The sequence below is a fragment of the Odontesthes bonariensis genome, chromosome 9, assembly GCF_027942865.1.
Source record: "Odontesthes bonariensis isolate fOdoBon6 chromosome 9, fOdoBon6.hap1, whole genome shotgun sequence".
NCBI lineage: Eukaryota > Metazoa > Chordata > Actinopteri > Atheriniformes > Atherinopsidae > Odontesthes > Odontesthes bonariensis.
Genome location: NC_134514.1, coordinates 32,056,396 through 32,200,574, shown reverse-complemented (window position 1 = coordinate 32,200,574; position 144,179 = coordinate 32,056,396). Strand labels below are relative to the sequence as shown.

The following is a 144,179-nucleotide window of genomic DNA, read 5'->3' as shown; positions in this document are numbered from 1 at the left end:
AAGTAACCATTCAGAGGAAAGTGCTCACAAGACGAGGTTTGTTGTCCATGGTTAGCTCCATCTACGACCCTCTAGGGATTCTCTCTCCCATAATCCTCCCAGTGAAAGGTATACTGCAGGAATTGTGTGTGAGGAAACATGGATGGGATGATGACATGCCAGAACCCCTAGTGAAGCAGTGGGAACAATGGATAACTCACCTGCACAAATTGTCAGAGCTGGAAGTGAGACGATGCGTCAAGACACATGACTTTGGAACAACTACAGAAGCCAGACTGCATCATTTTTCCGATGCTAGTGAGCGAGGTTATGGCACTTGTACTTACCTGGTCTTGAAAAATGAGAAGCATGAAGAACAGTGTTCTTTCATAATGGGAAAGGAAAGAGTTGCGCCTCTAAAGCCAGTCACGATCCCCAGGCTGGAGCTCACTGCTGCGACAGTAGCTGCGAAGATGGACATCATGATACGAGCCGAGCTGGATATGGACTTGGAGGAATCAAGGTTCTGGACTGATAGTACCACAGTCCTTAGGTACATCCAGAATGAGTCAGCAAGGTTTCGTACGTTTGTTGCCAATCGGATTACAACGATCAGAGAACAGTCCAAAGTAAGCCAATGGAGATATGTGGAATCTTTCAACAATCCAGCGGACCACGCTTCCAGAGGTTGCACAGTGGAAGCATTCCTGAAGGCCAATATCTGGTTATCGGGGCCGGAATTCTTGCTGCGACCTGAGGTTGCATGGCCTACCTTTCCAGACAGTTTCAATCAGTCTCTGGTGAAGGATCCTGAAATGAAGGAAGCTGCGGTATTCACCGTGACCACTGAGAACGCAGGGGACGTAGTCCTAAAGTTCATTGAGCATTACTCAGATTGGCATCGCCTGAAGCGGGCTGTTGCGTGGTTGATCAAGCTTAAGAACACCCTGAAGCTTTTAAGTCAAAAACGAAAGGAATTTGCATCAGCCTTGAAAGAAGGAAGTGATGGTCAAGGATGGAAAGGATAAGAAGAACGTGGAAAGAAGGATGGCTGAACTGAAGGCTTCTTTGTGTGTCAGTCCTCCGTCCTTGGATGACATCGTGGAGGCTGAGTCAGAGATTGTACGAATCAGCCAGCAGCGCGCATTCTCCAGAGAAATAGCTGCAATGGAAAAAGAGAAAGTGGTCTCAAAGAGCAGCCCCCTCTACAGGTTGTCACCTGTCCTGCAGGACAACATTGTGAGAGTGGGTGGCAGACTGAATAGAGCCAGCATGCCTGAAGAGTCAAAGTACCCGGCTATCTTGTCAAAGGATATGCACATTACATTGCTTATCCTAAGAGCAGTCCATAAGGAAGTTGGACACAGTGGTCGCAATTACGTGCTGTCGAAACTGAGGGAAAAGTATTGGCTACCTAGACCTCATGCTGTCATTAGGAACATGCTGTCTCAGTGCATCATCTGTAGACGCCAGCACGGAACTGCAAGCAGTCAGATTATGGCCGACCTTCCAAAAGACAGAGTCTTACCTGACGAGCCGCCATTTACTAATGTCGGTGTCGATTATTTTGGCCCATTCGAAATCAAGAGAGGCCGCACTACTTTGAAGAGATATGGAGTGCTTTTTACGTGTCTTGCAGTAAGAGCAGTTCATCTCGAGGTTGCAAGTTCGCTTGATACAGACTCCTGTATTCATGCCTTACGAAGATTTGTTGCTAGAAGGGGTCAAGTCAAAGTGATCAGATCGGACAACGGCACAAACTTCATCGGTGCAGAACATGAGCTGCAACAGGCAGTACAGGAGTTGAATAAGGAACAGATTGAAGCTGAAATGGCACAAAGGAATATTAAGTGGATCTTTAACCCCCCAACAGCATCCCACCATGGCGGGGTGTGGGAACGCCAGATAAGATCAGTGCGGAAGATTCTGAATTCTGTCGTGAAGCAGCACACTTTGGATGAGGAGGGTCTGCAAACGCTTATGTGCGAGGTCGAGGCCGTCATCAATAGCCGCCCTCTCACGAAAGTGTCGGATGATTCTAACGACTTGGAGGCAATTACCCCGAACCATCTTCTTTTGATGAAGACTAAACCTGTCATACCTCCAGGTATTTTCAATGTCAAGGATATCTACTCCAGACGCAGATGGCGCCAAGTCCAGTACATGGCAGAGCTATTTTGGAAACGCTGGACTAAGGAGTATTTGCCAGACCTGCAGCAAAGGCAAAAGTGGCTGCACCCAAGGCGTAATGTTGCAGTTGGTGACATCTTACTTCTGATTGATGATTCAGCTCCCAGAAGTTCCTGGATCATGGGTCGAGTCATCGAGACGATCCCGGGCAGTAAGGGAAGAGTTCGTCAAGTTCGACTGAAGACCAGCACAAATCTTCTCCTGAGACCAGTCACGAAGCTGTGTCTCTTACTTGAAGCTGATATATAGCATATTGCTTGCTGCATGAGACAGTGGTAAAGACTGATCTCCAACAGTGAGTCATGTGCTAGTAACCTCTGACTCCATGTTGTTCCAGTTCATGAAGACATATTGGACATTAATAGAGACTAAACTTTGAACATTCCTTTTTTGAAAACATGATCAAAAGAGTTCCAGACGTGAAAACATTCTAAAAAAAAAAAAAGGAAGATTGTACAGAATTTGGTTGTTTTCAACTGTTTATGCAAGAAATTGTTTACTGCTATTATGTTTTTAGGAATTATAAAGTTTAGTGTTTATAATAATTGTTTGTTCATTTACAAGACAATTAGGGGCCGGATATGTAAGTGCCAGTATTAATATAAGACTAATGGTATCAGAAATGTGTGTTTCCACTAGGCGCCTCTAGGTGGCAGTAGTCATTTAGATTTGGTGAATTACTGCGTGTTTGAAGGTCTTTAATAACAGGCACGTTCAGGAGACAAGATATGCGGTTTTCGGTGATGGAGCCTCACCATTTTTGACCGCAGTTTTAAGGACTTAAGAATAAGCAACATGAAGATAAGAAAATAGTTTTCAGTTTATAAGAATTTGGATCGTTTTGTTCAGTTTTGTTGTGCCTTCTTGAAGAAATAAAGCTTTTGGTTTGGAAACCTAAAACGCGAGTTTGGAATGTGACTCAACACCGACCGTGTGGATCTACAAACAGTTTATAAAAGAAAAGTTTAAAACCAACTCCAGGTATTTATTTCTCTCTTAATTATCTGGTAGGTCAGGCAGACAAAGACAAGGTGGCTGCAAGGCAGCGGCGAAACGCAGCCGCTTCGGACGAGCAGCAGAAAAACGGAGCGGTGAAGTTGAGCAATTAAAACATCCAGCAAAGCAGCAGCAGCTCCAGTGAGCCGATTGCGGTAACCTGTAGAAAAAAACGCCACTAAATGATCAGTGTATGCGTCGCATGTTTAAAAACAAACATACCTGTAGCCGCAACACACGTACACACACAAACAACGGAGGGAGGGCAAGAGAGAGCTCGGAATCCGCTGCTGGCGTTCACCAACACAGCAGCATACACAGGGGCAGGGAGCAGCACCTAAGCCGTCACCGTATGGCAGTGTTTCCCAACCTTTTTTGGCCTGAGTACCCCCTCACACATACAACGCGTGCGATGATTCTCCAAAAGTAGAGCAACACAGTGTTAGATTCGGTTCTTTAATTAGTAGCTCAAGAACGGACCGGAGTAATTCAAGTGAAAATGAAGTCTTTATTGATGGCAACAAGTGAAGTATTTCAGCGCTGGTTTCAGACTATTTCAGACAGAGCCCCCCATTTCCGGTTACATTTTGTATTTATATGTCTCATTGTTTCACACGTTGGATCCCTTATTGATCAAATGTGATTGGATATGAGTAGGTTCTTCGTCATAAGCCAAATAATGTCTCTGAGTAACCCAAATAATGTATGTGTGCTTTTCGCACCTGGATCTCAGGGTTCCCTGTTCTGTCTGGGTCAGTCTCAGTTAAGGTCATGTCTCGTGTCCTTCCTGGAAAAGTACTGAGACTATTTCATTTATAATGTCTATGAACTAAGCCAATTTTTACAATCCCCCTTTTGAAGTGATTTTATCATTTCAACTAATTCAGTCAATTAACTGAGGTAGGAATGTAATCTTCTGTATTGTGTCACATCTGTTTTTAGCAGTAGCAAGTTTTTAGCAGTCACCCCCAAACTGCAAGACGCCACTTACCTTTTGAGTTGTAGCACAACCAGATAGGAGATTTCTGCCATCTCCATTTTGAAGTGACTTCATGTATTATTATGTAAGCTTATGTGTAAGCTGTTCTTCTTTGCAATTACAGCAACAAGCAAGTCTTCATTGCACAGGCATGTGGAAATAGTAAAAATAATTGTAATGCTTTAGCTACGCTTTCTATGTCAGGACTATTCCATCATTTTACTCGGAACAGAAACTCTTTCCGAGAGGGTTAAAACCTTCCTAAGTCACTGATTATAACTCTGCAAATGAGCACATTTCTTTATAGATTATATGTAGAAAATAATATTTTGCTATATGTATTGTGTGTATGTGGCCTCGAACCCATCCTCTGTGTGGAATCCTTGTTCATAATGGCCTAAAACTCTATGTTGTTCGCAAGGCCTTGCTCCACCATAAGTACCATACCACCACAACACTGATTAATCAAAAATTATCACATCATTTCTAAACTACTGACACTCAACCATTGCATAAGGCAATTAACATTACCAGCAGGCTCATCCACCATTCGCAGCGAATAGGAGCGAAAACCCGGTGGCTGAACCGGGAAAAATTCTCCTATGGCCCCAGTTCCACTTGGCGACCGACCAACTTATTACCGTTCAAAGTCTAAGGTCCCGCTCCAAACAGCCTTGAAAGGTTCAATCCTAATGCCCCATTCATCATTTATTTTTTCATATGGACCCCAAACCAAAACAAAACAAAAGAAAAGAAAATCAAATCAAAGAAATCATAAAATAAACATAAACCAAAACAAAACAAAACAACTGGCCAGTTGGGATAACCCTTGTTTTTAGGACATTACGAGAATTCTCACCAAGTTGCTGTCCAGCATTCATGAGAACTTCTGTATTATCCACTTATTCTGCTGTGGAAAAATCGTCAGACAGTTTTGGGATCATGACAACACACAAACAACACTCAACACCAGACACCACAGGTTAGGACAACAGATGACAACAGATAACAAACATATATCGCATTTCATGTTTTCATTGGGGTCTAAGTATACAAACAGTGGTCTTCATATTCTGAGTTTGATTCCATGTCTTCCTCTTCCAGGTCAGGGAAGTCGTCCAGAGCAATTGTCTCACCTGTTTGCTGAATCAATTGATACGAGGGCAGTGCCGGTAACTTATTATCAAGAACCGTAGTTCTGTCAGAACCACTCTAGTCAAAACGAGAGGAGAACAGAGATAAATTTCAGAAGCTTATTCTGAATGCATACAATTTGTGTTTGGCGGTATGGCTCTGTTCGGAGGAAGTTCCCGACTTTTCCATGAGCTCCATGGAAGCCAAGACAGGGAACAGCAGCATCCTCAGGTGGAGTGCCTTCCATTTGCTGTAAAGGCAACAACCCCCCAAACAGACCATACCGGAATGCAGACCAGCCAATTGGATAAGTTGGAACCAGGGTATCCTACCCCCCCCCACGAAATATTAGCTACCAAACGTGTGTCACCATTATGATTAGTAGTAGTAGTATTACAAAAATAATTATTAAACGCGACTAAACTTGACGTTAAAAGGTGGAACTGCCGTAGGCCTACATTACACAGACTGAAATGTGATGCGAGTATTTAATTGGGGCAAGCATTGAACTCAACCACTTAGGTACACCATAGAATATATGTCGGTCTCCACAGCAGCGACAGCTCTTTGTGGCAGGGCAAAGCAGAGCAAGATCCGAGCAAAGCAGAGCAAGATCCAAGCAAGCAGAGCAAGATCCAAGCAAAGCAGAGCAAGATCCGATCCAAGAACAGCAAAACGATCCAAACAAAGCAGAGCAAGATCCAAGCAAAGCAGAACAGGATCCAAGCAAGCAGAGCCAGATCCAAGCAAAGCAGAGCAACATCCAAGCAAAGCAACATCCAAGCAGAGCAACATCCAAGCAGAGCAACATCCAAGCAGAGCAACATCCAAGCAGAGCAACATCCAAGCAAAGCAACATCCAAGCAAAGTAGAGCAACATCCAAGCAAAGCAGAGCAACATCCAAGCAAAGCAGAGCAACATCCAAGCAAAGCAGAACAGGATCCAAGCAAAGCAGAACAGGATCCAAGCAAAGCAGAGCAAGATCCAAGCAAAGCGGAACAGGATCCAAGCAGCAGAATCCAAGCTCAACAGAACAGACCCAAGTAAAGCAGAACAGAATCCAAGTAAAGCAGCACAAGATCTAAGCAGAGCAGGATCCCAGAAGAGAACAGACCCTAGAACAGCAGAACGAGATCCAAGCAAAGCAGCAGTGTTTATCTACGCAGATCAGCTCTTCATTCAGGGCCTATCAAAATGATGAGCCGAATTAATACAAGCAGAACATACCTGAGCAATAACAATCGCAGTGGATCTACATGATGAGATTAATTCGATTATAGCTATAGTTGGGTTATGCTCCCTATTTGAGCAAGGGCAAAAACCATCCCCGGACACACGGCGGCGAATGAACCGCAGGCCACAGGCACAAGCACTCCACACCCCGGCACGACAGGTGGCGCCGCACCCATCAGGCTGTAATGCAGACATACCAATCAGCAGCGTGTAGCACCTGTTGGGGAGGTGAGGCGCGCGCTCCACCTTAGAAGCATCACCGCGAGGACCCAAACGGACCAATTAGGAGGATGGCTTGTAATCCAAATGCGCCAGCATAAGACCCGCGCCACACAGCTACAGTCACGCAAAATCATGTGAAATCGGTGTAAAATAAGCCGTGTGTCTAACCGCGGCAGCCCTGCCACATACAGGAGCCCGCCGCGGACTACCTCCACTCTGCCTGCGGCGCGCTGAGGACAGCCCGCCCGGTGTCGCGTCTTGGCTCGCTGGACTTGGGAAGGTTCGGTGTCCTCCACGGCGTCCATCTCAGCCGAATCTTCCGAGTCCTCCGGCAGACTCTCTGACTCCGCCGGCAGCGGGGATCCATGCCGGACGACAGGGTAAGCAGCAGCAGCAATAATAATACTAGCATCGGCGCGTATGCTGATCGGAGCTACGTCTTGCAAGCAGAAAGCAAAAAGAGCAGTGACAGCAACCAAGTTTAAATGAAGCGCCCCAAATGCCAGCATCCAATTGCGAGCAGCAGCTGATTACCCATAAGCGCAGTTGGTTTGTGGACAGCCATGAGGGTTGGGTCGGCGTCAGCCAATAGGCAAAGGGCGCATTGACTACGTGGTCTGCCAGAACTATCGCATTGCTACATTGATGCATTTTACACAGAGCTGTCAAATACACGGTATGCAGCAACAACCACACAAGGTAAACATAGTCACCGATGCCAGTAGTGCGATGAATACATACGTTATCATTGTTTTCCATTTACCGAATGTTTTGTCCAACCAGTTGGATAGTGGGTTTTCTTGACTTGAGTCTGCCAGCTGCATACATAGTTTGGAGGCCAACAAGGGCTCGAGTTATGGAGCCATCCGGAGCTGTGTTGTTTGGAATAAAAACACAGCACTCATGGTAGAACATAGCGCAAACACCTCCTTTTTCAGCTAGAAGGAAATCAAGGGCCATTCTATTTTGATAGGTCATCAGTGACGTAGCAGCTAACTGTTCATGTAGGCCTGCTATTGCATCTCTGGTCATGTTATTCAGCCTTTGAACATTAAAGTGAATGTAATTAATCCTGTCCACATTCTTGTTAATTGTAACCCACCAAAATAAGGATGATTCGAATCCTGCTGCAATTTGATTTTACAAGTTTATATTCATCGGGTACTCCTCTGGGGACCCCAATAGCATCTATGTAAGTTGGAGAATTTTGATATATGTTAAATGTCTCTCTCTTGTGTCTACTTAAGCTGCGGGTATCACGAGTGGACAGCCATGAGGTGACTTCAGATGCTGTTACTTTGATGATGGTTATTGGTGTGACTAATGATATTATAGTACATGTTCCTGACCAGCTGGGAGGGAGTGTATTTCTCAAACGAGTCTTACCACAATACCAGTACACATCTGCGCGGGCCTGTTTAAGTTTGGTAGCATTAATCCATGTTGTAACATTAACCCTCTGGGGTCTAAGGCCTTTTCAGAGACCTTGAGGCAGTTGTCACCACCTTGACATTTTCAAGTATTTCAACTAACTGTAAACATCTATGCAAAAGTGACACATATGGTTGTATTCTGAAAAGCCTAACAAAAAACAATATGAGAGTGAAGTGAATGTAATACAAACAAGTTTTATTTAAATTGAGGGGAAACACAACTGTACAAAAAAACAAGTTTTAGAGGTCTTCAAACAGTGCAAGAAAACACACTATAAATATATCTAGCCAAGACTTTTGAAGGTTGAACCTTGTAAACAAAAGTGTTGGCTGCATAAAAGTAAAAAGTGCAGTCAGAAATGTTTTTTTGTTTTCACACAAACTGTAAAAAAGTAATTGTAACTCCAGTTAGTGTCTCTGTTAGTTGAATACTAATTAGATGGGTGTGTAACACCCCTGATTCCCCCCACCCCACTGTCACTCTCCATGTGATAATTGTCTGTCACTGGCAGGACACTCCCCCTTGAGCTGTCACCTTACCGTGGTGGGGGGGTTTGCGTGCCCCAATGAGTCTGGGGAGCTATGTTGTCTGGGGCTTTAAGCCCCTGGTAGGGTCACCCATGGCAAACAGATCCTAGATGAGGGACCAGACAAAGAACAGCTCACAAGACCCCTATGATGAGTGATACTTTTGGATGCCGTGTTCCCTTGCCCGGACGCGGGTCAACGGGGCCCCCCCCTGGAGCCAGGCCCAGGGGTGGGGCCCGCCGGCGAGCCCCTGGTGGCCGGGTCTGTGCCCGTGGGGCTCGGTCGGGCACAGCCCGAAGAAACGACACGGGTCCCCCTTCCTACGGGCTCACCACCCGTGGGAGGGGCCATGGGGGTCGGGTGCAATGTGAGCTGGGCGGCAGCAGAAGGCAGGGACCTTGGCGGTCTGATCCTCGGCTACTGAAGCTGGCTCTTGGGACGTGGAACGTCACCTCTCTGCTGGGGAAGGAGCCTGAGCTGGTGCGCGAGGCTGAGCGGTTCCGGCTAGATATAGTCGGACTCACCTCGACGCATGGCTTGGGCTCCGGAACCAGCCTCCTCGAGAGGGGTTGGACTCTCTTCCACTCTGGAGTTGCCCGCGGTAAGAGGCGTAGAGCAGGTGTGGGCATACTTATCGCCCCCCGGCTGTGCGCCTGTACATTGGGGTTCACCCCGGTAGACGAGAGGGTAGCCTCCCTCCGCCTTAGGGTGGGGGGACGGGTCCTGACTGTTGTTTGTGCTTATGCACCGAACGGTAGTTCAGAGTACCCACCCTTTTTGGAGTCCCTGGAGGAGGCACTAGAGAGTGCTCCTCCGGGAGACTCCCTCGTCCTGCTGGGGGACTTCAATGCTCACGTGGGCAATGACAGTGAGACCTGGAGGGGCGTGATTGGGAGGAACGGCCCTCCCGATCTGAATCAGAGTGGTGTTTTGTTGTTGGACTTCTGTGCTCGTCACGGATTGTCCATAACGAACACCATGTTCAGGCATAAGGGTGTCCATATGTGCACTTGGCACCAGGACACCCTAGGCCGCAGCTCGATGATCGACTTTGTAGTCGTATCATCGGACTTGCGGCCGTATGTCCTGGACACTCGGGTGAAGAGAGGGGCGGAGCTGTCAACTGATCACCACCTGGTGGTGAGTTGGCTCCGCTGGTGGGGGAGGAAGCCGGTCAGACCTGGCAGGCCCAAACGTATTGTGAGGGTCTGCTGGGAACGGCTGGCGGAATCCCCTGTAAGGAGGAGTTTCAACTCCCACCTCCGGCAGAGCTTCAACCATGTCCCGGGGGAGGTGGGGGACATTGAGCCCGAATGGGCCATGTTCCGTGCCTCCATTGTTGAGGCGGCCGACCGGAGCTGTGGCTGCAAGGTGGTCGGTGCCTGTCGTGGCGGCAATTCCCGAACCCGCTGGTGGACCCCAGTGGTGAGGGGGGCCGTCAAGCTGAAGAAGGAGTCCTATCGGGCCTTTTTGGCCAGTGGGACTCTGGAAGCAGCTGATGGGTACCGACAGGCCAAGCGGAACGCAGCCTCGGCGGTTGCTGAGGCAAAAACTCGGGCTTGGGAGGAGTTCGGGGAGGCCATGGAAAACGATTTCCGGACGGCCTCGAGGAGATTCTGGTCCACCATCCGGCGGCTCAGGGGGGGGAAGCGGTGCAACGTCAACACCGTGTATGGTGAGGGCGGGGCTCTGCTGACTTCAACTAGGGACGTCGTGAGTCGTGGGGGGAATACTTCGAGGGCCTCCTCAATCCTACCGACACGCCTTCCGATGAGGAAGCAGAGTTGGGGAGCTCGGACGTGGGACCTCCCATTTCTGGGGCTGAGGTTGCCGAGGTGGTCAAAAAACTCCTCGGTGGCAAGGCCCCGGGGGTGGATGAGGTCCGTCCTGAGTTCCTCAAGGCTCTGGATGTTGTGGGGCTGTCTTGGTTGACACGCCTCTGCAGCATCGCATGGACATCGGGGGCAGTGCCTCTGGACTGGCAGATCGGGGTGGTGGTCCCCCTCTTTAAAAAGGGGGACCGGAGGGTGTGTTCCAACTATAGGGGGATCACACTCCTCAGCCTCCCTGTTAAGGTCTTTTCGGGGGTACTGGAGAGGAGGATCCGCCGGATAGTCGAATCTCGGATTCAGGAGGTGCAGTGTGGTTTTCGTCCTGGCCGTGGAACAGTGGACCAGCTCTATACCCTCCGCAGGATCCTGGAGGGAGCATGGGAGTTCGCCCAACCGGTCTACATGTGTTTTGTGGACTTAGAGAAGGCGTTCGACCGTGTCCCTCTGGGACTCTTGTAGGGGGTGCTCCGGGAGTATGGAGTGCCGGACTCCTTGATATGGGCTGTTCGGTCCCTGTATGACCGGTGTCAGAGTTTGGTCCGCATTGCCGGCACTAAGTCGGACATGTTTCCTGTGAGGGTTGGACTCCGTCAGGGCTGCCCTTTGTCACCGATTCTGTTCATAATTTTTATGGACAGAATTTCTAGGCGCAGCCAGGGCGTTGAGGGGGTCCGGTTTGGCGACCTCAGAATCGGGTCTCTGCTTTTTGCGGACGATTTGGTTCTGTTGGCGTCGTCAGGCCGTGACCTTCAGCTCTCACTGGAGCGGTTCGCAGCCGAGTGTGAAGCGGCTGGGATGACCATCAGCACCTCCAAATCTGAGACCATGGTCTTCGGCCGGAAAGGGTGGAATGCTCTCTTCGGGTCGGGAATGAGATCCTTCCCCAAGTGGAGGAGTTCAAGTATCTCGGGGTCTTGTTCACGAGTGAGGGACGAATGGAACAGGAGATTGACAGACGGATTGGTGCGGCGGCTGCAGTGATGCGGCGTCTGCAGTGATGCGGGCTCTGCACCGGCCCGTCGTGGTGAAGAAGGAGCTGAGCCAGAAGGCGAAGCTCTCGATTTACCGGTCAATCTATGTTCCTACCCTCACCTATGGTCACGAGCTGTGGGTAGTGACCGAAAGAACGAGATCGCGAATACAAGCGGCCGAAATGAGTTTCCTCCGCAGGGTGTCTGGGCTCTCCCTTAGAGATAGGGTGAGAAGCTCGGTCATCCGGGAGGGGCTCGGAGTAGAACCGCTGCTCCTCCGCATCGAGAGGAGTCAGATGAGGTGGCTCGGGCATCTGGTGAGAATGCCTCCTGGACGCCTCCCCGGTGAGGTGTTCCGGGCCCGTCCCACTGGGAGGAGAACCCGGGGAAGACCCAGGACACGTTGGAGAGACTATGTCTCTCGGCTGGCCTGGGAACGCCTCGGGGTCCCCCCAGAAGAGCTGGAGGAAGTGGCCGGGGACAGGGACGTCTGGGTCTCTTTGCTCAAGCTGCTGCCCCCGCGACCCGATCCCCGGACCAGCGGAAGATAATCGATGGATGGATGGATGGATGGATGGATGGATGGATGGATGGATGGCAGGACATTGCTGCCTTCCCCCACATACTGGCTGAATGGGGCGTGTTCTCACCTGTGAATAGCCACTCAATCACCTGGTACTTTACATGTGAATAGCGATAGGTGTGGCCTAGGAAGCTGCTGCAGTCTGAGAGTACAGAAAATCCAAAGATTTCTGTTCACTCTCTTTAAAAAGGGCCAGCTATATAATTTATTTTAATAATAATATATTAATATACATATTTGAAAACTAGAAGTTTCAAGGTTTTTAATGGTGTCACTTATATGTTTCAATGACAAAAACTCACAGAGTTATAGATGTGTTTTTGGAGATGTGTCAAAAATGCCCACCGGTGGGCTTTAGACCTCAGAGTGTTAATCGTAGTGGCACACCAGTCCTTTGGGATGTCACCTACTCTGTATCCATAGGTACTAAACCTAGTCAGACAGATGTGGTTTGTTCTTACAGGTGTGAAAATCGGTGGGACCGCCCTGGTTGGAGCTAATGGATGGGGGGTCTCCAGAAGTTTGCATGCTACATCAGGATTCTCAGTCATATGCAACTGCATCATGCAAAAAGTTTAGTTCCGAGAGAAAAGTGATGGTACCGTTAGTAGAGCTGGCCTGGGGGGAGAACACACAATACAATCTTGTTTTGTAGCTAATTTGGCTGCACTTTTTACCCAGTCTAGCCAGAAATTTCCCTGGTACAAGCCTGTGTCTATTTCTGGGCTTGCTGCTACGGTATTATTGTCTATTAGTTGGGATTGTGTAGTCCCATTTATCCGAGATCCTAAAGGATCAGATCCACTTACATACGCCCCTAAAACATACACTCCAGAGTCTGATTTTTGGGGGTTCTTTAATTTAAGTATTAATGGATTACAAGATCCCTTCTCACAAGAATGTCCAGATGTACCTTTAAATAAGTGTAATCGTGTTTTCAGTGGGTTTGGTCCTGTGATTGCTTTAGTAGGATGATATCCCCAGTCATTTGGGCCGGTGTTAGCTGTAACATAACTCCAGGAGGAACACCTGGAGGGGTACCATTTACCATTATCATGTCCAGTGTCGTCTGGGACCACACAAATGTACTTCTCTGATCCTTTAAACCATTCATCGTTAGATCCACATTTTATGATTGAGCACATATCGAATTGTACGAGACCATCTTGTTTCTCACTAAACCGCAATTGAAATAGGCTGTTCCTGTTGTCGGGAGACCTTCTAGCCACATGGTGTGGAGTAGCGAGGTGAGAGGATGTGTTAAGATTATTTGCACACCATAAGAGACATATGGAACCGAGCAGAGTTATTGCAACCGTTACTAAGGCATGACCATCTAGTCCCCGAAGTGGTGCTTTTCTTACTGGTTTCATTGTCAGTGGTGTGTTTGGTAATGTCTCAGTCCCTGTCCTTTAGTTTTTGTCCGTTAATGAGGTTCTTAGGTCAGTACGAACCTCGGTCAGTGTTCTGTCGGTAGGGTCTTGAGCAAAAGTACAGTGCGTCTTGTGAATCCAATTACTCAGTTTGTCTTCTGTCAACCATACCTTTACACAATGTGATGTGGTTTCTGCTACCTTGTATGGTCCAGACCACCGTGGAGAGGACCAGTTAAGTTTGTTGACTCTCCTTAGGACCCAGTTTCCAACTTCAACTGGTGAAGTGTCTCGGTCCTGTTCCTTCGTGAGTATTTCTGTAACCTGTTGAGATATACTCATCACCGTGTTGTTCAGTTGTTTTACATATTCACACAAGTTCTCATGCTGTAATAAAACAGGAGGTGAATCTGTTGGTGCAGTTGTAAATGGACAGGGCATCTTCCTGCCTGTCAAAACCTCATGTGGGCTCACATTCATGGTGGCATTTGGAGTAGATCTCATGTTAAATAGCACAATAGGGAGAGCATCAAGCCAGGTTAACTGTGTGTCCGCACAGACTTTTGCTAAGCCCTCCTTAATTGTTCTATTTGCTCTTTCAACGAGTCCCTGTGAAGCTGGGTGATAGACTGCACCAAACATATATCTAATTCCAAACATTTTTTCCACTTCTCTTAATTCTTCATTAGAGAAGTGGGTGCCATTATCAGATCTTATCACTTCTGGTACCCCAAATCTTGGAATTATTTCTCTTGTAAGCCATTTAATGACTTCTTTACCTTTTTCAGTTTTGGTCGGTGTGGCTTCAACCCATCTAGAGAAGGGATCTACACACACGAGAAGATATCTTTTACCTTCAGTCCTTTTGGCTGCTCCCATGTCAGTAAAATCAATTACTATTTGTTTCCATGGGGCATCAGGGACTGGGAAAGTACCCAGTCCTGCTTTGAGAGAAACCTTTGGATTAAAGTGATTGCAAATTTCACATGATTGCACAAAGTATTTCATTGTGTCCTTGAGGTGGGGATGCCACCAATGTTGTGAAATGAGCGCTGTCACTTTTGAGCTAGCACAGTGACCTCTACTGTGTGCTTCTTGACATAGCAAGTTCAGTAGTCCAGCCGGAGCTACGATTTTGCCTTCATGATTCCTCCAAAGTCCTGTGGAATCTTTTGTGGCTCCCTTTTCTTTCCATGCTTGTTTTTCAGAGGGAGCAGCTGCTTCGTGGAGCTCTCTGATGTTTTGTACACTTAGTTGTTGTTGCAATTTATCTTCTAATGTATTGTGAAACATTTGGTTAAATGCAGTGTACCCTGCTATTGCTTTTGCTGCCATATCTGCCGCATGGTTGCCCCTTGTTATTTTACCCTCCCCTTTTTGATGTCCTCTGCACTTGACTATAGCAACTTGTTTTGGTTCAAGTAAAGCATGGTATAAGTCAAGCAATTGTTTCAGGTGTTTTACAGGGGTGCCTGCTGAGGTCACAAACCCCTTTCTTCTCCAATGACACATATCTACATGTACAGCTTGAACTGCATAAGCTGAGTCTGTATAAATTGTCACCGTTTTGTCTTTTGCCAATCGGCATGCCTCTGTGATTGCAACCAGTTCTGCCATTTGAGCTGATGCTGGCTGTGGAATTATCTGTGCTTTTCGTGTCCGCAATCCATCGGATGCGTCTTCCACAACAGCATATGATGCTATTAATGTGCCGCCTGGTGCATGGTGGCTATGCCCATCACAATACAAAGTCATTTCAGAGTTTTGGACGGGCTCACTGTGCAGTGTAGAATGCAGTTGCATTTCTATATTAGTCTGTGCTACACAGTCATGATTTTGTGCAGTGTCCATCTGTGAGGCCATATAGTCCCGTGTTTGAAAAATGGATGTGAGGTTTGTCAAGTAGTTGTTGCAAACCGTGGACTCTGTGTGGTGACAATGTGAATGAGTTGGAGTCAAGGAATGCTTTTACTCCATGTGTAGTGTGCACCACAGTGTGATTGCACATTGTGAAATGGGATGTTTTCTGCACTGCTTTTCCTATAGCCGCCACATGTCTGACACATGTATGTAAAAATTGGCTTTGTTCTTAGACATTAGGAATGAAATAGTCTCAGTACTTTTCCATGATGACCTAAAGTGATCCAGGAATAGGAAGACAAAACAATTGGGAAAGCCTGGGAAAGCAATGGCAGATTCACACACACACATTGTTTTGGGCTGATCCAGAGAATATGACGAAGCATGTTGAACCTACTCATGTCCAATCATACTCGGTCGAGTGTGAGTCCAACCTATGAGGCTATAAATACAAATGACAACCGGAAGTTGAGGGGCAGTCTGACAGACTTCCTGCGACTGAATGAGAGACTTCTTTTCCACTGAGCCCCGCGCTGATATACTTTGACGTGTGACTACAAATAAACACTTCATTTTCACTTGAATTACTCCGGTCCGTTCTTGAGCTTCCAATTAAAGAACCAAATCTAACATGTAGGGTGGCCTATTTCCACATTATCCAATTTAGAACTGTAATACATTAACACCTTCCTGTCTGCCGTGGCACTCTCCCCCTTTTGAAACAGTACAGCATTGACAAACCCGTCCTTTTCATCAACATCAAGGTGAAATGGTTCTGAGTATTTTGGAGCATGTAAAGCACAGGCTGCAGACAGGGCCGATTTCACATCCACAAACGCTTTTTCTGCTTCAACTGTCCACTGCAATGGAGATTTGTAATTTTTATAACCTGCCTGTGTTATTAGTGCTCTTAATGGTGCTACCAAACCGGAGAAATCAGGGAGAAAAATTTTTGCTGTACGTTACTAGCCCAAGAAATTGCATCATTGATTTCACTGTGGTTGGCTTGGAGTAACTCAAAATGTCTGTTTTTTGTTCATTTGTCATGTACAAGCTGGAGGACCAGATGACAAGGCCCAAGAAAGTCACCTTAGGCCTCCCAATCTGGAGCTTGGATTTTGACACTTTAAATCCACACTCAGCAAGATGACGCAAAACTGTTTCAGTTACTGTCATAATCGATTCTCCGTCCGGAGCAGCCACCAGGATATCATCCACATACTGAAGAAGGGAGATGCCTGGTGGTAGTGTCAACGATTGTAGTTGTTGTCTTAAGACATGATTGAAGATGGAAGGTGAATTAATAAAGCCTTGTGGTAGACGAGTGTAAGTGTATTGCTAATGGCCCTGTCACACTGTTGCGTATGAGAGAAGCGTATGAGTTGCGTATGAAAATTAATAATATAATTTTCATACGCACGAAAAGTCCTTGAAAATAAAGAATGATTAGCGTATGAGTAGCATATGAACTGCGCATGCCCAGCGTACGTTTCAACGCGCCTATATCAGCAGCCTTTCCACATTGCTCCATTATTGCAGTAGACGACGCGCTATCAACATCTCTCGAGACATTCATCTCGATCATGCCTCCCAAGAAGCAATCGTCATTTGCCCGGGCCCTGGGCCGAGGAAAAGGCAAAAAAACACAAGAATCATTCTCACCCAAACCTGCTGAAATGCCTGATGCACCTGCGGCTGATGAGTTACATGCTTCTGAGCGATCAAGATCCCCAACTCCTCCTCCTGACCGCTCCCGTGAATCGTCGGTTGCCTGCCGCCTCCATCTCCGCCCGTCTGGTGGAGATGGAGGCGGCAGACGGGCGGAGGCTATAAATACGCTAGCTGTACAGTACACCTTCATGCCAACATATGGCAATTTATGTCCAGCGTTCTCGACCTATCAGTAACGTACCTATATCGTACCTCTAGCGTATTCAGCGTATGCCTAGAGTATGCTTAGCGTATTAACCATACGCACAAAAGTTTTGAGCATGTTCAAAAATTTATTTCTGCCTCAGCGTATGCCAACGTATGCCAACGTATGCCAGCGTGCTTGAAACGTATACAACCTATGCCTAACGTTCCCCTGGCGTATGTCAGCGTATACCAGCTTATGAGTCATAATTTTCATACGCAACTCATATGCTTCTCTCATACGCAACAGTGTGACAGGGCCATTACCCTCGAAAGTAAATGCAAACATTTTTTGTGAATCTTTTGTGAATCTTTTGTGAGGGGCAGTTTCACACACACACATTGTTTTGGGCTGATCCAGAGAATATGACGAAGCATGTTGAACTTACTCATGTCCAATCATACTCAGTCGAGTGTGAGTCCAACCTATGAGGCTATAAATACAAATGACAACCGGAAGTCGAGGGGCAGTCTGACAGACTTCCTGCGGGAGCTCTTTTCCACTGAGCCCAGCGCTGATATGCTTTGACGTGTGACTACAAATAAACACTTCATTTTCACTTGAATTTCTCTTGAGCTTCCAATTAAAGAACCGAATCTAACAAAATGGTGCCGTGACACGAGGTTGGCAAGCTCAGAGACCCCCGTGCGAGGGAGGACGTGCTGGAGGTTATCGGAAGGACGACTTTTTTTCAGACAATTTGAGGCGCCAGAACTAAAAAGGTGAGCAGAAAACTTCTTGTACGAATAATTTTGAAATTTTTGCATATTGGGTAACCTAAATGAAGTTGTCTGAATTAAGGTGTCCTCTGATCATGGTAAATCCAGGTGTGAATGTATTGTCTGATATTGGCATTGAATGGTAACACGTCAAGTATAAACACATAGCCTCACACAGGGAAAGTGAATAAGTGTCCTGACAAGTGAATTCGAACAAATAAAAGACAAGATAAATTCATTTTATAAATGAATATCCCATTTGGGGAACTTGTCTTCAAAATTGAGAGGTTTCCGTGCACGAATAGCTATGTGTGACGAAGTAGTTTATAATTCCCGAAATTGAGCCGGGTCGACTTGAAATATGAAATTAGTGGAATTCCGAGACGGAAGGGCTTCTCCCCTGACGGGAGTTGGGACAAAGGATTGAGGACTTCCGGGCTGCGAAGCAGTCTATAATTCCCAAAACTGAGTCGGGTTGACTGGACAAATTTATACTTGTAAGGACATAGGGTCAGATTAGTTTATTTTTCATGCAACTGTGGGGTGGGGTTCCTGCTTGATTGATATTTTACTGCACATATCATGCAGATCTCAAGTGGTTCTGTTTCAAAATATTGGGGTTTGTTATAGATAAAAAGGGGGGAGAAAACAGTATTTTTATAACTTTTGAATATGTCACAAAAATTGAATGAAAGATGGAAGAAAATGGTCCCGAGGTGAGAAGAAAAACGAGGGACAGATACATTTGTAAATTGGACTGGAGAAATGCAGAAAAAAGAGTGTGCGAGTTTGCTCCACTGAGGCTGAGTGTGTGTGTTCAAAATGTTTTCAAAACAAACGAGAGACTAAGAATCAAGCACATGCATAATACAGAAGGAAAAGTTTATGATATATTTGATCCCAAAGTTCATTGACAAAAGTTAATATTTTTTTTACTAATAAGAGACCTATAAGAGAAAAAGAAAAAATCAACAGAATTGGAGGCTTGGCCTGAGGTTTCTAACTAAAGATCAGCTGTGCAGCAGCATCATATGAAAATAATGAATAATGAATAATGAAAAGCTTCAAACGCTTTTTGAGCCATAATATTCCCAATTTAAGTTTATAGTTGTTCTCTTTGTCATAAATGCGCACACCCTAAGATTGTCTTTTCTCAACCCTGCTCCCTTTTTTTCTCTCATTCAGCCCTGAGAGTGAGAACAATCCAAACAGACTCTGAGTGATCATTGGCCTGAGTTTATAATGATATAATGATTATAATGGGGGTTTAGTTTTGTACTAGAGCAATTAGTATTAATTCATCCATCTATGTTAACATGCATATGATTGGGAGAGACACCAAAGTATGTAGATAAACTGAAAACAGCTTTACAATGCAAAAATCGCAGTGATGAGATAAGAAACAATAAAATGTCCAAAATAAATCCAGGAAGAACAGTGTTCGAAACATTCATACAAATTGTTGCTGAAATTTAACAACTCTCTTAAAGAGCTAAAGTCAAATACACAAGCAGAGTGTTTAGGATATTTGCTCCGTTAATTCAAAAACCATCTGAAAAAATGTTCCACAAATTGAAACTTTATGATTTCCACCTGAAGCAGAGGTCCGTTTCACGTAGCAGGTTTAGTGAAAACTCTGAGTAGGTTAACCCTGAAATGAGGGAAACCCTGAGTTTTCCGTTTCACAAAGGGAGGTAACTCAACCCCGAGAAAGAGGGGTAACTCTAGCCTGTTTCACAAAGAGAGGTAACTTAACCTCACGGTCAGTTACCGGAGTAACAGACTCTCTGAACCTAACCTGGTCGGGACCAGGTTTTATTCAAGAAACCTTGAGTTTCTTTCTGTCTCCGCCCTCTTTCAGCCACACACGCCATTTGATTTCCTCATTCATTCATTCAGCAGAGCGAGTTCTTCTACTTCTAGAAGTCCATTAGGCACAGTAGGAGGCAACTTTTTTCACGAACATGTCCTTTTGACAATGATCCCGTGGATGAAGGTGCAGCATTATTGCGCAGAGAAATAAATATTCGTCGGAGATGGTTATCAGACCGTGCATAGATTTTTGCATTGACAGACAATTATCTTTTTGAGCGGCACCATCAGAATGTGTTGGGACAAAAGAAAAAAAAGACATAAAAGACAAATAAATATTTGTATGAATAGGCTTAAAAAAGACATATATAGGCCTATTATATTTTATAAAGGCACTTGTGTCTTGGGGGTGGATTCCCTCCGGGGATTCCCTCAGCCACTGCCCTCCCGTTAGAGGTGGTGGCCACCACCCGTTTTATGGGCATCTGCCTTCTTTCTGTTGGCTCAGTAGAAATCTGTGTTAGTTTAAATAGGCTTAATTATTTAACAGAACATGATATAGATGACTCTAAATTGTCCTTCTGAGTGACTGTGAGTGTGTATGGTTGTTTGTCTCGTTTGTCTCTATAGGCTCTAGCATGGTTGCCGCGTCCGCTCGCGTGAGCGGTGTTGATGACGTCACGAGTTCGTGCCCGCCATAGGACCCTATATAGTGGCGCAAGTCGTTGCGTGCCAGTAGTTGCAATTTTCTCCGTCACAGAGGTGGCGCTGCTACGTGAAGGTTACCTCTACTCTACAACCACGAAAGTGGAGAAGAAAACAATGCCGCTGTCAAGAGCAAGAATACTGTAATTAATGATACTGCTGCAGTTTTCGAATCATTTTAATTTTTTAATTCAGTTAAAAGAGGTGAAGGTTTGAAGCCCCCGGCATCAACAGAGTCTCTGCCCTCTTCTTTGCCTTCACGTATCTGTCCCGTAGCTTCTTCAACACATTCTTACAGAACTCTCCCTCTTTCCCCAAAGTTCTGCCCATCTCTGTGAACCAGTTTTGGGAGTTTACGTGCTCCCTGTGCTGTTTCACTGCAGTTTCGTACAGCTGTCTGTACAAACGCACCTCCTCACTGAGCCTGGTCTCACATCGGTCCATCCGGTTCGTTGTGCTCGGCGCCGCCAAGTAACAAAAATCGACTGGTGCACGACAACGCGCTGCGCCGTCTTTTCAAGGGAAGCGCCAGGCCTGATACGTCATTTTGACGTCACGGTGCGACACCGCCGTGACAGACGCGGCAACCATGCTACCGCCTTAAGTGGCCCTGTGATGGACTGGCGGCCTGTCCAGGGTGTACCCCGCCTCTTGCCCATTGACCGCTGGGATAGGCTCCAGCCCCCCCACGACCCGACTGACGGATTCAGCGGAGTATAGATAATGGATGGATGGATGATATAGATGAGAAGACATAGTATATGTGTGTGAAAACAGCATTATGTTGGGAATAAAATAACTGCACAGTCAAATAGCCACTTAATATTTATTTTAGTGTAAAACATGATCAAAATGAGGTACCTCCATGCCGAGGTCTCACCTGTTTGAACAATGTTTTTATATTTCATCTTAAACTGCTGCCAAGAGCGCTTCTCCCCTGCGGGATTGCACCTAAATGAAATAAATGAATGGGCTACCATTCAAGCAGTTTCCCTTTAATATTATTGTGATTGCAAAGGACTACATTTAAACTTATACTTTTGCTGCTGCAACGGTGTTGCACTTATTTCTAAAAACGTATTGAAACTCGCCGTATGAGCGCATTAAGATTTCCAATTCGAGGTTGGTGAAAAACGTAGCCCCTCCTCTTCCCCGTTGCCAAGGTGACTCGTCGAATCGGGGCTCCATTGATGCTGGCTTTTTAAAGTTGTGGTGCACGCGCTAAACTCAAGGTGAACTTACTCAGAGTTGATTAACCTCACTCAAATCAGCGTTTCTGGAACCGAAAACTCAGGGTTTTCTATCTCAGAGTAGATCAACTCAGAGATCAGGAATAGACTCAGAGTTGGTTGAACCTGCTACGTGAAACGGACCCCAGGACTGACATCAGACAGTCAGACCATATGACATAGATTAAACAACCAGGATTTAGGATTTAATATCACGGCCAGACAGTCAGATGTCAAACAATTTGATATCATCTTAAAGTTATTAAAGGTTAGCCTTTATTGTTATTAGGAGATATTAACTTGACTTTAAAATTTTAGCTGCTCTAAATAGTTTTCCTCTGCCTCTTTTCACCAATTCAATAGTCAATAGTTATCACCAATATTTAGATTCAAACTAAACCATTTGACTATTTAACTAAATCATTTAACTACTTAACTGCAACAGATTTATGAAACAATTAATATGCTAACTTAATAAAGCAGCAAAGTGCTTCATAGAAGTTTAAATAAATTAGGGCATTGGGAGAATACAGAAGGACAGCTGCAGCAAAGACTGAGCCATAACAAGACAAGTCAAGGTTTGTTTTTATGGCGCATTTAAAAACAGTGAGCAGAGTGCAGCTTGGTTAGCCAAAATACAAATCTGTGCAGACACACAGACTTAACTTTGGCCTATATATGAATGTTTTCAGGTTGTCCCACATGAGGCCTGGACGGGGAGAATATACCCTGTCCACACCCTTTTTTACGACAGTATGAGGACTTGTGTGAATGTGTGAAACAAGGTTCGGTTGCCAAGCGATGGCCATGGTGAGTGGGGGCTGGGGAGATCCCAAAAGGGGGCACTAACGGCTTGGGGGACAAGGGCTACCTGGAGGAGGAGGAGGACACCAACAGGTGGCGTGATGGAAATTCGAACTGTGCTTAGTCATAACATGTGGTTGAAAGAAAAAGGATATGAATGGGATGAATGAAATGTTCTGTGAGAACAGTGTTAATCAGGTGTTTTGGTTCATCAGGAGACGTTCCATTGGAGATGACCACAAAGTTTTAATCTAGTGCACTAAATCGATCAATCAATCATTATTTATATAGCACTTCTCATCCAAGAAAATGTGGAATAAAGAGCGTTCAGATAAAACAAAGCAGTGATACCCAAGTCCACATACAGACACATGCATACTCACATATACAGCCACGCACAAACACACACGCCACACATACTGGAAGGAAAATCAGGAGCACAGGGCCACAACGCTCATCCTCAAAGTAAAAATAAAGGATGAATTAGAAAAAAATAAATAAAAATTAACCTATGTTTTTAATATCTGTATGGAAACATGTTATGGTATCATGTGATGTTAGAAACAGCTCTGATGTCATACTATTGGTACCACAAGCAGTGTTTATGATTCAATTAGAACCGGAAAAAAACTTAATGCTGATCCTGAACTGTCTGTGGACGGCTCAGCATCACGACACACAGCCACTGGTAAGAATTAAACAACATTATTACTAACTAACAAGTGAGAATTAAGCAGATTATGCTGAAATTTTATTTTTAACGCTCTGACCTGAATTAAGAGAGGACAGACGATATTTATCCTAAACGGGTTAATCAGTTAGTCATTGAAAAGAAATGTCTGCTTTCTTGATGCTGTGCTGCTCCCAAGATTAAATCTAAACACAAACATTTCCATCCTGCAGCAAAGAGCAACACAGGAGCAGAAACTGCAGTGGAGCAATTTGGCAATTAATGAACAATTAATTAACAATTAATCATGGTTTACTAAAACTTCTCAAATTTTCCCAAAAATTCTGTGTGTGTTTTTGTCTTCTTTTGCATTAAGACTTCCCTGACCTGGAAGAGGAAGACATGGAATCAAACTCAGAATATGAAGACCACTGTTAGATACTTAGGCCCCAATGAAAACATGAGGTTTGCTTGAGCAAACCCAGAAATGCGATATATGTTTGTCATCTGTTGTCACCTCTTGTCCTAACCTGTGGTGTCTGGTGTTGAGTGTTGTTTGTGTGTTGTCATGATCCCAAAACTGTCTGACGATTTTTCCACAGCAGAATAAGAGGATAATACAGAAGTTCTCACCAATGCTGGACAGCAATTTGGTGAGAATTCTCGTATTGTCCTAAAAACAAGGATTATACCAACTGTGTTGATGTTGTCTCTGTGTTGTCTCTGTGTTGATGTGTTCTCTAAATGATTTGAAGTTTTTTTCACAGCAAAATAAGGTGATGGTACTGGATTTCTCATTAGGGCTGCACAGCAGCTTGATGACTATTCTGGTTCCTAAAAGCAAGGGTTATACCAACTGGCCAGTTGTTTTGTTTTGGTTTATGTTTATTTTATGATTTCTTTGATTTGATTTGATTTTATTTTGTTTTTGTGTTGGTTTGGGGTCCATATGAAAAAATAAATAAATGATGAATTGGGCATTAGGATTGAACCTTTCAAAGAGAGATGCCCTAAGTATAAAAATACAGTGCAAATGACATTTTGCACTACTGCGCTGCGAGATTTGCTAATATTATTCCACAGATTCAGAACCACTACAGGACGTACGGTCGGAGGACTCATAAGCTTGAGTTCTGGGAGGCCTTGCCCATCATGCCAAGATGATGGTGGAAAACTACACAACAAAATTATCCCAAAAGAAAATTAGTTAGGGAGAGGGATGGTAAAGATCCCTCAGGGAAGCGACGTACTGGTGACCTCTCCTTCCAAGATTAGGTCCGGATCAGAATGCTGAACAGACGTTCAGCCAACAGGAGAACCAAGCACCAAGCAGTGACATTATTGGACCAGAAGAGACCTCACGACTCGTCATGTGGACATCATAAAAAAAATTGTATTTGTTCATCTGTTGTATTTCATGTAATCATTAAGCTGATTAATCATTTTGTGGGTATAAATCAATCAATCATTGGTATGACCATTGCCAGTGGGGTCACTCGGCTGTTTGGAGCGGGACCTTAGACTTTGAACGGTAATGAGTTGGTCGGTCGCCAAGTGGAACTGGGGCCATAGGAGAATTTTTCCCGGTTCAGCCATCGGGTTTTCGCTCCTATTCGCTGCAAACGGTGGACGAGCCTGCTGGTAATGTTAATCGCCTTAAGAAATGGTTGAGTGTAATTAGTTTAGAAATGATGTGATAATTTTTAATTAATCAATGGTGTGTGTTGTGATGGTACTTATGGGGGAGCAAGGCCTTGTGAACCACATAGAGTTTTAGGCCATTATGAACAAAGAGTCCACACAGAGGATGGGTTCGGAGCCACATACACACAATACATATAGCAAAATATTATTTTCTACATATAATCTATTAAGAAATGTGCTCATTTGCGGAATTATTATCAGTTGAATGAGGAAGGTTTTAAACTTACTAGAAAAGAGTCTCTATTTCTAGAATCTTGATCAATACTCCTGATATAGAAGGTTTTTTGCCAACGCATCAGAATTGTTTTCTAAATGTGCTCATTTGCAGAGTTATGATCAGTGACTTATGAAGGTTTTAACCCTCTCGGAAAGAGTTTCTGTTCCGAGTAAAATGATGGAATAGTCCTGATTTGAAAGTTTAGCTAAAGCATTACAATTATTTTTACTATTTCCACATGCCTGTGCAATGAAGACTTGCTTGCTGCTGTAATTGCAAAGAAGAACAGCTTACACATAAGCTTACATAATAACACATGAAGTCGCTTCAAAATGGAGATGGCAGAAATCTCCTATCTGGTTGTGCTACATCTCAAAAGGTAAGTGCCGTCTTGCAGTTTGGGGGTGACTGCTAAAACTTGCTACTGCTAAAACAGATGTGACACAATACAGAATATTACATTCCTACCTCAGTTATTTGACTGAATTAGTTGAAATGATAAAATCACAAAAGGGGGATTGTAAAAATTGGCTTTGTTCTTAGACATTAGGAATGAAATAGTCTCAGTACTTTTCCATGATGACCTAAAGTGATCCAGGAATAGGAAGACAAAACAATTGGGAAAGCCTGGGAAAGCAAGGGCAGATTCACACACACACATTGTTTTGGGCTGATCCAGAGAATATGATGAAGCATGTTGAACCTACTCATGTCCAATCATACTCGGTCGAGTGTGAGTCTAACCTATGAGGCTATAAATACAAATGACAACCGGAAGTTGAGGGGCAGTCTGACAGACTTCCTGCGGGAGCTCTTTTCCACTGAGCCCAGCGCTGATATGCTTTGACGTGTGACTACAAATAAACACTTCATTTTCACTTGAATTACTCCGGTCCGTTCTTGAGCTTCCAATTAAAGAACCGAATCTAACATGTAGGGTGGCCTATTTCCACATTATCCAATTTAGAACTGTAATACATTAACACCTTCCTGTCTGCCGTGGCACTCTCCCCCTTTTGAAACAGTACAGCATTGACAAACCCGTCCTTTTCATCAACATCAAGGTGAAATGGTTCTGAGTAGTTTGGAGCATGTAAAGCACAGGCTGCAGACAGGGCCGATTTCACATCCACAAACGCTTTTTCTGCTTCAACTGTCCACTGCAATGGAGATTTGTAATTTTTATAACCTGCCTGTGTTATTACTTATTAGTGCTCTTAATGGTGCTACCAAACCGGAGAAATCAGGGAGAAAAATTTTTGCTGTACGTTACTAGCCCAAGAAATTGCATCATTGATTTCACTGTGGTTGGCTTGGAGTAACTCAAAATGTCTGTTTTTTGTTCATTTGTCATGTACAAGCTGGAGGACCAGATGACACGGCCCAAGAAAGTCACCTTAGGCCTCCCAATCTGGAGCTTGGATTTTGACACTTTAAATCCACACTCAGCAAGATGACGCAAAACTGTTTCAGTTACTGTCATAATCGATTCTCCGTCCGGAGCAGCCACCAGGATATCATCCACATACTGAAGAAGGGAGACGCCTGGTGGTAGTCTCAACGATTGTAGTTGTTGTCTTAAGACATGATTGAAGATGGAAGGTGAATCAATAAAGCCTTGTGGTAGACGAGTGTAAGTGTATTGCTTACCCTCGAAAGTAAATGCAAACATTTTTTGTGAATCCTCATGAAGGGGCACACAGAAGAATGCATTAGCCAAGTCAATGCAAGAAAAGAAGTGCTGGTCTGGTGAAATGCCATTCAACATAGTGTATGGATTTGGCGTGTCATAATTAGTGTGGATAATAACCTTGTTGATGGGTCTGAGGTCATGTATCATTCGATAATCATGTTTTCCAAGTTTTGGGACAGGGTTTATGGGAGTGTTCCATAAAGACATTGTCGGTGTAAGAACACCAGTGTGTAAAAATCCCCTAATTGTGTTCCCAATACCCATACTTTGTCCCGGCTTAAGTGGGTATTGGGCCCTATAAATAGGAACAATGTTGTCTTTCAAAGGAATTGATACCGGAGGGATCTTCAAAAGGCCCACGTCCGTGGGTCCAGTAGACCACATGGTATCAGGCAAGCTGTCTAGCAACACTTGTGTGTGTGGGTGATCAGTATTTTCTCTGCCATGGGTTCGGGACAAATAACATTTTTCTGGATGCAGTACAGTATGAGAGACATGTGCAATCATATAGGTCTGCGTAGAAGGAGAATAACGAAGATTTTTATTCTGCGTGGGAGTCCAATCAGATGCCAGTAAACACTGTTTCACCATCGGACCCAAGTTCTTCGCTTCTCCTCCATTCGCTATCTGCAGAGTGATGTGAGGGGCAGATGTGTCTGACAAAGCATACAATGTTTCCATTGAGGCCGGCACAGAAACAGCAGCAGCCACACCCTCCTAAATGTCACATATCTCAACACAGGGGTCCTCCCCAGTCTCCAAGCATTGAAGTACAAACCCGTCCCACAGCGCATCATAGTTCTCATCACCATATAGCTCATAATTAAATGTGCAGTGTGGTGGATCAACTGGATCGGTGTAGAGACGCATGACAGAAATCCAAGGAAGCCAAGAGGAAAATGTGGCATGGAGTGAGGTGGAGTCAAAGTCAGGAACAAGTCCCCACCATATCTCAGCTCCGCCCTCACTACCTAAGACAGAGGAACCCGCTGTTGTTTGCACCATTTGCCCAATTAATTGTTGTGTCGTAGCACATCGTTGTACAGAGCCATTTGGGAAGGAGATGTCCACATAATCCGGAGTCATAATCACGGATATGTTTTGTGAACACAAGATATCCCTGGCTAAAAGATTCACTGGGCAAGAGGATGAAAGAAGAAATGAATGATCAAAAGCCATAGAGTTCCACAAGCATGAAACAGGTGTTGACAGAGGCCACTCTTCTGTGTTTCCCGAGAAACGAATGACGGGTACGGTATTCCGTGAAAGAGGAAGTGGTGTATTAAGTGTGGAATACGTGGCTCCTGTGTCGATCATACACGTGTGATCTCGGCCGTTATTTGATAATTTAACCAGCGGCTCAAGAAACAAGTCATTACAACACAGTGAGTCACCCGTCGTTGGTTCTGGGCACCCCTATTGGGGCATTTGACGGGAGCCTGGGGCATAATACCCAGAATCCTGATGCGGGCCCTGTTGGGGAGTCTGTTGAGAAGTAACTGCCCCCCCAGGAGCACTGTGGGGGTAGTTATTATACTCATATGGTCGCGTCCCATCTCCTGATTGCACTGAGTAGGGAGCCTCGCGACAGTCAGAGGCCCAATGGCCATATCGTTTGCAGAGATAACACATGTCATTACTTCTACTTCTACTGCTGAAGTGTCGCCGTGGTTTTCCTCTTTTATTAGTTCTGAACGGAGGTCCGTTCTGTTCTGGGTATAACCCATACGAAGAAGCTGGATATTGTGGTCGTACAGCACGAGGAGGAGTCTGCTGAGACATCTGTTTAATTTGAGCCTTATTTTGGTTTACTTGGTCCCTCATGTCTTTAAGCTGTGATTTTGCCACTTGTGCCTGAAGGGAAACTAATTCTGCTTTTTCTTGTTCCCGTTCTTCGATTTCATTATCGAAGAATGACATGGGCCGCCCACAATTCATACGTGAAGTTTGTTAATCCAACAACTTTTCTCAACGTATTTTGTATATTGGGAGATAGTGATGCCTCCACCGCTCCTCTAAATAGCATCTCAATGGCATCACTGATGGCTGGATCTTCCCCAGTTCTCTCATGCCATAACTCTCTCACCCGCAGTAAGTAAGCTGTGCCTTTCTCATTTCCATTAGGTGGAATTTGACACAATTCAGCCGATTTGATATGTACAGGGAACTTCCCTCGTACCTGTGGCCATAATAAGTACACAAGATCCTCAAGGGGTGTACTGTCTGGGGCCGAATCAGTTTGGCATTGTTGTTCGATTCCTGTGAGCATGCCTAATGACGTACATGAGGCAAATACTCATCTGAAATCGCCCAAGGCTGGGGATAGTCCAGCACATGCCTCCAAGAATGCTTTAATCCACGGAGACCCGCCCTTATCAATGTCCGGTAAATGGGATTTAATCATCACAGTGTCCTGCAGGGAGAATGGACTGTATGTGGTCGTATTACGACCATTTACATTGTTTGCTGATATCAATGGCATTTGATGACGCCCCCGACGGATGTCAGTGCATGCATGAATATTACCACTATTTTGAGGGCGGGGGAGATCGTAATTTCCTGATTGGTTATTTTGATTCATCCCCAGTATTTGCCCAAATGCTGAAAGCAGGTGAAGAAGCTTCTACGCAGAACCTCTGTGTTCTTTGCGCTCCACCTCTCGGGGTTTAATCCCACTTGTCAAAGCATTCGTTTTATTCCATAACTTTGCGGCACACCGTAACAATACTGTTTTCTCCCCCCTTTCTATCTGCCAAACCCCAATATTGAACAGAAACCACTCGAGATCTGCAGGAGCAGTCAAATATCTTCGAGCAGTGAATCCTCCCCACAGTTGCATGAAAATTAAAAATTCTGTCCCTGTGTCCTACAGTTTAAATTTGTCCAGTCAACCTGACTCAGTTTCAGGAATTATAGACCGCTTCGCAGACCGGAAGTCCTCAATCCTTCGTCCCAACTCCCGTCAGGGGAGAGGACCTTCCGTCCCGGGATTCCCCTAATTTCATTTATTTAGTTGACCACTCAGTTTGGGATTTTATAAACTACTTCGTTACACGTACACGTAGCTATTCGTGCACAGAAACCTCTCAATTTTGAAGACAAGTTCCCCGAATGGGATATTCATTTATAAAATGAATTTATCTTGTCTTTTATTTGTTCGAATTCACTTGTCAGGACACTTATTCACTTTCCCTGTGTGAGGCTATGTGTTTATACTTGACGTGTTACCATTCAATGCCAATATCAGACAATACATTCACACCTGGATTTACCATGATCAGAGGACACCTTAATTCAGACAACTTCATTTAGGTTACCCAATATGCAAAAATTTCAAAATTATTCGTACAAGAAGTTTTCTGCTCAACTTTTTAGTTCTGGCGCCTCAAATTGTCTGAAAAAAAGTCGTCCTTCCGATCACCTCCAGCACGTCCTCCCTCGCACGGGGGTCTCTGAGCCTGCCATCCGGGTCACGGCACCATTTGTTAGATTCGGTTCTTTAATTGGTAGCTCAAGAACGGACCGGAGTAATTCAAGTGAAAATTTATTGATGGCAACAAGTGAAGTATTTCAGCGCTGGTCTCGGTATGACAGAACTCTCGCAGGAATCTGTCAGACAGAGCTCTCCATTTCCGGTTACATTTTGTATTTATATGTCTCATTGTTTCACACGTTGGATCCCTTATTGATCAAATGTGATTGGATATGAGTAGGTTCTTCGTCATAAGCCAAATAATGTCTCTGAGTAATCCAAATAATGTATGTGTGCTTTTCGCACCTGGATCTCAGGGTTCCCTGTTCTGTCTGGGTCAGTCTCAGTTAAGGTCATGTCTCGTGTCCTTCCTGGAAAAGTACTGAGACTATTTAATTTATAATGTCTATGAACTAAGCCAATTTTTACAACAGTTAGCCTGGCTGACGCGTCCACAATCTCGATCAGATGGTGGTCTGGGAACTAGGTGTGCGTTTTCTCGTATTTGAGGCGTGGTTTACGAATGCCTAGAGCCGTTTATTGGGCGCTACGAATGTCTATCAAATGGCGTCTGGTTCTTCCCATGATGCTTTGCGCACGATTCATAGCCAATTGTATTACTTATACCAGATGACGACAGAAATTCAACGAGGAAGAAGAAGAAAAAAAAGTAAAATAAAAGTAAACTTGCGCTCTAAGCTACTTAAAACACTTTCTAAGGCTGTATCGAACGGTAACGTTGTGTCCGCTGCCATGTTGGAACTCTACAAGCTTCGGTGTAGCGCATAGACGTCGTCATCGTCTTGCTGCCCGGGACAGCTTGTTCTTGGACTTCGAATAAAAGAATGGGGCTAACAGCTGGTGCCGTGACCACATGAATTGGCTGACTCCGAGGGAGGACTGCCGGAGCCGATCGAGGGGGACCCCTTTTTTCAGACAACTCGAGGCGCCATAAGGTGAGCAGAAAACCTCTTAAATGAATATATGTGAAATTTCTGCACATTGGACATGCTAAATTAAGTTGTCTGAATTAAGTCCTCTGATCAGTAAAAATCAAAGTATAAATTTACTGTTTGTTTGTTTTATTGAGTGGTCACACGTAAAGTATAAAAACACAAAGTCTCACAAAGGGAAAGAACATGAGTGTCCTGCAATTGGTTTAATTGGAACAAATAAAAGAAACCCTGTGAGAGGTTATCTTCTAATTTGTTATCCTTATGGGAAGAGTCCGTAAAATTGTCCGCGTTGGTGGTTCGACTGTAAATAAAGTGTTATCCTCATGGGAAGAGTCCGTAAAATTGTCCGCGTTGGTGGTTCGATTGTAAATAAAGTGTTATTCTCATGGGAAGAGTCCGTAAAATTGTCCGCGTTGGTGGTTCGACTGTAAATAAATAAAGTGTTTCCTCATAAGAAGGACACGGCAGGACACAGGGCTACCTTTGTTATTTTTCTGTGGGGTGGGTCGCCATTTGAAGATATTTTACTGTGATAGTACACAGATCTCAAGTGGTTTTGCATATTGGGGTTTGGAATAGAAAAAGGGGGGAAGAAAAATAGGGTGTTTCAGAAATTGGTGAATTAAAACGAATGTGTGGACTGGGAAAAACCCCGAGCAATCAAGCATACAGGAATTTAGACCCTGTGTTGGGGCGCCTTAACGAGGGGGCTAGGGAGGGCTCAAGCCCCGGGGCCACAGCCAACCAGGGGCCTCGTGAGGGGCCTTGTAAAAAAAAAAAAAGAGGGGCCTTGTAATATTAATAAAATAATAAACTATCGCAATCGTGGGCCTACATTAATGTACTGTTAGATAAAGTTTAGAAAAATACCGTAAATGAACGCGCAGTAGATAGCCTGCTGTAAGCGGCATGGTGGGTGGTCCGAAACAAATCGAACTCCAACAAGTTGAGAAGTGAGGCCTCGGAATGTTGCGGTTACATTGTATCATCTTCTTGACACCCTTTACGGCGTGTGAAATGTTACAATTTTTAACGTCTCTCACAGCACTCACTCGGACAGAGCAGCTACGCAGAAGTAGCAGAAGTAGCCTACACAGTTCTGATTCTGAAATTAGCAATACAATTAGCACACATTGTTTGCTAGCAGTGTTTGATGTGTTAAACCGTGTGGATTAAAGTGGAATAATTGTGAGAAGTCCTGTGATCAAGACAGCGTTTTAAGGTAAGGCTATTTAGCTATTAATTTTGCCTGCCGTGGCATGTTGACTTGGGCCCATATGATTTTGCTTTGAAGTGGGTTGGGATCATCTGCGCTATTGGATTGGTTTATTGCGCTATGTAGATGGACTTTGTCGTAGTTGTTAGCTTGATTCTTAAAAAAAAAAAAAAAACACACACAACAAAACTGTACACTTAAAACGGTGTGTCCGCGCTCATCATGTTTTACTTTTTTCTTGGTGGACAGTGTGAAATATTGCTGCAAATGGTATTTCAATGCACACGTCAAAACGACAGCGAAGTGCACATTTTTAAGATGAAGGAAGAGTTGCGTGACGCTTGAAAACAGATCGGTTAATAATACACAATTTATTTATTAATGTTTTGCATATGAGACGTAACCTGCAACTAGTCTTAATGCTTTGGGAAGGATTCAATCGACTATGTATAGCAACGGCTGTAGGTATGTCTCAAAGGTTTCGCTGCTGCCTGCTCGAGAGTGATTTTGGCAACACTAAGCCCTGCATAGTAGTAGGACTGCTGGGTTCGTGGATTTCGGTCTGTTGATTGAGAGAACCATGGGGTTTGCGTTTCATGTATTTTAATTCTTAAAGACCTTTCTGTCTTTATATTGTGTGTGTTGGCGTCAGTGGCTGTGGCAGTACAGTGGCCTACATTGGTGTGTGTGTCGGTGTGTGGTTTTTATCTCGGGCTACGAGCCTTGTGGAGGTTACCAGCAGTCCTTTGCAAGCAGCAGTCCTCTGTGGTCGGACCTTTTGTAGCTGCGCTGAACCAAATGTAGCATCAATTGTGCGCTTGCACCGCAAATATTCTAATGCTGCGTGTACACCAAGAGCGACCTACGCTACCTGGTAGCGGAGGTAGCTGAAGAAGCTTCGCTTGAGAATTTGCTTTGGTAGCTTTGGTAGCTCGTGACGTCACATTTAGAATGTTCAATTCTTAAAAGCTGTGCAGCACCCCCGCGGAAAAAAACAAAGGAGGAAAGTGAGGGCAGGGACACGAATAAACGTGTTGTTATTTACAATTTGTTATACAAGATATACATCATATTACAAATGATGTAAAACTACATTAGGTACACCTGAGAAGAGGAGGAATAGCCGAGGCAGCTGTGAAAAATAAACTAAATTCGAAATAAAATCCGAAATAAAACTTAATTGCAGTGAGAAAGGTATGCGTGGGGTTACTACACTATTGTATTGAAGCACTCGACACGGCAATTGCAACAGTCTCAGGATTAAATGACCATTGTTTGGATAGGAACCAAAGTTTACACGTTTGTTTCCGCGAACCCCGCGGATTGTCGGACCCCTACAATCTGTGGATTGTCATTGGTTTTCGCCGAAACGCGTCATAGCTCATTACCATAAAGTTAGCTTGAGTTTAATCGCTTGAATCCGCTCTGGTCGCTCAGGTAGCTTCGCCACTGGAGAATCCACTCTGGTAGCCCAGGTAGCTCACCCTCCATAGAGAAATAATGATTTCCGGCGCTCAGGTAGCGTAGGTCGCTCTTGGTGTACACGCAGCATAAGGGCGTTTTCCCGACATAACGGCAAGATAAGGGTTGACAGGGGGCCCCAAAAAAATGTAGCCCCGGGGCCACGGGTGTTGCTAAAGCGCCCCTGCCTGTGTAGAAGCTTCTTGAAACGAGTCCTACCATTCGGGCACTGAGCCATTCACCCATTCTGACTAACACGTGTAAAAATATCTAAATATGTCACAAACAATGATCAATGAGTGGAAAATGTTGTGGAGAAAATGAGTCGAATCACGCGTTGGTAAGCCGTCCATTGGGGAGTTTATTGAACAAACTGTCACAGCAAATATGCATACAGAATGTACAAAATGTCCGACGAGCTCATCTTGTGACACCCTTTTATACCGTTTTATCATAACAAGTGTACGTGGCCCTCTCTGGAGGCGCCTAGCTTTCGCAGTTTATCATAAACCCGCTCATTCTAACTATCAACAATATTCATATGAACCAGTCAACAAGGCCCAGGATGTAACTAGGCCAGAAGTCATGAGCATGTCATGACATCCTTCTCCCACATAGTCCCCCCTGAAATCACTTATCAGTGATTTAATAAAGAAATAATCTAAAATGAAAGAAAATCATCCCACATAGTTAATTAAGAATTAATTAACATAATCAACACTAAATTATTCTAATAATTCTACAATATCAATCAACGGGACCATTTTGAATAAATGAAAAGGAATATATATATGTGTACCCGAATCACATTAAATGATTAAATTAAATTAAACGATATTGAATTCAACAACACTACAAGTTTTACATTGCCATCACACCTGTCCACTGTTCGCAGTGCATAGGTGCGAAAAACCCACCGGCTGCTACTTTCGTAACTCATGTTCTTATCTTGGGAAAACTCACCTACGGCCCCACCCCACCGGCGACCGACCACTTTACCAAGGTCGCACTCCGAACAGTTGACTAACACAACTGGCAATGCACATATTAGTGATCAGTTCTGATTGATAATACACATAGACTGAATACATCACCTTCAAATCAGTTAATCACCGTTTTGTATCAAGTACAATACATAAAATTATGGATTATCACACAACAATAGTAATAAAATGCAATGTAATGCAGCTCTTCCAGTCCTGTCCCATCTCCTGTACTCTGGTGTCGTCTGCTCCTGGCCGAACATCCGTCCGGCTGGGTCTGGAACTGCTAAGCTAACTCTGGGAGGAGAGGTCGCCAGTACGTCACTCCCAATCAAAGAGATCTTCAGCATCTCTTCTCCCTATTAGACTAACCTTGGTTCCACCCTCGAGGAAAGAAACTTGTGAACCGTCCGTTGATAACCTTCATTTGTTGACCCGCTCTCCCATGCGTTGGTCCTCAGACCTGGTCTCGCATGGTCATCCGCCTCCTGATTCCTTCCCCTGTTTGTTTGAACATCACTTGCAGCAAACACCTTCTCAGAATGGGTATAATGCAACCCACCAATAGGGAGACCTTTATCACTATCAACAATATTGCTATTCCCGCCTTAACTGCCATCGCTCCCCCTTCTCCCAAAATCCCAAACAGACCAGTCCACTACCATTCACCTCCACCAGCATCACACGTCAGCTCCTCTCTCCGTTCTCTGATCTTCTTCACGGCCGTTGTAAACGTTCTATCAGCTGCAGTGTTCCCGGGTATAAATGTACAACATTTTCCCCAACCATCTGGCACACACCATTTTCCCTTCTAATATCCATTCTAAAACTTGTCTGTTCTACCAAGCCATCATACTCGTCTCATGTAGTTGTTCTCCAAAGCCTGCAAACCCTTCACTCGTGTAGCTAAGAATTCCCTGTTGGTTGTATTATATGTAATTAGTCCATTCCCCATTTTGTTAAATATGATCCACGGCAAAATAGACTCAAATCCAGCTGCAATCTCCCTGCGTGCTTTGAGCTCAAAAGGAATCCCTCTCGGCTGCCCTATTGCATCCAAGTAAACGTGCTTATCCATGATGTAGTTACCACTAGATCTTTTAACTCTCCCTTTTTCCACATCCAAACCTCGCATCTCGTTTACCTTGTCATACACTACCACAACTGATGTGTTCCTCCTCACCAGTGCCCAAAGACCTATCTCCCTGTTGGGTAGCACATTTAACAAAACATGATCTCCACACATCCAGTAACTCTCAGCAATCAGGTGTGTCTGATCCCCAAAAAGATATAGAGTTAAAATGATCATTTCTATATTTTCACAATTTGATCCAAATAAATAAATCCCAATAAATATTGGTTTCATTTAACAGTAGTATTACCTACGCGAGTTCCAAAAGCATTCAAACTCACCATCGTAATCTACTCTATCATCAGTGGGAGGCCCATCCTGTGATGTACTCAGATTAAATTCAGCACAAGAAGACTCCAATTTGTGGCCCTCCCTTATTTTGAAAATAACTATGTACTTTATTTGGCCCAAACATCAATCTGCACTTAATACCACACATAGGAAACAATAACCATTTATCCTCTGCCGATGTGAACCTACCTTCTCTGCATTCCCGTTGCTGGACCACCGCACAGTCTCTGAAGGTGTGTGGCTCTGGAACAACAACAGGCAATGCTCCTGGAACGTCTGCGCATATGAGACACTCTGTCGCTGTCAGTCCTCTCGTAGTGTACCATGCCCATCTATACCACATATTCTGTGCTGCCTTAACCCATTTCCACAGTTACACTGTTTTCCTGACTTTACCTGTGCATGTACACTCCGTCTGTTCTTGGGTTAACATGATTATTCTATCCTGTAGTGCTAATGGTATCAAATCCCCCTAGACTTCCACGAGAACTCTTTCTGTTCTTACAACCATTGTGAACAACTTCTTCTGACCCAATCTGACATGATCTTACCAGATTGCCCCTTTGTTGTGGCGTCCAGAGGCGGTGATTTGGTCGTCTCCTCCTCCGGACCCATGATCCACACTTCCTCAAATCGTTTATTCCATGAACTTAAATTCAAGCTTAGCAGATACCTCTTCACGACTAGCTCTAGTGTGTATTGCTGGCAAAGTTTGTGGCGTGGCCTGGTCTGAGTGGGTGTGTATTGTTGCATCATACTCATCCGACCCAGGCTGGCTACTTCCCTGCGGGGTGGCTTCATCACGGGACCCTTCCAGCCTCTCCTGTCTGCGGGATCCCGTCCAACATCTCCAGGCTTCGTTCTCCTGAGCCCATGCTGTCGGCCAACACCCACACCTGGATGCTCACAGTGTCAGAAATCTTAACCTCTTCCTTTTGTTCATCCTTTCCCTCGGACTTAACTCCGTCTGTGTCTTTAGTCCGAACCTTAGTGCAGTGATTCAAATGGTACCATGTGTTGCTACCTTCCACTTGAACTGCCGTCGGCGTTGCTCGCACCACTGCGTACGAACCTTCTCGTCTTGGCTCGTGCCACTTCCTTCGGAATACTTTGATGTACACCTGGTCGCCCGGCACCACTGGTCTCTCAACCAGCTGTTCGAGACCTGAGTCTCTGGTCTTCTCCTGTAGATAGATTGTTCTGTGGATTGCAGTTAACAGCTTCATGTAAGCTGTCCACTCTGTTTGCACCTGCTCAAGTGGGGGCCCTTTAAAGGGACCTCTCGACTGAGGTGCCAGCATGGGTCGACCCGTTAGCATTTAATGCGGTGTTAGGGCGTGACTCTATGAGTCTGCATACAAAAGCTCATTAGTGCAAGCGGCAAAGCATTTAGTTTAGTTCAGTTGAAGCACAGATTCAATTCAATTCCACTTTCCAGGTTCCTTTGATCCTCTCAACCATCCCTTGACTCTGTGGATGATAAACGGCCCCACAGCACTGCTTGCTTCGCAGCTGCTGCAGAATGCCTCTTGCACTTTTATAAACAAACACTTAACCATTATTTGAACTAATCTCTGATGGAATGACAAACAGATGAATCAATTCTCTTACCAAAAAATTTTTACGACTATTTATCCAATATGTATGACCAATATCCTTGTTGTTGCGTGACCTCTGGCTCCAGTAACACCATTGGTGCCAAAACAGCAAGCTGGCACTTTGATGCTACTTTCGCTGCTTCATCAGCCGCGTAATTACCTTTACCGACCATTTTGTTACCTTTACGATTATTTGACACTGTATCACTGCCAATTTCCAATTTTCATGACTGCAATCCGCTCCTTCATTTGGACCTCATGTCGCACTGGACTTCCGTCTGACCTCCTGAACCCTCTCTGCTTCAAAACTGCTTCAAACAAATAGCAAATATCATGAGCATATGCAGAATCTGTGTACACATTCGTAACCTTACCTTTCACCAGTCAACATGCTTCCGTTAGTGCCTTCAGTTCAGCCAACTCTGCCGAACATGGCCGTTCACACTTCTCAGCTTTCACCGTCACAAAGTTTTCCACCTTCCTGTTTCACAACTGCAAAACCTCATGATCACCCAAATGATCTCACAACATGAACCATGCACTACATTTGTGACATCAGCCTGCACAAGTGAAGTTGCTCCTAAGTCAGGTCTCAGTTTAATGTGTCACACAGCTTCTGCCACACACTCATGTGGTTCTCCTTCAAACTCACGTGGAATGACATCCGCAGATCCCGATGTAGTACACTTCTGTATTCTCACATCTGGACGTGTCAAAAGATGCACAACCTGCAAACATCCTGCCCGAGTCACAACATACCTACTCTGATTTATTAGTTCTGAAATCTTATGGTGTCTATTGGAGACATATAAGAAAAATGGCTTCTCATAGACTAATGTTGCCCGTTTCGGATGACTCTTGCTAATTCTGTTTCAAATTTCCAAAAGCTAACTTAGCCTCGGTTGTCCTCTCCAGTTGTGCTTTCAACCTTTGATCTTTGGATTTTTCATGATTCCTTCCAGAGGAAGCGCATTTTATTGCATAATCCTCCCAAAAGAAGATCATACTTGTTTTATTTTAATTTTACTTATTTATTCATTAGTTATTTATTTATTTATTTTGGACATGGCGCTTTTCTTACTCCCTCCAAGTGGGATGGAGAGATATCAGTAATTCCCTATGGGCTAAATAGATACTCTAATTTAGGCTATCAATGCTAAAATTTAAATTAGAAACTTTGTTCCGTTCAAATTTTAGAACTTCGTAATAGTGGCACATTTAAATTTTAAATTCAGAAACTTTGTTTTGTTCTGTCCTAGTAACAGTGACCTATTTAAATTCAAGTTTTAGAACCTTAGTAGTCGTGACACATTTAACTTAAAAACTTCATTTTGTTTTGTAATGATGACACACTTGAGGGCGGTTTTTAAACCCTTGAGTACGTCTGGTGTAAGTGTACTTCTTACCTCTATATGTCAATGTAAACCAATACTGGGATTCCTCTGCCAGAGGAACGCCTTGGACCTGCCGGGCCACTTGCTCCGCCCCCCAGGGACTGGCCACGGTCCTGCCGAACACTCGGGTTTCTCGGTGCTCTCGGACAGCTGTAAACAAAGTGTCCCCTCTCGCCACAGGCCCAACATGCCCCCGAGGACCTTCGTCCTCCAGGTGCACCTCTTCTTGACCTTTGACAGGGTCGACGATGGACTTGCCCCTGTGATGGCTGTTCAGCGGCCCCCGCTGTTATGGCCTCATTTCGTACTTCTTGCTTCGCTTGCAGTTCTTCTAACTGCAACCGTGCAAGTTCCCTTTGCATATCCTTCTCCTGCTCCTTCCGTTTCAGTTCTTTTCTGTATTTGTTTACTGCATGCACCACGTGGTCTCGGAATTGTCCATGTGACATTGAATTCAACCCCACCACATCCTCCAGCCTCCCCTGAACTGGGGCAGGCAGAGCCTCTTTGATGGAAACTCTGAACAATGTCACCCAAGCTGGGCTCTTCTCGATTTCTCCCTCAGACTCTTGTCTCCATTTCTTCAATTGTTGTGCAATGTACACAACCGGACTCTCTGTTCCTGACAGTGGTTCCCCCTTTAATGCTTCGAGGTCCACTCCCACAGGAAACTCAGCTCGTAACGCTCTCCAGAGTGCAGCTCGATATGCATTAAAATCAGTTCCATCAGCTCGGTGGCTTAACATCCAGTCATTCTCACTGTGTCTCAAAATGCCCTCCATGGTAGAAGTTCCAAAACACAGTGCCCACACTGCCTTAATGTGTCCCACAGACAACAGTTTATTCACAGTCTCTTGTTCAAAAGCTCTTATCCATTTGCTTGCACCTGTGTGAATGTCCGGCAGTCTGGCAACCAGCCTCGCTAGGTCGAGCGTCTGCCACGGCACATACTGTCCCTGCGTCATTTCTATCAAACTCGGCGCTGACGCTGTTGGACTCTTATGTTCTTCAGAAGATGCCTTTTGAACTGGAGGTGCCAGTTCTGGTGATTTTTGGTATTGTGGAAGCTGTCCCCTTGCCTGATCTGAATTACAGACGGCGTCTGGCTCAGGAGCTCCATGACTGCTTGATGTAGCTATTTGTGGTTCTGGACGTTCATGAGATATTTTGTGATTTTTTATTTCAGAATCTCCTTGTATGTTTACTGCTCCTGGCAGTGTTGGATATAGCTCTGCATTTTCAAAGAAATGTAAAACTGTTAATTCAAGCTCTCTTTTTTCCTGTCTCTTTTTGCTTTTGTCCTTTGGTTTGTAAGCTTTAATCCTTTGTTCCATAATCTTACAGGCCGTTACATTGAAAGTGCCACCTTTTGGCCAGGGTGAGGGTATTTTTTGTTCGTTTTTCCCATTTTTGAGATATCTTTTTAACATCTTTGGAATGTTCAGGATGTTTGGCGCTGATGGTTATTGTTCGTGTTACATCCATTGTTTCACCTAGTTAGTTCCCTTCTTTTGACTTTTTATTTACTTATTTATTTTCCCTAATTTTCCTTATTTATTATTATTATTCCCCCTTTTTTTTTTTTTTTTTTTTGAAAGTCAATTTAAATTAAACTAACTCTAATCAATGCTAATTTAATGCTCGGCTAAATTTAGCTTAGATGCTGCTAATTATTGGATTGGATATTGTCAATGCTAATGTTAAGGTTAGCCTATGTTAGCTTTGAAAGCTTATGCTCTAGGTTGTTTTTTTGTTTTGTTTTTTTAATTAAACCAATGTTAATTCAATGTTAGGCTACTTTAGCTTTTTGACTTCTAGTTCGGAGTTCGGTTACTATTATTGCTAATGTTAATGTTTGCTACCCAATGCCAATTGATGTTAGCTTCCTAGCTGTTGCTAATAAATGCTAACCTATTGCTACTTAAGATTTAAACCAATATTTGCCTTATTGCTATTGCTAATCAATGCTAATTGTATTTCTGATCAATGCTAATTATGGCTAACGAAATGCTAACAAATGCTAATAATGCTACTTATTGCTAATCAATACTAGCTTCCTTGTTGACCAATGCTAATTGAATGCTAATTATGCTATTCAATGCTAATTATGCTAATCAATACTAGCTTCCTTGTTGACCAATGCTAATTGAATGCTAATTATGCTATTCAATGCTAATTATGCTATTCAATGCTAATTATGCTATTCAATGCTAGTGATTGCTAATCAATGCTAGTTATTGCTAATCAATACTAATTATTGCTAATCAATACTTGCTGTATTACTAATGCTACCCAATGTTAATTTATTGCTAATCGAAAGCTCAGTTAATGCTTACTCTGTTTGAAGTGACTCAGGCTAAAGGCGTTGCCCCAACCTTTGCTCACATCCGGATGCTTCCAATCCAATACACACAAAATGTCCTCCACCAATCCAGATGATCCAATGCACGTCACAGCTACGTCAATTCTGACCAATGAAATAAAAATATTTTTTTTTTTTGACCAATGAAATCTGAACACACCTCTAAATCTATCTCCAATGAAACACGTCTGGGACACGTAACTTCTAACCAATAAAATATGAACACACCTCTAAGCCTACTTCCCAGGCTGTTCCTAACTCCTCCCAAACATAACAATTGAACCAGACATAACAATTGAACCACACCTCAACTCAAAATGGCGTTTGTCACACTTTTTGTGACAAGTTAAGAAAGAGGAAGAAATACAAACTTTCCAGCTGGACAGGGAAAAAAATACAAACCAAACAACACAGAAATAACAGTTGCACTATTCTTCACCTCAAAATGGCATTTGTTAAGAAGGAGAAAGAAATACAATTTAACACGCTGTGGACAGGGAAAATACAGACCAAAAGATACAGAAACAATGCATAAGCGAAAAACTTTCTTTATCAGGAATGTCACATTCACGTCGAACGACGTGATGAATCAATGGCCTAAGGACAGAAACTCTCCCTTAGGAATTGCGAAACCAACATTTACTCGACTGATAACAACTCTGCAATTAGCACATTACCTAAAGAAAACTAATAATTATTACAGTTCAACCATAAAGTGCCCCTGGAAGACACAAGGAAAGAAAATGTGATTACGCACGAACATCTGTGAGTGTAAAACCAGCACAAGAATGTCAAGGACAGAGCAGCGCGCCTCCACCCCAGCCGCGTGCGCGCGCAGCACCTCGCTCTCCCCCTGAAATCCAAACACCTTCAACAAGTCCGTTGAAAATAGAACTTTAGAAACTTAACACAAATCACAGCAGTATTCAATAATTCAATAATAATAAGATGCACTCAACCAAAATTCACAATCTTAAAGTACTCAACACCCAGCGTTTAAAAATCACAGCACATTACTGCAACAACACCTTATCTCCCCAAGTTATTAATGTGGCAACTATAACAATTAAGCAAATTATAACATTGAAGCAAATTATGACAATGAAGCAAATTATAACAATGAAGCAAATCTGAGTGTAACTTAAAATACTACGACTACTCAAAAGTCAAGGGATGATATGAGTCAGAACCTTTTTTCTTTTCTTCTTTTTTTAGATTCACATAAAACAGCAGGATTTCACACACATTGACAGACAAACAAAGACCGGTCACACACACTCACACCAAGTCAGTCGATCAAAGTTTTGTGTCAGTCACCGTTCAAATCTTTACAGTTTTAAATGATCAATTTCTTTCATTTAGACTTTTACTTTTTCAGGAGATATTGGTGTTGGCAATATATGAAATACAAAATGTGTTTTCTCTACAAGCCTTGTGATATGGTCTCTTGACCAAAGCAACAGATGCTGACGTGTACTTTACCAGCCTCGCTGTGACCTCTTAATATAATCTCCTGTGGCCAATTTCATAAACGAATTTGAATTTTCTTCTAAATGTCTTTATACTGAGGTCTCGGATAACTCCAAAGAGTCCTAAGCAGATATATAAAATGATATAAACATATATATTTAAAATGTGCTCCTCATAGAACTGGATTTTTTCATTTCAGAGTTTTTTTTGAAAGCCTGATTGATTCAATCGTTGAACTTTAATGTTCGCCAGTCAATCAATTATCAGTATTCGTTTTACTCCTTGACTAGTGAAAATAATTTTCACGTATGTTTAATGAGTCTAGTGTACCCCGTACTCCCGTCAGTGTTCCTTCCCCCAATGCATTGAAGGATGGCTGATAGGATGCAAGAGGTACTATTGACGATTGCTCAACAACCTGCCCGCTTCTTCATAGCTATTAATTAATCCAGTTTGAATTCACCCGATTCACCATTTTGCCGGAACGCAGCGACTAGTCCTTCTTAATTACCACAAAAATACAACAACACAAGCCAGACCAACTGACCACAGCTGTCTGCTTTACAACTCTCACAAGCTGCTGTTTACCCAATTTTTATCCCAATTCACACATATGGCTCCTCTTGGCCCAAAATTTCCCAAACAATTTCAGCAGCCCCCCTGCGCAGAGGTAACAATGGAAGTGCTTACCGAATGCAGACTCGTCCTCTCTCCTGTGTTCTTTTAAATTTGGGGAAGCCGGAAGAAGCCGTCAGCTGTGCTCCACTAACAGAAATCAGCTGCGTAATGGTAGGAAAAAGATCCAACCTGCCGGCTTGTTACAGCTGATGTCGGTTGTCGGGGCACAGAGGACACGCTCCGCCGGGATCCAGATGCAAAATCTCACGAATTCGGGGTCACCATTATGTTGTGGAGAAAATGAGTCGAATCACGCGTTGGTCAGCCGTCCATTGGGGAGTTTATTGAACAAACTGTCACAGCAAATATGCATACAGAATGTACAAAATGTCCGACGAGCTCATCTTGTGACACCCTTTTATACCGTTTTATCATAACAAGTGTACGTGGCCCTCTCTGGAGGCGCCTAGCTTTCGCAGTTTATCATAAACCCGCTCATTCTAACTATCAACAATATTCATATGAACCAGTCAACAAGGCCCAGGATGTAACTAGGCCAGAAGTCATGAGCATGTCATGACATCCTTCTCCCACAAAAACATGTAAACCCGGCTCTTTGGGGTTGGTATTATTTGACACCTTGACTGGATGGCAGAAAAAAGCAGGAAAATTTCTGGCAGAAGTTAAATTCTCTATTCAGACACAGCCCTCTGCACAAATACAACACCAAATGCCAGTCGGGCCGCTATCATCTCCAGGGGCACATCCTAATACACTAGAAGATGAGACACCCCTTCCCAACATAACTGCAACGGAGGAGAGACAGACAACTCTGCCTCCTCCTCCTTCTCCTCCTCCCCCTTATGCTGAAGCTTGCATGCTATTGGACACGGTCCAGACACAGACGCTATACGTGCTACGTCAGGAGCACTGCCCAACTCTACACCACCTTCCTACCCCCACCAACCTGCTGCTCTACAGAGCAGACCTCCAGTCAGAAATAGGGAAAGAGGAAACCACCACAACAGGGTCAAACTCACCCGAAGAAGTAATGGTCGATGCTATCAATGCGGGAGCTACGGCCATGGGGCCAAACAAGGTCGGGGCCAACAGTACTCACGCCAAGTACAGGGGATTCCTCAGTATGATTACAAAAGTTACCCTCCTCCAAAACAGGATCCTCGTCAAGATCAGCTATGCAGCAGCATCACAGTAAATAATGAATCACACAGATTAAAAGCTCCAAACACTTTTTCAGATAAACTGATAACCTCCAAGCTGCTCCATAATGTTCCCAATTTAAGTTTATTAGTTGTTCTCTTTGTCATAAAATACTATCACCCTAAGATTGTCTCATCTCAATCCTGCTTCCTTCTTCTTCTCTCATTCAGCCTGAGAGTGAGGACAGTCTAAACAATACGTTTATCTACAGACTGATTGATCAGTGGCCTGTAATTTAAGAGTACAAGAACTACATATAGTTATTTAGTTGATGAGTTTACGATGATAATGGATGTTTAGTTTTATACTAGAGCAATTGTTATTACCTCATCCATTTATTTTAACATGAATATGATTAGGAGAGACACCAAAGTACTTAGATAAACTGAAAACAGCTTTTCAATGCAAGAATCACAGTGAAGAGATAAGAAGCAATAAAATGTCCAAAATAAATCCAGGAAGAACACAGTGTTTGAAACAAGACATTGATACAAGTTGTTGCTAAAATAAGATTTACACAAGCAGAGCGTTCAGAATATTTCCTCCTTTGATTGAAAAGCTGTTGGAACAAAAACAAATGTTCTACAAAGTGAGACTTTATGATTTCCACCTGAAGCAGGACTGAGATCAGACAGTCAGACCATATGACATAGGTTGAACAATCATGATTTAACAGCAAGGCCAGACAGTCAGATGTCAAACAGCTGGTTATCATCTTAAAGCAGTAAAGGTTAGCCTTTATTATTTTAGAGATCATATTAACATAACTCCAAAAATTTAGCTGATCTAAATAGTTCTCCTCTGCCTCTTTTCACCAATTCTGAGTTAATAGTTATCAATATCCATATACCATTTAACTATTTAACTGCAGCAGATATGTGAAACAATTAAAATGCTCTCTTAACAAAGCAGCAAAGTGCTTTATAGAGAGGTTTAAAATAAGTTAGATTATTAGGATATTAACAAAAACACAACAATAAAAGGCACTACAGGAGTCAGATATCACCAATAGCTTTCTTAAAGAGGAAAACTACAACTGCAGTAAGACTGATTCATAACAAGACAAGATAAGGTTTTGTTTTTATGACGCATTTAAAAACAGCCACAGTGACCAGAGAGCCTTACAAGAGAAACAATGTATCAACATGATTAGCAGTTTCTAACCCTGCAGATAAATGATAATTGAATTAAACAGTATAGCATTGGATAGAATGGGTGAAATAGAAATAAAATGCTGTTTAAAGTTAAAGAGATGCCACTCAACCATAGTAACAAACTGAGAATTTTAGAACATTTAAAATAATTAGAGGTCTGAGCCACTCTGATTGGAAAAGGTAGATTAATCCGTTTATAAGAAAAGTTTTTGTGACCTCAGCCGGCGCCCTGTTAAACACCTACATCAACTCAAGAAGCAGCTGCTCCAACTGAAAGGCAAGACAATGAAAAAGAGAAATAAGTCATTTAATGGCTTACAAGAGAAATTATTCCAATATTTGGGGTACCAGAAGTGATAAGGTCAGTCAATGGTACTCACTTCTCTTATGAAGAACTAAGAGAAGTGGAACAGATGTTTGGAATTGGACATAAGCTCGGTGCAGTCTATCACCCAGCTTCACAAGGACTAGTGAAAGAGCAAATAAGAACCATCAAAAAGGCCCAACAAAATCTGTGCAAACACACAGTTAACTTGGGTTGAAGTTCTCCCTATGATGTTTTTTAACCTGAGATTTACTCCAGATGCCACCATGAATGTTGTCATGTTGTCCCACATGAGGCCTGGACAGGGAGAAAATGCCCTGTACATTTACTACTGCACCAACAGGCTCACCCCCTGTTCTACGACAGTATGAAAACTTGTGTGAATATGTGAAACAACTCAATAACACGGTGATGAGTATATCTCAACAGGTTACAGAAATACTCACTAAGGAACAGGACCGCCATACTTCACCTGTGTAAGTAGGAAACTGGGTCCTAAGGAAAGTCAACAAACGTAACTGGTCCTCTCCTCTGTGGACGGGATCATACAAGGTAGCTGAAGCTACATCGGATTGTGTAAAGGTATGGTTGACAGGAGACAGACTGAGTAACTGGAACCACAAGACTCACTATACTCATGCTCCAGATCCCACCGAAAGAACAATGACTGAGGAACCTCACCTACTGACAAAGACTGCATCACTGGGACTAAAACTCTGAACAGACCACTGACGATGAAAACAGTAAGAAAAACACCGCTTTGGAGACTAGACTGTAGTACCACAGTGGCAGTAACATTAATGGTTACGATAACTACAATGCTCATTTTCATTCTCCGCCTGGGGTGGGAGAGTCAAACATTAAAAGCTCGATAGGCAATGTTTCTGATTCAACTGGAGCCGGAAAAAAAACTTAATGCTGATCCTGAACTGTTTGTGGACGGCTCAGCATCACGAAACACAGCCACTGGTAAGAATTTAAGAAAACTTAGTAGCAACAAGTGAGAATTAAGCTGATTATGCTGAAATTTTATCTTACAGACAATATTTAGGTTAATCAGTTAGTCATTGAGAAGAAATGGCTGCTTCCTTGATGCTGTGCTGCTCCCGAAATAAGATAACATTTCTGTCCTGCAGCAGAGAGCAACACAGGAGCAGAAAATGCAGTGAAGGAGTTCGGCAATTAATTACTTCTCAAGTTTTCCCAACAAAAGTTTGTGTGTTTTTGTCTTATTTTGTCTTTGTTCTGTGTTGTCTTATGCTGTGTCTCTGTGGTGATGTGTTCTCTAAATGATTTGAATTTTTTTTTTCCACAGCAAAAGGAAATTGATGGTACTGAATTCTGCAGTAATGCTGCACAGCATTGAGTTATATGAGCACACAAGGGTTATATCAACTGGCCAGTTGTTTTGTTTTGTTTTATTTTATTTTATTTTTTATTTTATTTTATTTTTTTTTATTATTTTATTTGGTTGTTTTTGTTTTGGTTTGGGGGACATAAGAAAAAATGATGAATTGGGCACTAAGATTTAACCTGTGCCCACTAGTGAGGACAAGAAAGACATGTCCTGAGTATAAGATACAGTGCAAATGACAAATTGCTCTGGTGTGCTGCATGATTTGTTCTCCGACTAAATATTAATCCACAGTTTCAGAACCACTACAGGACTCACAGCCAAGCAACGGACAAGGTGTCCATCTGAAATTCTGGAACGCCGTCATGCCAAGATGATGGTTGAACAAGCACACAATCTTCAAGCACTGTCAACATAACACATCTGAATTCTCTCCTGAAATTGTCCTAAAAACAGATTAGTTAGGGAAAAGGGGTGGTAAAGATCCCTCAGGGAAGTGACGTACTGGTGACCTCTCCTTCCAAGATTAGTTCCGGATCAGAATGCTGAACTGATGTTCAGCCATGAGGAGAACCGAGCACCAAGCAGTGACAGGATTGGACCAGAAGAGACTACACGACTCGGTGTATGGTCATCATAAAAATATTCACTTAAAAAGAAATTGTCAGTACTTGTCATAGTTAAATGTTCTGTATTGTTTTGTGTTTTGCGCCACAATGCTTTTCGTTTAAATTATTTAGTTAATTCGCAATAATTTTAAGTGTATAAATTGCCAATCATGACTATGTCCACTGCCAGTGGTGTGACTCGGCTGTTCGGAGCGGGACCTAATGCCCCTTTTCCACCGAACATTTTTGTACCAGTACAGCTCTACACGGTACAACTCTACCCTGATTGGGAGCTTTTCCACCGCGGGTTGAAGGTGGGACCCGTTACAATTTTTAGCACCGGCTAGTACCTGCTTCAGAGGTGGGTCTAGTCGGTACTAGTCGGTGCTAAAACGTCACGTGATCAGTGCTGTCCACTGATTGGTCAGGTGAAATTACGTCATACACGCAACGAAGCTCGGGGAGCTTTAAATAATCACCCGCCATGTATGAAAACACACCTGCGAGAGCAACAGAGAATAAACAGAATTGCGAAGATGGAAGACCAGAGAAGGAAAGCCAACCCATGGACGATGAGCGAGGTGCAGACCTTTCTGTGTGTGGTGGCCGAGGACCGCATACAGAAGGAACTGGACGGAGCAACACGAAATGAGAAGGTGTTCCAGGATATAGCCAAGCTGATGGCTAACCATGGCTATCACTGGAATTCTCAGCAGTGCCGAGACAAGCTGAAGAGTGATTACCGACAGGTAAAGGACCACAACAGCCGGAGTGGGTCAAACCGAAAGACATGGAAGTGGTTCGACCAAATGGACGGCATTTATGGTCACCGCCCGGCGAACCAAGAGAGTGGCGTGGACGGCGACGTTTGTTGGAGGCAATGGAAAATGGTAAGTGTTGTTCTTATCCCCTTGGTGCAACGTTTATATCTTTTTTTTAATAGATATATTTATTAATTTTTTCATTTAATAACAACATAACACTGAACAAAAGCTCAGCACTACAGTCCAGATGAGACAAAAATAAAAGATAAGATGGGGGCATACATACTTCCATCATTATATAGTCCACATCTAAGCATTTATAAATGCTCGAGACAGGATGGTTAAGACACGTGTCCTTCAGAATAGTCCAAAAAGGGCTTCCATATGCATCCAAAAATGTCAGTCTTAGAGTGGACAAGGCATGTAAGAAAGTCGAGTGGAATATGTTCCAAAATAAGCCTCTTCCACCCATAAATGGTAGGAGACTTATGAGAAATCCATTGTAATAAAATATTCTTTCGAGCACAGAAAATTAGGACATTATACAACTTACTCTTGTTTGAATTTTGGATATGTTTGTTTGGTAGACCAAGGAGAAGAGACACTGGATCAAGATCAATATTAGTTTTGATAATTTTCCTTATCTCAACCAGAATAGACTCCCAGTATATCTGGATCTTGGGGCATGATCAAAGACAGTGTGTGAGGCTGCCTTCATGTATTTTACATTTAGGGCACAGTGAAGAAGATCCTGGTTTAAACTTAGATACCCGGTTTGGGGCCAAGTGAGCTCTATGTAGTAATTTAAGTTGCAACGCCAAGGAACGATTACAAATGGAAATTTTTCTGGCAGAATTCCAAATACTGCTCCACATTTCATCAGTGATCTCGATATTCAGCTCTCCTCCCCAGGCCTGAGCCAGAGTCGATAAGTGACACTTATGACATTTCAATGTTTTGTAGCACATGCTAAGTGACACTTCACGAGTTCCAAAAAACAGTTTTTCAATGCCCGAAACCTCAGTGTCCCTGAGTAGAGTTGTTTTTTTTTTAACAAAGTCTCTTAGCTGGAAGAAACGGAAGAGGTTATTTTTCACTACTCCAAAGGCTTCCATAACTTGGTTAAAAGACATGAGGATCCCCTCCTTAAGAAGACAGCCCAGAGAGGAAATACCCTTAGCCACCCATTCCCCAAAACCCGCATTTAGCATACCTGGGAGAAAGTCAGGGTTCTGGACAAAGGGTGTAAATGGGGATGTTTTCCCAGTTCTTCCCACAATGTGTTGAACCGCCCTCCAGGCCTTGACTGTATTCACAGTGATTGGATTGCTGCAGCATTTATTTATTGTTTTCATATTTTTAAGAAAAAGTAGGCTTTTAAGAGGGCAGTCACATAACGAGGCTTCTATATCCAGCCACACTGTGGATGAATTTCCAGATATCCACTGGATATAATATAATATAATAGATAGCATATAATATAAGAGAACTAAACTGATATTTTTTAAGGTCTGGAAAATTTAAGCCTCCCATGTCTCTTGGTAGCTGTAGTGTTGACATTTTTATGAATGCCCTTCTTTTGGTCCAGATAAAGGACCCAAACCAACTCTTTAATTTTTGGATCCACCTCTGAGTAAACAAAACAGGAATCATCCTAATTGGGTACAACAAGCGAGGGAGAACGTACTTCTTAAGAAGTGAAATTCTGCCCAGCCAAGACAAGGGAAGACAATTCCAGCGCTCAAGGTCTAACTTAATCTTTTCAAATAATGGGACAAAGTTTGTTTTGAACATCTGATCAAAGACAGGTGTGACAAATATGCCAAGATGTTTAAATCCTGCAGGGGACCACTTAAAAGGGGAACTAGGGATATAAAGTTGTCTACCTAAGGGCATGGCCTCAGATTTGGAGAAGTTTATTTTGTATCTGTCCCTTCGATATTGACTCCACCGTCCGCCTCAAGCTCCCAACCTCCATGCTGTTAAAATTGGCTTTGTTCTTAGACATTATGAATGAAATAGTCTCTGTACTTTTCCATGATGACCTAAAGTGATCCAGGAATGGGGAGACAAAACAATTAGCCTGGGAAAACAGTTGCAAGATTCACACACATACATTGTTTGGCTGATCCAGAGAATATGACGAAGCATGTTGAACCTACTCATGTCCAATCATACTCGGTCGAGTGTGAGTCCAACCTATGAGACTATAAATACAAATGATACCTGGAAATCGAGGCTCAGTCTGACGGATTTCCTGCGGGAGCTCTGTTCCACTGGGCCCAGCGCTGATATGCTTGACGTGTGACAACCAATAAACACTTTATTTAACTTGAGATTCCTCCGGCTTGTTCTTGAGCTTCCAATGAAAGAATCGAGCTAACGATGCGCATCCATCTCACTTTTCATGTCTCTCTAATTAAACCTCTATCTTCCAGTCCGCTGTGCCCTCCGGCCAATCCCCCTCCACCCGCCCGGATTGTGGATGGTCAACTAGTTTACACCATCCGCCGGATAATGGTTGTCCGCCGTCGGGGTCGCAGTTTACAGTATTTGGTAGACTGGGAGGGAAATGATCCAGAGGAGCGCTACTGGGTCCCTCGTCGGTCCATCCTGGATCCTTCCCTCATCACTGAATTGAACAGATCCAGGAGTAGTGAGTCTTCCAGCTGTCCTCGGGGCAGCCATTGAGGGGGGATACTGTCAAGATCACGCTTGACTGTGTTGCTGTTGCTTTGGTTTCTGAGTCTTAGGTGAGGGCTGGGCAGGTTTCCTGGAAGCCTGGGGCAGAGTCTGGATTGCTCCTGCTGTCACACCTGTTCCTCATCTTCCCTCATCAAGATGCCCTTTCAGGAGCTGCAGGAGCAACCAGTCTTTGCCAGATTGTCTCACATCCCAAGTGGTAATTCAGCCCACTCCTATTTTCAGAAGTGAGTTTATTTCCAGCGCTTACCTTGCCTTTTGTCTCCTGCAGTATTGCTCCCATTGTCCACTCTCCATACTCTGGTTTCTCATGCTTGGATTGATACCCGCAGTTGGATTCCTGACATCTAACTGCTTCACTTTGCTGCCTGCTCGCCCCACTGTCGCCTCAGAACTACAGCACCACAGCCAGCACCCTCCCCACTTTCCTGGATTCCCCTCTGAGACCTAGCCATTACATCTAGAATAATCCTTATTCGAACCCTGTCTAATTATCTCTCTCCTCCCTCAGACAACTGCCTTACCTGGATACTCCTAAAAGTCTACAACCACCTCCTCCATTCGATAAACTCTGTTAACCTTTATGCTCCCTGTTTCCAGTGTCTGCTCTTGGTCTGAGCAACTATGAGGCGGCTAGCAACCTAGCCGTGACACTTCCATTGCATGGTCAAAGGGGGGAGTTGTGTCGGAAAATATTTACTTGACTTTGAAATATATTCTTTGCTGTTATCACATTATCTAAACTGAACTCAAATGTACACCAGTTGCCACGTTAAAAGAAACACAGTCATGAAAGAGTGGTTGATTGCCTCAGTTACTGAGATCATTTCAGGGTTTTGGCTCCAGTTCTGTTCATTACATGATTTTTATACATCTACAAGCTTTATTTTTCTGTTTCCGCAAATCTACAGGCACTCAAAATACAAAAACTAAATGTAATTCAAACCTAAACAAGAATGTTTATGTAGAAGCACATTTGTAAATGTACAATTGTGAATTATTTGATATTTATTGATTACTGAAATGTGTACTTAACAGAAAAAAAATGCACCTGGATATCCAACAAGTTGTAATGTTGGAGCTGAAAAAGACACCAAACAAAAAGGAACAAAATCGGAAATGAAGAGACAGATAAACATAAATGTGACACGCTCAACAGCGTGGACACCGAAGGGGATAGAAGGCTAGTCTGCATGCTCCCAACCCACAGATTCTTCAGTTCAATTTGCCCAGCTTAGTGGCCCCCAGCCTCTTGGTTGGGCTCCTCCAGCAGGCCATGAAAAAAAAGATGGTCATCAGGTAAAATGTACAAGTACATGATAAGAATGTATTGCCACTTGGTGGATTAACACCAAAGTAAAAGGATGATATTAATCAGAGGTACAAAGTGTTTTCTGAAAGTTCATCCTGAGTTTTCAGACTCAAAACTCTGCTGCATTTATGTCGAGTGCAAATTAGGATCAAAACCAGCAACTTGTTTGATTTATGAGCACCAACTATTTCCATTATTTCAGGAGAAGCTCATCTACTTTATCTGAAGTTCAATGAAGAAAGAAACTGACAAGGAACTGGAGTTTTAAATTAATGATTTACAGTTAAACTAAAGCTAAATCTCTTTACAAATAGATTAAAAGAAGAATCAACCTGCATTTTAACTATGAAGACTGGTGTAGAACAGCTTCAACACACTTCCTGCTCTCACACACAGCAGCTCAACTCTGCCCACATTTCCTTTTTCCCTCCCCTTCAGATCTACAATTTAATGATGGGTGTAACCAACATGTGGTGAACTGACAGCCTCTGTTCTCTACACCGACACATGATTTGTAGATCAGCGCTCAGACTGGTTTCAGCTTTGAGGAAGTGAAACTCACTCAGTCGCTGTTGCTGAGAGGAGAAATGGCTCAGAAAGGAGTTCAGCTGAACCGGGAAACCTTCTCATGTTCAATCTGTCTTGATCTGCTGAAGGATCCGGTGACTATTCCCTGTGGACACAGCTACTGCATCAACTGTATTAAAGGTTTCTGGGATCGAGAGGATCAGAAGGGAATTCACAGCTGCCCTCAGTGCAGGGAAACTTTCACACAAAGGCCTGTCCTGGTGAAAAACACCATGTTAGCTGATTTAGTGGAGCAGCTGAAGAAGACTGGACTCCAAGCTGCTCCTGCTGATCACTGCTATGCTGGACCTGAAGATGTGGCCTGTGATTTCTGCTCTGGAAGAAAACTGAAAGCCATCAAGTCCTGTTTATTCTGTCTGGCCTCTTACTGTGAGAAACACCTTCAGCCTCATTATGATTCACCTATATCCAAGAAACACAAGCTGGTGGAGCCCTCCAAGAACCTCCAGGAGAACATCTGCTCTGATCACGGTGAGGTGATGAAGATGTTCTGCCGTACTGATCAGAAGTCCATCTGTTATCTCTGCTCTGTGGATGAACATAAAGGCCACGACACAGTGTCAGCTGCAGCAGAAAGGAACATCTCACTGACAGTCACTGATGTGGATCTTTTACCGACAGAACCAGAACCAAAGAGCAGAGCTGACTTCTTGAAATATTCATGTGAAATCACACTGGATCCAAACACAGCAAACACACGTCTGTTACTGTCAGAGGGGAACAGAAAAGTGACATTTATGAATCAACATCAGTCTTATTCTAGTCATGGAAACAACATGGAGCAGGGACAGTGCTGGTTTCACCTCAATCCTGCAGTTAAATCAGGATTGTTCAAGGGTTTGTTGAATTGTTCTAATTTGTTTTCTGTTGAAGGGAAAGATTAATTCATTAACCTTCCACTGAAAGTTGAACATGAAGAAAATCTGTTTTCTCTGCATCTATCAGACCAACATTGTTAGATACGTTTAGCAGGCAGCTGTACAGGAAATGTAAATGTTTCTGATTATTTTCATGCTTTTCATTTATATTTATATAATCAGCCCTGCTCTGCAGAGTTTGAAATTTATAAATCATGATCTTCTTGTGCTGATATGCTCACATAAATCTTCTGACTGATGCATTCAAGTGCATGACATGAAACATGAACTCTCATAGAGCTGTTGGACTTAAGAAGAAGTAAAAACCTACGGAGTTGAGCTGCCTGAAAACTGAATCTGACCCCTAACCTGAAAACCTTCTGTCAAGAAGAGTCAAATATTAGCCCTTAATTCACATGTAGATATTACTGATTAAAGGTTCCTTAAGACTGCATCAGACATGTTTGATCATCATCTATCTATCGAGCTCTGTATACTGACTGGCGTCTTCAGGTTGAGCCTGATAGAAACCCTCTATGTCCCTTTGTCACTGTCTATAAAATAAGCTGCTTCTCAAGATGGAGTTCCTTTGGTGTTTTGTCCACTCTTGTTCACACTGAAAACACAAACAACATAAACAGCAGAATAATGTGACTGTACTCTGACAACATCACGGTCCATCTGATGCCATAAAAACCTGAACTCTAAACCACCGCAGGGATTTCAGTATATTTATAATGGAGGAGTGGGAGATCCTTTCAGAACTTCTATCTTTGATCAATATCTGAAGCAGAAGATGTTTCACAGCTCAGATGGTTGAGGTTTGAAATGTAACCTGTGTGGGGACAGACAAAGGTGTAGAAGACCAAGGTGTAGAAGACAAAAAGTGGAGGTTCCAGGTGGTGATAGAAGATAGCTGTACTCTGAGAAACAAATCTGAGAATCTCTGCTAACGACTGTTTCTTTCAACTGAGGCTTCAGACAGATGACAAACCGACCTAAAGACTCCTGCATGATAATCACATCCATGCAGCCAAAGACCTGAATAAGTTGAGCTGATTTGAAAGACAAAAGGATGGGAATGTTACCATCCATCCTCCATGTTTTCAGACATTAACTCAAGCCCAAACTTGGACAGTGAAAATAAACACAATTATCATGGGTTCCAATGCCAAAGGCATCAAGGGACACATATTACTTTAGTGCATACTTATTTTTCTCCCATTTCCGTCAAGAATTTCGGCATGGAACTAGTCCCTCACAGATGGTCCGACCGGGATAAAAAGCATATCCCCATGAGTCCACCGATAGGAACTAGTGTGCTATGACTTATCTCTCTCATTACTCAAACAGATTCCCGGAATTTTGAATTTTGTCCCATAGGAAATACATTAGAATAATGGGTCAAAAGTAGCCCTATTTTGAGGCCTCACAACTTAGCCGTAGTTCATCATAGAGACATCATTCAAAGTTTAAACAGGACAGGAAAGGTCCGGCTTTAACTGAACTAAATGGTTTGTTGATATATTTTATATTTTTGACATAATGGCAGTTTAAGTTTTAGGAAAAATCAGGACTCCTCTCACTCTGCTGTCCTGGGGTCTCACACTCTATCTAGACAAGCTCGAAATTAATACTGAAATAACTTAAATAAACTTCTCTCACGTCCAAAATGTCTGCTGCACCTAGAAAAATTATACTTCACAATGTAGGTATTTTGTCTTCTTTCACCCAATGTACCTGTCATTGTGCTTGGCCTCACGGTTTTCTCTCAAATTACCTCTGAGCGGAGAGAACGACCACTCGGGCTGCCATTGACGGCCATTATAGCCAGGTCACCTCATCTCCTTATCAAATCAATGTGAAGGCTGTTTTTAAAACTGGCAATAAAAAAATACCGTACATAGGAGCAGAATAAAACTTACACCAGTGGCTTCTGCCGTCCCTTCTGGCAACTCACGGTTCAAGCATTTTTATAATATGAGTCATAGTTTTTGAACAGCAACTGTTTGTTCGAGGCACACATATCAGTATTGAACACCAAGGTCTCCCTGTCAGTTGGAGACATATTGTGTGCGCTCCTCTCCTCTTACCCACTCAACTGTCTACACAGCAACTGATCACACAGCTGATTATCCTTCTGAGGGCACAGCCAAGATGGCTGACCTGTTATAACAGGTTTATGCCAGCCACTGTGTTGTGTCTGCTCCCAATACAATATGACCATAACATGACAGCCTCTGTCTCTCAGCAGGCAGTAGCTCCATTGGCACCCATCAAAGTTTCTTCAGAAATTTTCTAGTTTTTCATAATATCTTGGTGATTTACACTGTTGCACTTATTTTCAACACAGTCATCATGTGGTGTGAAAACCCGAAAGTCAGAAATAAACTGAAATGATAAAGAATATTCACAAGAGATTGAATAAGGTCATCTGGACTTCTTCTTGGATCTTGAAGACATTTCACCTCTCATCCGAAAGTCTTCTTTAGTCTGAACTAGATGGATCAGCTTATACACAGAGGGTCGTTACAGTCACATGTGTCACTGAACACCCACCAATGTGCATGTCGTTAGAGTCTTTATCACCTCCGAATTGTCTACCTGAGTGAGTTTTGGTCACAGAGTCCAAGGTGAGAATGATTGTGAAACTGCCTCGGGAGGAGAGACAATGCTGCATTGTTGGTGCTGGGAAGGTGAAACCTGAGACCACCTCCTCTGTTCAACGATGTTTTTTCCAGTTTTACATCGATGGCTTCTTTGATTCCTCTCTCAAACTACCTGTCTTCTCTGTCTAGAATGTGGACATTACTGCCCTCAAAAGAGTGTCCGTTCTCCTTGAGATGAAGGTGCACTGCTGAGTCTTGACCTGAAGAGGTGGCTCTCCTGTGTTGTGCCATGCGCTTGTGGAGCTGTTGTTTGGTCTCTCCTATAAAGAGGTCTGCATTGTCTTTGCTGCATTGCATACACAACACCACCCAGTTTGTGTTTGGGTGTTTAATCCTTTGGGTGAAACAGTCTCTGTCTGAGGGTGTTCTTGGGTTTACTGAAATTAGTTGTATGAACTCAGGTCAATGAGGCCCATAAGCCATGAATAATTAAAAATGAGACTTTAGGTCATATTTATGTATTACGGATTTAAAATAAACTAAGATGTTCTGAGTCAAAGTGACCAGAACACAGGCAGAGTTCAGTCGAAATTAACAGAGCAGGAGCTTTAACCTCCTCTGTATCCCTGTGAGAGCATTTACTTTAGTATTTTTATCTTCTGCTACTTTATACTTCTACTCCACCACATTCAGAATCAGATAAACAAATATGATGTAAGATCACACACATCACCTTTAATCATTTCATAACTCACAAGTATTTCAAAGTGTCATTCCAACTAATTTATTCTATTTTTTATATTCAAGTATGTTTCCATATGAATATTTTTGTAGTTTGAGTAAAATCAAAAGTAAATCTACAGTTTCTCCCTGAAACCAAATCTCTGTGGTTCTGATTCTGTAACTTATGTCCAAGAATTCTTCTTCCACTTCTAACTTTGAGTACAAATTACATCTCCTGTAATGACCGAAATCATATCATATTGTTACATTTAGGTTTGATTTGAATCACTTTGAGGTTTCACGTCGTTCTTTTTGTTTTCTAAGTTTCTTCCAACATCTCAGAAAACATTCAGAAACACGTTTGAAGCGTTTGTGAGCAAACAGGTGAAACTAGAATATGGTCCTGAACCAAAGCAACTCTTCCAGCCACAGATGGGTTTAAACAAACATCTCTGAATCAAAGCAGTTACTTGTTGCAGCCGTGTGTTGCCACCATGAGGGATGCTGGTGGGGTGACAGCCTCACTCCCATTTTCACAGAAACACAATTCATGATCAGGATGAATCCACAATTTATTATTTACAGAAAAACATCCAGAATCAGGACATTCAGTTTCTGGGTTACCAAGTAGATAATTACTGAGAGTTTTCAAAAAAGAGCAAAAACATTTGATCTCTGAAACAAATCAAAGTGTAACTACAGAATTATTTTCACATTAACAAAGTGATGAGATCTGAAAAGAATGTGTGATAAAGGAAGGTCTGCTGATTTCTCTGTTTGGCTCCATGAAGTGGAAAAGAAACAACAACATACAGATACATCAACACAAGGATCCAACTGATATTTAGAGCTCAGAGAAGTTTAGATTTTCATGTGGAAAAATATTTCTGTGAATCAAACTCATCATTAGCAGTGATATCCTCCATGGCTGCACAGACACAGGAAAAAGCAGCAAATAAACAACAGAACAGCAGCGCAGAGACATCACAGCAACGAGCTGTCAGCAACAAACTGACTTAATACATTTATTTCATTTCACACAACTCAGCTGTGGCTCCAGAGCCCAAAATCCTGATCCCAGCATAGAGCGGCTGAGTGAATGTGGTCTGGACTCTGTGGAGGAGAGTCATGGTTTCAGAGACGCTGTAGAAGGACAGAATACCTGCTCTGTGATCCAGGTACACTCCGACTCTGGAGGACTGAGGACATGAGATGGAGGTTTTTATATCGTTGTACCAAAATGTATAACCGTTTTGGTAACAATCTAATGCCCAAGATTTGTCATTACGACCAAATCCACATTCGTCCCCTGCTCTGCTGATGTTCTTGTATGCGACTGCTACAAAAACTCCTCCTCCCCCTCTCATCTCCATCTCCCAGTAACAACGTCCAGTCAGACTCTCTCTACTCAGGACCTGAAAATATTCAGTAAATCTGTCTGGATGACTAGAATAAGACTGAGATTGTTTCATTAATGTCACTTTTCTGTTCCCCTCTGACAGTAACAGACATGTGTTTGCTGTGTTTGGATCCAGTGTGAGTTCACATGAATATTTCAAGAAGTCAGCTCTGTTCTTTGGTTCTGGTTGTGACAGTAAAACATCCACTTCAGGGACTCTCAGTGAGATGTTGGTCCATTCCTCTCTCAGGATGTCCTGTAGTTTATCTCTGAGCTCTGACACAGCTGCTGTCACATCCTCAAAATACCTCAGAGGACGGATATTGATGCTGGATGAGTATATAGACTCACTGAGTGCTGACACTGAGGGGTAGTTGAGCAGAAACTGGCTGTGATCCTCTGTGTGTGAGAGCTGCTTCAGCTCAGCATCTTTCCTCTTCAGCTCAGTGATCTCCTGCTCCAGCTTCTTCTGAAACTCTTTGACTCGACTCACTTCAGCTTCCTGCTGGGATCTGATCTGCTGCTTCACATCAGAGCTTCTTTTCTGGAGGAGACGGATCAGCTCAGTGAAGATCTTCTCACTGTCCTCCTCTGTTTTATCAGCAGACTGATGGATGGCCTCCACCTGCTGCTGAAGCAGCTTCACATCTTTCTCTCTGTCCTGGATTCTCTGCTGGATCTGTTGTCGACTCCCCTCCAGCTCTCTCTGCCTCTCAGTCCTTTCTACTGCAGCTGACACTGTGTCGTGGCCTTTATGTTCCTCCACAGGGCAGAGATAACAGATGGACTTCTGATCAGTACGGCAGAACATCTTCATCACCTCATCGTGATCAGAGCAGATGTTCTCCTGGAGGTTCTTGGAGGGCTCCACCAGCTTGTGTTTCTTGAATGGAGCCACATCATAATGAGGCTGAAGGTGTTTCTTACAGTAAGAGGCCAGACAGAAAAAACAGGACTTGATGGCTTTCAGTTTTCTTCCAGAGCAGAAATCACAGGCCACATCTTCAGGTCCAGCATAGCAGTGATCAGCAGGAGAAGCTTGGAGTCCAGTCTTCTTCAGCTTCTCCACTAAATCAGCTAACATGGTGCTCTTCTCCAGGACAGGCATTTGAGTGAAAGTTTTCATGCATTGAGGGCAGCTGTGAATTCCCTTCTTATTCTTTCCATTCCAGTAGCCTTTAATACATTTCATGCAGTAGCTGTGTCCACAGGGAATAGTCACCGGCTCCTTCAGCACATCCAGACAGATCGAATAAGAGAAGCTTTCCAGGTCCAGTTTAACCCTTTTCTTTGCCATTTCCTCCATTTGGCAGAGCAGTGTGTGACTCTCAGACCAGAAACACTGTCTGTGCTGTGATACAAAACAAATTCCACCTCCTTTTATTGCAGCTGATCTGCTGATCTTCACTTAAGAGCTCCTCCTCTGTCACACAATGGTTTCACACATCCTCCCACCTTCAGATCAGTTTGGGGAGGGAACAAGGAAGTTTCCTTCACTGAAAGGGACAGTGCACCTCAATCCTACAGTTAAATCAGGATTGTTCAACGGTTTGTTGAATTGTTCTTATTTGTTTTCTGTTGAAGGGAAAGATAAATGAATTTCCCTTCCACTGAAAGTTGAACATGAAGAAAATCTGTTTTCTCTGCATCTATCAGACCAACATTGTTAGATAAGTTTAGCAGGCAGCTGTACAGGAAATGTAAATGTTTTTGATTATTTTAATGGTTATCATTTATATTTATATAATCAAAGTGTTAGATTCGGTTCTTTAATTGGAAGCTCAAGAATGGACCGGAGTAATTCAAGTGAAAATGAAGTATTTATTGATAGCAACAAGTGAAGTATTTCAGCGCTGGTCTCGGTATGACAGAACTCTCGCAGGAATCCGTCAGACAGAGCCCCTCATTTCCGGTTACATTTTGTATTTATATGTCTCATTGTTTCACACATTGGATCCCTTATTGATCAAATGTGATTGGATATGAGTAGGTTCTTCGTCATAAGCCAAATAATGTCTCTGAGTAACCCAAATAATGTGTGTGTGCTTTTCGCACCTGGTTCTCAGGGTTCCCTGTTCTGTCTGGGTCAGTCTCAGTTAAGGTCATGTCTCCTGGAAAAGTACTGAGACTTATTTAATTTATAATGTCTAAGAACAAAGCCAATTTTTTACAAAAGACAGATCACAAACTGACCTATAGACTCCTGCATGATAATCACATCCATGCAGCCAAAGACCTGAATAAGTTAAGCTGATTTGAAAGACAAAAGGACGGAAATGTTACCATCCATCCCCCATGATTTCAGACATTAACTCAAGCCCAAACTTGGACAAACTCTGTCATCACAACAATGAATCTATATCCTCACGAGTAACATTAAAAAAACCAAGATTTTAATCTCATTCTCAACAGTGACAGATAAGGAGTGTCATCAGATTAATGATATCAGCTCAGTAATGAAAACACAGTTTAAACTATATACAGTCAGTGGTTTACACAAGCCTCAGTGAAAATAAATACAATTATTAAGGGTGCCAATGCCAAAGGCATCAAGGCACACATTTTTTATTGTGCATACATATTATTGCCCCATTTCTTTCACGAATTTCGGCATGGAACTAGTCCCGCATGGTTGGTCCAACCGGGATAAAAAGTATATCCCCATGTGTCTACCGATAGGGACTAGTGTGCTATGACTTTTCTCTCTCATTACTCAAAGAGATTCAAGGAAAATTGGGAAATACTATGAATTTTGGCCCATTGGAAATGCATTAAAATTCATATGTAATGGGATAAAAGTAGCCTTATTTGGAGGCCTCATAACTCAGCCATAATTCATCATAGAGATATCATTCAAAGTTTAAACAGGCCAGGTAAGACTCAACTTTACCTGAATTAAGGTGTTTGTTGATATATTATATAGCTTTGACACAATAGCAGTTTAAGTTTTAGGAAAAATCAGGACTCCTCTCACTCTGCTGTCCTGGGGGCTCACACTATTTTGACAAGCTCGAAATTAATACCAAAATAACTCAAACAAACTTCTCTCATATCCAAAATGTCTGCTGCACCTAGACAAATTATACTTCAAAATGTAGGTATTTCTGTCCTCTTTCACCCAATATCACCGTCATTGTGCTTTGCTCAAAGTTTTCTCTCAAATGACCTCTGAGCAGAGAGAACGACCACTTGGGCTGCCAATGAAGGCCATTATAACCAGGTCACCTCATCTCCTTATCAAATCAATGTGAAGGCTGTTTTTAAAACTGGCAATAAAAAAAATACCGTACATAGGAGCAGAATAAAACTTACACCAGTGGCTTCTGCCGTCCCTTCTGGCTCTCCTGTTTTGAAGTGATTTTATCATTTCAACTAATTCAGTCAAATAACTGAGGTAGGAATGTAATCTTCTGTATTGTGTCACATCTGTATTAGCAGTAGCAAGTTTTTAGCAGTACCCCCCAAACTGCAAGAGCCACTTACGTTTTGAGATGTACCACAATCAGATAGGAGATTTCTGCCATCTCCATTTTGAAGTGACTTCATGTATTATTATGTAAGCGTATGTGTAAGCTGTTCTTCTTTGCAATTACAGCAGCAAGCAAGTCTTCATTGCACAGGCATGTGGATATAGTAAAAATAATTCTAATGCTTTAGCTACACTTTCAAATCAGGACTATTCCATCATTTTACTCGGAACAGAAACTCTTTCCGAGAGGGTTAAGACCTTCATAAATTACTGATTATAACTCTGCAAATGAGCACATTTAGAAAACAATTCTGATGCTTTAGCAAAAACCTTCTATATCAGGAGTATTGATCAAGATTCTAGAAATAGAGACTCTTTTCTAGTAAGTTTAAAACCTTCCCCACTCAACTGATAATAACTCCGCAAATGAGCACATTTCTTAATAGATTATATGTAGAAAATAATATTTTGCTATATGTATTGTGTGTATGTGGCCCCGAACCCATCCTCTGTGTGGAATCTTTGTTCATAATGGCCTAAAACTCTATGTGGTTCGCAAGGCCTTGCTCCCCAATAAGTACCATAACAACACACACCATTGATTAATTAAAAATTATCACATTATTTCTAAACTAATGACACTCAAACATTGCATAAGGATATTAACATTACCAGCAGGCTCGTCCACCGTTTGCAGCGAATAGGAGCGAAAACCCGATGGCTGAACTGGGAAAAATTCTCCTATGGCCCCAGTTCCACTTGGCGACCGACCAACTTATTACCGTTCAAAGTCTAAGGTCCCGCTCCAAACAGCCGAGTCACCCCACTGGTAATTGACATCCTAAAAATGATTCATTATCACCCTTTAACACATTGAATACCGGCGGTGTTTACGGAATTATGTCGAAGAATCCCAGCGTTCTAAACCATTTTTTGACGTTTTTTGTACAGTCACAGCATATTATGTGATAGGGCCACTGAAACATGTTATGGCTCGTTTGAAAGCTGAGACTTTAAACTCTTTGTGGGTCAAAACTGCGTGTCTCTAGGTGCCGCCATTAGCGAGCTATCCTTAGCTAAACCAAGGCGGGTATCCACCAAAATCAACAACAAACTGAGCTTCCCTTTCCCTCCAAGCGTGATCGCAGCATGTTGCAAAGCTAAGCTAAGCTAACCTGTTCATAAGACCGCCTCCTGACTTGTCGCGTGTCTTCTTCTCCTTCTTGTTGTTTGTTTATGTTACTTTACCGCCACCCTCTGGAAACCGACACGTGCGATTGGACAAAATGCGGAAATGCACAACAATCAATGCAGCGTTATCAAAATTGTTCTTGAGTTGACGCAAAGCCGTAATGATCAAAATGTCCAGATGATGACACCAGTTTTTGACTGCCATCTATGTCAGTTCTGTTCATCACATAATTACAAAAATCACACAGAATGTGCATTAGAATGTATAGATTCAGAATCCATAAAAAAACCGTAAAAACGTATTTTTACCATTTGGGAGCCAACGCATGGGCAGTAAAAACGTAGTTTTAAGTGACTTGGGAGTCAATGGCCCTCATTTATCAAGCCGTCGTAGAAAGCATCGTTGATATGAGCGGAGAACTCGTCGTACGCAGAGGCTCAAGTGAGATTTACAGAACATGCGTACCACACCAATCCCATCGTAAGACCGAGCGGCTGTTGATAAATCCGGCGGCTGAAATCCATCGTAATGATCCTAACCACGCCTTCTACAAAAGGCCGCACCTCTAGAATTTGCGACATGGATAGACGAAAGGCGGCAACGAAACGCTGTCAACGCTGTTGACAGCTGGGACGGCTGTCAACAGCGTTGGCGATGTAAATCGCAGACCGGACGAGTTATGTATTTTCCCCTACTGTGATGGTCAATAAAATGTGATAAACTCCAGATTAAATGAAATCTAAAATTGAACGATGTTGTACTTTTTCTCCAATAAGATCAGGAAGAAGTGGTCCGATATGAAATTTGCCACCAAAGAAGGTCGCAGCTCTCCGACGCAGCATGTCACAAACGGGGGGGGGGGGGGGGGGGGGAGGAGCTCCGATCCAGGTTTGGATTTGAGTGCCTTGGAGGAGAGGGTGGCTGGCCTGATCGGAGCTACGTCTTTTTTCCTTGAATAACAGAATGCTTACCAAAAGTCAGAATCGCTGAATAAGTTCCTCTCTCCTCCTGAGCGCTCTTGGCTGTGCAGGCTGGTGGTAGGGATCTCTGGGTACGGGGTCCTCTGGATGTACATCTGGAAATGGCACTCCGCATGCAATAATAGTATTGCATACCTTTTCGGGCGTATATAGAAGGGTTCCCCCCGCAGCCGAGAGACAGATTCACCTGCCCTTTAGGAGCCCTGTACACCTCTCCACAGTGGCAAGCGTACTATGCGCAGTGTTAAAGCGCCTCTCCTGTACGGCTCATAAGCCACTCATCATTTTCCCGAAAGAAATCCTGCCGGTCCCGGAACACTCTCTCGCGCCTGATGCGCGCGTTCAGGTCCTCTAACAAAGCCAGATCTGCCATCGTTTCGCCATTACCGCGCCGCTAGAATCACCTTTTAAATAGGCGGTTGAATAATGAGCCATCACTCTTCCAATTACGGAGTTGTACTTGTTTAATTTTTTTATTTATTTAATTTGCGTTTATGTTTATATTTATGTTGAAGTCAAATAAAACATGGGCCTTCTTTGAAGTGATAAGTCTGTAATTTTAACCTAGGGATTTGTTGCGACTCATGATGCTGCTGTTTATGTATGCTATTGCAGTCACCGCAAGTCAAAATGGAAAAGTGCGTACACGGCCTCAGACCTGTCGTGGCGATTTCATCTTTCCTGCGCTCACGATGGATTTGATAAATGCCAACCTTTGCGCAGAAAAGAACGTACACACGACCTACGCACGTTTTTCGTCTTACGCAAGTTTGATAAATGAGGGCCAATGTGTTAAGAGGAATTAGCTAAACACTTTAAAAATTAAACACAACAAATATAAATTTAACCAAGGCTCGATTATATGAGTATATTAGCTTCTTGAGCAACTATGATTAACTTTTCTTTTAAATGATATATCTTTCTTAGATGACCACATGACGAGTCGTGTGGTCTCTTGTGGTCCAATCCTGTCACTCCTCGATGCTTGGTTCTCCTCTTGGCTGAACGTCTTTTCTGATCCGGAACTAATCTTGGAAGGAGAGGTCACCAGTACATCGCTTCCCTGAGGGATCTTCAGCATCCCCTCCCTAACTAATTTTCTTTTGGGATAATTTTGTTGTGTAGTTCTCCACCATCATCTTGGCATGATGGGCAAGACCTCCCAGAACTCAAGCTTATCAGTCCTTCGGCCGTACGTTCTGTAGTGGTTCTGAATCTGTGGAATAATATTAGCAAATCTCGCAGCGCAGTAGTGCAAAATGTCATTTGCACTGTATTTTTATACTTAGGGCATGTCTCTTTGAAAGGTTCAATCCTAATGCCCAATTCATCATTTATTTATTTTTTCATATGGACCCCAAACCAAAACAAAACCAAAATAAACAAAAGAAAATCAAATCAAAGAAATCATAAAATAAACATAAACCAAAACAAAACAACTGGCGAGTTGGTATAACCCTTGCTTTTTGGAACCAGAATAGTCATCAAGCTGCTGTGCAGCCTTAATGAGAAATCCAGTACCATCACCTTATTTTACTGTGAAAAAACTTCAAATCATTTAGGGAACACATCAACACGGAGACAACATCAACACAGTTGGTATAATCCTTGTTTTTAGGACAATACGAGAATTCTCACCAAGTTGCTGTCCAGCATTCATGAGAACTTCTGTATTATCCACTTATTCTGCTGTGGAAAAATCATCAGACAGTTTTGGGATTATGACAACACACAAACAACACTCAACACCAGACACCACAGGTTAGGACAACAAATGACAACAGATGACAAACATATATCGCATTTCTGGGTTTGCTCAAGCAAACCTCATGTTTTCATTGGGGTCTACGTATACAAACAGTGGTCTTCATATTCTGAATCTGATTCCATGTCTTCCTCTTCCAGGTCAGGGAAGTCGTCCAGAGCAATTGTCTCACCTGTTTGCTGAATCAATTGATACGAGGGCAGTGCCGGTAACTTATTATCAATAACCGTAGTGATGCATTTTACACAGAGCTGTCGAATACACGGTATGCAGCAACAACCACACAAGGTAAACATAGTCACCGATGCCAGTAGTGCGATGAATACATACGTTATCATTGTTTTCCATTTACCGAATGTTTTGTCCAACCAGTTGGATAGTGGGTTTTCTTGACCTGAGTGTCTTGCCAGCTCTGCAGACATAGTTTGGAGGCCAACAAGGGCTCGAGTTATGGAGCCATCTGGAGCTGTGTTGTTCGGAATAAAAACACAGCACTCATGGTAGAACATAGCGCAAACACCTCCTTTTTCAGCTAGAAGGAAATCAAGGGCCATTCTATTTTGATAGGTCATCAGTGACGTAGCAGCTAACTGTTCATGTAGACCTGCTATAGCATCTCTGGTCATGTTATTGAGCCTTTGAACATTAAAGTGAATGTAATTAATCCTGTCCACATTCTTGTTAATTGTAACCCACCAAAATAGGGATGATTCGAATCCTGCTGCAATTTGATTTACAAGTTTATATTCATCGGGTACTCCTCTGGGGACCCCAATAGCATCTATGTAAGTTGGAGAATTTTGATATATGTTAAATGTCTCTCTCTTGCGTCTACTTACGCTGCGGGTATCACGAGTGGACAGCCATGAGGTGACTTCAGATGCTGTTACTTTGATGATGGTTATTGGTGTCACGAATGATATTATAGTACATATTCCTGACCAGCTGGGAGGGAGTGTATTTCTCAACCGAGTCTTACCACAATACCAGTACACATCTGCGCGGGCCTGTTTAAGTTCGGTAGCATTAATCCATGTTGTAACACTAATCGTAATGGCACACCAGTCCTTTGGGATGTGACCTACTCTGTATCCATAGGTACTAAACCTAGTCAGACAGGTGTGGTTCGTTTTTACAGGTGTGAAAATCGGTGGGACCGCCCAGGTTGGAGCTCATGGATGTGGGGTCTCCAGATGTTTGCAGGCTACATCAGGAGTCATATGCAACTGCAGCATGCAAAAAGTTTCATTCCGAGAGAAGAGTGATGGTACCGTTAGCAGAGCTGGACTGGGGGGAGAACACACAATACAATCTTGTTTCATAGCTAATTTGGCTGCACTTTTTACCCAGTCTAGCCAGAAATTTCCCTGGTACAAACCTATGTCTATTTCTGGGCTTGCTGCTACGGTATTATTGTCTATTAGTTGGGATTGTGTAGTCACATTTATCCGAAAGTATCCTAAAGGCTCAGATCCACTTACATATGCCCCTAAAACATACATTCCAGAGTCTGATTTTTGGGGGTTCTTTAATTTAAGTATTAATGGATTACAAGATCCCTTCTCACAAGAATGTCCAGATGTACCTTTAAATAAGTGTAATCGTGTTTTCAGTGGGTTTGGTCCTGTGATTGCTTTAGTAGGATAATATCCCCAGTCATTTGGGCCGGTGTTAGCTTTAACATAACTCCAGGAGGAACACCTGGAGGGGTACCATTTACCATTATCATGTCCAGTGTCGTCTGGGACCACACATATGTACTTCTCTGATCCTTTAAACCATTCATCGTTAGATCCACATTTTATGATTGAGCACATATCGAATTGTACGAGACCATCTTGTTTCTCACTAAACCGCAATTGAAATATGCTGTTCCTGTTGTCAGGAGACCTTCTAGCCACATGGTGTGGAGTAGCGAGGTGAGAGGATGTGTTAAGATTACTTGCACACCATAAGAGACATATGGAACCGAGCAGAGTTATTGCAACCGTTACTAAGGCATGACCATCTAGTCCCCAAAGTGGTGCTTTTCTTACTGGTTTCATTGTCAGTGGTGTGTTTGGTAATGTCTCAGTCACTTTCTTTAGTCTTTGTCCGTTAATGAGGTTCTTAGGTCAGTACGAACCTCGGTCAGTGTTCTGTCGGTAGGGTCTTGAGCAAAAGTACAGTGCGTCTTGTGAATCCAATTACTCAGTTTGTCTTCTGTCAACCATACCTTTACACAATGTGATGTGGTTTCTGCTACTTTGTATGGTCCAGACCACCGTGGAGAGGACCAGTTAAGTTTGTTGACCCTCCTTAGGACCCAGTTTCCAACTTCATCTGGTGAAGTGTCTCGGTCCTGTTCCTTCGTGAGTATTTCTGTAACCTGTTGAGATATACTCATCACCATGTTGTTCAGTTGTTTTACATATTCACGCAAGTTTTCATGCTGTAATAAAACAGGAGGTGAATCTGTTGGTGCAGTTGTAAATGGACAGGGCATCTTCCTGCCTGTCAAAACCTCATGTGGGCTCACATTCATGGTGACATTTGGAGTAGATCTCATGTTAAATAGCACAATAGGGAGAGCATCAAGCCAGGTTAACTGTGTGTCCGCACAGACTTTTGCTAAGCCCTCCTTAATTGTTCTATTCGCTCTTTCAACGAGTCCCTGTGAAGCTGGGTGATAGACTGCACCAAACATATGTCTAATTCCAAACAATTTTTACACTTCTCTTAATTCTTCATTAGAGAAGTGGGTGCCATTATCAGATCTTATCACTTCTGTTACACCAAATCTTGGAATTATTTCTCTTGTAAGCCATTTAATGACTTCTTTGCCTTGTTCAGTTTTGGTCGGTGTGGCTTCAACCCATCTAGAGAAGGGATCTACACACACGAGAAGATATATTTTACCTTCAGTCCTTTTGGCTGCTCCCATGTCAGTAAAATCAATTACTATTTGTTTCCGTGGGGCATCAGGAACTAGGAAAGTACCCAGTCCTGCTTTGAGAGAAACCTTTGGATTACAGTGATTGTAAATTTCACATGATTGCACAAAGTATTTCGTTGTGTCCTTGAGGTGGGGATGCCACCAATGTTGTGAAATGAGCGCTGTCACTTTTGAGCTAGCACAGTGACCTCTACTGTGTGCTTCTTGACATAGCAAGTTCAGTAGTCCAGCCGGAGCTACGATTTTGCCTTCATGATTCCTCCAAAGTCCTGTGGAATCTTTTGTGGCTCCCTTTTCTTTCCATGCTTGTCTTTCAGAGGGAGCAGCTGCTCCCTGGAGCTCTCTGATGTTTTGTACACTTAGTTGTTGCGATTTATCCTAATGTATTGTGAAACATTTGGTTAAATGCAGTCTACCCTGCTATTGCTTTTGCTGCCATATCTGCCCCATGGTTGCCCCTTGTTATTTTACCCTCCCCTTTTTGATGTCCTCTGCACTTGACTATAGCAACTTGTTTTGGTTCAAGTAAAGCATGGTATAAGTCAAGCAATTGTTTCAGGTGTTTTACAGGGGTGCCTGCTGAGGTCACAAACCCCTTTCTTCTCCAGTGACACATATCTACATATACAGCTTTAACTGCGTAAGCTGAGTCTGTATAAATTGTCACCGTTTTGTCTTTTGCCAATCGGCATGTCTCTATGATTGCAACCAGTTCTGCCATTTGAGCTGATGCTGGCTGTGGAATTATCTGTGCTTTTCGTGTCCGCAATCCATCAGATGCGTCTTCCACAACAGCATATGATGCTATTAATGTGCCGCCTGGTGCCTATGCCCATCACAATATAAAGTCATTTCAGAGTTTTGGACGGGCTCGCTGTGCAGTGTAGAGTGCAGCTGCATTTCTCTGTTAGTCTCTGCTACACAGTCATGATTTTGTGCAATGTCCATCTGTGAGGCCATATTTGCTCCCGTGTTTGAAAAATGGATATGAGGTTTGTCAAGTAGCTGTTGCAAACCGTGGACTCTGTGTGGTGACAATGTGAATGAGTTGGAGTCAAGGAATGCTTTTACTCCATGTGTAGTGCGACCACAGTGTGATTGCACATTGTGATATGGGATGTTTTCTGCACTGCTTTTCCTATAGCCACCACATGTCTGACACATGTAGGGTGGCCTATTTCCACATTATCCAATTTAGAGCTGTAATACATTAACACCTTCCTGTCTGCCGTGGCACTCTCCCCCTTTTCAAACAGTACAGCATTAATAAACCTGTCCTTTTCATCAACATCAAGGTGAAATGGTTCTGAGTAGTTTGGAGCATGTAAAGCACAGGCTGCAGACAGGGCCAATTTCACATCCACAAACGCTTTTTCTGCTTCAACTGTCCACTGCAATGGAGATTTGTAATTTTTATAACCTGCCTGTGTTATTAGTGCTCTTACAGTTTTTCTCAGTCGCTTTGGTACAATTCTCGAATCATCCTCGCCATTTGCAAAACAGTACGCCATTTCTCAAAACTATTTGGACAAATAGCAAAACACCATGGATGACCTGCAAAAGCCACTCTCTTGCTCAAAATCCTTAGTTCATCTCTCAAAACTAAATATCCATGTCAATGAACATGTCAGTGCCATCAGAATGTCAAGTCCTTGTGTCATTGTGTACGGATAAGACAGTCAAATTGCTTAGTCATGTTGTCAATAGTGTGTTTTATCGTGTTTTATTTGGCAGCTCGTTCATGCTCGCACTATTTTCTTAGCGGTGGCGGAGTAATATCAGCGAACATCCAGTACAAAATGTCAAATAAAATACGACAGAAGCAACTTTTCGCAACGAAATTTGATATGGATTACCAGTGCACACCAGTAACCACCCCGGTGAGTTGATGATTTTGAAAACAGACGTTTATGGTGCTTTTACGGACCTTTTTGGACATGCATATGACTTGCCATTCTGAAGCAGGTTGAGATTAATCAAAATTAGGCAAATACCGGAGACAGCAGTAAACATCAAAAAAGCGGTGAGGGGGGTTCTAAAACATTGAAGACGACTCAGAAAAGAGGCTTAATGTTGAAAGTACCGCAGTTCTCCTTTAATATTTATTTTATAGTGTAAAAAATGATCAAAATGAGGTACCTCCATGCCAAGGTCTCACCTGTTTGAACAATGGGCCTCATGCAAGAACTGTTCGTACGCACAGATTTGTTCTTAAATCGTCCGAACGAGTGATTTAAGAGAATTTGCGCATTCACCAATCTTTTCGTATTTTACGTTTTCTTTCAGGTACAAACAGAATTTACGAGTGATCCAGAGCTGTCGTAGGAGTTTCGTAAAATAGCCCGCTGTTATTCAAATCAAGTTTGCTTGGCTAATGGATTGTATATTTAATTACTTTAAATATACAAAAGAAAAAAAGAAAAGAAAACATAAATAAATATACATTATAGCCCATAATTATGCTGACATTATTCTGTTTGACTTAAATTATGCACTAATTGAAGGGTCATTTGAATCTGTATATAACAAGGTCAATGGGAAGCGTAATCAGCGGCTGACTTGCTACTTTTGGATACCTTAGTGCGTCAGGCTCTTGGAAGAGACCGTGTATATATCCATGTGGAGACAGACGAATGGCTGACATCGCGATTTAGATTGCCAAGGACTGTGCTGCTGCAAATATGCAGCTTGCTAGAGCCACAACTCCAGAGAGAACCACGCTGATCAAACCCAATTCCACCACACGTCCAGGTCCTCACCACCCTTGGATTTTTGGCCACTGGAACCTTTCAGAGCGAGACTGGAGACAGATCGGGCGTGTCCCAGTCCTCTGTGAGTCGTGCGCTCCCTTTGGTCATCAAAGCTTTCATCAGTTTATCACCCATGGTACATCAAATTCCCATACACCACTGTCCAACAAGTGCAAATTAAGAGGTACTTTCATGCCGTGGCTGGACTGCCAATCATAATTGGAGCACGAGACACATATACGCATCAAAGCACCTGTGCTGTCGTGGAGCGCACTCAGCTGAAGGCCAGGTGGGTGTGTCTCCTTACGCGGGGGGGGGGGGACTGCTCAATAGCCCAGAGAAGGCATGCCAGATTTGCACAATATTGCCATGAACGAGGGTCTCCTACAACCTGAACCAGCACAGGCAGACCAGAAGGTGTGGTGCCAGAAGACCCCCCTCATGGACCGCCCCATCAAAGTGCCATCATGATGAGGCAACAACTGAATGCAAGGCTTTAGTTGCAGTCATCGAGCGTCTGCCCAGGGCGAGACGTTTTTTTATTAAAGCCATTTTCATATCAAACCATTTATTTTTTATTTCGGTGACATTACGAACTACAGGTGACAAGGAATTAACAGCACTCCTAATTGGTTCCATTTCTTCGCTTTAGCAGGTCTCGTAATTCCACTGCTGACACTGCTATAAATGACAGATTTTCCTTTCTGGATCTCTGAAAGCAGAACTTCAATCTCAGAGCCCGTAAAGTTGTTCTTTTTGCGCCTTGATGCCGTTCTCATGACTCAACATTCAACACTTCCTGGCACAGGAGCGAGGAAGACAGCCTTATATTGTATAGTTTTGGGCGTGGAGTATGCAAATCTACTATCCTCGTGCACATGCACTTAGATACGCACGAGTGGGATTCATCATTTACGCAGGTCGTTTACACACTTTTTCCGAAGTTAAGAGCGTTTGTTGAATCTGACGTGGCGTGTTCGTACGAGACCTTCGTACGAAAAAAGTAAGAGAAATTTGGAATAAAAATACGAAAATGTTCTTGCATGAGGCCCAATGTTTTTATATTTCATCTTAAACTGGTGCCAAGTGCGCTTCTCCCCCACGGGATTGCACCTAAATGAAATAAATGAATGGGTTACCATTCAAGCAGTTTTCCCCTGTAATATTATTATGATTGTGTGGTACCCACAAAATAAGTATTTTTGTTGAGATACTTTTATTGTTTTATTTTCTCTGAGAGTCACTTTTTTTGTTTATTGCTTTTGTATTATTTTATCATATTCTGTCTGATTCAGCATAAGTAGCCAAACAGAAGCCCCTTTCACACTGCCGAATAACCCGCGTTTAATCCGTGAATTTAGCGTGTCCGCTGTTGCGTTCACACTGACGACTCGGGCTGCCGCGTCAACTCGACTCGCCTTTCGACCCGCGTCGGACCCTAGTCTTTTTGCCGAGCCGAGTTTGGTGTGAACGCAATCGACGCGGGTCGGACGTGGGCGTGGTGTGACGTGAGGAGTTTAAAAGACAGAATGGACAGCTGATTCAGAACAACAGCGACAGGTGACGTGAGGACAAGTTTTACTCTGTTTTAGCCTACATCAAGTTCGAGACATTTTTTAATATGGCCAACTGGGGAGACAAGGAGGTCCGCAAGCTCCTCAGCCTCCGAGCAGAGGACGTTATTTACCGCCACATTTCGGGGACTATAGTGCTCTTGTATTCTCCGCATATGTTCTTCGGCGGCATCCCACGTTGTAACCATCCACACCCCGTAAAATAACATCTCCATGAACTGCATATACAATTGCAAAAACGAGTCCTCAAGTTGTATTTAACCCTACCTCCGACGCATGGCTTGTGCCTACGTCATTGTACACGCCCAGCATTTTACGTGTTTCGTGTGACGCTCTGCCACTAGGCAACGCCCCCTGAACTCGACTTCAGGCGACACGGGTCACCAACACGCCAAGCGTTCACATTGCTCGACGCGGGTCGAAGGTGCAATTTGGACCTGCTAAGGTAGCGAGTCGCAGTGTGAAAGGGGCTAGTGTAACACACGGACATGCTATTGCATGAGATGGCCACTAGTTGGCAGCACTTACTACCAGCGTCACCTGGACTCTTTGCAAGGTACCGCGAAAGAAGGGCTCATAATCCAGATGAATGGAGAATGAGTCCTGCTTTGCTGATTTCTGTCTTATTTACAGGTGAGTTGCTCACCTTTTTCTGTGACCTCAGCTGTTAATATGCCAATATGAATCCCTGGTGATGTGTTGTCCATAAGCCAAAAGTTCGTCAGGTGTGTAATTAAAGTGAAGTGTCACTAGGGTTGCCAACCGTCCCTTGAAAAACGGAATCATCCCGTATTTAGAAACAAATGTACGCGTCCCGTATAGAGCTGAAAAGGGACGCACTTTGTCCCGTATTATCGTGAGAATAAAAAAAAAAATCAAATGTCAGTGGAATACATGAATAACACGGCGCTTTATATGAAAATGTAAGGTAAACTTGCTCCCTGGCCCTCTCCTGCTCTGTGACCAATGAGCTGACAGCATATTCATAAAGGAGTACGACAAAACGGAATCCCGCTCATCAAGTAGCGTTGAGTTGTGCATGCAAAATTGCATTGAGTTGAGTTGTGCATTAAGTTCATAAGTTCTATTTTTAAATATGTTTACAAGTTTACAAGTCTGTTTGCACTTTTGTTATTGTCTATCTATTGTTTTATATTTATTTATACAGTTTTAAGTTTAAGACAGATTTCTGTTTAAGAAAGATATTTATTTTATTCGGTTTATTTTTTTATTTTGTAATAAAGTACATTTCTGGTTAAACATTTGTTTTCCATGTGTTTATATCACTCAAAAATATGCATTTAATTCAATTCAGGTTTCGAGTCAAATAGTTAAAAAAATCCTTTCACTTACAAAAAAAAGCCAAAAAAAAAAAATCACCACGCCAATCGGGTCGGCCGTTCCTGCCAATGAGGTGTCCCCTATTTTTTTTTCAAGGAGTTGGTAACCCTAAGTGTCACAGTACGTGACGATTGTAGCGGTGAAAATGGCGTCCGACGCCGTGTACTTTCATTTGTTTCTTTCGGCTCCTGAACATTTGCGGGTTATTACTGTGTGTGTGAAAATCAGTTGTGTGTGTACAATACATTGCTCGAAGGTTGAAGCTAATGCTAATGTACAGTTTAAGATCGAGTTAAAGGGTTAAAGCGGCAAGCTATGAGCCAGCTATGTTTGTTTCAGTGTGTGTGTGTATATATAGTAAACGGGAAATAGTTTAACTGCAAAGGAGAATTATTCTGTTATACTAAGTAAACACCTAATGTACCTAATGTATTTTATATACAGTTATATGAAAAGAATACTCTTTCAATGAGAGAACAGATATGATGTGTGTAAGGGTGGAGTGCATACATGATTGATGATAGACAGATGACATGATAAAAAGGGAAAATGTTTATATTTGGATTAATACAAATGTTGAAAAGTGTATTTCTTGGAAATATGTAAAAACAGACATTTAATGTGAATGTTGTCTAAGATGGTTAGTCCTAGCGCTTTAATGCAGACAAAATAACAGAAATAATTAAAGGTGGGGTAGGGGATCTTTTTCTGGAACATCTTTTTACATATTGCTTGAAATACTCTTCACACCCCCATTGCAACCAATTAATTAAAAGTTTTGACACAAATATGAAAAGTTTTAGTGGCCTCTAGAACGTACAATCTAGGAAAAACACTATCCAATCATTGTGAACGGACCGTTCACAATGATTGGATTCTGATGTTGCTATCAAACTGCAACCTGCTCCTCCCTCCCCCTCCTTCCTGTGCGCGTACCCTGCTCCGTGAACGAATTACGTGTCCAGAAGCTTGGCAGGAAGCTAAACTAGAGCCAGCTTAGCTAGCACCTAGCATTATTAAACGTATAGTTATCATATACTAAATACTAAATACGGCAACGATCGATGCTTGCTGTCAGAACAGCGCTCGTGCACCTTCGTGCTCGTGCGCGTTCATGTACTCTAGAGGCGTGCCTTCGTGGGGAAAGTGAAGAAAAGGGTTGGGACTTTTTACCTGTGTATTTTCAAAATGCAGCTTCGCTGGACTCAAAATCCAGGATCTCCTACCCTACCTTTAATGGTTGCAGTGAAAAAGTTAAAATGAATGTGTGAATAAAAATAATCCAGATGAATGGAGAATGAGCAACAGTTGTCCTGCTTTGCTGATTTCTGTCTTATTTACAGAAAACTCCTATCAGAGGGTTTATATATCTGCCAGCGGCGACCAAGCCTGGACCCGCTACAATTGCAAAGGACTACATTTAAACTTCCGCTTTTGTAGCTGCAGCGGTGTTGCACTTATTTCTAAAAACGTGTTGAAACTCACCGTATGAGCGCATTAAGATTTCCAATTCGAGGTTGGTGAAAAACGTAGCCGATCCTCTTCCTCGTTGCCATGGTGACTCGTCGAATCAGGGCTCCATTGATGCTTGGCTTTTTAAAGTTGTGGCACACAGGCAAAACTCAAGGTGAGCCTACTCAGAGTTGATTAAACTCACTCAAATCAGCGTTTCTGGAACTCAGAGTTTTCTATCTCAGAGTAGATCAACTCAGAGTTCAGGAATAGACTCAGAGTTTGTTGAACCTGCTTTGTGAAACGGACCCCAGGTGTTGCTGGAGTTCTGACCTCTCTAACCAAAAAAAAAAAAATTGATGGTAACTTTTGTAAAAATATGCCAGGCTCTCAAATGAAGAACTGGATACAGAGCAGATCTCTCTGAACTGAATTCCAATTGGCTTGAATTGGACTTTTTTATATAAGTGCCTTGAGATGACATTTGTTGTATTTGGCGGTATATAAATAAAAATGAATTGGATTGAATTGACTCTAATCTTAAAAAGTGAGTATAACATAGAGAAAATCAGACAAACAGTGCCAGAGCAGAGGTTTGTGTCGCTGCTGTAGAGTTAGGTTCTATTTTCAGTGGCGCCTCTGGACAGGAGGAAATCTGAGCATACTCACTGAACCCACGAGTTCAAGATGAACATATAGTAGGTAGCTAGTGTGAATCACACAAATCTCTACTGAGCCTGAAATTCTACTCATCAGTTTCAGGGTAAACAGTTTATGCACTTTGTGGTGTAAAAGAACTCAGTAAGTCAAACACAGTACCTTACAGTCCTTGACCTGGCGGCCAATAAGCCACACCGTGACCACATGGAGATCCGAAAATCAATATAACAACTCAAATACGAAGAGCTGAGGCACTTTTGTTTGCTCAATTCCCAATAAATTAACATTAGGACTCCCATGCTTTCATGTAGTGAATTAATTTATACTAGAATTTTAATATATCATCTTTTTATAATGTTTGAATCTGAAGTTTGCTTATTTTATTCTTCACTCTCAGATTAGAAAACAGCAGTGCTCAAAGCATGCAGAGGAGAAGAAAATATTCAGTTGTGATCGTAATCAAATCAGTCAGGTAGAAACAGAATGAAGCAGCATTTTACAGAACCAACCTTGGGTTTGTTGGCCCTCTCTCGATTCTATATTCAGCCAACTAATCATAAAATCCAGAGCTGATGGCATTACTTATTGGAGTTCCCCAAAAAGTCCAGCAAAACTTGGTTCATTGCGAGCCCCCGTTTGTAAACAGCCGTCACATTACAAACACAAGGATGACATAACCAACAGAGGGCTCATCTGTTTCTCAGGTCTGTGGTCTCAGCTAACAGTCAGTAGGGTTACATGGCACTGAATGGATCGGATAATTGGCTAAATTACAATAAGATTGAGTTATTAAGTGCATGTAGACACCTTAATCTGACAAAAAATTGGATCGGATCGGAATACTTGCGATCGGATTAATACCCCGAGATAACTCGGTTGAAAGTCAAATTAAACGTGCTTGTAGATGGTGAAGCACGTGGAATTAGACTTTGTGTTCTGCGCATACTTTTTCCCGGGGTCGTGAACCAGAAGTCGGAAGAGGCGATATTACTATTGTTGTCGCCATTGGAAAGAAATAGAGATGCGCCAAATGATGATGTTTGATGTGTACATCAAAGCCAAACCCCAGCATCACGTTTCAGCCTTTTAGGTTAACAAATAAGCAAAATGTGAGCAGTAACTTGGATAGGGTGTAAGCAACTACTGGGTCAGACCTCATCCGGGTCGGTTTTTATGGTCTGTGACATTAACACAAGCAAACACTGCATTAGGACACCTAAGATCACAAACCATCTGTAAACAGAACATAAACCGTTCTTTTACATCTTCCAAAACTGGATTTATTCAGCTTAGCAGGGATTTCTTCAAGCAGCATGAAAACTATCTTAATGGACAAAAACAAAAGCCGATTACCAACAACCACGGCAGGCTGCGGTTCTGTGATCCAGAGTGAGGCAGAAGAGAGGGGAGGTGAGCAGTGGGCCTCACAGAGACTCCGGCAAGGACGTGTCCCTTTCATCTGCAACCATCTTTATTATCTCTTCCAGGTTTGGATGTGAAAAGAGGCATTCGTTTCTCTGTAATTAAATATCTTTTTAATAAAGTAAAGCAAAAAAGTATTTACAAATTTTCAATTAAATGTAATCGATGGGTTGGATAATTACAAGCACCTTCTGCTAGCTGAGGAGAGAAAATATAAATACAGCCAAAAACTGATACTTTGTTTCAGGAGGGGTTATACATTAGCATCTTTTCTTTGAAAAAAAAAGAAATCTTCATCATATATTTACAGAACTTTCCTGAAATAAATTTCCACTCATGGAAGCAAAGAACAAACAAACAAGGCCTTTAAATTTGCAGATAAACTTGACCCCCCCCCCGTCCTTTATCATCAAAGTGGAATTTTTTTGTTTTGTTTTGTTTGTACGCTTTATTCAAGTTTTATCTTTTTAAAATCCAACAACAGGCTCTGGGGGAGGGCCCACGCTCATGCTGTCGCTCTGTCAGTCCAGTTGGTTTTCCCAAAGCACAGAAACAAAGTGAAACAAACACACCGGAGGGCGTCAGGGAAGCATCGTACCCTCCCAGCAGCAAAATGATCAGCATTCACGGGCCCTCTCCTCAGCGACATCAAGTCTGTGTGAAGTTCTCCCAAGTCCGCAATGTCACTCCTGTCTGAAACTTGTCAGACTGATCTCTCTGCTATTCTTTGTAGTTTTCTATTTTTATTATAAAACACTTAGCCCACTCATCCAATGCTGGAAAAAAAAAAAAAAAAAAGCTAGTAGTCTACAGAAGCGTGTCGTGTAGATCAGACGTGGTACATGTAGCACGACAGTGTCCCGTCCACATGGTAAAACACGAGTTGCTCTAAAATATAGACGTGAACAGCATTTAGTTTCTGTTTTAATGTCCGTTTTAAGCAAAAACTCTTGAATAGTGTTGGCACGGTGAGGGAAAGCCATTTGAAAACGAGCTTAAAAAAAAATACTGAAGCATCACGTCACTCCCACAGCTCGTAACACTTCACAGCATCCTCTTTCATATATATTCTCTGTTTAATCCCGTTTTTTCTCTTTTACTTCAAAGAAGACATTCTGTCGCCAGGGAAAATACATGAAACCCAAAACAAAAAAACAAAAAGAAAAAAAATGATCGAATGTTCGATCCATAATACATGTCTCCCAGTTGAAGAATTTTTTTTTCGTTTTTTTTTGTGTTTATGCAGAAGGATTTTGCTGATTCAGACTTCCTCTGAATCATCCACAGAGCATAAGCATTCCCCATCCCAAGGGTCCTTTCTGGCCCCTAGCTGTTGTCAGATTCTTCCTCGGCCTCGCGGAGCCACGTGAAGAAGGCGGTGACAGACTTGAGGGCCACGCCCTTCCCCTGCTGCTCAGCAGGGTCTTTGCTCGACTCCCACTTGTAGAAGGCCTCCTCTTTGATCACATCCTCGTCATAAAGAGTGTCAAAGAACATCCGCAACAAATCTGGTTGAAGGGTGAAGATAAGAGATGCTAAATATGTTTCATATCAAAAGTCAAAGCTTTAAAGGATAAGACCGGTTTTTTGACATTGGGCCCTTGATTTCACATTATAACATGATGTTCTACTCACCCCTGCTTGTTGTTGGTCATTTGGAGCTGTTCCGAAGATATTCGCGAGGCGTCTGGCTGCTCTCTTGAGATATTCGGCCATGAAACGGTTTCCTATGGGCAAGTTTATACAGGCACAAACTATGCTGTTTATAATTTATTAATTACTGTACACTAGCACTGATAACGTGGAGGTGCGTCGCTTACTTAAAAAAATCCGGGTTACTGTAATTTTGAATTTTTGTCGTAAAGTGGGTGTTACTGACGTCCTCGTCGTGCTACTACCACAGACAGCCCACAGACCTGCTGCCTATTTATTCATTCGGCTAAAATTCAAAATTAGTAACCCGGATTTTTTTAAGTAAGCGACGCACCTCCACGTTATCAGTGCTAGTGTACAGTAATTAATAAATTATAAACAGCATAGTTTGTGCCTGTATAAACTTGCCCATAGGAAACCGTTTCATGGCCGAATATCTCAAGAGAGCAGCCAGACGCCTCGCGAATATCTTCGGAACAGCTCCAAATTACCAACAACAAGCAGGGGTGAGTAGAACATCATGTTATAATGTGAAATCAAGGGCCCAATGTCAAAAAACCGGTCTTATCCTTTAAAACTCTTAAGCAGTTTATATCTGAAAAGCTATTTGGGTCTTTATTGTATGCACAAGAGGAGAAATTAGCATGTAAAGTGGTAAAAATGATCAAGTCTGGGGGGTGATGAAGTTTAACTTGGGCTGCTTACTGGCAGGCTGCTCCATCTGCACCATTAGGGCCTGCAGGGCATACAGAGCCTGCAGCTCCTTCTGCTCATCCTTCAGGTATCTCTGCATCAACTTGGCCCTCTGCTTGATCAGCTCACCATCAACCTTGTTGGGGTTCTCAACTGCAGGGAAAAAATTTAGGTTTTTCAGGTAAGTTTATAACTTAATTCTCTAGCTTTGTGTGGGTTCACAATCATACTGGACACCATCCTTAGCCTTTACTGGCCTATTTTCATATGCTCTGCAAATGTCTTTTCCTCATTTGGTACAGTATTAAGTTTCTTAATGAGGAGAGTGAAGATGTACTCACAGATGATTGCTGACTGGCAGATGGAGGTCATCACTGCTCTGACAAACACGTTTGAGGAGGTCTGCTGTTCATCTAGGTTGGCCTAAAATAAAATATATATATTTTACAAGGGAACAAATCTTAACCAGACATTTGAACTAGTTTAAAAGACTTTCTTCACAAAAACAAAGGACAACCAACTTGGCAAAAAAATGCTTTGACAATAAATGCAGTGTGCCAGTGTGCCAGTGTCCTCACTTTCAGTCAGAACTGCACTACAGGGAATGTCCTCTCTGCAGCATCAATTAAGCTTCTTAAAGTAAAGCTGGAGAATTTGACTAAGCTTTTTCTCTTCAGCACTCTCTGCAGTTGGGATGTAACACCACTGTCAGACAAACAATCTCCATGTGAGCCCTGCACATGTACAGCCGTACACATGAATTTGTTGTCATTTACGAGGAGGCCACACAGACGCCATTAAAAGCGCATTAAAGATTTCAAGCAACCATACAATAAAACGATGCGGTGCAGGGCTGGAAACCAAAGCGGTGAGCTGCTATAACTCATCCTGCGGACGCTCGAGGCAGTTTTAGGGAATGCGGGAATGCGGATAACAAAAGTTATCGTATTGATTTAAGGTCCGCAGACGAGTATAGAGTTGCTTTAAGATCTTAAAAACAAAGAGGGGCATTTTGCACATCCACAAATAGCTGGTTCCATTCATGTACTTTAAAATCAACAAAGCTCTTTCTTAAGTCATCAGTGCAAGCAAATGGAGATGGAAGATGCAAACCTCCACCCAGTCAAAGATCCTCTGGTTGTCGACCTTGTCCTGGATCAGTCTGTCCAGCTGTTTGGTCAGCTCTACAGAACTCATCTCATTCTTCCTGCTCTTGTCCGACTCGTCACCCAGAGTGAACTCCACATCCTGTGGACAGAGAGACCATTTTTTCTGAGGAGTTCACTTAACTACATGTGAGACTTTAATACCAAACAAGGTAACCATTTAACAATGCAGTCATTTACTGACTTCAGTTGAATTGGTATTAGACATCAGTAAATTATTTTCTACACAAGACTACTTTGGAAGACACAATTAGTTTATAATTGAATGGACCCATTAACTTATCACCAATCAGAACATGATCTTAGCTTATCAAACATAAACGCGCTCCATTCTCTTGTGTTCCATTCGCCGAACTCTTGATGTTGATGGAGTTAGGGAGTGACCGCTCACCTTTTCTGTCACAAACTTGTTGACATCGAGGTCTTCCGGCAGGAAGTCTGACCACTTAAGGCCCGCCTCCCTCCACATTGTGCCCACCTTTTTATGGCTCTAATGGGACAGTGTGTAGAGTGATGGAAAAACACATGTTAAGGCCAGTGTTCATCTCTGCTATATGAACAGTACATGTACTTTAACATCCTCTTTAGGATGATTAGCAATTTATCTCATCAAATGTCTAATTGCAGTGCGTTTTGAGAAATATTTAAAAAAAAAAAACATACACACACTTTGCAGAATTAGCACAGTCTACATTCATCAGCTCTTACCATTCCTTTGCAGAGTAATGTGAGGATGTGGACCAGCAGGGCTCCAGCTTTGCCCAGAGCGATGAAAGGCTTTGAAACCTCCCTGGAGACCAAATAAATCAATCACCAAACTGAACTATTTCAAACAAGCCAACAGTGATATTACAATGACGAGGGCCCTGAAACTAACCCGAAAAGTTCTCCCATGGGGATGCCTCCCTCATGCAGCATGGGAGTGATCAGCTCTGCTAGGTAGAGAAAAATGTGGGGGATGTCTATTTCCATGTCTTCAGCCACCTCCAAAATTTCCTGAAGCCTGAAAACACAAATTCACAGTACACTGACTTCTAGGATTCTTCAAGGCTAAAGAGATCTAACTCAGTAGATGGATGAACAAAGCAACATATGGAAACTGATTTTTTTTTTTGGCTGGGCAGAGTGGTCCAAAGATATCTTCATTTCACCAACTGCTCACAGAATCTTTATAAAGCCAACATGTTCTCTGTGGGTCCTCTGTTAGTGTAAAGTCCTGTTGTTAGAAAACCTATCAGTGAACGTAATGCATCTCAGAGAAAAGTCGAACGTTCACTCCTGTGCAAAGATTGTTTTTCTCGTACTGACCCTTTATAGTATTGTTGTGTTGGTAGAATGCCCGTCTTGATGAGCTGGTGCAGCAGCAGGCCCATATGCTCCCTGGCGATGGTGCTGCGCTCCAGTGTCGACTCCAGTCCGTTTCGTACAAACACAAAGAGCAGCTGAGTGCTGTTCATCTCCTGCACACACTGCAGCGCCTCCTGTCAGAGCAGAGGGGGACGCACATGTGAGACATGTCTGCTCACTTTTATAAGACTGTGTCTGTAATTATACAGGTTCAGGTGTTCAATTTCAAACACAACTGATTCAAATTAGATCTATTCATACTAGTTTGTATGCAAAAGAAATGAGCTCTTTTCACATATTGGTTTCAGCTGTCCAACACATAAAACATGTCCTTGTGAACCCTCCGCTGTTCCTCCTTGGTAACCAACCTCGCAGATACACATGCAGTTCAACTTGGATCCCCCCCATGCTGCCTCTGGACTTCCAAAGGCGTGTGAAAAGTGTTGGCGTGTACCTTCATGTCGTTTATGTGGAGATACTCTTCAATGATAGCTGTGGACTTCTTCTCTATTTCTTCTTCTGTCAAGGCAGGTTTGGTGGGGGTCTGGGGAAGTGGGGGGTTAGCAGCCATCTCCCGCTTCACTGTTCATAGAGATAACAAAGGATGTAGGGAATAAATCCGAAGAAAAATGACCATTTACACAGTCTGTTATAAGTGGTTCAAAAATGTGCCAGCACGCTCCAGTATATTTTGATCTTCATCACTTCAAACTACACCGCTGCCACGTCACTGCCTACCATTCTCCTTGCCCTTGGCTCGCTCTGTGCTGCCTCGGTCTCTGTCATCTGTCATGCTGGCCCCCCGGCGTACAGGATCAGCTGACCCACGCTGATCTCTCTCCCGGCTTCGCTCTTCCTTCTCCCGACTGAAGCTGCGTTTGGTGACTTGCAGCCGGTTTCGATCGCGGTCATCCCTTCGCTCATCCCGCCGATCGAAACGCTCACTGCCGCGATCAGAGCGGTCAAAGCGATCGCCGCGCTCTCGACTCGAGCTGTTTCTGTCGGCAAAGAGCAGGACTACACAGTCATGGAAAAGACAATGCAGCTGCAGTCGCACACTATTTTTGTTGATAAAATATGAATAGGTGATTCGATAGAAAGAACTGTGTCCTGTGGCGCACCTCTGAGGAACTCTTCTGTCTGAGTCCATTGAGGAGCCGGACGAGGACGGCGCCTGCTGTAAGGCGGAGAACCTGTTCAGAGTGCTGGTGGCTGGACGGCTTCCTGATTCGGAGCCTGGGGATGAAATGACACACACAACTAACTCAGTTTCAGATTTCAGGTGCTCAACTAGCTATTCAACTGAGCTAAAAACATGTCAGTCAGGAAGACTTACCTGAATCTGCAGGTTTGGCACTGGTGCCGCCACTGCTGCCCTTACCCCAGCTTCCCCATGTGCCTTTACCTCCTGGGGCGAGCAACTGATTGTTGAAGTCAAGAACAGGAGTCTGAAACGGAGAGAAAGAGTATGTGCTTGGGTCTGGTGACAAACTGATGGATATTCCCAACACTGAGAAGCTGTTTGGAGCACTACCCTTACCTTAGTGATTTTACTAAGGCGAGAGGTGTCAATAGGTCGGTTCTTAGAGATGGGAACTGTATTCCAGCCTTCATCCTGAGGAGGAGCACCGCGGCCTGGGTTGTGAGGACCCCCTCGACCTCCTCCACCAATCCTGCCTCCAGGACCTCCGGTCATTTCCTTCTTGGAGATGAGGGCTTGTTGCACCTTCATATGCTCCCTGTGTTCCTCCAGCTCAGCCTCTTTGTGGATCTGGTCAATGGTCTTGGGACCCTGGTCGCCTCGCCGGGGTACCCAGTTGTTCTGAGATGGGGAAAGGAAAGAGTACAGAGATACAATGAATGGTCACTGGGGGTGTAACAGTATATTTGGCTAAAAACCATTCATTATGCACAGTTGCGGTGTACCTTCAGATGCCAGTTTATGTCGACATACCTGTTCCTTCAGAGAGAATTCTAGAGCCTGAGCTCCACCCAGTCTCACAAAGTGTTAAAGGCGAGTCTTTAAATGCTAATCTTCTTAGCCCAACTGGTTAAGGCACATGAACATGTTGCACTTCATTGACATTTTGTTGTGGTGTGAGGACTGTGCAATATTTTCAGAATGTCCTTTATAGTCAGTCGTTGTAGCTTCACCTCGATATGAGTAAGGCTCAAGATTCTTTAGAATTGTTTTCTGTACTTTGTTAATTGTTCTGTATGTCGGAACTTGGTGATTTTGTGTGACTGACTGTGAATGCAGCTTTTTGCAGCACTGTTGTCCAAGCCAAATCTCCTTTTGGGGACAATAAAGTTTATATCATCACATCATCAATTTGTATTTGTTTTGATTTAGAAGGTACAAAAGTCTGATAATATCGTTTCATCCATATCCCACTATTAAGAAAGAAAAGGCAACAGCCAAACACTCATCTGACTGCACTGATATTTGTAATTTTGACCGAGGATGCATATATACCCAGAGGTACGTGTACATGTGTTCATGGGACAAACGGAAAACTGAACGAGAACCAGTGATCGATGGAAGTCCTACACAAATTCTGCCTTTGCCGTCAGATGAGATAAATAAGACAGTATGAGTTTCACAGACAAAAAGGGCCAGTGTGCTGACTCGGAGCAGCTGATTCGGACTTGTGAAACACTGAAGAGAGCAGGTTTTGTAACATTTAGTGGGAGGGACTGGAGACCATACCACAGAACTGGAGCAGTCCTTTGAAGATATTAGCTTCAGCACCACTAGACTGAAGTGGCTTTAAAAAACTGGTCTGTCGTGAAAACGGAGGACATAGAAAAACAACAACAGAAAACATACAGATTGAAGATACTTCAATGACACAATAATAGACTTTATAAACAAAATGTGTGAAAGTTGTGCCAATTCAGCCAGAAAAGGATGAATTAACATGCTAATGGTAGACATGATGCAATTTGATCTGAACAACCGGTTGTCTCAGCCTATGGCACAGAGTAGTGTTTGGGAGCTACCCTGCATTAAACACCTGAGGAAGACACCCGTAAGAGAGTCACACGGGCCAGAGCTAAGGGACCAGTGTAGATGTCTCTGGAGCTGTGTATAGCAACACACACACACTTATATCCAACAATAACTAATGACATGTGAAAAACTCTCTGTAACCCCAAAGCAGGAGCAAAAGCAAATGCTTTTTTATTTAGCCGATATATACTGAACACAGTCTAAACACACAGTTAAACTAACTCATAACACGCATAAAAGAGCCAGCATGACATGACAAAACATGCCTGTGAAAAAACAAAAAAAAAACAAAAAAAAAAACAACAGTTACACCCTGAGGGGTACGTGTGATACAGGATTTATTAATGAGCTTGTTTTTATTGTTTTCATGCTTAATCTACATCGAGGCTCGACGGATGATCAGTCAGCTCACAGCTGCTTTTCTTGAGTTATACAAGCAATAGCGTTTGAATTTGCCGGACTACCGATGAGAAGCCCTTACTGTTTACAGAATGTATGTGTGTGTGTGTTTGTTTTGATTTACCCGTCGAAGGTCCAGCACATCTTGCAACATGAAGCGGATCCTGGACGAGGTCTTCTTCTCTTTTATTATTTTCTCCATCTGATTGAAGTACTGGTCCATACGAGGCTGAAGACAAGAACGACTTTTTTGGTACGTGAATGCTTTTTCCAACAGATTTAACGACACTTTCCATGTAAAATCATGTATACAGTATGAGGGGGTTTGTAGATGCTCTTCTTCTCCATCATGCTCCCTGTGAGTACGAGTGTTTTGTACCTTAGCCTTCTCAAAGTCGAGATCCTTGCCGATGGTGGACAGCAGTCTGCACAGGCACTCCAGGGACTCCTCGTCATGGTTTTTTAGCAGCTTCACAATACAGTCGTGCATGATGACCTCTGTGAGCATTTTGAGTTTGAACAGCTCACCGATAAACTTTATATTGCCCAATGAGCGCCTCCTGGCTTTGACTTTGGAGTCTTTCAGGTCCTCAATAAGCTGCTGCTTCTCCTCCTCCTGACAGTGAAATGTATAGACACAGATCGCAAAGAAAGGTATGCTTCTTAGATATTCAACAAAAAACTAAATAAATCCCAATAGAAATTATATACTGTTGAATATCAACATAAAAACTTATTTCTAACACAAAGATGACCTCGCTGACAAAGTCCAACGGTTATTCTGCCTTCCTTTGTGCAATAGTTTAGGACTTTACCCCTGATGCAGCCTCCAGCTCTTTCTGCTTCTTCTCAAAGATCTCGTCGTCATCCTTATCTTTCTCAAATTCCTTCTGGCAACGATTTAGCAGCAGTTTGCGGAAATTCACAGCGGGTCCTGGCTTATCTGTGGTTTGGACTTTGAGCTGAAAACAGCAGCAAGATTGTATATTAGAGAAGAATGTGAAAACAAAAGTTTGACTAAACGGTATTAAAGGGGGCTCCTCGGTTCCTCCGTCCCATCACTTAGATCAGTGGCCCAGACACGTGAAACTTAACGGAGGTCATCACTGAAGCCTAACAAACATTTGTGAACACACAAAACCAAGATTTTTTTTTGTTCGACTTCAACCAAAACAACACTGGGATTTATCATTCTCGCTTCTTTCCATGTTGAAACACATTCAATCTTAAATAAATGGCAAGTACAACATTTATTTAACTATTTTCTCCCGAATCAAAAGGTTTTTGGTCAATCTGTGAGCTTCATTAACAGCTTTTTACAGGCTTTAGATATAATATTCTGGCCATGTTTCATCTGCTTGTCTCAGGACTGTTCTTTCAGCAGCCTTGTTGGGATTTAGTTCACTAGTGAGGAACATCGCAAGCGATCTTTTGAAAAGCTGGAAAAACAGAAACATGAATCAGACAGGTTTCCGCTGATGGTTTGAAGTAAATAAACTTGGCTGTGTAGTGTCTACGGAGGGTGGTGGCACGGGCTACGTTGCTGGTGGTTGTAAATAAGAGGAAGAAGTTTTTGTCCGAAAATAAACCTTAAGTAAGAAAAACAAAGAAACAACTGCGGTGGACATCCACAAGAGAAAAAGGGGATGTCATTATAGAGAAATGAAAACTTTTTGAGAATTATGGAAAGTTTGCTTTTTCCTTTTTTGTGATTTTTACTGTTTCCATACACCTTTTCTTATTCACATCTTATCAATGCAAACCCAATGGCAATGGAAGTCGAGCTGTAGTCATTTCATGCTGTCAACAAATGCTGCAATGGCTGTTTTAGCTTAGGGGTAACTAATCATATACCTAATCAAATAACTATAGCCGCTTTCGGACTGTAGGAACCTTTGGCAGTTCTAATAACCTTTTAATCCGCGGGGCCGTTTTCTCCCGTGTTCGGACATACAGGAACTCGGGCTATCTCCCTCAGTTCCTATAACCATTTCAGCTCCTTCTCCGAGGTCGGGTCTTTTCATGATTCTATAGAACGCATCTGACGGAGGTGTTTGGTGGTCGGTAGCTATGCCCCATGTCATGCTATCACGGCTGAAATGTTTCCTCATAAGACACAGACAGAACCGGCGGGTGTTTAATAAGTTAAACTTACACTGGTCTCATTTGTCTGCAGCGCTCTGCTCTCCTTTCTTCCTTCATGAAATGAAAAAGTATCTCCTGACTCTCTCTGTGGGCTCTTCCAGCCTCGATATTAGACGCCTGATGTGATCGTCCATGATTAATATCACCATCATGCAGACCATGAACACGGTGGCCTCCCCGCTCTCCATGTTAGCTTCTTTGTGGTGTTTTTTCTTCTCTCCTACTTTTACGGGTTTTGTTTTGTTGTTGAATGTGGCGCTAAACGGCTAACGGCTAACACGTCACTGACAAAGACGGCTGCGCGCGGCGCATCAGTCCCTATCAGGTCCCGACTCATGTGCGAATGCAGACTGAAACAGAAGGACAGTTATCAGAACGAAATTCGAGTAGGACAGTTCTGATAACTGCGTTCTTAGAACGGTCTGTCCGAAAGCGGCTAATGTATTGTTGTTTTATGGTAAAATACCCTGAAATGCTGCTTATACTGAGCACTGAGCTTGATGCAGCTACATAATTTATCATTTAAGCCACAACAGTGCGAGTATAAATATTCAAAGTTAATTAAACAGATTTCTATGTTGAATGTGGCACTACTTACCCCTGAAAGGCAGCGGCACATGTTTGCATAGGCCACTGAAAAGTCTGGCTCAGAGATGGCCTTTTCGAATGTGAGGTCTATGACTCCTTTCAATCTCTCTTCAGTGTCAACAGTCAGTTCTGACACCTGCTTCATTAGCTGTTGAAACTTCTGAGGGGTGAGTTTGTTGAGGATACTGCGGACCCGTTTAAACAGCTCCTGGGTCTTAATTTGCTCAAGGTCGTTCTCCTCAGTTTCCTCCGCCCCGCGGCTGTGACTTGCTTTCTTTGCTGAAGGTTTCCAAGCCTTCTCTGCCTTGTTGAGTTGCACATCATCACAGAGTGACATGCTGGTGATGATCTTTCTTGGTTCTTTCCTCTGCATCTGCTGAGACCGACGGGGACCACCGACTCCAATGCCCATACCTGGAGGCTGGGAGGGAAGAGATTTATTTCATCATCGTGTCTTTTGTTGAGTGCAGAGCTTTGGATCATGTAAAAAAAAGAAAAAAAAAAGTCAACTCACTGGTCCTCTGTTCCCTCCTCCTCCCATGCCTGGCCTGCCAAGGTTGGCGAAAGAAGGTGTGAAGTCAGGACCACAGTTAATCCCTGGTAGGCGACTTGGGTCAAGTTGACGGAGAGGAGTCTTGTTTGCCTGAACAGAGAGAAATCAGAACTGGCTGGGTGACATATTTTTTTTTGCTAATGTATGTTTGTAGTCTATTAATTAGGGACCGAGCAGTGAAACTGCAAGGACCCTATTGTATCTGTAAGAGTTATTCTTTCTTCTTATTCTTTGCAAAAGGTACTCAAAAACAATTTTGCAAGCACCACCTGCCAGTCGACGACATGAAAAAAATCTGGACTTTTTTTTTTGGAGGGGGGGTGAGTCGCTCATTAACTCTGTAGCGCCCCCTACGATAATTAAAAATGATCCCCGCATTGAGGTTAGTTTGGCGTGGGACGACGAAATTCGGTACACTCATTCATCATGCCCAGACACACAAAACAGTCTCCTGCCGCCATGGCCCCACATCCACAGGAAGGCGGCCATTTTGGATGGATATGATCGAACTCGTCCTACAGATTTAATGCTACAAGCTTCAAACTTGGCCAGGTTACTCTTAAGACATGGGGGGGGGGAAAGGTGGAGAAACTTTTTCAAACCTCAAAGGGCGTGGGTACGCCTCAAAGTTTGATGACATGCCATCACTCGCCACAAAAAAGGAAGTCGCTTATAACTCCCACATACATTTTCCAATCTGTCCCAAACTTCATATGGCGAATGTTGGACCCAGACTGAACGCGCAAATATAATCATAGTGACATCCACCTATAGCGCCACCTGCTGGGTGTTGGAAATGTCTTGTTTTTTCCACACCTCGCATTTGAACAAACTCCTCCTACAGATTTAATGGTAACAGCAAACTTGGCCAGGTTAATCTTAAACTATGGGGGAAAAAAAAAATGTTGAGAAACTTTTCCAAACTCTGAACGGTGTGGGCGTGGCCAGGCGGTGAAAATCGTGTGATGACGTTTGTGATTTGAAAGCCTTATCATCATCGCAAGGTCATGAAACTTGGCACACACGTCCACAATGACGACCTCATATGCCTTCCTGTAAAGGGTATCGTGTGTGGGCGGAGCAAAATGGCTCATTGGCCGACCCTAGTTATTCTTATTCTTTGAAAAAGGTGCTCAAAAACTCATGAAATTTGCCAGGGACGACCTGCCAGTCGACGACATGGCAAATCTGGACTCCTTTTTTTTTGGGAGTCGACCATTGACTCTGTAGCGCTCCCTACGATACTTCAAAATGGCCCTTGCATTGGGGTTAGTTTCGCGTGGGACGACAAAATTTGGTACACTCATTCATCATGCCCAGATGCACAAAAATGTCTTGCTCATGGTCCCACGTCCACAAGAAGGCAGCCATTTTGCATGGAAGGTGCGTTTTGGTGCAATTTTTGCCCGATTCCACGCCTTGCATATGATCGAACTCGTCCTACAGATTTAATGCTACAAGCTTCAAACTTGGCCAGATTACTCTTAAGACATGGGGGAAAAAAAATGTTGAGTAACTTTTCCAAACTCTGAATGGGCGTGGCCAGGCGGTGAAAATCGTGTGATGGCGTTTGTGGTTTGAAAGCCGCTTCATCATCGCAAGGTCATGAAACTTGACACACACGTCCACCCTGACAACCAGTGTTGTTTTCGTCAACGATGACGATGACGAAATCATTTCGTTGACGCCACTTTTTTTCATGACGATAACGAGACGGTGACGAGATAAACATAGTTCTCTGATGACGAAAACATGACGAGACGTGTGTGAGTTTTCGTTGACGAGACGAGAATGGACGAAAATGTTAGTGGGTGATCTGTCAGACGTTTAAAATGCATGACATTTCTGCTTATTGTGTGTGTCAATTAAAACCTAAAAAGTATCTGCTGCGGCACCTTCAGGCTCACCACAGGGATATTTTTTCGAAGGTAAGTTACAAATGCTGTTAACATAATCAATAAATTTCATTGTAAGCTAATACATTAGTACGTTTTCCACATACTCCTGGCGCAAATGGGCTGCTAACTTCAGGCTAAAGTTAGCTTTTGTTACGCTAACGTCAATTCATTATGTGTGTGTTACTTTAGCAGCATGTTTAGCCATGTTTACATTCAGTGACGGTGTGGTTATCTCTTTGTGTGTACGTTCTGTCAGCACGTAACTTGATATGTTAAACAGGTCGAGTTACTGTTATACGTAGAGTCTGCTAGCTTTAGCCTAAAAGCCACAAGTGACGTTGTGCAGCCCTAACCAGGAGCTGTGCGTTTAGTGCGCTTACAGTAAAGTTGGGACACACGCACAGTACAGAATGAAAAATCAGAAAGCTTTAGTACAGGGTCAGTTAATAAGCTATGTATTTTTGTTCTGCTTGTTTGATAGTTAAGACCATACTATTTTCTTAACACGGTAGACTATACTTATTTTTTCTTTTTTACTTAAACTAGACTACAACCTTTTTGACTTTTTGTCGACTAAAACTAGACTAAAACCCTTTTGAGTTTTCGTCGACTAAAACTAGACTAAAACCCTTTTGAGTTTTCGTCGACTAAAACTAGACTAAAACCCTTTTGAGTTTTCGTCGACTAAAACTGGACTAAAACTATCACATATAGAAGTGACTAAAATGTGACTAAAACTAATAAGCATTTTAGTCCAAAAGACTAAGACTAAGACTAAATCTAAGATGGTTGTCAAAAACAACACTGCTGACAACCTCGTACGTATGTAAAAGGTATCGTGTGTGGGCGGAGCAAAAAGGCTCAGTGGCGCCCCCTAGAACTTTTCAAAAACCCCTCCGTTATTGGGGTTATTTTAGCGTAGCCAAACGAAATTTGCTACACATCGTCGTCATGTCAAGCTGTCACACCAGCCTTGTCGTCACTGCAAGCTCATGAAACCTGGCGCACACGTCCACCCTGACAACTTCGTACGTATGTAAAGGGTATCGTGTGTGTGGGCAGAGCTGCGTGGCTCCGGCTTCCACACCTGCCCAGATGTGCGCATGTGCTCATACGTATGCAGAGGGTATCGTGCGTGTGGGCAGAGTTGCGCGACTACGGCATCCAGCGCGTGCCCCGACGTGCGCACAGGCTCGGTCCCGCTCAAGGCTGCTTGCAGCTTTAATTATATTTTAATCGCTGCTTTAACTGTGATACAACATCTTGAAAAAATAATGTTCAATGACCTCTGGGATGTTCTTCACATAGATACACAGACACAGCTTGTACTCATTGAGGGAAGGACAAGTGTATCACATAAAGAGCGATCCAAACCCATACATAAGGCCATGGTTCAAGTTTAAGCGTTTTCACCTTATCGAGGACAACATCACTGATGGCTGGTAAACCCTCAGGCTTGTTCATGCTGGCTGAGATGAACTGAAATCCCAAAAGAAACTCTCGGTCATAGTGTTTCTTGTCTTCCATGTTTATAGGTTTCCATTGTTCTGAAACAGAAGCATAAAGCAAAAAAAATCCTGGGGTGACCTTTTATTGAGCAGATTTTATCCCATGACAAAAGTTCTCCTTCCAGATGTAAGATGGCATCTCTAAATGGAAACATGTTAGAAACGCCATCTTCTCTTTACCTCAAAGGAGCAAAGAATGAAAAAAAACACATCACAACGTCCACATGGTACTTATTTCAAATCTCTCATGAAGAACCGATTTCTTTATTCATCTATGTTTTGAGTTTGAAGACAGGAGCCATTGACTACTGCTGACTGTATAAAAGACAAAAAGACATCAGGAGAGAGCCGAGTTGTTAAACAACTGCCGCGTTTTTTAGCAACTTGCTCAAAAAATATATACTGCAGTTTTACCACCAGCCAACACGGTGCAAACTAGGAAATGTAAGTAAGATGAGGACATAATTGAACTGTCCCAGTATGCTTCTGATAAGTATCAAGATTCAGAGACCCACCCTCTTTGTACTGGTACTTCATGTCAGTGCTGTTTGGATTGGGAGCATCGGGCTGAATGTTCTCTGCATCCAACTTGTCCTCCTTATCCTCCCAGGTCAAGTCTGCTTCCTCAAGGGCGGGAGGAGAAGCAGTAGGGCACTTGGTTTCTGGTGCTGGGGCTGGAGCTGGCTCAGGCTCTGGTGGGACAACTACCTGCTCCTATGGTCAAAAAGTGAGTTTAGACTCTTGAAATGGCTAAGATTCATATACATTATATATCATATACATACTGGTCAATACATTAGAAATCAGCAACAGTGTCTATTCTCATTTTGCTGATATGGATTATCGTCGAGTATTTTCTAACTATAGAAACCACTTGCATTGAAACCTTTATGTATAGGCTTATGCTTTGTTTTCAGCCAGCCAACTGCATTTTCCATGCTTGCTGTGTCAGACACAATCTGGAGGCCCCACCCTCCAGATTTTGTCTTATGTCACAGCTGGTGAGCCAACCATGTTAGCTCGAGAAGCTGAAAGGTGGCTTCTTATCTTGTGTCCAACGTAACATTTGGAAAGGTCAAAGAGCGCAAAGATAGTTAACTCACAAAGCTGACCATGTGACCAACCAAATGTGTTGTGTTTTGCGATTCGCAGGGAACTAATGGGTCGGAAGTTGGAAATCACTCCCATTGACCTGTGCGGCTAAGCTGTTCATCTTGCTACACCATGAGCATAAAACCTCATCGTGGACGTAAACAGGCATGCAAGTATTTTTGCTGCAGTTTGTGACAATGAGCTTTACTGAACTTACAACTTGCGGACAGAAAAGTAAATGTTCAGATTATGTTGAACACTGTACTGCACACACACCTCCTTAAAGGCATCTAAGAGGTCTCCCACGGCCTCCTTTTTGTTCAGATCCTTCATCTTCCTCTTCTTCTTTGGCACAGACAAAGCAGCTACAGAAAGGAGGACAAGCAGCTTTAGATCAACTCAAACATTTCTGACAATTGCTTTCTGCAGAATAAGATCAACAGCAGGATACTGACCTTGCATAGTAGCTTCTACGGGGGCAGGGGTGACAGTCTGAGGAGGAGGGGTGTTCTCCCTCCCCTCTGCTGTGGTGGGGGGAGGAGTGGGTACCGTCTCTGGCCTGCTATCATCTATGGAAACTGTCTCCACAGGAGATGACGCCTCTTCCTCTGCACTTGACTGGGGCATTGCAGTATCTTCTTTCACGCCCGGTGCGACGTTGGGGGCCGTTTGTTGTACCTCCGGCTGAGCAGGTGTCGCCTGGATGACCACCTCATCAGTGTCTTCCTCAACAGTGGGTGCAGGTGCTGGCTCGTCAAGTGGTACAGGTGTGGTTTGGACAATTGGTTTGGCTGCTGCCTCGATGACAGCTGGGGAGGTCTGCATGGCAGACGGCTGGCTGATGTCCGGCTCGGCTATGGGGCTGTCGTCACGCTCAGCTGTGCTGATGGCAAGAGCCTCGGGATCTTGAGGAGTTGGGAGTGGCAGGCCATTGGGTAGGCAGAGCTCCTCAGGCTGTGCAATGGGAGACTCTAGAGAGTCCTCCAAAGGACTGGGTGGTAACACGACTGACGGACTGTCTGTCTCCAACTCTGCCACACCATTACTGGTGGAGGGAGGAGTATGGGGTGTGTCCAAAGAGATATTTGCCTCTTCTGCTTCAGTCTCTACCTCTTTCACCACCTCTTCTTTTGCCTCTGTGTTTGTTTCATTCTGCACATCAGAGGTGGGGATGGGGTCGGGAAGGGGTGCGGGGTAGGCAGGTACCTCTGGTGCTGACTGAGGGGGTTGGGGAGGGGCATCCATCACATCTGCAACAGGAGCACTGGATGCGAAGGTGGAAATAGTATTGAGAGGAGTGTTCTCTGACTCTGAGAGAAGAGGGGGTGAAGACGTTTCAGTGTTCGTGTCAGAGAAAGTAGCCTCTGTTAGGATGGGGTCACCCTTAGTAAGCTTGGGGGTCTGTAACAGGGGAGGAGGTGTAGGGTTCCCTCTGTCATCTGGAGAATCAAAAGTTGAAACAAAATGTTACCAAGACTTCTGACATTGTGTAATTTTCAAACTGTTATTACTTCGAACCTCAAAACATCTTCCTTTAAATACTTTTTCATGTAGTTAACTTGTAGGTTAGCCAACTGTGAACATGATGCCACAAAAATAAAGAGAAAGCTCAAATGTTGGGTGCAAACAACAATTATCTTCATGTTTTTCTTCAAAGGAGCCAAGTAGAATAAAGACGGACGAGAAGGGAGTCGAAGAGACGTAAGGGGGCAAAGGTGGCTTGATTATTGTTAGACCCAGGTTAGTCCAACAGATGCAGAAAAAAATGCGCCAGAGACCCAAAGTAGTTGACAAACATATAGAAAGTTTCTTCTGTGTTTAGCTTTGATATCCTTCATTAAACAGAGGAGGTGGCTTTAAGTTTACCTATCTAACAGTTCCAGTGCAGCCTTGATTTCACTCCCCAGGAGTCTTCACAACCACTAGCACTAAATAATCCACTGTTGGGTCTGTGATACACACAGTCACACACAACTATCAACGCTCACACTCAAGATCAATTTGAAAGTGCTAATTAAGCTTGCATTTTTGTCTTTGGACTGAGGGAGTAAACCCACAGGTCTTCTGTTCCACTACCCCAAACAGGACAAATATAAAATAACTGAGGTACGGGCTGCTCTACTTTTCTGTGACCAAACTGTTGTGGCACTCACCTGGTCTAACCGAGGCCGGTGTGGCAGCAGCTGTGACGCTCTCACCGTTGGCTTGAGACACTGCTGTACTTTCTGATCCAGATATGGCTGTCTGTTGGGATACACAAACACACACATCAGACACTTGGTATGGCCTTAGTGGTGAGGACAACATATTTTTCCGTTCCACCTGGAGAAAATACGTTTTCATTTTAGTCCGTATCTGGCTACATAAGCCACATGTCAGGTTGATACTGACGGCTCATAACGGAAGACACAGGGTGCTTGCTCTTTTTCCAAATTAAAATTCCAGACTTTTTCCAGACTTTTTTAAAACTGATACTATTTTTCCCCAAGACCTTAAAGGACAAGACCGTTTTTTTTACATTGGGCCCTTGATTTCACATTATAACATGATGTTCTACTCACCCCTGCTTGTTGTTGGTAATTTGGAGCTGTTCCGAAGATATTCGAGAGGCGTCTGGCTGCTCTCTTGAGATATTCGGCCATGAAACGGTTTCCTATGGGCAACGTTATACAGGCACAAACTATGCTGTTTATAATTTATTAATTACTGTACACTAGCACTGATAACGTGGAGGTGCGTCGCTTACTTAAAAAAATCCGGGTTACTGTAATTTTGATTTTTTGTCGTAAAGTGGGTGTTACTGACGTCATCGTCGTGCTACTACCACAGACAGCCCACAGACCTGCTGCCTATTTATTCATTCGGCTAAAATTCAAAATTACAGTAACCCGGATTTTTTTAAGTAAGCGACGCACCTCCACGTTATCAGTGCTAGTGTACAGTAATTAATAAATTATAAACAGCGTAGTTTGTGCCTGTATAACGTTGCCCATAGGAAACCGTTTCATGGCCGAATATCTCAAGAGAGCAGCCAGACGCCTCTCGAATATCTTCGGAACAGCTCCAAATTACCAACAACAAGCAGGGGTGAGTAGAACATCATGTTATAATGTGAAATCAAGGGCCCAATGTAAAAAAAACGGTCTTGTCCTTTAACTTTATGTACTTGTAACTTGTGTGCCTACTGCCTACTTCATTGGTTGAGATTGTGCCAACTGTGTTTATTAGAAATGTTAATTTTTATAGGCTAGTATTCAATGAACAAATGCATTATTCACAGTAAATTATGCTTTTACTGATGAAAACGTTTCAAAACATGAAAATCACAAGTACATGAATTTCACATCAAACAAGTGTCACAAAAACGATCTATAAAAAAAAAAATGAATAGATGGATGGATGATTGTATGTAGAATTCAGTCTCTTCACTCACATCTCATTCCATTAGGCTAATACAGTATGTGACCAGTTAGTAAAATTATAGTTTTATAGCCTACCTTCCTATTTCTCATTTCACAATGGCTTTGAGCATACTGTAAAATTCTACCATACATTTATTTTCCATACTTTATTAAGACTTTCACACAAAATTCAAGACTTTTCAAGGTCTGGAAAACAGTGCTTCAAAATTCCATACTTATTAAGACTTTCAAGACTTGCGCAAGCACCCTGAAGACATGAAGGCCAACAATTGCGTCAAAGTGAAAACATCTAACCTATGGAGACTTATTTTAGAAGTATATTTTGGTGTCAAAAGAGACTAACCTGCCATTTATCTAATAAAAACAATAAGAATCATATTAACTCTGCACCCAAACAACACTAACTCCCTTTAATGGAATTTCTTAGTGTCAATAAACCAATAATGATCACTCAATCTGTACTCAATCTATCATCTTATCATAAATGTCTGAGTTTCTGGAAAAAAGAAAGAAAAAGTTACATTTAACAGTGCGTTTGTGCATCTTCTGTGTTAAACAGCTTTGGCTTAGAGCATGTTACTTTGGCTCACCTGTGGTGGGGTCGGGGTAGAGCCACTACGGCCCCCTGACATAATCTCTTCGGTAATGTCTCGACCTCCTTGGTTAGGGTCTCTTATTCTGATCTACGGAGTACAGGAAGTGGAGGAGCTGTTGGTGAGAGTTAAATTCTACATATAACAGGAGGGGGGAGCTCCAGGATCTTAGGAACATAAAAAAAAAAAAAGTCTCATGAAGAAAAGAAAAGAGAGTTTTTAGTGTTAGTCCAGTAACATTTATGCTTGGCTTTCTGGGGCACGATGCTTACAGTCGTCAGCCCTCTCCATTTCTTCCAATTGGCTACGACTGGAAACCTCTCTAACTCAATAAGATCTACATTTATCACAGCCTGCCACTGGGGCACACAAAATTCTAACACCATCCGCCATGAAAATTCCTCTGCTGCACCACTAAATGTGCTCTGAGAGTTGCCAGAAAAGCTGTCCGACATCACAAATCAAATTGTAAAACTCCACTGCTGGTTAACGCTGTGGTGAAAATGTCTGACTTACAAAGAGCAAAGCACAATCAGGTCTGACAACAGCAGCCTTCCATATGTGAGCACACACAACAATCAGGCAGAATGATAAAAGCAAGTTAAAATCTGTTCACTCACACAGAGCGCACACACACACACTGCAAAATATTTAGCTTCATTCTCTCGCATCCCCATGTAGCATTTACTCTAAAAAGTCTGAGTTGTCATGAATGCTGCTAACTGAAGTGACGCACACAGTCACAGGACAAGAAATAAAGCGTAAAAGTCACTAGCTAGCTGCTACAACATTTTTACTCTCTGGCCTACTTTTGATAGTTAGTGCAACAGTGTTTGCTCGACACTGCTGACCTTTACCTGGTTCAGTTTGTTTGCAACTCTTCTCCAAGAGAATTACAAACCCTGGTGGGCCTCTTTCATTCCAGGGCTGGAGTAGCCACTCCAGCTAACTTGGTGCTGGACTTTCAACCCCACAAAGCAGGATGGTGGATGGATACAGAGAGTAGTTCCCCCTCAGTTTCACTCACATAATACACAACCAGGGCGGTACAGGAGTGCTCAGTGTTAGCAGAGCTGGTCAGTAAGCTAGCTAGCAACCTGATCCCTCTCTCATAAGCTGAGCAGAACAGGGAGGGAAAAAGGCATAAAAGGACTGCCCTTGTAAAGCTATGGTATTGGAATGCGCACCCCCGCCCGCAGAGACTAACAGACAGTTAAAAGGGGCCGGAGAAAGGAGGGGCACGACAGGGAGAATGGGAGGGTTTCCAGGAAAAAAAGAAAAAGTTAGCGTTACCAAATGAGCTGCAGCTAGCAGAAGAAACTCCCCCTTTACTCAATCCCTCTCTGTTCTGTCATCCAGCACACGCAGATCTTTTCCAGGCTCACGCTTTCTAAGAGGAGAGGAAGAGGAAGGGGATGCCACAGCAGCAGAACATGGCTCACTGGTGAGCCCTTCCGGCTCGGGGGGGGGGGAGACCAGTGGCCACGTGGAGCTGAGCTATGTGCTGACATGTCCTTCACCCCCCCCCCCCCCCCCCCCCCCCCTGCTGGATTTTTTTTCCTCCCCCACATGGGGAGCGCAAGAGCAAGTATAAAGCAGAGAAATAAGGAAAGTTACAGTGCTACAACTTTTGCACATTATCTGGGTACAGAAAATACCAGCAAGACAATAACGAAATACTCATTTTAAACTCACACACAGTGTCTCGGAGTGTCACACTCTGACCATACCAGAACGTTGTTTTGGTCTGTCTGCTCTTCCAAACAGCAAGACTGCAAAGCCTGTGAAATGTTCTTCAACACACACAAAAGCCTAAACAAAGTGTCACAGCTCAAGTGCGACCAGCACTACCTCATCCGTGATCAGCGTGCAGTATCGGCCCTGCAGTGCAGTAAAGTACAGGGCACAGCAGTGGTTTACAGCTCAAGAACAGCTACAGGACTCAAATGCAAAAGAAATGTTAGAAAATAGCGCAAATTTGAGCTTCTGCTCACAAAGAGCTACCTCGTGTGAGGTGAAGGCCGTCAGGGACCTCAGAGGAAATACTAGGCATTCTGGATAACAAAGCAAGAATGGTACAGCAGTTTAGCTTGTAGCACTAAAAGCGAAATATTATAAGTAGGAAAAAATATGACAGAAGTCACTACGAGCTGAAAAACTCAAAAACATCCCAATCCCTTTGTTTGGGGCTGCCTTGCTTTGAAAAAGTCTCACTCAGTGATCTGTTCAATCTGCAGGGTTCTGTTACATCGCACTCCCACCTTAGAGTAGAATTATCCAATTATCTCATTTTTTCCCCCTATTTGGAAGTTGGAAATTCCAGTTTCCAATCTGTAAATGAATGCACCATCCGCAGCTCCACTTTTGGTAAAAGAAATGTGTAAGTCTTGGTAAAAAGAGGCTTCGTGTAAGCAACAGTTCTTAACGTCGGCCTCTAAACACACAGAGTGGAGCAATAGAGCTGACATGCAACAGAAAATGACTGACTGGTACATTAACCTGGCAGCTGGCCGTTGAGTCCTGCGGTGCTATGTTTTAACAACCTGCATCACTTCAACACACAAATCACAAGATTGCACCTCAAACAGGGATGAGTACAAACTGTGTTCGAACAGCAGGCGAGGGAAATCTAAGGACTATTTGGAGAACTAAGGAGTATTTGTATCATTCAGTTTGGTGATTGCTGGTCTGAGCTTAGTGTAAGAGCAGTTTTAAACCTTCACGGAGGTACGCATCTGTGTTGCTATCAACATGAGATTATACGAACTGCACTGATAGGGACGTCTGGGCTTCTCTGCTCAACCTGCTGCCTCCGCGACCCGACTTCCGGAGAAGCGGCAGATAATGGATGGATGGCACTGACAATTGCGCAAGCGGATTCTGACATCACCACAGCAACGTAACCGTATATATCGGCACTTCAAGCACACTGGACTCACTGCAGGTGTTACTACTGAGACGATGGTGCTCCTACACAGCGGTGTCGAACAGGGGGGAAAAGTCAGACTGATTCACAGGGTCCAGCCTACAGGGGGGGCCCTGAGGGAAATTTTCTTCTTTCGTTTTTTAAAAATCATTTTTTAAATAATGTCAATATATGTTGGTAATTTATGCAAATCTAATGTTCTCTGGAAATACATCTGTTGAAATGTATATCCCAGCCTGCAAATAGGTTATAATGTATATCAGACACCCCCATTATCAGTGCGCATTGGTTTAGTCCGCCTTCTGGCGGACTTTTGATTGTACATGCGCAATAAATTTCACTCACTTCATTATTAGGCATTAAACGCAGCAGCCGGCACATGAAAGATGTCATTCAAAAAAAATAAAAAAATCAGGCTTTCAGAAAAGAAAAGAAAGGCAAGAGAGACAGAGGAAACAAAATGAAGGAAAGCAACTGCTGACTGATTTCTTTCCCAATGTTGGTTCAAATATGCATGGTAGTGGTTGTTCTTGGGGCCCCAAATTTGGTGCTACGCCCCTGCTCCTACACCACAGGAATAGTTTCATATGGGGAGATTGGACCGAAAAAAAAAAAAAAAAGTTTCAGTGCAATTTGTTGGTTTCCTTAGCTAGGAAATTGTTTTTGAATTGGCTCTATATGAACGAATTGGATTATTTTATGAATAATTATGATTACAATTAATTGAATTCTAATTGGCTTGAATTGGACATTATTATATAAGTGCCTTGAGATGACATTTGTTGTATTTGGCGCTATATAAATAAAAATGAATTGAAATATGTCGTACAAGAGAAACTAAAACTGCATTCAAGTGTCTGGAACACCAGCTATTGTGGTGTCCATTTTGGCATGGTCACCATTTGCAAAGGTGTGAACACCAAGTTAAAAACCAAGCCTCGGCCCCCACAGACAGCAGTTTTTTTTTTAAAGCCGATGGACAGATGTGCAGGGCTCCAAGAAGCAAACAGCACATGGGCTCTGGACATGACCCCAGAGGGAATTCAGGCTCAGATTCAGATGTGTCAACCAAATCACTTCAGTCAACATGCAACGCAGCACATTAATATTTACATCTTAACAGCATGACTGATAACTGTTGAGGTAAAGAACAGACGGTGTGGCCTGGCCCGCAGAAATAACATAACCGCCTTCACCGTGACAGATTTGGTGCTTGAAGATGCCATTTCATCTTCAAAAGTAAAAAGTAAAATAAGAGTCTTTAATTGGACCTGCAAACAGCCCACCGAAACTATTACAGAAGCAGAGAGATTTGAACAGATTTAAGTTTTTACAAGTGCCAATAATTATAGTCAGAAAAGCTTGCAGGGTGTATGGAACTGTACCATGATGTTCATAGGACAATATTACTACTGAGCCCTTAGCGCCAATACCGGTGGACAAAAGTCGATTTCAACTTTATTTATTGGCACAATAACCTTGCTAATAGTGTTTGTTCGCATGTACATTTCAAGCAGCGAGACAAAGGGCATGGCAGGAAAAGCAGGTCTCAATGCTTACAGGGTTTAATAGACCACTCCTCAGATGATAAGTTTTCATCAAGAAGCTGCCATATTTATCTAATAGGAGTTTTTATGAAAAAAATAAAAACAGCCACCGAGTTGCAAGGTGGTCAACAATGAGAAAATTTTCAACTGGCTGCTGTCAATCACTATATGAAGAAACGATACTTTCATGTAGGTGCTTCTCATTTCCTCCTCTCCAATCCCTGTTGTGAGCATTACATCTCCTGCATGGTTTTGGCAATTCTAATTTTACTGAGATCAAAGCTCCCTCCAACACCTCAAGTGTCAACAATAATATTAATCTGAAATAACACCGAAACGTATGATGATAAAGATCACAGTCCCCCCCAAAAAACCAAAACGCTGAGCTTATCACACAGTTGGAGTTCGGACATGGGACATCTTTCATCAGTAGGAAACAAATGGTGTAATTGAGGAGTGGTCCATGTTCCAGAGCCAAACTAATTAACAGATCTTGGCCAAAAAAAAAAGAATGAAAATATGAAAATGATCTACTTTAGATCAAATGTTCTTTTTAGTCTGTGTATCTTGCAGTCGAGTCAAGTAACATGAAAAAAACACACCCTTTGCTTGCAAACTGGTCATTCTCCTGAGAAAATTCATTAAAATCCAAATTACTTAATCCTGAAAAGGCCATCAATCAGAGGCAGGTCAAATGAACATATGCTCAAGCAGTTGTGCACGCTCCAAGTTTTTAACAAGCAGCTCTTAATGTGACATGTTGTGTGCTGCAGACTGTACCTGTTTGCGTTCCCGTTTGGTGGGGATGTGCTGGGCAGGCTGAGGTGGTGGTTGCTGTTGTTGAGGGGCTGGGTTCATAATAACAGGTGCCGGCTGCACCGAGGGGGTGAACTGAGGCTGTGCAGGGTAGTAGGCCCCTGCTGTGGATAAAGTAGAGAGAAGTTCGTCAGCCAACACACACCGGCTTCAGGATGAAGCCGTCACTTAGAACAAACAACTGCCTGATCCACACAGGATGTGCACACATATTAGACCAACTTTTGATTACACAATACCACTACCTTCTACGTCACTGCTGTAATTTAAGGCTTTGAGGAAAACTGCATGCAAAATGTTAGGCCTAAATAATTTGCAGTAAATTGACATCCGCAGCAAAGTTACGGCACTTTGTTAAACACAAGATTTAAGTCACTTATTTCTATTTAGAAATGTGTTTCTATGACCTGTGAAAAACCCAACGTGACCTTTAATTGTTAGCACTGCAGATAGTTCTAAGAGGAGTTCTCAATATGTTCACAGAGTGCATGAAGTTAGAATTCATGAGTGAACGAACCTCATGAAATAAAACGGAAGAAAAATATTGAGGACATTAAATAGACAGATTCTGAGGGTTTAGATCCTGAGAGATATTCAGACCAGTTCATCACAGACATGACATGGCAACACGTATGCTTATTGAACTAAGAGCTTGACACATGCTTTCAATAGCAGACACAGGGTCAGACTGAATCCACATAACAGGGACCGGCATTGGGCACCTACAACCAAATAAATGCGTTCTTGACTGTAGGATATAATGATGAGGAAAGTACTGGTCGTACACCCGCTGGCCTAATTCTTCGGTCAGAAAGAATGCAGCTGTTCTTGAGGTTGCGTCTTGTCATTTATTAATTAAACAGTTGTGAAGTTGTGAAGTATTGAAGTTGTGACATTGTGGTTTTCTAAAACAAAGACAGATATAAAAAGGAAAAAGAGGACAATGCTAAGTTATTCACATTACAAACGTCCTATCTACAGAATCTCTTCGAGGATAATAATTACTGGGAATGTACTGAACACACAGTAGTAATAATATGGTGATAAACAGTACACAAATGTCATACATAAAACATTAAAACAGCAGAGGAAATCGTACTGCCTTATCTGTAATAAGTGCTAACAAAAAACACAGTGTACAGGATTGCTAACACGATATTGCTGAGTCACGGAACATTCTAGACATTTCCAAATACACAGAAAGATTGTTTAGCTTAAATACAAACTTGCAAAGGACTGTAGAAACAAAATAAATGGCTGTACAAACCATATAAAGCCTAACAAGGAAAATAAGAGCACTTACATTTGCAATCACGCACCACAGCACCGAGAGACTTCCAAACGAGGTATGAGAGTCCGATAATGCGACTGCATGAGAGAGAATGTCCGAGCATGTTTCATATCACGCAGGTAAACATGCATTCAAAGCGTGATCAATCCTTAAAGGGGCAGCGCCATTTCTTAAAGGCAAAGTATTTTGCATAGGCAAGAAGTAAATATGCACTTAAAGAAGCAAAGGCATTTTAGATATATGGAAGCAGGGAATTTTGTACAGCCGCCCTCAAATTTACCTAGTAAATTTGTAAACAACAGAAATTAACTGCCCATCAGTTATTTAACTAATTAGCTACATCACTGGGCATTTCAGGCAGCTCAATTAGCTTGGCCACAGGTCGTAAGTAAGTGCTACCTTTAATGTCCACTGCGGCAGTCCGGACCTTACCGTCATCACTAGTAATGACCTTACTGACCCGTCCCACTGGCCACATGACTCTTGGCAGCTGTCTGTCCATTACCAGGACAACCTGTCCAACCTTGAGGTCTTCTGACGATTCCTTCCACTTCTGTCGCAGTTGAAGGTTAGGAAGGTATCTCCGGATGAACTGGTTCCAGAAGAGGTCGGCGATGACCTGGCTGTGTCGGTAGAGTCGTCGTCCCAGCAGAGCTTCAGGCCCGTACAAGGCCTGTGGCAGGGAGGCATCCCGCCGCCCCATCAGGAGTAGGTTTGGTGTGATCGGGTCTGGGTCTGCCACGTCTGATGACACGTAGCCCAGAGGCTTTGAATTGAGAATCCCTTCGACTTCCACCAGCACGGTGGTAAGGACATCCTCTGGAACGATTTGGTCGCGTAGAACAACCTGGAGAGAAGCTTTGACAGACTTGATCTCTCTTTCCCACGCTCCTCCGAAATGAGGTGCATGAGGTGGATTGTATCTGAAGGAGATTTTCTGTCCGGCAAGCTGCTCCCTCAGGGAAGGTTCAAGTTGGGCAAAGGCCTCCTTGAGTTCTCGGTCTCCCCCTCGGAAGTTAGTGCCCTGATCACAGAGGATCTCGAATGGCTTTCCCCGTGTTGCTACAAACCTCCGTAGGTCAAGGAGGAAAGAGTCACTGTCCATGTGGGAAAGGAGGTCTAAGTGGAAACACCTTGTAGTCAAGCACTTAAATATGATGCCCCACCTTTTCTCATGTCTTCTGCCTATTTTGATTGTATAGGGGCCAAAACAATCAATCCCCGTGGACCAGAAAAAAGGCTTATTCAAACGGAGTCGTGCAGAGGGTAAATCAGCCATTTGGGGAATCCCCGGTTTCTTGCGCCACTTACAACACTCTGTGCACTGCCTCTGATGCTTGCGGATGGCTTGACGTCCACGCAGTATCCAGTATGATCTGCGGATCTCTGCATAGACTCTCTCTGGTCCAGGATGAAGGAGACGACTGTCGTAGTCTCTAATCAGTAGGCGAGCGACCAGGTGATCAGGTGATAGTACAATAGGATGAAGCGTGTCGTCCTCTAGATCCTCAGCCTTGCGAAGCCTCCCACCTACTCTTATCAGTCCAAGTTGGTTGAGCATTGGTGAGAGTGAGCTCAGTCGGCTATTGGTTGGTATGGCCTTTCCAGCTTTGAGAGCGTTCACTTCCTCAGGAAAGCTCTTTAACTGGGTCCTCTGTAGGAGAGCCAGTTCGGCTGCAATGCGTTCAGAGGCGCTGGGGACTGTGGAGGGCACCCCGTGAAGAGCCTGATGCGTGGTAAGTAGGAGGTCCTCCCAGGTCTCGCAGGCAACCAGGTCAGGTAATGGCATGTCGGTGGTGGAGACGGTGCTGCAGAAACTGCCATGTCAGAGCTCAGTCGCATCGTCCAGGACAGTGGAGGGACAGACAGGCCAATGATCTGGTGAGAGCTGTAGGAATGGAGGACCGCAACGCCAGTGACTAGGCTGTGAGAGCTGAGACAAAGTTAGACCTCGGGTTATGTCATCAGCCAGGTTATTCTTTGAATCGACATATCTCCAGTTACTAGTCCCGACTAGGTCTTGGATTTCTGCAACACGTGTTCCTATGAACACGCTGTATTGCTGGGACTCGGACTGAATCCATTTCAGAACAGTGGTGGAATCAGACCACATGATGGAGCGTGTAAGGGGTACTGTGAGCTCAGTACTCAGTACTTTGGCAAGCTGTGCTCCAGTTAGGGCTGCACATAATTCCAAGCGTGGGATTGATAGCTGGCGCTTGGGTGCAACACGGGACCGAGCCAAGACGAAGGAGACATGGGTCTGACCAGCTGGACCTACCACCCGGAGGTAAGCTATGGCTCCATAAGCTTTCTCGGATGCATCACAAAACACATGTAACTGTACGTCCTCAGTTGTGATGTTGAATGGGGTGTAACGGCGAGGAATGGCAACATCCTGGAGGTCAGTTAGCTCAGACTCCCATGCCGTCCACAGTGGGAGCAAGTCATCCTGTATGGGGTCATCCCATTGTCGTTCGGTCCGCCACAATGCCTGCACTAGTACTTTCGCCCTGGTGGTGTATGGGAGAATGAACCCCAAAGGGTCGTACTGGCTAGCGAGTACGCGGTACACTGTTCTCATGGTCACTTCAGTGATAGAGACTGATCTCTTCTTGTAACCGAGGACATCAGATAGGCAGTTCCACTTCAGGCCGAGAGTGGATTCTTGGGGCTCTGTTTTGTCTGCAGAGAGCCAGAACTCACAGGCCTCTGATCTGGCCTCAGAAGGAAGATGAGCTACCACTTCTGGCACATTACAGGCCCACTGTCTGATGTCGAAGCCACCTTTGGCAAGAATTGCTCTCAATTTGTCGATGAGTGCTGTAGCCTGCTCAGGACATGGTATGGACTGGAGGCAGTTGTCCACATAAAAGGCTGTCAAGACTGATTCCATCACATCTTCGTTGCCCTTCACATGATCCCTGACGTGTCTCTGGACTGCATAAGTGGCGCAACAGGGGCTGCATGTTGTCCCGGACGGTAGTACACGCCACTCATAAATGTCCGGCTGACGGTCTTGTTCCATGTCTCTCCACAGGAAACGCAAGAAAGGCTGGTCTGAGGGCAACAGCCTAACTTGGTGAAACATTGCACGAATGTCACCACTGATAGCGACAGCATGCTCTCTGAATCTGAGTAGTACTCCTAGTGAAGGAGAACCTAAGGTAGGGCCAGGCAACAGGTTGTTGTTGAGGTTGTGCTCCTTATGCGTGAAAGAGCAATTGAACACTACTCTTGCCTTCCCATTGTGGAACACCATGTGATGGGGAATATACCATGAGCCAGCAGTACTGTTGGCCTCCTCACTGGTGATCTTCACGGCATATCCCTCCTTCTCCAGCTTGTGTATTTCTCTGTTGTAGATGGTGGCCTGCTCGGGGTTATTCGACAGCCGTCTCTCAGCCCTTCGTAGGAGAGGCATCACAGCAGAGGGAGATGCTTGGAGTAAGGTATGATTCTCTTTCCACCGGAGAGGTGTCGCATATCTCTCCACGCCATCCACATTTATCCGTAACGTGTCACTTTCCAATAGAGCAAGTGCGGCGTTGTCCTGCTTTGAGCGTGTGATCTCTTTCTCATTGCGACGAGGCAGAGTGTCGAGTTGCCATAATTTCTCCACGTTAAGTCGTAGCTTGAGCAGGTGACAGGAAGGAGGTGTGTAGGCATGAACTCTGATGACAGGGCTGTTGCAGGAATGTCGCAGGCCCTTGGATGGCCCATCCCAGCTTTGTGCATACAGCAACAGGAGAACCAGGTGAGCCCATGCGGACTGGACATATGGCAGTGATCAAATGTGAATTGTCTGACCCAATGAGGATCAGCGGCTTGGCTTTGTGGAAGGGCTTGACTGGAACATCCCGCAGGTAGTGGTATTTCTGCTTCAGGACGTCAGCTGGGCAGGATTGCTTAGCAAGGTTCAGCTCTGAAGCAGTGAATACATTCTTGAGCTTGTGTCTGATACCCAGGTTTGACATAGTTGATACCTCAAGTGTCACAGAGGCTCCCTTCAGATGCACTATGTCCTGCCTGACAGTTTTTAAAGTTAGGAACTCACACTCCCTCTGGAGGCCAAGCTTGTCGACTGCAGCAGGAAGGATGATCGTCCTTTCAGACCCATCATCGAGCAGGGCATATGTATCCAGGATCTTGTTCCCGTTGCACAAGCGAACAGGGACAACTTTGAGCATCACTCGGCGTGAGTGACTTGATTGATCCATGTAAACTGTGGATACAGTGCTGACGTTAAGGACACTGGGCTGTTGCGTAGTTGCAACCTCATGCAAAGTCAACAGGTGCTGCTCTCCACATGTGGCACAAGGCTTCTTCAGAGTGCACTTGTCGGGTTTATGCCCTCTACCACACCTCCAGCAGCGGTTCTGTTCCTTTATCCAATCTGACTTCTGAAATGTATTCATGCTGGTGAATTCTGAACATCCACTCAGGTAGTGCTCGTTGGACTTGCAATATGGGCAAAAGGGCTTGAATCGCTCACGCTTGGGGTTTGACGATGTAGAAAGTGCACTTGTTTCTGGTGCAGTTGCCTTCGGTCCAGTAGCAGTGTTTAGCAGCACAGTGGATGACTTTGCTTTGGTCTGTTTGAAGGACTTTGTGTCTCGACGTGCAGGCTCTCCCTGAATGCCTTCAGTGGCCCGTCGAGAGATTTGTAGGGTTTGAGACTTAATTTCCAGCCATGATGCCAGGTCAATCAAAGTGTAAGTCGTAGCAGACCCACTGGCAATGATGCCTCGCCTCAAGCAGTGTTCTACAAAGGAATCTCTGTAGCTCACAGGAAGTTTGCTAAGCAGGATGTCAACATGCGAACCACACTGCAGCTCGTACCTTGATGGCCCACTTGTCGACTGTAGCATTCCCACTAGTGAGCTAACTGCTGTGCTGAAATCTTCAAATGCTTGGGCGTCACCCATTCGGACAGCTGGAGCTTGCTGGAGGGCCCTCAGCTCACTTTGAATGAGGGACCGTGGCTGGCCGTATCGCTGTTCCAGAGCCCTCATCGCAGCGCTGTAGGGCTCTGGACTGTTAAGGTGCCTCTTAGCTATCTGATAAGCTGCCGGAAGTTTCAGAAGGTCAAGGAGAACTTGAAACTTATAATCCTCTGTCAGATGTCGGTGAGCCCCTAAGACTGTGTCCAGAACTTTCTTCAGGAGAATAAAGTCACTCTCTTTGCCTGATGAGAACGCAACCAATTAAGGCTTCGGTATCCCATAGGATGAAGCGATGGCCATCTCCATCAAGTTAGGTGATCTTGTATCAGGTGCAGGGTAGGCTGCAGGTTGAGGAACAGGGTATGGGTACGGATACCAAGGATAATGCCCAGGTTGTGGTGGCGGTATACCATAAGGTGGATACCAAGGCCCAGCAGGTGGCAGCACTGACGGATAAGGTTGAATAGGCGGAGGCTGAATTGGCACTGGCTGCCCTGGAGGGGGCTGTGCAGGCACTGGCTGACCTGGAAGAGGTAACACAGGCGCTCGCTGGCCTGGCACAGGTGGCGCGGGTGCGGGTACAGGCACTGGCTGGACCGGCACAGGTGGTGCGTGCGCTGGCGCTAGCTGGCTTGGTAGAGGTGGCACGTGCGCAGGCTGGCTTGGCGGAGGTGGCGCATGCGCTGGCTGGCCTGGCAGTAAAACGTACGCTGGCTTTCCCTGCAGCGGTGGCGCGTGCGCTGGCACAAGCACTGGCTGGACTGGCAGAGGTGGCGCATGCGCTGGTGCTAGCTGGACTGGCAGCGGTGGCATTCGCGCTGGCACTGGTAGGCCAGACAGCGGTGACGTGAGCACTGGCTGGGATGCCAGAGGTGCCGCGGGGTAGTGCCCTATAGATGCCATCTCTGGTGAGCCATAAGATGCTGGTGTAGAAGTGCCATCTGATAGAACGCTCTCTGCGTGATCGGCCATGCCTACCATTGTCGCCAGAGGGCTATGTTCTGCCATGTCTAACCAGGATCCTACTTTGGAGGCTGCTCCTTGAAGCACTGATAAAGTGGGCTGAATGAGTGGCTGAGACATGAATGGATTTAAATCTTGCACATACGTGTGACTAGGGGGGTTTGTCCATAATCTTTGGGGAGCTAACAGGTAATCTGAGTGGAGCCTGTCTCCAGTGGGGGTAGTAGTGACAGGTGCATGGCAAACTGCTACTGTACTGCTGATAAGGAGAGGTTGATCTTGGATGCTCATGAGAAAAGCCCATAGTACTTAATGGATAAGAGGCACGTCTTGCAGTCTCCATTTCCACAGCAAGCTGTTCCATTTCAGTGCTTAAACTTTTCCATCTCTCCTCTAGTCGATCTAATGCAGAAGCTCTAGCAGCGGTAGCTCTCTCAGATGGGAAAGAAATGTTGCTCTGACTTACATGTGTCACATGCCCTGTTGATGGCATGGGTGGTCTGGAGGGGAATGACTGGCGAGGGTGGCTGAGCACATGGTCCTCTAGGTAAGCTGGAGGTTGTATTCTCCGACTGGGGCGAGGATCAGGCTGATGTGCTTCACCCTGGTCATCTCTAGAAGCAGCCATGACGCAGATGGAGTACAATCCGGCTCGAAGGACCAATTTTGTAGGATATAATGATGAGGAAAGTACTGGTCGTACACCCGCTGGCCTAATTCTTCGGTCAGAAAGAATGCAGCTGTTCTAGAGGTTGCGTCTTGTCATTTATTAATTAAACAGTTGTGAAGTTGTGAAGTATTGAAGTTGTGACATTGTGGTTTTCTAAAACAAAGACAGAAATAAAAGGAAAAAGAGGACAATGCTAAGTTATTCACATTACAAACGTCCTATCTACAGAATCTCTTCAAGGATAATAATTACTGGGAATGTTCTGAACACACAGTAGTAATAATATGGTGATAAACAGTACACAAATGTCATACATAAAACATTAAAACAGCAGAGGAAATCGTACTGCCTTATCTGTAATAAGTGCTAACAAAAAACACAGTGTACAGGATTGCTAACACGATATTGCTGAGTCACGGAACATTCTAGACATTTCCAAATACACAGAAAGATTGTTTAGCTTAAATACAAACTTGCAAAGGACTGTAGAAACAAAATAAATGGCTGTACAAACCATATAAAGCCTAACAAGGAAAATAAGAGCACTTACATTTGCAATCACGCACAACAGCACCGAGAGACTTCCAAACGAGGTATGAGAGTCCGATAATGCGACTGCATGAGAGAGAATGTCCGAGCATGTTTCATATCACGCAGGTAAACATGCATTCAAAGCGTGATCAATCCTTAAAGAGGCAGCGCCGCATTTCTTAAAGGCAAAGTATTTTGCATAGGCAAGAAGTAAATATGCACTTAAAGAAGCAAAGGCATTTTAGATATATGGAAGCAGGGAATTTTGTACATTGACTGTGACTTCCGTTTATCTCACAAGTCAAACCCTGATTTTGTCCATGAGTGGATGAAGGGTTGTCACTTACAATTAAGTCATACACAAACCCTTGGACTACTTTGTGTTGGAAAATAATTTATTTTTAATTTTTATTAGGGCTGGGTGAGTTAACTCGTTATTATCGTGTTAATTATTTAACGTTGATAAATATTTTATCGCGCATTAACGCAGTGTTTTATTTTTTTTAAATGATTTTTTGGGGCTTTTGTGCCTTTAATGGATAGGAAAGTTCAGAGAGACAGGAAGCAGAGGGCAGAGAGAGGGGGAACGACATGCAGCACAGGGCCAGCTGCAGCGAGGACTATAGCCTCTTGTACATGGGGTGCCTGCTCAACCCACTACGCCACTGACCACTGTTTTATTATTTATTTTATTATTGTAAAACTCTGTTGCTCACAGGCTTTTATTTTGTAAAAGTCTGTTGCTGTCTGCTGCGGAAACGGAAAAGAAAGTAATTGGCGGATCCACCAAACATGGAGAAGGGTACGGAACTTTTACTTGGCCATTTTCATTTTAAAGTTCTTCCAGGCGCCGGAGTTGACAGAACCAAAGTCATCTGTAAACACTGCCAAGTTGAATTGTCTTATCACTGTAGTAGTTCCAGTCTAAAGTATCACTTAAAGGCAAAACACACAATTGATACCAGCAAGTCATTCAACGAAACAGACAGTGGAGCGAAGCTTCTACATAAAAACTACATAAAAATAAGTGTGTTTGCACAACAAATGTTATGGCACTTTCATTCATATGGCAGTACATTTAAAATTAAAATAAATGCTAAAAGCTATACACTACCTTTCCTTGATGCATCAACGCTGGTGTTTGGTAGCCCTAACTGCCGCTAAAAAAATAATCGCACAAAGATGGAAAACTCCCCATGCTTTGTCACAACAACAATGGATTAATACAGTCATAGATCTGGCTAAACTTGAGAAATCTGTGGCCAGTATGCACGGTGCTCAGAGCAAGAATATTAACTTGTGGTCCTCTTTTATTGATAGATTATTGGATTGGTGGCTTGGGATGATGTCCTGTTGCTTTCTTTTTCACTTTCTTATCCTCTTCTACTTCTAGCATCTACACATCAACTATTCTGAGCTGTTTTTTTTTTTTTGGTAAACGTTTTTCTTTGTGTTTTCTATTAGGACCGGGTGAGTGAGCTGGGAATGAGACCTGAGTGAGCTGGGAAGGAGACCTGTGTGTGTGTGTGTGTGTGTGTGTGTGTGTGTGTGTGTGTGGGGGGGGGGGGGGGTGCTGGTATGGATGTTGATTGTCGTCCATTGTCGTTTCATGTGTTGTGTATTTGTTTTTGTTTGTTTGTTTGTTTGTTTTTTGTTTGACATAAAAATACAATAAAAATTTGATCACAAAAAAAAAAAAGCTATACACTACTTTTGAATAAATTTTTGGATTTTGCGTACAAATCGTGATTAATCAGGGAAATCATGTGATTAATTAGATTAAAAATTTGAATTGTTTCCCAGCCCTAATTTTTATGTCTTTCATTCACCACAATGCAACTTATGCATACTGTTGGTTTTATTCTTACAACAATAATGATATATAAAAAAAACACTGGGATTCATTAAAAACCCTCCCTTGTTGAGTAACATGCACTTCATCATTTTAGCTTTAAAAACCCAAAAACATTAGACTCGTGGGTAAGTTAACTTAATGATGATCGACTAACCGAACTAACTAAACAATACTTGTCTAGCTGCACTCTAAGGGGTTAGTGAAATTGAGTGTAAAAGGGAAACAAAGACAGAAACCCATCATTACTGCTGCCTGCACATTTGAAAACTTTCCAGAACTTGACATTAACAGATAAAATGTGTACCTCACCATTTCTAATCGTGTTTTAATAATAGCTCTCTTAGCTCTGAAGGCACCAGTTCACCAGGCAGACATGGCAGCTGGGCAGTCACTTGCACGCCTACAGACCATGACACAGCAGTCTCTCATTGCTCAGTCCTGTAATGGTGACTCTCGACTCTTATGACCACAGATACACATCAAATGTATAACTTTTGTCAAGATAGCGTCTGCTTATGGGCTCAAAAAAGGTTCCCACAAGACCAGACATTTCTTTAGCCAACAAATTTTTACCCAACTCGTATACCCTACTCAATATGTCAATAATCCATGCAAACCATTACCTGGCCTCGTAACTGGGCCCAGTGACAAATCAGAGCCAGGGTAAGGAAAAAGAAAAAAAGGAAAAAAATCCTTAAACTGAGGAGGCCTTCTTTAAGCCTGGCAGCGGCGAGCTGCTCGGCCTCTCTCCCTCTCAGCATTCATTTCAGTCTAACTCACATTACTGTGTCTATATTGTTGACCAGAAGCAGTACAGCCTAAATATAGTCAAAAGCCCACACAGGCTAAGGGACGAGTGTGCGCAAGAGAAAAAGGGAGGGAAGAAAGAGAGAGGGAGAAGGGGAGCATTCCCAAAATCAGAAATCCAGATGGTGAAATGACACTTTCTTGGACACTGTCCCAATAGTGTAAACAAGAGAGCTGAAATATGACTCAGAAAGCACTGACACTTGCATTGGGAGGGGGCTAAAAAGAGACATGCTGCCTATATGACACCTACCCTCAGAGTCCTTCTGCGCTTGAGACCCACGGTTCCCCATGTAGAATTCCTACTGAATGCACAACAGCGTATGAACAGAAAAGAGAGAGGGGGTTTCTCTTCAAACCCCCTCACTAACTTGTTCCCCGTCCCCTCCACAGGTGCCCTTTGCAGAATGACTTCTTTCAATGTTCAACCCACCCTCTTACAGCGTGTCTCCGTTTCGCTCCTCCCTGTGACCTTCCTCATTCCTCCCTCCCTTTCTTTCCCCTCTGGTCTGTACTGGCAGGCCAGCTAAAGTGTTAGGTTGGGACATTCGGAGGGACTGCCTGAACCCTCCCCAACCACTCCGCCACAGACATGTCATCTGATCTGAATGGTGAAGCCATCAGAGACTACTATAAAGGTGGGGGGTGGGGGGGTGGGGGCATGTGGTACTTGCTAAACTAATCACTCTTGGCAGGTGGGAGTTTTAAAAATAGTCACTATACAACGTCAGCACAGCGTTTTTACCTGACTGCTACATAAGGACTTAGTAGTAACAGTACCACAGCTGGGCTTCTAAATTATCTCCTGGGATTATTAGGCTACTATGTCACAACAGTAGCACAATAGAGTAGCAGAGTAGAGTCCAGTAGGTAAAAGCATAAATGAATAAAATATGTACGTTTCTTGAACAAAGACCACAAAGACCAGAGAAAAACAGTCATGACTTAATGTCCCTTGACCAGCTATTTAGGGTTGTGTACCATCTGATATCATGTGACTCTCAGAATGACCACTGTCACACAGGCTCTCCGCAGAAACACAGAAGAGACCATTGCTTGGGTAAAAATACTCAACATGGGAGTGTAGATTACAACACAGACCCCTCATCATCAGCAGCACTATATACGCTCTCTGTGTAGGAAGACAATCATGAAGTTAGACAACTTACAGGAGGTCACTGACATATCACCAAGTCTGACAGTCATGGAAAAGGGTTGTTGGGACTCTGTAAGACCCTACAGCTCTTCTTCTCTCTTTAATTGAGTTTTTGAAATTTGGTCCTACAAACTGCTCATTTTTATTTGATCAAATTCAAACGCGCACTGAACATGTAAAAGGCACCTACTCATGAATGTTCTGAAATAGAATAAGTATAAAAGATTTTATTTTTCAATCCATACAAAGATTCTGGGATTTTTGTCTCAACTACTGTCCTTTGACCCTTAGCCAAATTTTGATTACGTGCAGCACCAGTAGAGTTAGAGCTTAAAGATTCCAGCTTATATTGTCTGTTATATGGAATACAAAGATGCACCATACGTGTAGAACATATTTCTCCTAAAATGAGCCAATTCATTGTTCTGTTGTCCGGCTGTAATTTTAGGCTAGTTGTATCTCATATGTAGTGGTGCTTGACAGTTTGTGAAAGCTTTTTCAAATTCAAATTATTTTTTTTTCTGCATTATTATCACCTAAGACATGAGATTTACATGCACATTATCAAGGTAGATCAACAGGACCAAAATAACATGCTCATGCTTTCCGATTTATAAACTTACCAAATATTACATGTCTGCGAGTGGCACAAGTAGATAAGCAGATAATATGAAGGTGAATTTATATTCATCATCTAGTTGTAGGACTTTTGAAAATCTCAAGTGGTTTTAGGCCATCGTCATAAAAACAACACACACATTCCCCAGCCCATTCCAAATCTTCACAAGTGAATGCCAAACCTTAAGATGTACCCTCAACCTTAGCATAGCCTCACTCTAACCCTGAGCCTAAACCCAAGGCTTGACCCTCAAAAATCCCTTTGTACCCATGGGGACAGAAATTGTGATCCCATGGGTGCAGGAAGTCCCCATAAGTTGTTGTGCAATGAGATTTTCATTCCCACCATCTAGGGAAAAAAAACAAGTGCACATAAATACACTCGCACGCACACATGGAGAAAATAAAACTAGCCACACTATCAGGGGTGGTAGAGAAGGAACGACACATCCCTTTACAGATTCTAAATGCAGTGAATCTATGTGCCGTTAATTAAGGGCAACTAAAAACTGCCTAATATTGAACATGAACTTCTGTTAACATACACACATTAATGTAAGCCAATGAAATGATCAATTCACTGCTGCATCGTACAGGGATGAACAACTTGCCGGGTACTGTGTAGATTACTATCCGATTACCTGCACAGAGAGCATACATGCACAGATAAAGCATATGCACAGGTATTGTTCAAATTCTGTACAGAGCACATTGTGCTGTGAAGAAAGGACAGTCCATTTGTACAGTGTCATAGGAAGGATTGTGTTTTTACAGGTCTGCATGCAGGCTTTCTGATGCTGATGAGCTACAGTTTAACAAAGAAAACACATAGTTCAAATGCCTGACAGACAGGGGGTCAACAGGTTTGTTACAAGGCATCATCAGGTCTTTTGCTGTATTTACACACCATCTCCCCTAGATGGTGTCCCAACACAGCAGCAAATATCTCCAAAGGGCTGCTGCACAGAAGATAAGAGGCGAGTAGTTGGAATTAATGAACACTAAACAACAGATATCACTACTGCACATTATGCCAATCTGTGACAGAAATATACTTTCATACTGTCCCATATGGAGTGTTAAGTTATTCTTATGCTGCGGTTGTATCAGTTTTGCTAAGCCTGATTCGACTATTGCAGCAACGTGAGGACATGCCTTGCAGCTGCACGACGTTACGATCCTACGGTCTGTATCAGTGGAGGCAAAGTCATCAATGCTGACGGTTACTGAATGTCACAGAAGGAGACCAGCAGCATTGTGATTTGATTCTTAAGAACTTACACCAAATGGTACTTTGACAGCAACATAAACATGTCACCATAGAGCAACAGCACTCCCCTGGAGCAGCAGCTCCCCCGAGAAGGTCAACAGTGAGCCCCCACAAATACTGGTCAGGAAGGACTCACAAACACAAAGGAGAATGTGAGATGTTCTCCCGTCTTCCAAATGCCACTGATACAAATCTGATGGCATCTGAGGAAAGCAAGCGCAATTCACAATGAACACAAAAGATCTATTGCTAACGTACCGGTACCAGACACTCCAGGATGCCCTCACATTGGGCCTCATGCAAGAACCGTTCGTACGCACAGATTTGTTCTTAAGTCGTGCGTACGAGTGATTTAAGAGAATTTGTGCATTCACCAATCTTTTCGTATTTTACGTTTTCTTTCAGGTACGAACAGAATTTACGAGTGATCCAGACCTGTCGTAGGAGTTTCGTAAAATAGTCCGCTGTTATTCCAATCAAGGTTGCTTGACTAATGGATGGTATATTTAATTACTTTGAAGCAAACATAAATAAATATATACATTATACCCCATAATTATGCTGACATTATTCTGTTTGACTTAAATTATGCACTAATTGAAGGTTAATCTGACTCTGTATATAACACGAACCAGCGGCTGACTTGCTACTTTTGGATGCCTTAGCGCGTCAGGCTCTTGAAGAGACCGTGTAGATATCCATGTGGAGACAGACGAATGGCTAACATTGCGATTAAGACTGCCAAGGACTGTGCTGCTGTAAATATGCAACTTGCTAGAGCCACAACTCCAGAGAGAAACACGCTGATCTAACCCAATTCTACCACACGTTCAGGTCCTCAGCACCCTTGGATTTTTGGCCACTGGAACCTTTCAGAGGGAGATTGGAGACAGATCGGGTGTGTCCCAGTCCTCTGTGATTCGTGCGCTCCCCTTGGTCATCAAAGCTCTCATCAGTTTATCACCCATGGTACATCAAATTCCCATACATCGCTGTCCAACAAGTGCAAATTAAGAGGGACTTTCATGTCGTGGCTGGACTGCCAATCATAATTGGAGCACGAGACACATATACGCATCAAAGCACCTGTGCTGTCGTGGAGCGCACTGAGCTGAAGGCCAGGTGGGTGTGTCTCGATACAGCGGGGGGCAAACTGCTCTATACCCCAGAGAAGGCATGCCAGATTTGCACAATGAACGAGGGTCTCCACCTGAACCAGCCCAGGCAGACCAGAAGGTGTGGTGCCAGAAGACCCCCCTCATGGACCAGCCCATCAAAGAGCCATCATGAAGAGGCAACAACTGATTGCACGGCTTTAGTTGCAGTCATCGAGCGCCTGCCCAGGGGGAGACGTTTTTTGTTTTTTTTTAAAAGCTATTTTCATATTAAACCTTTTTTTTTTTTTTTATTATTATTATTTCGGTGACAGCTACAGGTGACACGAAATTAACAGCACTCCTAATTACTTCCCATTTCTTCGCTTTAGCAGGTCCCGTAATTCCACTGCTGACACTGCTAAAAATGACAGATTTTCCTTTCTGGATCTCTGAAAGCAGAACTTCAATCTCAGAGCCCGTAAAGTTGCCCATTCTCATGACTCAACACTCAACACTTCCTGGCACATGAGAGAGGAAGCACAGCCTTATATGGTATAATTTTGGGCGTGGAGTATGCAAATCTACTATCCTCGTGCACGTGGATAGTAGATACGCACGAGTGGGATTCATCATTTACGCAGGTCGTTTACACACTTTTTCCGAAGTTAAGAGCGTTTGTTGAATCTGATGTGGCGTGTTCATATGAGACCATCGTATGAAAAAAGTGAGAGAAATTTAGAATAAAAATACGAAAATGTTCTTGCATGAGGCCCATTGTCTCTGTCCACCTCCTGACCGGTCTGAGCTCTTTTGGCAGCATGACGAGGACTTATTCAGTATTATTTATGTGGTTTTAATGTTATGTCCAATCTTTAAAATGAGCAACTTCAGAAGTCATCCGTCTTTCGGTTAACACCGAGATGAGCACACACATTAAAACAGATGGACAGGCTTCCACTGGAGTGAGACTGTCAGAATCATCTGACAGCACACACTGCATGCAGTGAAAACAGAAAAAAAGGGTTGAGAGGGAAATGATTCTGTGAGTCATCGGTATCCACTACTGATGGCGACTGATATTTCATACATTTATCCGTCCTGCTTCAATTACATTTTCTATTAACTTGATGTGCGGTCTGAATTCTGGGTGATGTGAAAAAGTAGTATTCCATATATTTGCTGTTCAGATGTTACTGTTCAGTTTTAGAATTGGTTAGAACTGTTTAAGTAAGCGTTGTTAAAGCCCCGCTGTGTGTCTTTTTGTGTGCAAAGTGAGGCCCCAGGTAGAGCCTCTTACCATAAGTACCATATTCAGCAGGACTGGTGCCTGGGTAGAAGCCTGGAGGGCCTCCTGGGACTGAGTATTGCTGGGGTGTGGCCACATAGGTTGGTGACCGGTACTATGGAAAGAAACAAAAGGGGGCATGGAAGACAGGTAAAGAGCATCGATGAGAGCGATGAAACACAGAGCCATCATTTCCAGTCATTAAACCTACATCAATAATGAATGGCAGTTTTGTGGATGCAGTGTGCAAAAGATTTAATCTTAAACAGAAAGCAACCACCACCACGCATGCTCAATCTATATGTGGCTGGAAATATCTACCATCCTGCATGGGCAGCATCAGCAACTAAAAACACAGTTTAATATTCGTGAAAAGGAGAAACACAGCGTCTCCCTACCTGTCCGGGTATGAAATAGGCAGGTCCCTGTGGTGAGCTGGGGAAGGGCAACTGCTGCTGTGGGATCATCATCATTTGGGAGCCAGGGCCCGCCTGGTAAACATGGGTGGGTGTCACAGACCGAGGAGCACTGCTGGGTGGGACACCTCGAGGCCCGTTGCTGGGAGGCAGGCCGGCCCTGTTGGTGTAGTAGGGCTAAAGGAAAAGCCAAATCAAGGTGGAAGAGACGAGGTGTGCAGAGAGAGGAGGAGGAAGAGAGGAAAGATGGTGACAGACCAGAGACACAAGAGGAGCAGGGAAATTTAGATGACAAAACAGGGGTGACAGAAAATATAGGGAGGAAGTTCGGATGAAAACAGAAGAAAGACAAGTGAAGAAATAACTCGTTACCATTCTGGAACTTCTGACATAAATAGCATGCCTTTGCATTTTTTTTTTTTATATCTTGGACCAAGTAAAGCCAACTTGTCTAGCTAGGCTCATTGCTTGTCCATAAATCTGTGGCTGGACTCCGACTGGAAACATACTGGCCCCGCCTGTCAGCAGAGATAAAGCAGCTAATGCTGCTTCCCTCCTCATTGACATTCTGCTGCTGCTGTGGGAGCTAACCACCAGAGCAAGCAAACTGACACCAAGCCAACGAAGCCCAACACTGCTAAGTATTACACACGCAAATACAATCATCAGAGTGAGAAGGGAAAAAGTGGGCCAGAAAAAGAAAAGTGCGTTACCTGTAGTGACCTGAAGGTTCCCTTCAGCAGCACAAACAGATCACACACAGAAATATATCAAACAAAAACAAGAAGAGGGTGGGTAGAGAAGGATTGAGAAACAGAGAGCACCACAGTAAGTTAAAACAAAGTGCCCAGAAACCGTGTGTTCTGAGCCAAGCAGTGAATTAACAGAGAGCATGCAGAGCACAGAGAATCTCAGTCAACCCCATCTGCTCTGGTGGAAGAGGCAGACCTGAATTCACCAATTATCTCAGTAACTAACTACTACTATTCCATCGTTCCAAGACAGCCTGGGGTTGACTCCACCACTCCACCCCCATCATCAAGATCATTTTGATTGATCAGAATTTTTAGCTTGCTATAGACAGTGTGTGAAGATTTTCTCAAAGGTTTAAAACATCATCAAAATATTAACATACTGATTTTATGAACTGAGAGAACTATTCAATTTATTCTCCAAATCAAGGTGAATGATGCCCAGGTATGTAGTCATTTCTATCTGAGCACTACCATCAATCTTTCAGCCTTGTCCAGTTCTTCCTAACATGCATTAAAAGGATTAAAAAAAAAAACCCACCCTCGCCAACTCGTGTTAATCAGCTGTGCTGTTAGTACCTGTTGGTGCATAGGTCGGGGCCCTGGGGCAAACTAGAGGAGGAAAGGCAGACAGGACAAAGGTTAAAGGCAAAAAGCTGAAGGTCCATGCATCAAACTCTCCACGTAAACTTTCTTCACATCTGAACCTTTACAGCTGCACTCTGTAGCTCAGGTAAAAGTGTCCTTCAGCACCAGCAGCTGTTGTGTCAGACTTGCCCAAAGGAAACTTTGCAGCAAGAGGAAAAAAATCTAGAACAATGATTCCAACTTCGAATCAGTACTAATTAAAAATTAGACCAAACAATGACGCTTAAATTTATATTCTACCACCAGGGCTCTAAATTAACTTTTTTGATCACCAGCCAATGTGGCTAGTAAGTTTCTGAAGTTACCAGCCAATCAGAATTTCCACTAGCCACATATTTTTCCATGCAAAAAAGACAGATGAGAGCCACTGAATTCATTTGATCAATTCATTAACTAAAGCTTTAAATTAATTTTACAGTGAAATTGGGAATGTATATCCAATTAAAATAATTACAATAATTAAACTTATGTACATACAAAACTTATTCTAACATTTCATTACTCCTCAACCCTCACATACTATTCAGGGTCACATTTTTTGTACATAAAAAAATAAAGAAATAACTTTAAAACTGTTCATGTGAACCCTGAATCTACAAAAATGGAAATATTTAACAACTTTCTAACCATGTTTTAGTGCAGATAATGCACAAAATTAAACACAAAACTATGTGCAGAGACTAATTATGGAATTATGGATACTGTGAACATTGTCCGAGCTCTCTGAACTGTCTTCGGATCCATCTAAATCAGTTCCATTTTTCCCTTTTCTCACAAAGTGTGGCTGGCGTGTGCACAAACTGTCACCATGCCAGATTCAATATATTCAAAATATCATCGTCCTCCCCTCCTTTGGCAGGCATATCTTTTCTCTTCACGGCCGGCTGTCCCAACCATCGCCACATTTTGTTAGTGTTTGCGTCTGTATTTGTACCAATAACACGCTGTCAAATAATGCTCCCCCTTCTCAATGCATTCATTCACAATGATGGAGCAGAGTCACCTAAATAAAGACAGAAGTGTCCCAAATACAAAAATCAAATGGTGAATGACACCCCATTTCTCGACAAGTAGGAGAAATCGACTGAACACCGGCGTCTATCGTATTTCCAAACCAAGAGTGACCCACTCCCCTAGTACGGCAGCCTCGGTGGATGCGTTCCCATAGAAACTGCGCTCGCATGTCCCGCGCATAGACTGTATATAATAATTTCGCGTCCCGCGAAATAGATGGTGAAGTTCCTCATTTATCATCGGCCAAGCCGGCTAGTGAGTTCTTTTTAATACACGCCAAAAATAACTTTCACCCGCATTTGGCGGGTTGGCGGGTGTTAATTTAGAGCCCTGTCTACCACTGATTTTTACTCTCCATAGAAAGGGATGGAATCCAGCAGAGATTTCCATCAGTTGCAAAACAGCTACCTGACATGTGAGGGGAGAAGTCCTGCTTTTCTGTGATGGAGCAGTCATCACTGCAGGGGTATAGTGGCGCAGGTGAGCAATGCGAAGGCCTACCTGTCGGGTTTGTGGTGTGGGGTTCATCTGTGGAGGCGGTGGGGTTCCAAATACAACGGAAGGAGGTTGCCCGGGGGGATATGAGGGCTGCAAGAAACAGGAAGGGATAATACAAGAAAAAGTGAGGATGCACTGTAGACAAGTGGTCAACAACTGCCCATGTTGCAATAATATAAAAATAATAAGAATAATAAGTATAATAATATACTCCCACAGTTATTCAGTTGTAACCCCCTAGGTTATATATCACCTCCTTTTATTTATTTTTTTACTCACCTTATATATTTATTTGAATACAATGCATTGTAGGCCTTTTCCATTGTATTACACTTACCTTTGATGCTTTGCGCCTTGCCAAAGTCTTAGATATACACGTGTATTTTTTGTTGACTTTAAAACACGCAGTAAATGTTGTGTTTGCTACTTTCCTACTATTTACTACTGCCAGTAAATGCATCACTTTCCCCTGTTCTACCTTACTGGTCAGTCAAGGGCAATATCAAGTTTGCGCAATTGTATTGGTTGTGATGGCTGGGGGGTGGGAACGGTAACGGAGGTGTATGAGCCAGCTGTACGGGCGGCGTCAGTTGGCAGGTGGCGGCTCTCGAAGTAGCTGGATTTTCTGCTGTTGTGGATTATCGGATGTTTTTACCAACTAGCGGGAGCTACAAACATTTCGGACATGTGGCCTGGATTTTGGAGATTGTGGAGTACAGAACCAGACCAAGCCCGTGATCCAGAGTGGACTGTTGGACCGGAGTTGGAGCAGTTTTGAAGCCGTTCAGTTAAGACCGGTAATCCCTGGTGGGGTGAGTAACGCGTTCCACCTGGTTGTTCTGAGAGCCGCCATCGTTGGGACTGCTATTCCGCGGACGGATGCTAAATAAGAGCTATCAGGCCTGCAACAATATATGAAGCTACGGGACTGCTTTATTCCTGCAAGAGACTGATTCTGTGACGTTTGATTAATTTATTTTGTTGGCTCTTTTTGGGTTTTGGTAACTTTTTGTTGTTTAAAGTTGTTTTTGTTTTTGATTTGGGATTTATCTGTTTTAGCACTGGTTGTGTTGGGTACCCAATTAACAGGTGTGACAGGAAGCTTCCTTGTGCTATTGTTTATTAATAATATTACTGTGATGAGATTGAACTGTTACATGTTAAAGTGCATTGCCCTTGGGTTTCTTCTACTGACCAGTACGGATTATTAAACTGGCATGTTATTTCATACTACCATTTTTTCTTTTTTATTTTAGTATAAGGTTAAAAGCTATATTGCACTTTGCTTTCGGTTGTATGGTAAGCGAGCCTAGTCTTGTTAATGCGATCAGTTGCGCACTCTATGCACAAGATACACTGTTACCTGTTAAGAGACTCATTACGCGTGAGAGCACAGGTGTGCAGAAGTCGTTAGAGTGTAGGTCAGAGAATTTGGGCGTTGTTCATAGGGGAAACGTGAGCAACGGGTTACATAAATGGAGGCACTGCTAGGATCTTAGACCGAGTGACTGTATTACAATCAAGACTAGAAGTACTACTATCGTACAACAATGGCCAACTCATCCACCCCATTACCACTGTTAGAGCTTCAGACCTGGTGCAGTGAAGCACATGTAAATCCAGCATGAGTTTACAACAAAACTAAAAAGACTGCTAGAAAGTGAAGGAAAGACATTAGCAGACATTGAGCCTTTGCTTTCCCAAGAGCCAACTCTAAAACAGGAACATCCATCCTCCATAATACGGGCTGTTGGAGAACTGTTGGATAAAGTGAGACCCCCACAGGAGAACAATGCTTTTCGCAGACTACGAGTTTTCTCTGGAGTGACTCCCACCCCTGCTGGTGAAGAGACACTGGAGAACTGGTTGGAGCAGGCACAATTAATGCTTGATGAATGTGATTGTTCCGCCAAGGAGAAGCGGAAAAGGATTGTCGAGAGTGTAAAGGGGCCAGCACTTGAAATAATACAAGCCATACGCTACAATGATCCTGACACGCCTCCTCAAGATTTCTTGGAGGCCATTGAAAATGTATTTGGCACAACAGAGTCTGGTGAAGATCTATATTTTGCATTCAGATCCATGCAGCAAAATCCAAATGAAAGACTTTCAGATTTTGTTAGAAGGCTGGAGAAAGTTCTCACCAAAGCTGTTCAAAAGGGTGGTCTTTCCCCCGCCATAAGAGACCGTGCACGGGTTGAGCAGCTGTTAAGAGGTGCTATTGAATCCGACATTATGCTGTTGCAGCTACGGCTAAAAGAAAGACTTAACAATCCCCCGTCCTTCATGTCACTGCTCAGTGAGGTACGTGCGGAAGAGGCTCAGAAAAGGTTAAGGCGGCATACTACCAGTGTGCGAAGTGTCGGTGCAGCAGACATAAAGACACCAAAGTTCTCTGAAATAGACACCCTCAAGGATCAGATAAAAGAGCTTCAAAGCAAAGTACAGCAGCTAACAGTAAAAGGACAAGACATCCCTCACCAAATTAGAGGGGTACCCCAAAATGCAGCTGCCCGTTCTAATCCTGAAATGCATATGTTGAAAGAACAAGTTCTTAGTTTACAACACCAGCTCAGCCAACAAGCTTTACTGTCCACAGCTCCCTTACCTCAGGGGAGGAACCACAGAAATTATCAGCTTAAAGGTAGAGAACCCACAAAGTTTGCCAGAGAGGGTTCCGATGTATTTTGCTACCGTTGTGGCGAAGATGGCCACATCGCCACCAATTGCACCTGTCCTGAAAACCCTTCCAAGGTCATCCGAAAACTAATCCAGTCAATGCACAAGCTTCAACAAAGTCAAAAGGGAACCACCCCACGTTCTTCAGAGCCAGAAAGAAAAGGTGGCAAAGTCACTGTGAGTCACGTTGGTCCTTCCACACCCAGCCATATTCCTACCGGTCTCATTGGAGCACCAACGGTAGGCCAAATTGTCATTGAAGGCAAGCCTTGTGATGCATTAATGGACAGTGGCTCCACTGTTTCCATAGTATTTGAGGGCTGGTACACCCAACACCTATCCCACTTACCATTACACCCCATTTCGTGTCTAGATCTTTGGGGCCTTGGTCAGAACAGTTATCCCTATAAAGGTTTCATTGCAGCTCAAGTACAGTTTCCCGAGGATAACATAAAAGGTGAATCCCGGACAGTCCTGGCCTTAGTCTGCCCAGAGCCGGATGGTCCTGAACAGCAGCCTGTCATTATTGGCACCAATGCACGGACCTTCCATTATGAGCCACAGTCCAAAATGGCATCAAAGAGTAATGGGAGGGCACAAACTATGCGAGTATGCACACAGCCCATCACAAAGTCAGCCATGGCCCCAAACATAGCTGTAGCTCACGTGAAATGGGTGGGACCTGGTCCTCTTACTATACCCCCTGGTTCTGAACTTACAGCTATGTGTAAAGTGTCCTGCTCTGAATCTTTGGAGGACAGCATACTAGTGATTGAGACACCTGTTACCAGATCCCTTCCCGCAGGTGTGCTAATGCCCTCATGTGTGCTTCTGTCTATGGGCATGGATGCAGAAAGATTTCCATTGTTACTGAAAAATGAATCAGTCAAGCCAAAGTCCCTTCCTAAAGGCACGGTCATAGCGCATGTCCACAAAGCTGACATAGTCACCCAGATACAGCCAAGCCAAGCACCCCTCCAACGGCTTGACCCGGCTCTCTTTAATTTTGGCGACTCCCCTATTCCTGAAGACTGGAAAGTCAGACTATCACAAAAGTTAGCTGAGCGACCTGAAGTTTTTTCTCTGACCGAATGGGATGTTGGACTTGCAAAAGGGGTTGAACACTACATCCGACTAACAGATTCCAGACCATATCGAGAAAGGGTAAGACGTCTGGCTCCAGCAGACATTGATGATGTCCGCCGACACTTACAAGAGCTTCTTGCGGCTGGCATAATTAAAGAGTCTCGCTCACCATACGCTTCACCAATTGTAATCGCAAGAAAGAAAACTGGAAAAATTCGAATGTGCATTGATTACCGCACCCTTAATTCCAGAACCATACCAGACCAATACACACTTCCGAGAATAGATGATGCCTTGGCCTCCCTCACTGGGAGTCGCTGGTTCTCTGTGCTCGACCTTCGCAGTGGCTATTACCAAATTGAAATGGCTGAAGAAGACAAAGAAAAGACTGCGTTCATTTGCCCTTTGGGTTTCTACCAATTCGAACGCATGCCTCAAGGGATCACAGGTGCCCCAGCGACATTTCAACGATTAATGGAGAAGGCTGTGGGCGACATGAATCTCCTTCAGTGTCTCGTCTACCTCGATGATCTTATTGTGTTTGGTCGTACTCTAGAGGAGCATGAGGAGCGCCTACTCAAAGTGCTCGATCGCCTGGGAGAACACGGTTTAAAGCTGTCCATTGATAAGTGCCAATTTTGTCAGCCCCAAGTCAAATATGTTGGTCACATTGTGTCTGCTGCTGGTGTCGCAACAGACCCTGACAAGATAAAGGCAGTGGCCCAGTGGGAACCTCCAGTGAACTTAAAATCACTACAGTCCTTCCTGGGGTTCTGCGGTTATTACCGCAAGTTCATTGCCAATTATTCTGCTATAGTCCGCCCCCTCACGGATCTCACAAAGGGGTACCCACCAACACAAAAGAAGCGAAAGAACAAGGAGAGCTTGGACTCTCCTTACTACCATCCCTCTCAGCCATTCGGAGAGCGATGGACGCCTGAATGCACTGAGGCGTTTCATAAAATTGTCCAATGTCTCACACAGGCCCCAGTCTTGGCCTTTGCGGACCCTACAAAGCCCTACGTCCTCCACGTCGATGCCAGTCTTGATGGGCTTGGAGCGGTCCTTAACCAGGAACACTCAGATGGCTTACGCCCTGTTGCATTTGCTAGCCGCAAACTGAGCCAGTCAGAGAGAAACTACCCTGTTCACCAACTAGAATTCCTGGCATTGAAGTGGGCGGTCGTCGATAAGTTCCACGATTACCTTTATGGGGCCCGTTTTACGGTGAGGACAGATAATAACCCCCTTACTTATGTACTTACAACTGCCAAGTTGAACGCCACCGGTCATAGGTGGTTAGCTGCCCTTACAACCTACGACTTCCACATCCAATATAAACCAGGCCGGGATAACGTGGATGCTGATTGGTTGTCCAGAAACGCAATCGACGATGACTGCGGTTGGAGGGAAATACCCCCTTCTGGAGTTAAAGCTCTTTTCCACCACACGGATGGAGCTCAGTCCTCTGAGCATCCAGAACGACTTATCGATCAACTGGGGGCCAAGCCAAGCGCTGTTCCTGATACATATGCTTGTTTTACTCACCTGCAGTTAAGCTCTCTTGAGCGACTAAGCAAAGTGGACCTGGCCAAAGCACAGGACCTAGATCCAGTAATAGGAGTTGCCAAAAAAGCAGTTCAGGTTGGTGCCTGGCCCTCTAACAGACATCCAGAGTTATTGCTTCTACAAAGAGAAAGTTCAAAACTCCTAATGAAAGATGGACTATTGCACAGAAAAGTCTCCAGAAATGCAGGCAGTCAGAGCTTTCAACTCGTTCTTCCAAGTCAGTTCAGACCACAAGCACTCAGGGCGCTTCATGATGAGTTAGGGCACCTTGGAATTGAGCGTACGGTTGAGCTACTGAAAGACAGATTTTTCTGGCCCAAGATGGCCTCCGACGTTACAGATTACATCAAGAATTGTGGCAGGTGTGTTGCACGCAAAACTTTACCTCAACGGGCTGCACCACTACACCACATCACAAGCAGTGGCCCTCTCGACCTAGTTTGTATAGATTTTTTATCTATTGAGGCTGATTCGAAGGGAGTGGCCAATGTTTTAGTGGTAACAGACCATTTCACCCGCTATGCTCAGGCCTATACCAGCAAAGATCAAAGAGCCTCAACCGTTGCTAAGATTTTAGTTGAACAGTTCTTTGTACACTACGGCCTGCCTGCGAGAATTCATTCTGACCAGGGGCGTGATTTTGAGAGCCGTTTAATCAAAGAGGTTCTACAAATGTTGGGCATAAAGAAGTCTAGGACGACTCCCTATCACCCCCAAGGTGACCCACAGCCGGAGCGGTTCAACCGCACACTCCTGTCTATGCTTGGCACGCTCAATCCCTCTCAAAAGCAAAGGTGGAGTCAACACATCAGCTTGCTGGTCCATGCGTATAATTGTACGCGGAATGACGCAACCAACTATTCACCATACTACCTCATGTTTGGTCGTGAAGCTCGTCTGCCAGTTGACCTCTGCTTTGGAACGTCTCCAGATGGAACAGACCACCAAAGTTACATTCAGTATGTTGAAAAGCTGAAAGCAGAGTTGCAGAAAGCTTACAAACTGGCCCAAGAAGTAGCAGATAAAAACCATCAGCGAAACAAAAGATACTATGACACTAAAGTAAGAGACCAAGTTCTGGAACCAGGAGACCGTGTACTGATCCGAGCGACAGATGGTCCTGGCAAGAATAAGCTTGGAGACAAATGGAACTCAAGCCCCTATGTAGTAGTTGAAAAACTGTCAAGCCTGCCTGTGTACAGGGTAAAGCCAGAAAAGGGCAGAATCATTGTTAAAACCCTGCATCGTGACCGCCTCCTACCTGTAGGACACCTAGTTCGGTTTCCTGTTGATCATGAGGAGAAACAAGAATCTCACCGACTAGCAACAAGGTCTTCAGCAGAGACCAAGACAAACAGACATGATGACAATACAATCGACCAGGAGTTTATGTCTGAGCCAGAGGAAGATGATTTGTGGTACCTATCCACTGCTCAAAGAGAGTCTGTTTCCCAGGCCCTAGACCTCCTGTCCGAGCATTTCAACCGAAAGGTGTCTCACCTCAATACAGAGCCAAACCTACCATCAAACGATGTTTGTCCAAAAGAGCCTATGAGTGCTGCTACTGTCCCAGAGGCTGAAGAGGAAACGGAGGTTATGCAGCTGCCTGACGACCCTGTGGCGGACACAGGTCTAGAAGGGGGAGAGCTCCCCTCGGCTAGTCAGTCTGAAAGCAGTACAGAGCCCCTCAGTGAACCTCGGTCACGGCGACAAATTAAGCCAGTCATTCGGCTCAGTTATGACAAGCTTGGAAGCTCCATTGACAAGCCGTTTGCGATAGTATATCGTGGAGTGAGAATCACCGTTAGATGAGGGAGCCATACCCCTGTGGTCCAGAGTGTGCCTCCTTTAGTTTAGATGAGTTTTTCTGACAAGTATACATACATTGCTAATTTAGCCATCTAAGGGTAAATTGATTTGAGCCGCCTAGATAGTCCGATGAGGGCATCTGGACATTTAGAAGGGGGAGGATGTAACCCCCTAGGTTATATATCACCTCCTTTTATTTATTTTTTTACTCACCTTATATATTTATTTGAATACAATGCATTGTAGGCCTTTTCCATTGTATTACACTTACCTTTGATGCTTTGCGCCTTGCCAAAGTCTTAGACATACACGTGTATTTTTTGTTGACTTTAAAACACGCAGTAAATGTTGTGTTTGCTACTTTCCTACTATTTACTACTGCCAGTAAATGCATCACTTTCCCCTGTTCTACCTTACTGGTCAGTCAAGGGCAATATCAAGTTTGCGCAATTGTATTGGTTGTGATGGCTGGGGGGTGGGAACGGTAACGGAGGTGTATGAGCCAGCTGTACGGGCGGCGTCAGTTGGCAGGTGGCGGCTCTCGAAGTAGCTGGATTTTCTGCTGTTGTGGATTATCGGATGTTTTTACCAACTAGCGGGAGCTACAAACATTTCGGACATGTGGCCTGGATTTTGGAGATTGTGGAGTACAGAACCAGACCAAGCCCGTGATCCAGAGTGGACTGTTGGACCGGAGTTGGAGCAGTTTTGAAGCCGTTCAGTTAAGACCGGTAATCCCTGGTGGGGTGAGTAACGCGTTCCACCTGGTTGTGCTGAGAGCCGCCATCGTTGGGACTGCTATTCCGCGGACGGATGCTAAATAAGAGCTATCAGGCCTGCAACAATATATGAAGCTACGGGACTGCTTTATTCCTGCAAGAGACTGATTCTGTGACGTTTGATTAATTTATTTTGTTGGCTCTTTTTGGGTTTTGGTAACTTTTTGTTGTTTAAAGTTGTTTTTGTTTTTGATTTGGGATTTATCTGTTTTAGCACTGGTTGTGTTGGGTACCCAATTAACAGGTGTGACAGGAAGCTTCCTTGTGCTATTGTTTATTAATAATATTACTGTGATGAGATTGAACTGTTACATGTTAAAGTGCATTGCCCTTGGGTTTCTTCTACTGACCAGTACGGATTATTAAACTGGCATGTTATTTCATACTACCATTTTTTCTTTTTTATTTTAGTATAAGGTTAAAAGCTATATTGCACTTTGCTTTCGGTTGTATGGTAAGCGAGCCTAGTCTTGTTAATGCGATCAGTTGCGCACTCTATGCACAAGATACACTGTTACCTGTTAAGAGACTCATTACGCGTGAGAGCACAGGTGTGCAGAAGTCGTTAGAGTGTAGGTCAGAGAATTTGGGCGTTGTTCATAGGGGAAACGTGAGCAACGGGTTACACAGTTAAAGGGGGAGTAAGAGTTTTCTGTCACTAAAACAAGTATCTTTTTAGACAGATGGAGAACTTTAAGGATTTGATTGACCTCTATTCTAATGAGAACCTGGAGAAAAAAATTTATTGATTTGATTTTTAATCAAAATAAAGATACGGCACACAGTATCTGCCAAAGACATTGTGACGACAGGACTTAAACTCCACCAAACAAACTTGTAGCTGCGGCAACTAATCTCCATGAAAAGGTAATCTGCTTTTCATCATCTGTACAACAATGCTGCAACATCAGTCAATTTCTTTGAGAAAGAAAAGAGGGATGGGTGCATAGAGAGTGTGAAGGAGCATCCCACGTTACCTGTGAAAGACCAGGGGAGGGGGCAGGGTGGGGGACGGAGGGAGGTCCTGTTATAGGTTGTGGTGCTTTATTCATTTCATGGAGTTCTGCATGGGGAGGCGGATGTGGACCTGTGCACAAATCTGACAACAGAGAAAACAGATGGGGTCAGTTGGTTTAAAAACTACACACAAAGTTACCATCAAAATAAGAGAGAACAAAGGGATGAAAGAAATGTAGATAAAGAGGGTGAAAGTTCATCTTTAGACTTACATTTAATAATCTTTTTCGGTCCTAAATGTAGTTACACTGAAGAAAGTTATTTCCTAAAGGACAGAAAGAGGAGGTTTTTAATAATGAGCGTGTACTGGCTTGTGGAACGTTTCACAAACTTCACAGCATTAGAAAATCAGTCAACAAGCATTTTTACATATGGGTTGAGGTTAGGGATGTACTGATCTGATCACGTGATCGGAAATTTGGGTCGATCACGTGGTTTCAGACTCAATCGGAAGTTACATCCCAATCAGGGATCGGATATATATCTATATATGTATATTTATTCTCTCTCCCTCTTTTTTTTTTTCAAAATCAGAACTATAATATTTCAAAACAAATGGGAAAAAATAACAGCTTAGTAATTACTGTTATGTGGTGGTACGGAGTCAGACCATCTCAACTCCACACAGAAACAACGCATGCAGCAACACGGCAGCAGCTTGAAGCTGGGGGCACGAATGTCTGCAGTGTGGAGGTATTTTAAAGTGGATGACAAAAACATTGCGATTGCAAACTATGACATATGCAAACTTGGGATTTCAAGAGGTGGCAAGGACAACGCTGCATTCAACACAACAAACCTGACACGGTAGAGATGTTGGTTTTCATCAAGAAAAATTGTACATTTCCTTCTGTGAAGCCAGAGGAGAGTAAGAATTAGCAGTGCACTTCCAAAAAGCACATTACTGGCCTTACTTTATAACACTGTGGCACTTTTATTTGCTTACTTGTTAACATACCTGCCAGGTATTTCAAGTTGAGCTGCTGCTCGTTTTTATATTAGACATTGTTGCACTAAACTCCAATTTGAAGAATCTTTTTATTACTTGATTACTTGATTGTTCAAGCTACCTCACAGAAGTGCTCTGTTTATAAGTGTTAAATGATAAAAATATGGTGAATAAAATAAAAAAAATAAATCTTTTTCTTCGCTGTTCTTCATTTTTTTAATGTATTGTAGAAGTATTGGATCGGGATTCGGTATCGGCAGATACTCAAAATCAAATGAAAAAAATAAATAAATAAAAAAAAACATTGGGACATCCCTAGTTGAGGTGAATCGACACAAAGATATCCTTGTTAATCCACCATGCTCCTCTTTGGTAATTCAAACGTGCCAGACATAGGCGGAGGGGATCAGCCCTGCATCAGTGTGCGCTTACACACATCAAGCCCACTTCGTAGAATTGGTTTAAGTGACCATATTTTCACTGGTTAGAGTGACGACTTCTGTAATACTGACCTACCCTTACACACAGCCTGTTTCACTGTTAGTCCTCACCAGTCAGCTCAGAGGCATAACAGCAGAGGATCAACTCGGACACCCTATGATGCCACTGTACTTTCACATGATCTCAATGTGCAATGAAAATGCATCAGTCCCGGCTTAAAGGGGAGGCTTAGTTAAGTAACTATGAGAAAACCAACGACAAGGGGCTGTTGAACATAGGAACTAAGGTTTTCCCTGTAAGTTTGATGTTTAAGTCTTTATTTCTCTTTAGCTGAAGGGTGCCACACAGAATTTCTTAAAACTGAAGAACCCTTTCGGGTGAGAGGTGAAATGTCTTCAAGAACCAAGAATAAGAAGTCCAGTTGCCCTTATTCAAGCTCTTAGGAATCTCTTAAAAGCTGTCCCATCTTGAGGAAAATTGCTAAATAAGTTACTTTATTTCTGAGAGTTATGGTGACAAAAATCAGTTTCCATGGAGACTGTTAAATTCAGTATACTTGTGCTTGGCAAAACCATTTATCATTTCACGATATTTGTAAGACTCCAAGGATGTTCTCTGCAATCCTTAAAGGGGCGGGACAATATCAGAAAAACATGCAATGCTGAACTGAACAGTAGTATATGAAAGCCAAAATTTTTTAATTATTTATGCGTATGAGGGATGTCCCAATCACATTTTTTTGCCCCCAAGTCCGAGTCATTTGATTTTGAGTATCTGTCGATACCAAGTCCCGATCCGATACTTCAGCAATGTATTAATAATAAGAAGAAAAAACAAATCCAAGTTGTCCTTTAAGTTTTTTTTTTTTACTATTTATATGGCTGTATCCAACATGATACCTTTTTATATTAAAAAGATATTCATATGAAATTGTTTAGTTAAAGTTAATTTAAGTGGTGCTATTTTGGTGCTAGTTAGTGTTTATTAAACCATTTTGTGCTACTTATTTTGTCATTTTTTTTTCCTTTTTCCATATTGAATATGATATTAAGTATTTTCTTTGGCATTGGTATCAACTTTTAAATTCTAGTATCTTGACAACCCTATAATATATAAACAAATACTTTCATATATGGCACTCAGGGCTCCATTCCACTTGTAAATACTGGTTAATTAACTTATTTTTAGTGGAATCTAAAATACATCCTCTTTAATACATCTATCTGAAGTCAAAATGTCTGCTGTTAAAAAAGGTCAATATCCTACCATTTATTACAGCTGAGGCCTCCCTTGTGAAATTCTTACTGTGTATGTTCATATCACAGCGACAAAAATGTTTTTAACATATAGTGCAGCCCTAATTCCAATGCAAACGGCTCCAAGATACAGCACTGAGAAGAACATGCAATATCAGTCACAATATCAAAAATTAATTCTGAGACTTATGGTGACATAGGTTTTCTCAACAGAGCACTTTGCTCTCAGACTGCAGGTTTACTTGTGGTTCCCAGAGTTTCTAAAAGTAGAATGGGAGGCAGAGCCTTCAGTTATCCGGGCCCTCTCTGTGGAACCAGCTGCCAGTTTGGGTTCAGGAAGCAGACACCCTCTCTACCTTTAAGATTAGAATTAAAACTTTTCTTTTTGATTAAGCTTATAGTTAGGGGTGGCTCAGGTGACCCTGAAACATCTCATAGTATGCATCTATAGGCCTAGACTGCTGGGGGACCTCCCATGATGCACCTCTCCTCACTCTGCTCTCTTTACTCTCATTAACTTGTGTTTCTCTTTCTCAGCAGGTTTGTTTGTTTGTTTTCATTTAAAGCCAGTTAAGCAGCTGTGGCCATTTCATGGCTAATACAGGTAATACATTGCACTTGACACTAAATACCAACAATGAAATTAATAAAGAAATACATTAAATAAGTTTGTTCACATCAATGCACTTTAAAAAGTTTAAAACCTTTAAAGGTGGGACCTTATTAAAAATACCTACTATAGTACCTTCTTTAAAAAACTGCTGCCTTTTTATTCTAAGGGCAGAGCAAGATAGAATATGCTTAATTGATAAGGGATTACCACAAAGATCACATAGGGGAGGTTCACCTCCAGTTAACAAAAAACCATGAGTGAGTCTAGAATGTCCAATTCTACACCTAGTACAGATAACTTGATCATGTCTACATGAAAATGACAGAGTTGTGATTTGTTTCACAGTATTACATATTTCATGCAGCTTATTTCCAGCACAGTTGTCCCATTCGGCTTGCCATTTATCCATTATGTAGGAAGAAAGTACAGGTTTGATATCAGAGACAGGGATTTGGCATTCAGTAATATCTTCATCCAGGGCTCCTTTAGCAGCACTGTCTCTTTCTCAGCAGGTATCCCTGGCCTGGTATTATGGCGTTTGTTGTCCCCTCTTTCCTGTCCTCTAACCGCCTCAACTGGTTAAGGCAGATGGCCGCCCTTCCTGGTTCTGGTGGAGTTTTCTTCCTTTTAAAAGGGAGTTTTTTCCAAAGTCGCCTCGCGACTTGAAGTGCCTTGTGTTGGCATTTGTTGAGACTGTGCGATATAAATAAATCTGAACTGAATTTGATTGAATATAGGGACAGATAACTCAGCATAGAGAACTGAGTGCCAATTATTCAGTGCAATACATCACAGTATTTATAACTACTGCTAATTTCCAGTGTATGTCGCTAATAAGAAGAATTGAACAGTAGCAGTAGTTTTGACCAGTACACAATCCAAATACACATACACATTCCAAGAGACCAAACTAAGACAAGGAAAAATGATAACCCTGTCACTTTTGGCACATTTCTTTACCTCAGAACAAATGCTCAATGTCTACATAGAACACCAGTTCTCCTCTATTGGGTGGACTGTGTTGCGCATCCATGTCTCTGCTGGAACCCAGAACTTTCTAACTCTGGCTCGAGAGCAAATTTATGAATCCGACTTTTCTAGTAGCTTCTCCTATACTCTTAAGGCCTCAGTATGCTACTCCGTCACTATCCATCAATCCGTCTCCGTAGTCATGGAGAGGCTGTTAACCTTCCGAAGTTCTCAGTCGGGCTGTCGGATACGCAAGGCAATTCACCTCCCGATCAGTAGGCATCGCTACGTTAAACGACCCAATCTCGATACGTCTATCGTGAAAGTCGTTGATTGATTGTTTAGCTTCCGGCTCCGTTCCACTCCTCCCAGTGAACGATGGCAACCGAGAGAGAAAGACTGTTGTTGGAGTTGGAGCTTATTGATTTTGAAATGCGAATAATTTTGACCAAATGTTGACCGGCACACAGTAAACTCTTTCAAAAATGGCGGTGTTGTTGTTCTGAGAGGAAGGAGCTAAACGGGAAAAGTGATTCCGGAAACGATGTTGTTAGCTGACCAATCACAACCCTTGCGGTCTCCGTCGCCTCGACGGATAGATAGGAATTTTGGCCGACGCACGCAAGCGACGGAGAGCGTCTCCGGGAGGGTCTCCGTCAACCATAAATCAGCTTTTATAGTGGAAGAATGAGATCTGCCCGTCAATGCCTCATCCCCTGCTTCTCTCAGTAAGTGTTGAAATAGCTGTCAATTAATTTTCTGTATTAGTGGGTGGAAGCTCTTTTTAAAGTCCACTCAACTAAAAATCAGGTTTTTAACATCTTTAACCCCCTCGTTAATACGTCTGTAAGATGTCTGCAAGACACATCATGACTCATCATCGGCTGAAAATTTCTGCTTTGAATCAGCAGAGCACCACCCATAGTTTCAGAAAAGCTAATAAGACAGCCCAAAATCCTAATTTAAGAGGTAGAAAGAAGATTTTCAGTAAGTTTAAATGGGTAAATTTATCTTGTGAGACCTTGGGCCAATAATAGACATATACCAATGCAAACACTATTTCAACATTACCTAATGACTGTGGCACATTTGCGGATTCAAACTATTTTAATCTTCCAATACGCCTGCAAAAAGAAACATGTTTTAATGTCTCTGACCATTTAATTAAGCCCCGACTGACAATTACACCTATCTAGTATATTAGATCAATAAATTGTGTTTCCTTGCTCCTTATCCCCGTGCATTCATGGGCATACAGTACTTTTTCAGGTGATTATTTTTGCAATTGCACAGTCTCTGAAATTTGAAGTGCTCACACATGTGAAAAACGAACCCAACAGAACACAGGTCATGACCCAAGTGAGGCAGACAGTTTCTTTTTTCGTTTTAAATAATCAAACACACAGGTTATTTGCTGGTGTGAGCGTAACAACTCTCCTACGGTTTTATGATCCTCACAATGGTGACACATTTGATATTATTAGCTGAAGCCTACATTCTCTCTGCCAGTAACACACTCACATACACCTCCTTGCACACACCAACTCACACAGGGACGCTGCAGTGTAAAAAGCCTGTGTCATGATGAGTCAGGGTTTTTGTGTGTGTGTGTGTGCGCTTTTAGGATTTTTTTTTATTTTATTTTTTTAAAGAGGAAATCACGCAGATAAAGATTCCATTCGCAACTGTTACCAACTCTTCTCAACACAGCCACAAAAGGCGACAAACCCATCGTAGTTTTTCAGTGAGTGCTTCAAGTGCAGCAAGATGAAATCCCTGGCTCAGAAAAACATTCAACAACATCAACATTAAGGTGCTGTTTACACATACCCGGGTATTTTGATAAACAAAGACCTTTCCCTTCGTTTGTGCCTTTCGTTTATACACAAACGGAGTTTTTTCCTCCGAAAACGAAGCATAAAAAAAACTCCGGCAAAAGTGGAGATTTTTTAAAAACTCTGTTTAGCGTTTGTGTATAAACTGGTTGAAAGAGACAAAAACGGAGTTTTGGGCAATTGAGAATGAGGAGTTGTCGTCATAGTACAGAGCCCCGCCCCTATCCACCATGTTGGCAGGATGCTTGCGTGAAAACGCCATTCTCTCCGTTCATTGTTTATCTGGCAAGCATGGAGGTACTAGCAGCATTTCTGTTGTTGAGAGCTATACTCGCTTGTGTGATTTTGAAAATTACAGTCATACAATTTTCAGGGCTTTAGAAGTTTTATAGTCCAGCGCAACGTTTAAAAGTAACTCAGTCTCGCTGTCAGTCCACACACATGAGCCTGGCGCCATACTTTCTTCTTGAAAAGGATCCGGGAGTTCTTCCTGTCAGCGGTTCTCTATTAGGCTTCCGATTGGCTTGTGTGGAATTCTCATTGTTCTAACACTGCCACCGTCAGGCTTGGCGTAATTTAACAGCTCTTGATAGCGTATTTATGCTGATCAATGTAGACGTGTTTTTTTTAAAAACGGGGCTGTGTGCACCTAGTTATTTTTGCAAACGAAGGTTAGAAAATATGCGTTTATCAAAATACCCGGATATGTGTAAACAGCACCTAAGCCTTTCCAAAGTAACTTAAGAGCCTTTGAGCTCAGAAAACAGAACCAATATTAGTCAGCGTAAGGAAAGAGTGCAGGGATGACGGGCAGCAGTTCAACAGTTCGGACACAAAGTTGTCAGGTTACGTGGGGTGGCACGGAAATAAATGTTGAGTCAACAATCAAAGAGCTAAAGAAGGTCCTCCAGTAAATGACCAATACTGTAATACTGTCTGATGGGCTTTAGTCCAGTCCCCGGAGTCCACACAAAATAAAGGCGTTTACCCAGAACCAGTGAGATGTGGCTGGCTTCAAAAACAATTTTTGTGACGGTGACACAGATCACAGCATCAGGAAGATCAGTGTACATCTGCTGCTCTAAGGCTCACAGGACACACTGCGCCCTAATGTCCCATGTTCACAGCGAGTCCTGTCATTTGATCCAGTCTTCCACGCAGTGCTGTGGAGACCCAGAAACTAGCACTTCCACTTCAGACATTTGCATAAGCCTCTGCATAGACTGAGTACAAGTCAAGTTGACTATGTCAGCTGCAAGGAGTGCAACCACAATCTCCACAGCACCTGCCTTCCCTCTATGCAAAGCAGAAAGGCAAAAATGTAGGTAAAATAAAAGAATAAAATAAATTCAGCCGTACATCTTTGAACCAGAGAATGATTCTCAGGATGGACAAAGATAATATATACTGTTGCATGCCAGGCCTTGTTTGGAACATTGTTTGTGCACATCCACAGAAATGAAAGCTACACGTTACTAAGCTGCTATATGTAGGTGAGTGCTTGGCCCGAGTCATCTGGTGTACCCCCTTGTGACATCCTCCAGTCCCGAGCGTAGTCCACAGGCAGGTATGTGAACTAATGTGCCCACGATGGATTAAGTTCCTGAACATGTGATTAAAGAGCAAGTATATTTCTGGTGTAATATGGAGCAGGGAAGCCACGGCTTCTCACCCGACCTTGCCGTTGCTGTGTTCTACACCGAGCCTGTACTGACTTCTCTGCAATTTCTCATTACATCCGCTCCTTGCAGCGCATGCAGATGAGATGCACAGCTCCACCCATTCTTTATAAATGCAGCTACAAGGCGGCATACTCAAACAAGTATCCCTTTTAGAAACACTGACTGGCTATAATTACACCAGCATGGAACAATTAGATGAATAATGACATTACTAGCTTAGACTCGGTGTAAAAAACTATCACCTGCCAAGAGTCAAATGCAAATACTGAGTTTGACTGATAAATACATAGCTAATTAGAAATTAGGGTGCTTTGTTTATGTGTACTAAATGAAACTAATGAGACCCTCACTATTTTTGCTTACATGGCAAATCTTACAAAGTTGAATTTCTTAAACTGTTGTAAGACATTCTAATTACCACAGACAATGCGGTTGGGGATCGAAACGCTCAGCAATGCAAGGGTTAATAACTTGATTTTGATTCCACGCATGTTTACCGCGACAAGGATGGTGGTTCATTTACATGACTAAGTTGATCTGTTACTGGAACTCCAATCAAATGTGGAAGTGAGCGCAATTCATACCGACATGTCAGTGAATCTAATTAGAGCAGTTGATCATTTCATGGGTTCATAGTCTGCAGAGTCCAACAACGTAACTCATGTGTTTTACAATGAAAGCCTTCAGAATAAACTTAGAAATCTGAAGTCATCAACTTACAATTGTCTCTGAATTTATTCACAAGATGAGTTTTTGCACAAGGTAGGTAGGTAAGTTATTCTAAGTTAAACAATGCATGATGAGGTGCAACAACAACAAGTGCCTTAACATTCCTCTGCTGCTGACAGTGGCCAATATTTACAACAGAACAGGTGCTCGATGCTCCTATTTCAACATTCAAAGGCACAGACAAGCATTTGAACGGCAGTCTCCAGTGAAAAGGAAGTGCGTACTGGAAAAGTTTTGCTCTGGTGACGCAGCATCACACCGCCTGTCCTCCTCCGTCATCATGATCTTCTCGTAACATTCTGTCAAAACCAGACTGTGTGCTTTGTACCTTCCCAACAGGAAGTTCGGCAGTGTCCATATGTCAGGCAAACAGTGACAGCATGCCTCTGACATATCAAGCATTGTGCCGTTTGTTCAGTCTGTCTGACATTCCTGCTTCACAAAGGTCTATCAAACATCTATATGTATTAGCTATATGGTAAACAGCATCCATTTTGGACCCAGTTCTCTGCTGTGGTCACATGTCTGCAGTCCTCAACATCAAGATCATGTCTCCTGTAGAAAGCAGGGTGATCAACAAACGGCTCAAACACGAACATTCCAGCAATCCTGGCCTCAAACAATTAATCACACAGCAAGCCACCTATATAGATGTTCCACATCTATATGCCATCAATCCAGAGTGTGGGACACTTCTGACACAGGGGCGTGTCTGCGTGTCTACTCACACAAACAAGCCATTATTTCGCAGTCCATCATATTAACCACGCACATATCAGATACACATGCAGATACAAGTCCGAAGTCGTGTGTCTGAACGCAGTGCTCACAGTGCTGTTAGCCATGTTGCTAACTTTGCTAGGCCAGACCTGGATTTACCACGTGGTTTCTCATGCTATTGGCGCGATCCACATCCCAGCTGCCGGCTTCATGCCAGCCACACCTCAGCCTATTTGAGCTATGACACCCATGTATTTCCCGTAAACACCGGCCATAGCAAACAAATGACAGCGAGCGGACTGGTTAATGAGGATATCACCCAGAGCAACGGTCAAAGCTAAGAAGGAGCCACCTGGTTATGATACAATCACACTCAATAGCTAAATAAACCACTCACCAACAGAAGCACGCTGAGAGCTTAAACTACAGTATTAAGATTCGACAAAGTAAGCCGTGCTGTCAGTGGTGTCGTGGCAGCTGTAAGTGCTGCATCCAATCAGAATGAGTCAGACACCTCAGAGCTAAACTCACTCAGCATGACAGCAACATCACCTTCACAGCAGCCTCCGTTCCCATGGATGCAGCTCTGCAGATGCGGTAGGGGGGAAAAAACCCGCGTATAAAGCTTACTCGCGTAGATTCATCTTCTTTACAGCTGCGGCGAGGATATTTCATTCAGCAGAAAGTTGGTGAGGTTTGCAAAAGCTTCGAAACTGCTCACTTAATTCATCTGTATCTGACAGCATATAGCGACACGTGCTTTATGTCAACGAGGTCACTGAAACGGGACAATGTGTTTGGCTCATGAACAGAGGCAGTGATGTCCAAAAACACATTTTTAAGCTCACTAACAAACTTAGCCGCAGGAACCCAAACGACGTCTGGCCATTTGATCGCCATTAGAAGGCAAACTGTCAGACATGTGTTTATATGCAGCCAAGCTGTCAAACGTAAATAAGACTCCACCACTTTCTGCCACTACAGTAAAGCATGACTTTACAGACACAGTGGTTACCCCACTGCTAGCTTACTCTCGTAGCCAGCAAACGGTTGGACAACTAGCGGTATAATTATAGCTAACCGGTAAAAACAACGGTGTTGTAAGGCAGCAGTCTATTTGTCACCCTACATGGAACCTATGACACACAACACAAATACCTTTCTTCACGTGAGATGAGTAAGGGCTTATACTGGCTCTATGCTGTGATGTTAGCTTGCTGGTCACACTAGCTCCAGTGAAGAAAGAACACCCACGTCGTCTTTGCATGAAATGCTAACAACCAGCTAGCTAAAGCTAATCCCTGAGAACACATTAGTGAGCAGAAAGCCCCCAACAAAGTCACAACACAGGGGTCTGTCCCCCGACTGAAAGGTGCCACGTGGATTTTACTTACACCCAGAGTCTCCAAGTAACAGTGACGTGACAGTTATGTGAAAAATAGAACATTTTAAAAGAAGAATTGGTTAAGGATCGTAGCGTTACCTTTCTCTCCTTGAGTCCGCAAAGCCGGACGGAAATGCTTCCCGGAAGCCGGTAGCTTGTAATTCCGGAAAAATCCCATCACGTAAAACCTTCCCAGTGACCATGCTCTGAACAGTATGCACTGTATGTTAATATCCAAATGATCTCGCTTTCCCTTACTGCGTGCATGTAAAACAACACGCTCCAAGCCTTTCAGGGATTATCAGTTACTCCATGTGTTCAAAGTGTAAACAGACCCACTCCCCGCGTTTCATGCAGATTAAAGAAATCATTTAATTTTTATTTTTACAATGAAATGGCCAAAAACTGGTTTAAACCACCTTTTAATCCTCTAACAGTCTTCTCTTATTTGGAAGATTGCTATTAAATCGTAACGCTATAAGTGAGTTATGGTATTAGGAATGCCATTACCACAGAGAAAAATTGTAATGTCTTCATGGGATAGATGTGAAAAAAAAAACTCCCTGAAAACGATTGTTCATTGATCAAAATGAC

At 43.3% G+C, this 144,179-nt stretch overlaps 3 protein-coding genes and 1 non-coding gene across 17 annotated transcripts; 1 reads left to right on the top strand and 3 right to left on the bottom strand.

Moving 5' to 3' along the window:
• The first annotated feature begins 53,763 nt into the window (after positions 1-53,763).
• On the top strand, positions 53,764-54,774 carry LOC142388933 (E3 ubiquitin/ISG15 ligase TRIM25-like). The gene has a single exon (XM_075474501.1). It carries the CDS (start codon positions 53,764-53,766, stop codon positions 54,646-54,648), a length of 885 nt encoding a protein of 294 aa, XP_075330616.1. The 3' UTR covers positions 54,649-54,774.
• A 4,204-nt stretch (positions 54,775-58,978) lies between these two features.
• Positions 58,979-60,649, bottom strand: LOC142388932 (tripartite motif-containing protein 16-like). Its single transcript, XM_075474500.1, has one exon. It carries the CDS (start codon positions 60,647-60,649, stop codon positions 58,979-58,981), a length of 1,671 nt encoding a protein of 556 aa, XP_075330615.1.
• Positions 60,650-78,780: 18,131 nt separating this feature from the next.
• eif4g1b (eukaryotic translation initiation factor 4 gamma, 1b) lies at positions 78,781-143,778 on the bottom strand. 14 transcript variants are annotated; one of them, XM_075474045.1, is made up of 33 exons: positions 143,685-143,703; positions 133,220-133,272; positions 132,968-133,089; positions 124,072-124,158; positions 122,488-122,520; positions 121,870-121,890; positions 121,139-121,333; positions 120,753-120,855; positions 104,216-104,355; positions 98,960-99,052; positions 97,101-97,191; positions 95,403-96,386; positions 95,224-95,312; positions 94,371-94,569; positions 93,761-93,894; positions 90,411-90,539; positions 89,907-90,317; positions 87,979-88,125; positions 87,543-87,779; positions 87,288-87,392; positions 85,292-85,573; positions 85,088-85,199; positions 84,873-84,987; positions 84,490-84,749; positions 84,206-84,333; positions 83,713-83,885; positions 83,282-83,407; positions 83,113-83,194; positions 82,796-82,894; positions 82,352-82,486; positions 81,580-81,661; positions 81,251-81,391; positions 78,782-80,400 (listed from the first exon to the last, which is right to left on the bottom strand). In XM_075474045.1, exons 3-33 carry the CDS (start codon positions 133,040-133,042, stop codon positions 80,219-80,221), a joined length of 5,190 nt encoding a protein of 1,729 aa, XP_075330160.1. In that variant the 5' UTR covers positions 133,043-133,089; positions 133,220-133,272; positions 143,685-143,703; the 3' UTR covers positions 78,782-80,218. The 14 variants fall into 14 exon arrangements, with proteins under 14 accessions (XP_075330154.1, XP_075330153.1, XP_075330158.1 ...); XM_075474046.1 differs by lacking the exon at positions 143,685-143,703 and adding an exon at positions 133,807-133,838; XM_075474039.1 differs by lacking the exon at positions 133,220-133,272 and having other exon boundaries at positions 78,781-80,400; positions 84,490-84,743; positions 143,685-143,778.
• Positions 88,201-88,275, bottom strand: LOC142389103 (small nucleolar RNA SNORD66). The gene has a single exon (XR_012770405.1). It is a non-coding gene; the product is annotated as a small nucleolar RNA SNORD66 (small nucleolar RNA).
• Positions 143,779-144,179: the final 401 nt, after the last annotated feature.

Excerpts from the sequence above, each read along its gene's own strand:
- LOC142388933 (XM_075474501.1), top strand. The coding sequence starts at position 53,764 with ATGGCTCAGAAAGGAGTTCAGCTGAACCGGGAAACCTTCTCATGTTCA.
- eif4g1b (XM_075474037.1), bottom strand. The coding sequence starts at position 143,763 with ATGGGATTTTTCCGGAATTACAAGCTACCGGCTTCCGGGAAGCATTTC. Across the intron at positions 85,200-85,291 it reads GCCTTAGTAAAATCACTAAG|ACTCCTGTTCTTGACTTCAA; the intron begins GTAAGGGTAGTG and ends TCTCCGTTTCAG. Across the intron at positions 83,195-83,281 it reads CCCATGGGAGAACTTTTCGG|GGAGGTTTCAAAGCCTTTCA; the intron begins GTTAGTTTCAGG and ends TTTGGTCTCCAG.
- LOC142388932 (XM_075474500.1), bottom strand. The coding sequence starts at position 60,649 with ATGGCAAAGAAAAGGGTTAAACTGGACCTGGAAAGCTTCTCTTATTCG.